This window comes from Diabrotica undecimpunctata, chromosome 5 (genome assembly GCF_040954645.1).
Source record: "Diabrotica undecimpunctata isolate CICGRU chromosome 5, icDiaUnde3, whole genome shotgun sequence".
NCBI lineage: Eukaryota > Metazoa > Arthropoda > Insecta > Coleoptera > Chrysomelidae > Diabrotica > Diabrotica undecimpunctata.
In genome coordinates this window covers 143,638,511-143,750,451 of record NC_092807.1, presented here as the reverse complement: position 1 = coordinate 143,750,451, position 111,941 = coordinate 143,638,511, and the positions used below count along the sequence as shown (strand labels likewise).

Here is a 111,941-nt window from a genome sequence, read left to right as displayed (position 1 = left end):
AGCCTAGATAATATCCATATGCTTCGAGTACTAATGAGTAGAGCTAAAGAATATGAAATACCGCTAACATTAACCTTCATATATTTCGAGAATGCTTTCGATTCTCTTTATCCCAAGGCAGTAATAGAAGCTTTGACAAACTGTACGTAGAGACTTTAGCAAATATATACAGACAAGCAAAAGCTGAGGTAAAAATTAATGAAAACACTCCAGAATTTCCCACTACCAGAGGCGTTTGACGCACGTCTTTTAGAAAAAAAAAAACATAAGGAATTTAAACGTACCAATCAAAATGACAGAATTTGGTACTAAAAGAAAGGGGGGAAATAAAGGGCGCTACTTAGTCCTTTGTCGAGGGACGAGGAAAACTCGACACTTGACCTATGGTTGTCGCTCTATGCTCCTGTCCGATTTACCATCTTATTAGTTACAAGAAGAGAGTAAGGTTATGGTATTAAACAAATAATTGCGACAAATTAACAATTTTTATTTCTTAAACTTCAATCAGGTAAAAGTATTATAAAATGTAATAGACAAGACAAATAACAAAAATGTAAATTTATACAAATCAGGTATTAAATATTCCTAAAATCAGATGGAGTACCTTGATAGCTGGGTAAAGCTGAAAGGTGAATTTAAATAGCAAAATTTAGCATGACATTTCCTCAGTTATAGCATAATTATCATGATATTATCGGTAATATAACTTATTATCTAATAAAAAAATACCTATAAATTAGCTGAACAAAAATGAACTGAACATACAAACTTTAAGGTTGTACACAAAAAACAAAAATTATTACGGAATGCATAAAAATTGAGGGACATAACCCATACAGAAAAACCGTGGCACTGCACTACACTAAATACGTAGGTAATAAAAGTTACAAATGAAATTGGGTTTATTTCTTTAATTCACCAGATGGAAAACATTCTGCGATCGTATCTCCAAACATGCTGACAAGTTTTAAAATTGAATTGAACTTTCATACGGCTCCAGTGGGTACTGACTGTAATATTTTAAGTTTTAAAATTTATCACGTTATTTAATCTTTGTTTAACTGTTTACTATATTTTAGTCGTACTGCACTATAATATCGGTTTTCCCATTTTTCTTACGAGTTATGTACTCAATTGCGGCGGAAATCAAATAGCCCTCCTCGAGCTGTACTCCTAATATATCGTACCTCATGCATTCCATTCTTCTTGTGCTACAATCCTTATCTCTTAGTATCATAGAAACAGGATTTCTTTTCCAAATGCGACGATTTAGGTGTCCCACAAATACTCGATGGGATTTAAATTCGGGCTGTATGGTAATCAATACAATATTTTAAATTGAACCTCGTTAAGGTAATCATTCACTATTCTAGCGACATGACATGAGAAAGTGCATTAGCACGAATATGCCATATCCAATATGGCACGCAAATGGCAAAACATAATCTTCTAAAATGTTTGCAATGTACATATCAGCTGTCGTTCGCCCAATCACCTCCACAAGTTCGGTATGTCCTTTCCGAGCAATACCGCTCCATACCACTATACCGCCACCGTCAAAAATAACTCCCTCTATGAGGTTATAATTGGCATACCGTTCACCAACTCTTCTGAAGTTTAGTCCATGTGGCTTCCATAACTGAATTCTTGTCTGATCTGTGAACAAAACATTTTTCACAGCAGGATATATTCACTGTTCGATAGTCCAATTAACATATCCAATTAAAATATTCCATATTTTTGTCCATGAGTGTATTATCCCGAGAGATAAATAGCTAATTAAAAAAAAAAACATTTCAAGGAGAATTTTGGGAACTTGTAGAGTAAAAAGAAGAAAAATATCATTCAATGTATAAAACTTAAGAGAGTGGATTAGTTACAACTTTTAATGCAAAGTAAAAATTTGTTATGAAAAATTGGGGACACCCCGTATATTGCTCATACATCTCGAGTGACTGCCTAAATAATAATAGGAGATAGTGAATGAAAATAATTGTCATTTTGTAAATATTTGATCTTGCGCTCAACGAACAAAACAAGACTATCGATTTATAACGAGGTGAATTACTGTTAGCAGGGTCGTCGCAGATGTTTATTCAAAAAGTGAAAACCTCATGAATGAAAGTAATTTACCTTCTGATTATTATAAAAACGACTGATTCAGAAGATTATATAATACATTTATATAATATAATACATATATATATATATATATATATATATATATATATATATATATATATATATATATATATATATATATATATATATATATATATATATATATATACTATTACAGGAATTAATATTAAACTTAACCGTCTTCCGGGTTGAAGCGCGTCGATTATCATTGTGCCGACTTTTCGACATCATCTTAGATGTCTTCTTCAGGGCTTCCGAGGTCTAAGTCTCCCGAGCCCCCAGACACTACTACACCGATCACTAACCAATGCATGTCTCGTACTGGGAATAGAGGAGGGTTCATTTATACGTCGATGGTGGCGTGTGGTTTGGGTGGAGGTTGACGTGAGAATTAGCGTGGGGATAGGCGCGAGGATTGGCGCGAGACTGTGAGAGTTGACGCGAACAATTGACTCCATTAGAGTCACGAGTCAAGATTTGCCACGGTCCTCTGGCTTCTCTCAATAATGCTACTGATTGAGCTAATTGAGCTGCTCTGACGGATGTGGTATCCATTTGTAATACAGTGGCGAACTTAAATGACTGATGTATTAGTGGGTTGCTATGGAAATTGATGCGTACGATGTTAACTGAAACAAGTTGGTGCGTGTCGATTTCAATGTGTCAAATTTTGACCCCCTCTCTACGTATTGCATTCATTATTTTTAATACGTCATCCGATTCACCAAAAAACAAAACTTTTTTAAAACTCAATAATAAGGTTAATGATTGTACACTAAATATTTTTAAACTTACACTTTTTAGATTGAAAAAGGAGACGTACTTTCGCAAAATAATTTTGAGTCGATTATTTTGTACTTAAGTGCAGTTCTTATCAGGAAACCCAAACGGAGGCTCTGTTTGCTTACTTACTTACTTACTTACTTACTTTGACGCTGTTAAAAGTAAAAGGGATACTTGGAAGGTGCCAAAGATCTTTAACGTTCCCAAATCAACCAACGTGGTAAAGAGTCAAAAGAACTTGCTATTAGAAATAACCTTTTCCATCCTTTTTCATAAAGACATGGTAATGCCGGTAAAAATGGCTCCGAAATTTCCCCAGACGGCATCCCAATCTATAGGAGAAAACAGCAGGGGATTTTAAAAAATAGAATAAAAGGTTTTACCCCAGGAAATATCAACTGTTTTTTTTATATCCTCGAACCAGCTATCGAGCAGATAAATTTTAACCCCTCTAAGAGTGTATAATGTTCACGAAACAGGTATCACCACCGTACAATCCAAGATTGCTGTAGAAAGAGTAACTGTAGTTACATGCATGAATGCTATCATGGTATCACCACCGTACAATCCAAGATTGATGCAGAAAGGGTAACTGTAGTTACGTGCATGAATGCTACCGGAGGATTCATTCCTCCGTTGTTTGTATTCTCGCGGAAAAATATTAAGCAGAGCTCCAGCTGGATCAACTGCTGATGGTCACCCTTCAGCCACATCTTTACGCGATGGATGCAACATTTTAAAAACTTTCAGAAGACGATCCCGTGTTGCTCATACTTGAAGGCAATTATAGCCATACACGGAATCTGGCCGTTATAGACGTAGCTAGAAAAAAATTATATTTCTTTTGTATGCATCCCTCCCTATAGGTCACATAAAATCCAACCGTTAGATTTGTGTTTTATGTTTCCATTAAAGACACACTAATTCAAGAGAAATCCAAAATTGGTTAAAGAATAATCCTTGTGGAAATCTAGCAACCTTTAATATATGCTCATTATTCTGCCCTGCTTATCGGAAATCTGCGATTGCTGAGATATCAGCCAATGGATTTCGTAATGCAGGAATTTTTCCATTCAATCAGAATATATTTTCAGAAGCAGTTTTATTTTTTTTAGAAAACCAAAGAGAAAGAACTCCGCCTCGACAAACATACTTGTTATAAGACTTTACTATTCGAACTAAATCACACCTTCAGCTTAATTCAATTGTCTATTGAAAAAAGCCCCCGAAACATCAAATGGGTAGCAGTGTGAGAACTAATTAGTTATCGAACATGGTAAAAGTTCAAGACTTTTCACCTTTACCATCCTGTAGTTCATTGATACCTACTTCAAACAGGGGACGTAAAACCAGTTCTGCGGCGCTAGCTACAAGTACGCCATACAAAGATGATTTTGAATCTAGCATTACAGAAAAACAAAATAAAACAATCACTTAAAAATAAATAACAGTTACCAAAATTAAAAGTTTTAAGGAAAACTAAAAAGAAAACTATGCCGATGGTCAAAAATAAAAAGGTAAACAAAGTAAAAGAAGAAAGTGAATCCTCGGATTCCTCAAATGTTCCTTATGATGATGATTCAGATATGGATACCGATCAACAAAGTGACGCAGAGTGTATGTTCTGCACTGAACTTTATTCAAAGGAACAAAATGAAGAAAAGTGGGTAAAGTGTTTGAGTTGCTTCATATAGTCACATGAAGGGTGTGCTGGCAGTGATAAAAAGAACATTTCCGTGTGTGATTTTTGAACTGAAAAATAGGTTCCTAATTTTGGATAAGGTATCCAATTTTAGGAACCTTTTTTTTTAATTTGAAAAAGTATCATTTTCTACTATTGCTTTATACTTACATTGTTTAATGATGAAATAAATATTTTAGTATACATAAGTTGTTTTTATTGAGGTTACAGCAAATTCTAAGTACAAAAAAGTTACTTTAAAATGTTTTTTTACCCAAAACTATTATATTAAAACAGAATATCCAATATTAGGCGACTTTCCTGTTACATTATAATATTTATATTGGTGTAGACCCGTATGTATGAGACGCCATTGAATTCGAGATTTGCGCAATATCGATACCCTTTGTCTCAATTCTTGCATATACCTGCGTTTACTGCACAAATGAAAGTATGTATTTTATCAACAAATGTCGGCATTTATTTAAAAAAATATGTCTTTGTAAGTAGCAAATATAAAAAGTTTTCTTTAGATTGGCAAAATATGGATAGGCAAGACATGGTAATTTTTTTAAAAGCTCATTAAACATGAACGTTGCTCAGAAAATTAAATACTTGGAATGCTTGCGATGGTCTTACACGGTCCCAATATTATGTTATTTGGCATTTTTCGTCATGATTTGGATGTTGGCAGTACCTTTAAAACACAATATAAAAATTGTCAAGGATTTAAAAGTGAATGTAGAAGATTCTTTTGAAATCCGAATTAAGAACAGTAATTTCAATACTGATAAACGAGGCGAAGAGGAATTAATTGATAAAAATGAATATTTGGTTGATTTTAATAAGGATGGTACTCGAACTCTAATGGAAGTTTTTGAAAAGTAAGTTTTTTTTTAATTCTTATAAAATAACAGAGTTTGTAGCCGGCGCAAATCATTTCTATATTCTTTTAATATGATCTTCGTGTGCTGGTTCCATTAAAAACAATAACTTCTTCTTCCTTCTTGTATGTAGACTTTAAAGCTTGTTTCTTCTTCAATATCAGCCTCCTAAATTGTTTAAATTATCGCACCATCTTTTTCTTGGTCTGCCAATACTTCTTCGCCCATTTGTGACTTATCTCGTGCTATTCGTACTATTCTATCCTCTGCCATTCTACTAATGTGTTCGTTTCACTCCTGTTTCCGTTTTGTCACCCATCCATTTATGTCTTCTATATTGCATGCTTTTCTTATGCTTTCCCTTCTCTCCCTATCCAACAGATTTTTCCCTGATATTCGTCAGAGTATTTTCAACTCTGTTGTTTCTAGTAGTAGTCTCGTTTTAGATGTGTCAGGTCTGGTCTCCGCTGTTATAGGTCTTATTGCTGCTTTATCGATTCTTGTTTTTGTGTCTTGTCTTAGGTGTTTGTTCTTCCAGATTGTGTCATTAAGAGATCCCACCGCTTTACTTGCTTTTAAGCTTGTTGTCGTACTTCTTGTGCCTGCTTGTAAACCTTGCTTCCTGCTTTATTATTTTCTCATCAATTTCGATTTTACATCGTATTGGGTATTTAGATGTTGTCTTACATTTCCTTTTTTCTGCTGATATTATCATATTGTCAAAGACAAAAAGAAAACTGGATGTCTTTCGAAAGAAAAGTCCTAAGAAAGATATTTGAACTCTACCAACTGTTCAAAGAGACACCAATCTCAGAATTCGTTAAACTTCAGAGACTTCGCTGGGCTGGTCATGTAGTAAGAATGGAGACAGAAAGATTGCCAAAAAGAGCCCTAGATAGTAAAATGCAGGGCGCAAGACCAAAAGGAAGGCCACGGAAAAGATGGGAGGATGAAGTGGCAGCGGACGCGCAAAATTTGCTAGCCGTGAGAACCTGGAGAAGATCGGCGCGGGACCGACAAGGTTGGAGGCATAGTTTGGAGGAGGCCAAGGCCCGATTTGGGCTGTAGCGCCATTGGAGAGAGAGATTATCATATTGTATTTCTTGGCTGTTGTATTATTTGGAGCTTGTCTTCTGTCTCGGCGATTAATGCGACGTCGTCTGCATAACATATTGGATGTTTTCGATGGTTTGTATAATATTGATTGGTGTGTTTCTTTTATACAGTAGGTGTAAGATGTTTTCGACTTAGATGCGATCGAAAGCCTTTGTCAGGTCTATAAAACATAGATATGCTGGTTTATTTTACTCGATGGCCTTTTCTGTGATTTGTCTTGGTACAAATACGGCGTCTACGCAGGATCTTCCGGATCTGACTCTTTGTTGTTCAGCCGATAAAGTTGTTACTTTATTGATTTTGTTGGTTAGGACTTTTGTGGTAAGCTAAAAATAATAACAATTGGGGATAATATTATTGATATACATTATTTATTTGATGCTGTACATTTACAAACGAAAACGTCAACTGTTGTTTTTTTATCTTGTTCCTCAGCAAATAGTTCGCGATAAACATGATATGTCATTTTTTTCGGATCAAACGTAATTCTTAAATGCTTAACAGGTTCGTCCCATGTAGATATAGTATATTTAATGCCTTGACATCATTTACACTGTATTATGCTCTGCCATTTAGCAGCAAAATCACTAAAGCGCAATCTTTAAAAATTTCTACGGCACTAATAAAAGCATTTACGTCGGTGTCGTTTTTACTACCAAATCGCGAAGGGCATTTCAAAAGATCACTTTGCAACGACGGCGAAAAAGGAGCAGTTTGTACCGAGAGTCTCGATAAAAGTTCTTGGAATTGTTTATTAGTTAACACTACATTTTGACTCGTCATCTCTTCGAAATTTCTTTGGAATCCGATTCGAAATTACTTACCAAAATCAAATGTTCGTCAAGGTCTCTATTTTGAGTCGAACGCAAATTATACAAATGGTTTTGCATGCATAAAATTAGAAAGTACTTGCCAAATCGCTGGTATGTCAAAATTTGAGTAAAATACCTCCAGGACCCAGGACCTTACATTATGCAGACAGTTTATTAAATATAACCTTGGAACAAAATGACACTAAATCACTTCCGTGTTTTCAACAAAACAGAAGGTATAAACACGTATAGTACAGTAATTATTATCGAAGCTATTAGGAGTATGTAGTCCAGTAGTTAGACTGAAGCTACTTTTTTGTTTAATAGAGTATACCACAAACAATCCGGATTTAATTCCCGAAACACTTTATTTCGCTGTATATATATTTTGATTTGATCACAAATTTTAAACTAGGCTGGCATTTTATTTCAGGGCTGATAAAGACAAAAACAACAAGCTAGATTCGAAGGAGTTGGCGATGTGGATTAGACAAAAAATTGTGGAACATATTTCTACTGCTATCAGTTCAAATTTGGAACTTTTTAATCTTATTGATGTTAGTCCCCAAAATGGTGTGATTACTTGGAGAGAATATCATACATACTTTTTAAAAAAGAGGGGATTTAGTGACAAATTTATTGGAGATCATGATGAAAAAAGGCATAGGGGACTTGAGAGATCTCTTAAAGGTACGTATTTATCAGGTAAGTAGTTTTCTGCTTGAATCGTGCCGCAGATTCATTCGTTTCGTACGCAATATGATTATTCAGTGTCAGACTGCCTAAGAATACGCACTTTTTACTAATATGCTTAGGAAAATACCTTCCTCAGAGTAAACATCAGTAAGTTTAATAGTAGGGATTACCCAAAAATATAGTCAAAATAAATTTTTCACCTGATCCAGCCTTCACGGGACTTAGACGTGGAATAATGCAGTATATACAGGTGGGATCAACCTCGTCTCCATCGTCGAAATATTATTTTTTATTATTTTTAATATTATCGTTTTCTTCTCCCGAGGTTTAAATTTTTTGTCTTCGTCATCTTTCTGCAGGTGGTGTCATTTTCGAGAGCATTTTTAAAACATGTAGAAGTCAGTACTTCTCATGACTTTGAATTGATCTCTCCCTCTATTTTTCTCTTAACACTTTTCTGTTGCGAAGAAGGACTTTTGTTAATATACTGCTTGTGGTTTTAGGTTCTTTCGAATTTCGCTCCATTATGCGTTCATATTCTTGATATAAATTCATTATTAATTTGCTCTGATTGTGCAAAATGATGATACGTTACTTTACTTTATCGTGTCCGGACATGTCATTCATAAAATTTCGGCCCAGTATTGGGCTACGTCGGTTCCGTCTTTGTTGGCGAGCCACAATTCTTCGAGGGTCCTTCGATGAGGGCAGTTTCTGCATGTAAGAAGATATTCCATATTCTGTATTTCTCCACAGTCACAGTTCACATCATCTTGGTCGATTTTTCCCCATTTTGTCATGTTTGATTTTACTGGAGCGACCCCCGTTCTTATCCTATTCATAGCGTGCGCCATACTTACTTCCCGTTAGCTTTCTGAGTATGCTGTTCCCAGTTGTTACTTTTCCTCTCGTTTTTATGCAATGTTGTCTGTAGGTGAGGGACCGGTCCAGAGTTACTCCAAGATATATAGGTTGGTTTGTGTGTTCTAATGTATTTCCATTCCACGCAATTTGGAGTTTTCGCTTGGCTTCCTTTGCGCGAAGGTGGAAAGCGCCGATTTGGGTTTTAGAGGGATTGGGTCTCAGGGAATTCTGTAGGTAGTACGCTGTCATTGTTTTTAAGGCAGTTTCTAGTTTCTCCTCAACTTCTTCAAAACTAATTCCTTGAGCACATATTGCAAGATCGTCAGCATAGAGGAAGTGCTTGGTTTCGGTCGGCGTAGGTTGGTCGTTTGTGTATATATTGAAGAGCATTGGTGCTAAAACACTTCCCTGTGGGAGGCCATTTTTTTGAACTCTCCACCTACTTACTTTACCCTCCAGCATAACGAAAAAACGTCTGTTTTGCAGTAAGGAATATACGACCTTACCCAGATGGTGGTCATTGAGAGTGTCGTATAATTTGCGGAGCAATGTTTTGTGCCTTACTGTGTCATAGGCTGCTGTCAAATCTACGAAAGCAGCCCCTGTTATAAGTTTTTCTTTAAAGCCCTCTTTAATGTGTTCTGTTAGAGCGAAGACTTGACCGGTGCAAGATTTGCCGGGTCTGAATCCTCCTTGTTGTGGGATGAGGTGCTTGTCGACATTTTTTTCTATTCTGGCGAGTATGAGTCTCTCGCATAGTTTGAAAAAGTGACACAACAGCGAGATAGGTATGTAGCTACTGGGGTTTTCTGGGTCCTTTCCTGGTTTTAACAAGGCTATTACTTTAGATTTCCTCCATGATTTTGGAATTTCGCAGGTTTTGCAGCACGTGTTATAAAATTGCAAGATCCAGTTTTTTGCTCCTTGGCCTAGATGCTTTATTTGTTCACTGCATATATCATCCACACCTGCAGCTTTTAACCTGTTTATACCGTCGTGAAGTTCTTTTAGTCTAAAATGAGTTCCTAGGTGGTTTGTTTTCGAATCAAATCTTATTCTAGTGTTTGGATCCTTATATTGGTTCGTAGTTCTTCCATTCATAAGGAGTTGAGCAGCGACTTGGTTTGCTGTAACCTTGCAAGGTGGTTTATGTTCTTCTGGATCACCGCTAAGTTTTTTACAAGGATCTATGCTATTTTGCTACTATGTGTCATATCCATTTTTTCCAAGGTCTCAGTACTTTTCCTGTCTGGCTTGACTTAGCTGTTGGAGTAGTACTGCTCCGCAGTCAACCGTTTCTTGGTTAAAAGGGTCAGTGGAATAGAGGGTTTCGTATGTTGTCATTAGTTATTTGGACTCGCTGGACATCCCGGGAACATATTGTTATCTACATCCTCCGGGGATATCTTTTCTAGACACATTTTTGAGTACCTCTACAAATTTTTCATACTTCTCTACTTTTAGTTCAAGACGTAGCAGCTCAGAATCTAGCATGTCTGCATACTTTTGCCAGTTTGCCTTTTTGAAGTTAAATCTCCTTCTGAATGGAATAGCTTGTGGTCCGACAATTGGAAAGATATTTATACCAATTGGTCTATGCTTAGTTTTTGTTATGGGGCCATATACTACTTTGGTAGATCTTCGAGGTTGTTACTTGAAAAAGAGATATCCGTATTATATCCTCTTTTCCAAACTTTGCTCTGAAAAGATGGTGGAAGTTTAGGATCATGTATTGACGTGAGGCCACATGTTTCGGTCCATGCTTCTACTGCGTCTCCATTTGCGTCCGGATCTGCATAGCCCCAAAGTAAATTGTGACTGTTAAAGTCTCCCAGTACAAGCTGATTGTGTTCTGATTGGAAGTTAGTTGGGGGTGAAAATATAAAAGGCTGGTTTGGGGGCTTGTATATCGAGGTTATTGTGCATTTTCCGATCTCAGTGGTTATTATCTCTATATCGTGTACATTTGTTGTTCCTACAGATGAGACTATGGTTTGAGTTCTCACAAATACCTCGCTCCCATGCTTATTGTGTGGTATGATACGTTAATAGCTTATACTTTCATGAATATGTAACTTTGAAAATTTAGAATTTTAAAATGACTTTTTTCTGAACTTTTTTTGAAAGAAATTGTAACTTAAAAAACACTCACTATCCTTCAGTCGGGTCTTCCATTTTATGTTAAGATATTGCTAGATATTTTAGACGAATTGGCATACTATTCAAATATCTACTAATTTTTTTAAACATCTGGTGTTTTCCCAAGTACCGCAACATGGCGCTATTGTCGAATATAAAATGGCGCTATTGCCTTTAAACACATTTTAGATACTAATATTGTCCTTTCAACAACCGATATTGTGTATTAATTTTAAATGTTATTCAAATACATAATATATGTTTTAATTTTAGAAAGAATAATGAGAGATAAAGCCGCATGGACTGAAGCAGCCAAATCGAATCCAAACACATTAACTATAGATGAATTTTTGTCCTTTACCCATCCCGAATCAAGTGTTACCAACCAATTGATGCTAGTGGATGAACTATTTGATAAATTTGATAGAGACGGCGATGAGCTGCTGACAGAAGATGAGTTTGCCGTTCTACAAACTGAAGGTAAAACTAATTATCTATATACATAGTATTCTTTAACTTATAACACTGCCTAACTTAATCAAAACTAGTTACTAAACAATCTATAGCTCTTTAAAATTTGTGTTAGAAATAAGGCTACGGTTAAATACGATCTAGTTTTTGTTCATTTATATGGTTTTATAAGCAATTAAGAAACAATATTTACCTCTTGATAGATAAAAATTATTAATGACACTTTATCGACTGGACCTTTAGCCAAAAAGGATGTGCGCATATATAGTCGGTTCGCTATTCCCAATCCGAACTGTCTAGTGAATTTAGTAATTATTTTTTTGCGAAGTTAGTTACTTTTTGACAGACTAGAAGTGGCTGGAAATTGCTATACAACCAAACACACGTACTCATAGCCAATATTAATAATAAACAAACTGAAAATAACTGAAATATATTTTTTAAATATATACTACCCAAAATTTTATGGGTTTACACTTCCAATATTTATAATAATTCTTCGTTTTTCAATGAAAGAAGTCTGTAATAAAAGTTTATTTAAACTGTTAATACTGCGAGCTAGGAACTTTTGTGTTGTAGGTTTCCAGCTATTAATCTGTCAAAATATGCCCGAGTTGAGCGAATGGACCTTAATAGTTTATTACAACATTTGAGTTGGTATAGTTGGAGTTCGCCTAATTGGACAACCTTTTTTTCGATAACACAGAGAATGGTCGCATTTATTTAGACTTTTTTAGAAAAGCATTTACCATTGAGGTATCCAATGATACCAGATATCAGCATGTTGTTTTTTATATGACGAAGTCCTGATACATCACAATACATTAAGTCATAATCATCTCAATATCAATTTTTCTGGTAACTGGGTGCTTTCTATAACCGACTCGCCCACCACACTGCTTCATGTGGATTTATTTAAAAAACATTTTTGTATGACGACCTTGGTTAATTTACTCTTTATTAGATGAGGGAGAGGACATGTTTTAAGGAAAGAACCTTGTTTTAAGCTTTTTGAAACCACTTCAATGAATGCGTTCCTTAATTGGATTGTATTGGGAGAAATAATTTGTAATAGCTGAGATCGTAAGGCGAGAGATTCCGGAAACGGTAGCAGAAGTTTTTGATTTGGGTTAGCGCCGGGAGGTTGTATCGGACGGCTTCTTCTAAGTTTACGATTTACCATAAAATAAACGCCCCCTTTAAGATTCTTTGGACTTTCTTCAATAAACGCTTTTAGAGTAGCTGTAACGATAACTTCATCATCGCTTGCTAACAGCTAGCCGTACTCCCACCGACAACCACCACAATGCGCACTGGAAATACAATACCTGCTGAGCGTATACAATACCATGCAGAGCGACAAGATCTTTACAGACGTATATTTACAGACGGATGCTAAAAATTCCATGGGTACAAAAAATTACCAACGCTGAGGCCCTTAGGCGCATGAGTAAATAAAAAGAATTACTAAGCGTAATCAAAGAGAGGAAATTACAATACTTAGGTCATGTGTTGAGGGGTAAAAGATATAAATTACTCCAAATCATATTGGAAGGTAAAGCACAGGGCAAAAGATCAGTTCACAGGCGCCAGAACTCGTCGTTGAAAGATCTGAGATGGTTTGACAGCTCATCCGCAGAAATGTTTCGTGCAACAGTTTCCAAAGCTACAATTGCCATTTGGATCGCCAACCGTCTAAAGGAGACGGCGCAGTAAGAAGAAGAATAACTCAAAATGATTTGATAAATAGAATACGCATTGCATTTGAGTGTATTGATGTAGAAATGTTGAGAAATGTAAATAGATCTTTATAACATCGACTGCAGTGCTGTATTAATATTTTAGGAGGACATATTGCACATTTATTGTAACATTAATCAATTTCATAATTTAATAAGTTTGTCTTAAAAAATTTCTTACAATTTTTGAAAATTTTTATTTGATGTCTAGAGATATCTAGGAGTTGTTGTACTTAGGATTCGAAATAATAATAATTTTTCATATTCTTGTTTCTCATTTTAATATTACATTGACAACTCAATATAAAATTTTATATATTGTAGGTAATGGTGATGAGCCATTGATAGTAAGGCAAGACGAAAACGAACGAAGAGAAGAATTTCGAAAACGAATCGATCTTAATGGAGATGGTAGAGCGGATAGGAGGGAATTATTACACTATGTTGCTCCTCAAAGTCCCAGACACAGTGAACATGAAGCAGAGGCTCTTCTGGCTCTTGCTGATAACGACCACGATCAAATGCTATCTTTAGACGAAATGCTTGCACACCCGGATTTGTTTTTAAAATCGAAGATGGTCGACACTGCCAGAAGTTTTCATGATGAATTTTAAATACGGGAATTGCATCTTTCAAGTTTTTATTTTTTTAAAATAGTCTACTGGATACATGTTACGTCAATTATTTAATAAATTGTTTATTTTTTTCTGTTTTTTTTTTAATAATATATTTAAAGTATATCTCACGGATTTTTAAAATCTTTGGCCGCCATTATATATACTTGGGTATACCTGGGTTATAAGTCATTATGATGAAAAAAGTGGATGAACAAAACGCTAAAAACCGCCGTCTTCAAAATATTCTGTAAAACCATACCAGAGAGCATATATATATATATATATATATATATATATATATATATATATATATATATATATATATATATATATATATATCATCATGTCATCATCATGTGCAGCTTTATCAACCGTTTCCAATTACAGTGCAGCCTGCCTTATTTCATTTCATTTCATTTTATTATCTCTCAATCGCCAATACCTATTTCAAGAAGAAGCTCAATATGAAATGTACATGGGTAGCTCCCAATGCAACTACCAAGAACGAAATAGATTTCATCCTAACTAATAAGCTGAAAACCATAAAGGATGTAAGTGTGCTCAACAAATTCCGAACAGGTAGTGATCACAGACTAATTAGATCTCGGGTCGTTCTAAACACTAAACTAGAAAGAATGAAATTACTCCAACTGCAGGGGTAAATATCACTAACCTAAGCAACAACTCGGAGCGCTATCAAAATTTAATTCAAGAAAAATTACAAGACCCAACGAATAGCACACACTTAATGGAAACAATCTTAAATTGCGCCAAAGAAGTTGGAGGATCACAAGCACACAACAGCAATAGAAAACTTTCAGATGAAACAACAGCTCTCCTGAAACAACGAAGAGAAATGAAAATCAACTTCTATATTAATAGAATTGAATATACCGAACTGTGCAAAGCAATACGGAAAAAGATCACAGAAGATATAAAAACCTACAATGAACGACTTGTACAAAATACAATCGAGAACCGTAAAAGCTATAGGAAAACCAAGAGTAAGTTGGTAATCGGTAGAAAGCAAATAATAGCATTGGGAAACAACAACGAAAGGATCACAAATAGGTATGAAATAAGAGAATATGTAACCGAATTCTACGAGGGTCTATATAAAGCTCCGGAAGTACAAGAAATAGGCGAAGAAGAAATTGCGGTTCAAGAAGATGTACCAGATGTTCTCGTGGATGAGGTAGAGGCAGCTCTTAAGAGCATGAAGAACGGCAAGGCAGCCGGTAATGACGGTGTTACAGCCGAACTTCTAAAGATTGCTGGTAAAACAACTTGGAAAATCCTAGCAAAAATATACACAGACTGTCTAAAATCGAGACATATTCCGAAAAAGTGGAATTCAGCCAACATAATGCTCATTCGCAAGAAAGGTAGCAAGGAAGACATTAGAAATTATAGACCGATCAGCTTGCTGCCTGTGATATACAAGGTATTCACCAAAATCATTAACAACAGAATACAGAACACACTTGACGCTGCACAACCCCGAGAGCAAGCAGGCTTTAGAAGTGGCTTCAGCACAATGGATCATATTCAAACATTAAGAGAAGTAATGAGCAGAACAAAAGAATATGATCTACCACTGGCGCTAGCATTCATAGACTTCGAGAAGGCATTTGACTTCGTATACCCAAGAGCAGTCATAGAAGCTCTTGTCGACCAAGGAGTAGATAAACCATATGTCGAAACGCTAGCAAATATATACAAAGAGGCCACAGCTAGAGTAAGCATATATGAAAATACCCCAGAATTTCCCACTCAGAAAGGAGTCCGACAAGGAGACACCATATCCCCTAAGCTTTTCACTGCAACCTTAGAAAATATCTTCCGGAAATTAGGCTGGAACAACCAAGGTCTATGTATAGATGGAGAATACCTAAACCATCTTAGATTCGCTGATGACATCATTCTAATTGCTAGAAGTCCTGAAGAATTACAACTACAAATTAATGACCTTAATACAGCCAGCAATGAGGTAGGCCTAAAAATGAACCTAGCAAAGACTAAAATAATGTGCAATGATCTGATCGCCAACGTGGAAATAAAAATTAATGAAACCTCGCTAGAAGCAGTAGACGAATACATATACCTGGGACAGCTCATACATAAATCGGAATCACTACTTCCGGAAAACAACAGACGAATAAAACAAGCGTGGTCAGCATTCGGACAAAATTCCATAGTCTTCAAGTCCAAAATGCCACGATATCTCAAGAAGAGAGTATTTGATCAATGCATATTACCCGTCTTGACATATGGATGTAAAACTTGGATATTAAAGAGAGAAATAACGTCGAAACTCCAAGTAACTCAAAGAGCAATGGAAAGATGTATGCAAGGGATAACAAAGAGGGATCGTAAAAGAATTAAATGGATACGGAGGCAAACCCAGGTGACTGATATAATCCAAAGAATAAAATCCCTGAAATGGCAATGGGCAGAACATATAGCAAGAAGAACAGACAACAGATGGACCACTAGAACAGCTATGTGGTACCCCAGGAACGCTAAGAGACCAAAGAGGCGCCCGAATCTCAGATGGGATTATGATATAGGAACAACGTGGTCTCGAATAGCACAAGATAGAAAAATTTGGGCGCAAATGAGCGCAAATTATAAGAACAACGAATAACTAAGACATCGTCGAATAATAATAAGAACATAGAATGACATTGAAATAAGAAATATATATATATATATATATATATATATATATTTATATATATATATATATATATATATATATATATTATATATATATATATATATATATATATATATATATATATATATATATATATATATATATATATATATATATATATATATATATATATATATATATATATACCCGCTAGCGGATCTTGTTGAGACTGTCCGATCGCTCTCGGTTTTACACCCGAGTTTTTAAAACACCCAGTTTAATATTTTCCGACCATAAAATATTTCTCCGGCACAAATTTTTAAGTTGTCCAGTGACAGCATAACATAATAAGAAAAAAAACTAGTTTCTCAATTAACAAAATATTTAATAAGCAAAACTATAAACAATAAATATGTATTAACAATTACAAAAAAAAATCCTTAATTAGAAATGCTAAAACTATCGTAATCATGTTTCATTATACATATACATTTACATGTAATATAGACATAACACAAAATTATTTACAGGAAACCGTTTTTATAACGTCTTAAACGGTTTAAGACAAGGTTATTGCTTGTTATCAACCTTGTTTAAGATTTGTCTAAACAGATCCCTAGAGAAATCGCTAAAAAACGCCGTAATATGAAATAATGATGGGAAAATAAACTTCTTATGCCGTTCTTCGCAGATGACCAAATATTAGTCGCGTGAGATGATAAATTATATGAAAAGAAAATCACAACAGGAATATGATGCGGCCGAACAATGAAAGGAGTAAGTACTATATAGAAAAAATCTAATACTTTCAGTAAAAATACTGACACGTTTTGAATACACAGTTAATTGTTTGTAAGTAATGTGTATCTTTTACGATGGTGCCGATATTTTCCGTATTTTATTTTTAATTTGCTCATTAAAGTTATTTTGCTTGATTTCGTGATATTCTTCCTGATCTATTTTGATTGTCATTTCCTTAACAATATTGTTTTTTGGAAAGTTTTTCTTAACTGGAACATTAAGGAATTTTTTGGTGCCATCTGATAAAGAGTACAATAGTTTTCTTATGGGTGGCGATATATACACATCATCTAGGTCTTCTAAACGAGTTGGTTTCGTGAGTAGGGATATGATTAAACCTATTAGTATCGTTGTTATAAGTCCTATGCCAGAGTACCAAATGTAAGATATTCTATACAGCAGAAATACTGGTTCTCTGAAATTGAAATTAAATTATTATAAAATGCATTACTAAAAAACTTTTCAAAAATGATATTTTGTTGTTATTTCATTGTAACAGTGCCTACGATAAACTTAAGTGCTACGACAAATTCCCTGCAATTTATAATTTCTTTGATTACAATCCACAACAAAAAATAAAATTCAACATTAATGGAAATCAAAACTATACAGAGTGTTTCATTGAGAAACGGAAATACTTAAATTGTGAGTAGAGTTCACCGAGGCGGTAAACCGAATTGGTGAATTTAGGTTTAGATTTAATTTAGGCCATGTACAGAGAATGCCAGATGACAGGATTCCGAAACAGATTTTGACGTGGACACCACAAGGAAGAAGAAAAATAGAAAGGCGGAGAAGAAGCTGGAGAGAGGGAACTGAAAAAGAACTAGAGGAAAGAGAAATCCTTCCAGGCCTATGGTTAAATAGAGAAGAACCCCGGTTAGGAGTCGGAAGGCGTCGGAGAACGCTGTGAACCGATAGTAGTAGTGGTAGGTTTAGATTTAAAAAGGTTACAAGAAAGAATAGTAACCAAAAATGTGATATGAGAAAACTAGAAGATAAGGAAACAAAGGAGACAGTTGCACGGATTCTTTCAGAAAAGCTAAGTAACATGGAGCAAACATATGATTCAGAAGAATCACTCCAGAATATATGTGAAACTTTTAACAAGATCAGAGAAGAACATATAATAGAAAAAAAAAGAGAAGAGAAAAAGTTGGATAAATGACAATATACTGCAACCCATGGAAGAAAGAAGCAAAAATCAAAGAATAACAAAATAATGTCCAAAAATATTCAGAGACAAATAAGAACCGAAATACGAAAGGCCAAAGAAAATTGGTGTAGACGTTTTACAAAACATGGCTTTAATTATTATTTTATCTTTTTTCTTCTCTCTCTCTTTTCTGAATCTGAATCTGAATCTCTTTTCATTTAGATTTTGGTTTTGTTTTTGTTTTGTCAAATATCGTAAAGCCGCATATCCTTGTAAGATCATCAGTTTGTTTGTGGAAATTGATTAATACCGATTATAAAATTCGACTAAAACAAGAAAATCAATCAAGGAGATTACAAACCATTTTAGATATTTAAAAAAATTATTAAATTTGCAAAAGGAAATATGGCGCTTCATAAGAGGTCAAAGAACGGAGGTAAAGGAACTAATAGAACCAAATCACATAGAAAGGGATACGTGGATTAACTACTTAAAAAAGCTATATGCAGAGGAAGGACGTTATAAGTCAAAATAGGAAGATGTAAGTCACCAATCGGCAGAAGAAATATCAGACGACCGCTTAAAAGATGGAGTAACAACCTTCCATAGAGGTATTAATCCGCCAATGAACAAGTAGAATTGCTTATAAAGAGGAAGAAGATGAACAAAAAGAAGATATGTGATCAAGAAATATAAAAAACAGGCTTTAAAGAGGGTATTAATGTATTTTGTTACTATACTATTGTCTTACCTCTCAATAAAATACATTGGTTCAATCTTATATGTTGTATTTAGACACGAACAATTTGTAATACTGGTTGGTTTCATTTCTTCCCCAAGTTGACCATTAGCGATAGCAACTTGCTGCCCAACACACATAAAAGTGATCAAAGCTGCTGCAATTGTGCTTCCAACTAGAGCACCCTGAAAAATTATGAGATGTTTAATTATGTTTCTTTTTTAAAAAGCTGATACGTAATGAAAACATCGAACCCTCGCAAAAAGTCCTAATTAGAGTTGACTCTGAAATAAAAATTTTATCGGCTAGTAAGTTAGCCATTCTGTAGTAGGGTTCTTCTTCACGTGCCATCTCCGCGACGGAGGTTGGCAATCATCATGGCTATTCTGATCTTAGATGCTGCTGCTCTGAATAGTTCAATTGATGTGCATCCGTACCATTCCCTCAAGTTACGCAACCATGAGATTCTTCTTCTTCCTACACTTCACTTGTCCTGGATTTTTCCTTGTATAATCAATTGAAGTAGGTTGTATCTCTCATTACGCATAACATGCCCCAGGTATTGCAGCTTTCGTGTCTTGATGGTTTCCAATACTTCCATTCTTTTGTTGATTCTTCTCATGACTTCGTTGTTTGTTACATGCTCGGTCCATGATATCTTCAGGATTCTTCTATACACCCACATTTAGTAGTAGGGTTGTCCACCTTAATTATTAAACACACAAATAATCTTAAAATTTTATATAAATAATTCATATTGTTCTGAAGCTATTTTCTTGTTTCATCTTAATGCAATTACTTGATTTCCACTATGGAAATATTTCTCAAAATACAAAAAATGAATACAATTCCAGAAAAAGAAGCAAACTAGACTAGCAATTCTAGAAAGGGATTACAAGAAAATTAGTGGAATTAAAACAAATGTGCGTGACAAACTCATATACCTACGTAGGTAAAGATAGGAAACAAAACATCAACGCCATTTAGGCGTTGGACTCAGACAAGAAGACCCCTTGACACTGTTCAATTTTAGCTTGGAATATGAAATAAGTAAAATATCGTCGGAGGTCTTCTTCTTCATTTTATGTAGACACGACTCTGTCTGTTTTTCAATGTGCCTCCAGTAAGTTGTCGTTTCATCATATTCGTGGTCTTACGTCTCTCATCTACGTCGTATATCTGTCCTTCTAGCTCGGTCCCATAGTGTCTTGCCATAAATTTTTTTAAGTGTTTTCATCTCTGCTGTTTCTAACAGCCTTTTTGTCCTCTCTATGTGAGGTCGTGTTTCTGTCGCGTATGTCATTATTGGTCTTATGACTGTTTTGAAAATTCTGCCTTTCATTTCTTTCCCGATATTTTTATTTATCCATATTGGTTAATTCAGGCAGCCTGCGGCTCTGTTTACTCTATTCACTTGATATCCCACTTCAGTTTCAAGCGTTCCGTAGCTAGATAATGTGATGCCTAAATATTTAAACTCCATGACTTGTTCTATTATCTCATATTCCAGCTCCAATTTACATCTTAGTAAATTTGCTGTTGTAACCTTGCATTTGTCTTTTTTGGGGAAATTAACATGTTAAATTTGTTGGTGGTTATATTAAATTGGTGCAGAATACGTTGTAAATCATCTTCACTTTGAGAGAGTATTATTGCGTCGCCTGCATAGCAGATTATTTTAAGTTGTTTTTTTCCCATTTGGTATCTTTTTTTAGTTCTTACTTTTTTTATTATTTTATCCATAATTAGGTTGAATTATAGAGGAGTTAAGGAATCTCCCTGTCTTATCCTATTGTTGGCTTCAATAGGGTCGTCTAGTTCTTCTTCTACTTTTACTTTTATTGTTATTTTGGTAGATATTTTCGATAGTTTTGATTATTCCTAGAGGTATCTCTCTTGTGTACAATAAGTGGATAACGTCCTTTAATTTGAATTAAGTCCACAGATATGCTGGTTTGTTGTATTCTAATGATTGCTCTTGCACTTGCTTCATTATAAATATAGCGTCGATGCATGATCTTCCCGACCTAAAACTTTGTTCTTCTGCTAGTGTTATAATTTTATTTAGTTTATTTGTTATCACTTTGGTTGCTAATTTTAGTGTTGTGTTTAATAAATTAATGCCTCTGTAATTGAGAGGTATTACCATGCTTGATCTCCATTCTTGAGGAATTCTGTTTTTTTTTTCTATTATTTTTTGGATTAGTTTTGGTCAGATCTGGTCCTCAGTACTTTAGGAGATCGTTCGATATTCTGTTCTCTCCTGGTGATTTTCTATTTTTTAATTTCCTTAACGCTTCCTTTACCTCTCTTTTCTCAATATTTATTTCTCCTTTTGTCGTCACCTCTGGTGTTGGTGGTTCATTGTCGTCACCTTTAGCAAATAGGGATCGAAAGTAGTCTACCCATGTTTCCCTCTGAATGTATTTCTATTTTATTATTTCGTTCATCCCTTTTCTTTGTCCTCTGATCCTTCTCCATGTTTCTTTTTGTATTTCGTAGAAGTCGTGTTCCATCTGTTTTGAGAAGCTCTACCATTTTTATTTGTCTAAGGTATTCGTTTCATTTCTGATTCATTTATAGTGGTTATATGCCTGTTGTGTTTTTTGTCTTCAGTATTGTAAAAAGGCTTTCTTTTTTTCTTCACATTTTGTCTTTAATTCGTCTCTAAATCGTGGAGTTTTATTTTTTGATATATTATTGTTCGTTACTTTCCTCTCTCCAAGTGATTCTGTTACTGCATTAATTATGTTATTTTTGAGTTTTTCCTAGCTTTCCTCGATGTTATCGTTTTCTAATATTGCATTCCCAGCGATATGGGGTCATATTCTTCTTCTCTGATATTCTTTTTCTCTATACGTATTCCGTGAATTCCGTGTTTAGTTCTTCGACATCTGCGAAAAACCAGATGGTAGAAAATAGGAGACAGTAGTAAATGTGGCTAAGACTAACCTCGAGTTGTGAGGTCAGATAAAAATAAAAAAAGAGCCCGTATGTAATACAGTCAAAGGTTATGATCTTTTTAAATTTAATAAGTCACACCAATTTTTACATAAGTAATACCAACACCTATTTTTGTAATTCTACTTACTCTCAACATTGGTTTTGTACTAATCAATTAGTGTTTGGTAAGATTAATATAATCTGTAATTTTATGAAACAATGTTTAAATAAACGACTATACAAAACAAAAAATGATAAATAATAACACAAACCTTTGAATTTGCCCATGGAAACATCATTCCTAAGGTAAACAATCCAAGCGTTACCCCTCCCACCATTCCATTAAAACTTATAGCAATTTGCATAACACTACCACAATTAGCTACCAGAAATACCTAAAAATATAAATTATTTTTGAATATATTAAATATTTTGAATAGTTTGTTAATTGAAATTTTATTTATTAAGTAGAAAAAAATTCTCCTAAATGATTTGTTTTAATATTCCTCTTCTTCCTCTTGTACCACTCCTATCGGAGATTGGAAATCATCAATTCTATCCTGATCTTGTTTACAGTTGACCTAAAGAGTTCATTAGTGGTACAGCCAAACCACTCTCTCAAATTACGCAACCATGACATTCTTCTACGGCCTGGATTCCGTTTTCCTTCTATTTTTCCTTGCATTATATTTTGAAGTAATGCGTATTTATGTCCTTTCATCAGGTGACCCAAATATTCGAGTTTTCTTCGTTTGATCGTTGACAAAATTTCTGGGTCTTCTCCTATCCTTCGCATTACTTCAAAGTTTGTAACTCTTTCAACCCAACTTATCTTCAGCATTCGACGGTAGCACCACATCTCGAAACTTTCAATATTTTTTATATTGTTCTGCTTGAGAGTCCGGGCCTCTACACCGTATAATAGCGTGTTAAATACGTAGCCCCTTAGCATTCTTAATCGGAGAGGGACGCTTATATCTCTGTTGCAGAAGAATTTCCTCACCTTTATGAAAGTGGCCCTGGCAATTTCAATACGTCTTTTTATTTCATTGTTTTGGTCTCCAGTTTCGTTTATTGAAGTACCCAAGTATTTGTAACTTGATACTTTTTCAATTTGAATGCCGTTTATACTAATATGTGCTGGTTGTGTCATGTTCTTATTGAAGACCATATACTTGGTTTTTTTGATATTGATACTTATGCTATAATTGTTGCAGGCAATATTTATATTTGTAACTAATCGTTGTAATTCTTCTACTGTTTTTGCGACTAGTAGAGTGTCGTCTGCGTATCGAATATTATTTACAACCTCTCCATTGATTACGATTCCATCGTTTGCTTGCAAAAGGGTTCCCTGGCAGATGTTTTCACTATAAACATTAAATAGCAGCGGTGACAAAATGCATCCTTGTCGTACTCCTCTACGTATTTCTATTGCTTGTGATGTTTGTGTTTTAATATTACACATGACTTATTTACGAGTACTATGGGATCTCCTCTGGAGTACAATGGGAAATATGGAAGTACCTAACCAACTAGCTAACCTTATAAAAAGTCTGTATGATAAAAACTCAGTCAAAGTTACAGTACATGAGAGGTATTCAAATGCTTTCAAAACAAAAAAGGAACTAGACAGGTATGCATTCTATCACCATTATTATAGAACATATATTCTGACTAAATAATGGAGAAAGTACTAGACGAATGGGATAAAGAAATCACTATAGGAGGTAGAAATACAGTAACTTGAAATACGCAGATGGTACACTTAAATATGATATACGAGAATGAACTCGAAATAATTACCATCACCGACCGACTAAGCCGGATAAGCGAAGATTTCGGACTTAAGATCAACACCGCAAAAAAAAACAAAAATAATGATCGTAGACAGGGTACATACACCAAGTGGCGAATTTCAAAGTCGTAGAAAGACTTGTATACTTAAGGGTAACCTAGAGTAAACTAGCGATGGACCGAACGGCAACAGCTATCATAATTAAAATATGGAAAGACCTTACAATAACAAGGAATACTAAGCTCAGTCTGGTCAATGCCCTAATTTTTTCATTGCGACAAACGCAACTGGAACATGGACTCAAAAGAATCGATAGAAGTGTCGAAGATCGAAGCTGTAGGTCTACAGAAGAATTCTATGAGTGTCCTGAACAGAACACAAAACCAACCTGTCAAATCTGGAACAGCTTGTTCTGAAGCTATTTTCTTGTGGCATTTTAAATTAATTAATATTTAAATGGGAATAAGCCACAATTAAAGGTTAAAATACATTTATTGACGTTTCAATTTCCACTTCGGAAATCGTTCTCAAAATACAAACATTAGTAAATTAAACAAATTTTGTTTTTGTTACTTAGTGAAAAATTCTTCTAATAATTTAATTTTATCTGACTCATCTATATTGACAATTCAGACATACATTATACATTTTAAAGTAGACGACTTTAAAATGATATTGCCAATATTGTTGAGTTGCGTTCCTGGGACGACTTTACTTATAAGATAGTTCATTCGATTACATGAAATCAACTTTAACTTGAGAATATCCGTCAGAAAAAATCATAACATGTAATTCGTCTTTAAAAAGACAAATACATGCCATGATGACAGTAAAATTCTCCCTTTAGTGATTCCATAGTAAATTATGAGGGAAAAACCAGGAAAAAACCTCATAATACTATCCCGACATGGTAAGTATTTGATCTTGCATTTAGTTTACCTTCAATAAATACCAAATTCCGATTTTATATGTTTGTTATTTATACTTTGTTATATATACCTTGTGAATGCGATCAGTTTTATTTGGGTGAAACATCAAGGCCATTAAATGTTAGAATAAGTGAACATCAATCCTATATTAAAAATAGAGAATTTGATAGATCTCAAATATGTAAACATGCATGGGATAATGAACATAGGGTTCAATGGAATGATTCAAATATAGTCCTAAAAGAAACTGATGGTAAAAAGAGAAAAATCAAAGAAGCGGCTCTAATTATGCTAAATGAGACCAATTGCGTCGCGAATTCCTCGGCAGAATGTAGTAGGATCTGGTTACCCATATTGAAAGAGGAAGTTATTAAAAGGAAAATACCAGTATTGGTAAGTCAGTAACATATAGAGAATACATCATTTATATTTTTTAAATAACAAACATATAAAATCGGAATTTGGTATTTATTGAAGGTAAACTAAATGCAAGATCAAATACTTACCATGTCGGGATAGTATTATGAGGTTTTTTCCTGGTTTTTCCCTCATAATTTACTATGGAATCACTAACGGGAGAATTTTACTGTCATCATGGCATGTATTTGTCTTTTTAAAGACGAATTACATGTTATGATTTTTTCTGACGGATATTCTCACGTTAAAGTTGATTTCATGTAATCGAATGAACTATCTTATAAGTAAAGTCGTCCCAGGAACGCAACTCAACAATATTGGCAATATCATTTTAAAGTCGTCTACTTTAAAATGTATAATGTATGTCTGAATTGTCAATATAGATGAGTCAGATAAAATTAAATTATTAGAAGAATTTTTCACTAAGTAACAAAAACAAAATTTGTTTAATTTACTAATGTTTGTATTTTGAGAACGATTTCCGAAGTGGAAATTGAAACGTCAATAAATGTATTTTAACCTTTAATTGTGGCTTATTCCCATTTAAATATTAATTAATCTGGAACAGCTTCATATAAAAGACAGGGTATTAAAAAAAGTAAACCGACTATATCTAAATTACTTCGGCTATATAGTCAGAAGAACGGGGACTATGGATTTATTGATAGTAGAAGGAACGGTAGAAGGCTGAAGACCAAGAGGAAGATCTCCAACACGATGGGCACACCAAATGATGAGTCTGGTGAGAAAATCGCTACATGAAGCTGTTTTTCTACAACATGATTGGACAGCAAGCTAACAATATTTAGAGTGTCGCCACGCTCTGACAAGTGCTCAAGAAATGAGGAGGAGTTTTTAATCGGTTACTTAGAAAAGTAGCGAAGACTTTAACATACACTGAAGTAAAAAACTTCTAGTGTAAGATGGTATATTTTTAAAAATTTTATACTTATATATATATATATATATATATATATATATATATATATATATATTATACTAGAAATTTTTTACTTTACTGTAAGTTTTTTACTTGTGGTATACAGCCAACCACTGAGATTTTCCCTTTTATTACTTTAACATACCTCTACAAAGTAACGTAAGTAGCCCTCGTATGAATAAACGATAAATCCTTAGACTATCCATAATAAAATTTGTGGCTTTTATCAAAAACACAGAACTTCTTGGTGGGGTTTTAATAAAAGGATGAGGTTTGGAATAAAAGTCTCACGGCCAACTGCTAAATAAAAGATATGTAAGGGAAGAGACATTTCGTCAATACTTACCAAACCAAAACTTAGTGCTCCATAACCTATCGATAACGATTTTGCTATTAACGCTCCTCTATTTTCGGGAATTTTAATTTTTAATGCAGATTCTATAAAATCTTCCATTGTTACAGCTGCTAGACTATTTAAGGCTGAAGCCACGGTGCTGTAAAAATATTAGATAAATTGAACTATATTAATATGGTTAAGAAAGCAAATTAATATTATAGCAAATTATAAGTGAATGCAATGTATTTATAATATATTATTATGTATCTGTGTTATCAAGATCCAGCCCCGAACGTTCACTGCTAAACATAGATCTCCTTTCCTTGTTTTTATTACTATCTGTCCTGTCCCACTCTTATATAATTTTTATTTACTTTCTTTAACTCATCAGTCCATCGTGCTGATAATCGTCAACGTTTATCCTCACATGGGCTTCATTTCTTCTTCTTCTTCTTCTTCTTCTTATTATTATTATATAGACATGACTCTGTCTGTTTTTCAATGTGCCTCCAGTAAGTTGTCATTCCATCGTTTTCGTGGTCTTCCTACAGATCGTCTTCCTAGTGGGGAACCGTCTCTTGCCATCTTTACTACTCTATTTGTTGTCATTTTATATGATCTATGGCTTATATGATCGTTTCATTCTACTCTATTCTATTTCTTACCCAGTTCTTGATGTTCTCCACCTTGCATCTACGTCTTATATCTGTACTTCTAGCTCTGTCCCATAGTGTCTTACCATTAATTTTTTTAAGTGTTTTCATTTCTGCTGTTTCTAACATCCTTTTTGTCCTCTCTGTGTCAGGTCTTGTTTCCGCCGCGTATGTCATTATTGGTCTGATGACTATTTTGTAAATTCTGCCTATCGTTTCTTTCCCGATATTTTTATTTCTCCATATTGTTTCATTTAGGCAGCCTGCGGCTCTGTTTGCTTTATTTACTTGATCTTCCACTTTCATTTTCGAGCTTTCCGTAGCTAGATAATGTGATACCTAGATATTTAAACTCCATCACTTGTTCTATTATCTGACCTTCTCTACTCTAGCTGACCAGCTCTAATTTACATCTTTAAATTAAATCGGTACAGCATACGTTGTAAATCATCTTAACTTTGAGATAATAGTATTGCGTCGTCTACATAGCAGATTATTTTAAGTTGTTTTTGTCTTATTTGGTATCCTTTTTTAGTTCTTACTTTTTTATTATTTCATCCATAATCAGGTTGAACAATAGAGGACTCAGGGAATCTCCCTGTGTTATCCCATTGCCAGCTTCAATAGGGTCGGCTAGTTATTCTTCTACTGTTACTTTTATTGTGTTATTTTGGTAGATATTTTCGATCGTTTTGATTATTCCTAGAGGTATCTCTCTTGCGCACAGTAAGTGGATAACGTCTTTTAATTTGACCCAGTCAAATACCTTCGTAATATAGGGTTATATCTGAAATAGACCCAAACTTCGTTATTCTTTCAAATTATCAAAAAGTAGTGGTTTGTAACCATTTACCTGCATTTATGCTAATTATTGATGAATTTACGTGTACCCGTCATTCTCGCTATATGTTGTGTTTATTCGTTCAAAATGTCAGCACGAGATATAGAAGAATTTCAGTGGATGATTGTCAACCTCTGGTAAGGAGAGGATACATGGAGAAGAACAAGATTCATTCAATGATGCCAGTCACAGTTCATTACTTATATCTATGTTCTTTTTAATTTTGTCACGTAGAGTTATGGAGCGTTACATTTTTCTGTCACTCTCAGTTTAGGTTGAGTGTTCCTGCGCCTTAAGTTAGTACTAATAAAATGCACTGATAATGCAGTAGTCTTTTAAGACTTATCCGGAGATTGCTTTTAAATTTTTCTCGAAGTTTTCCATATGCTGACTATTCAAGACTTATTCGTCTTTTTAATACATTGGTTTGTATATTTTAATTTGTATGTTCTATTCCTCTTCCGTAGATATTTATGTGTTAATTAGTTACTAAATATGTTATCATTATAATCTTAGATAGATTTATATTTAAACCAACTTTTTCAGTTGGACTTTATATGTATAAATAAAAGATACAGAAATTCAATATTAGCAGTCAAAACATATCCAAGTGCAGATGTACCAACAGGTCGAAATATTTTGGTAGAAAAAATATGACTGAGATTGAAAAGGTTTACAAGGTTGAATAAGGAAACAGTTACACTTCTGATATTTGAAGATACAACGATTACCATAGCAGGGCCATCTGTAACACAAATTTACGGCAATACGAACGACAAAAAATAAAAAAGCACTTAGCCCTGATGAAGTGAAATGGAATTAAAGCACCGTGTGGTTCCTTTAACAGAATTTATAACACTGGGATATTACCAACTGATTGGCTTGAAGTCGACATTTGTCACAATACCAAAGAAACGTTGTGCAAAGACGCAGTCATTATCGGACAATAAGTCTAATGACTAACATTTTGGAGATCTTCCTCCAAGTAATACATTGCACAATATACACGATAATTAGCAATACTCAATTCGGATTTAGGAGTGGATTGAGTACGAGAGAAGCCGTGTTTTGCATGCAAGTACTGATACAGAGATGCAAAGATATAAATCAAAATGTATACATACGTGCAATCGATTTTGAAAAGGCTTTTGACAAGGTCCATAAAGAACATAAAAAAATGCTAGAAATATTGAAAACAGAAGGATTGCACGATGAAGATTTACGAATAATTACAAATCTATACTGTTATCAAGTGGCAAGAATAAAAAGTGAACAAGAGCTGTCGGATGAAATAAATATAAAAAGGGAAGTGAGACAAGGCTATATACTCTCGCCTTTACTCTTTACCTTGTATTCAAAGACAATATTTAAGGAAATCTAAATAAAGATAACAGAAGGTAATATTGTGAGTGGTGTAACTAAGAACAATATTAGATATGTCGATGATACCTTCTTCTTCTTCTTCATGTGCCATTTCCTCTAAGAAGGTTGGCAACCATCATGGCAATTCGCACTTTCGATAACGCTGCTCTAAAGAGGTTAGCAAATGATACCTTAGTGCTGGCTAATTGCGGAAAAGATCTTCAAAATCTAAGTCGGAGATGCCGTACCGTACAGAGTAGAGAAACTCATGCATCTCGGCGGAAGTATCAATGAGAGCTAGGATCTAGCCGTAGAAATTAAAAGCCGAATAGAACGAGCCCGAGCTACATTTCTAAAAATGAGGAACGCACGTTGCAGCCACGATCTTAGTAGTGACCTTCGCGTTCCAATGACATATTGCTATAATTTTCTAGCACAGGCTCTAAGTGAGGCTGTGCTTAAACGCTTGGAAGCCTTTGAGATGTGGATATACATACGACTACTAAGAATAAGCTGACTACTACTAAGACAACGATAGAACTGAGGAGGTCCTTAGACGACTGAACCAAACAACATAACGTAAATATAATGCGTCTGATCATTAAGAGAAAGATCCAAAGTAAACGGTAGATTTCCTGGGTCTTCTTTGTAGAAGACCATCATGGCTGAGAAATCTAAGACAATGGTAAGGAAAATCGGCTACATCATTATTTAGAGCTGCTGTTAATAAAGCCACGATAGCGAAGATGGTATGAAACTATAAGAAGAAGAAGAAGAAGAAGAAAATCTTAAAGCTTTAATGACTATCATCATCATCATGATCATGATAGTGATCCTAATTTCTTTCAGTTTTGTCAGTCTGGAGCTTCCTGCAGCCAATTCCCAGCGATTCTTTTGACGTCGTCTGTCCATCGTGTAGGTGGTCTACCTCTGCTTCTTCTGTCGGCTCGTGGTCTTCACACTGTAATTTTTTGGGTCCGCCGCCCGCCATTCATTCTGTCCCTCCAATTACACTTCCGCCATGCTATATGCTCTATGACATCTGTGACACCTGTCCTTTTTCTTATTTCTGGGTTAAGGAAAGTATTTCGGCGCCCTAAGTCATGACTGGAAGCACACGTTTGTCGAACGTGTTCTTTTTCAAATAATTTTGCAGGTTGCTCTTAAAGATATCTTATAGAGATCCATATGCGGCTCATGCTAAAGTGATTCTTCTTTGCAGTTAAGCAGTTAGGTTGTCCCTAGCAATTTGAATTTCATGACCTAAGAATTTATATTTGCGAACTAATGCACAGTGAACCAGTTGCAGTCAACTTTTGGATTTTCGCTTGGTACCAGATTTTTCATGTATTGTGTATTTCCAAAATTATTTTTCAAACCAATTTCGTGACAGATGACTATATCATCGGTAAAACATAAGTTCTTTAAATATTCAATAATCTCTATTATTGTACCTTCTGTTTTCCAGTGACAACTTTTAAAAACAAGATCTTCTGTTCCAAGACGTAATTCAAAAGTTTAGGTGATATTGGATCCCCTTGTCTATCTACTCGATATATTTTTATTTGATTACTGTTTTTATGTGGTTTAACCGTAATTGTTGCTTATATAATAGTTTTGTTTTACTTTAATCTAACCTGGGTACAAAATAGATAATTGGCTTTATATAATCAGTTCTTGGTTTCCTTTTAAAAAGTTTAGTACTTACCCCAGACTTGCAGCAAATATGCCCGCTACAAAAAATCCCGTCAGCCCTCTCATGTGTCCCATAACGGTAATAATGTAGTACGGTAGAATTTCGTCAGTAGCAGATATTTCCCCGTTTGTTAAAGGATCACATTCTCTGTAATTAGCTACCATAATCATTCCAGTGTAAAAATTGATTGAATATATTAATATAAGACCTATGGAAGAAGTCCATATGGCTCTAAAATTTTTAGATTTTTAAATACACTTGTTGAGATTATAAATATAAATAATATTCAGTAAAAACACATGATTTATTTAAATTAAATATACATACTTTCGAACTTGCCCAATGCTCTCAACTGATAAATACTTTTGAATGGAAGCTTGGTTCGAACAAAACATCGTCATCCAGTAAAATGTACCACCTATCACCACAGACCAAAAACTATGACGAACTGTCATATTTGGATTAAAACTAAAATATAATTAAAAGATATTTTAACCAAAATTCGCAAAGTAATTACTTATTAGTAAACTGTGTGATTTCATGTATGATTTTTTAGTCTGACACTAAAAGATACGCTAACCTTCATCTTTCATCCGTATCAAAATTGCCGCAGAAAACATCGGACTTCTGATTAACATCCAGAAAACTAAATATATGCCGGCCATATCAAGAATCCAATAAAATAACTTAGAGGTGCAACACGAAACGATAGAAATGGTAGAAGAATTCTGCTACTTAGGATCACTGGTAGACTACAAAAATAACACATCCAAATAAAAAAAAGAATATGCGTGGCTAACCGCTGTTATTTTGACCTGGGCCCTCAACTAAGAGCGAGAAGTATGTCAATAGCAACAAAGTGCAAACTTTATAAAACAATAATACGCCCAGTGCTCACATACGGATCGGAAACATGGGCAATGACGACCCGAGATAAAGAGTTACTGCGAGTCTTTGAAAGAAAAGTATTGAGGACCATATATGGCGGAGTAAACGAACAAGGTCTGTGGAGAAGGCGATATAACTTTGAACTCTATAGACTTTTTGGTGATGCAGATATTGTGAAGACCATCAAAATAAACCGCCTAAGGTGGGTGGGCCACGTTATGCGGATGGATGAGAGTGATCCCACTAAAATAACTATGCTAAACAGGCCGGTCGAAAGAAGAAGAAGGGGGCGACCTAAACTCAGATATCTGGACGATGTACAGGAAGATCTGAGGGAGATTGGAGTGAGGGGCTGGAGAAGACAGACACTCGATAGGGAAGGATGGAAGAATGTTTTGAAGCAGGCCAAGGCTCACGAAGGGCTGTAGCGCCAACTGATGATGAACCTTCATCTTTAATTATTGTGCTTCTAGAAAACTTCTCTAAATATCTTAAAATATTAATTGTTTCTATGTAGGTCTAATGTGTATTGAAATAATAATAAGAAGAAGATAGATATATTGACAAGTTGAAAACTATTGTTTTGTGTATAAAAGACTTTGTTATTAGAGAGAAAATAACTTACTCAAAAATTTCCAATCTTCCAGTTGTATAACTTTGTGACCAAATAATTCCTGCTCCTCCTACAAAATTATGCCCTATAACAGCTATTAATAATAAAGATCCAATAAGTACAGCCGCTTGGAATGTATCTGCTATAATGACTGCCTTCATTCCACCCTAAAATGTTTAAATGTAATTAATTACTCAAAATTAAATTTGTTCGTGATTTCGAGTACATCGATATGAAAGTAGCTATTCTATTTAAAATCGCTTTTTTTTATTGAAGCGAAGCTTTTATACTGGCGTTGTATTACTTTTTCTCTATAGTAAAATGCTGAGGCGAATGTCACAGAAGTAGCGCCACGACACGACTTCTCGAAATAACGATTCGTGGTTCGCAGTCACGTTCGTATTAGGTTTAAATTGCATATTCCAAGTGAAAAGACTTTAAAGAGAAACCATGTCAAGTCGTGGTACTCGTCAGTAATAGATACTATAAAAACTAATATTAGTGACAATTATTTCTACGTGTTTATGTAGACACATGTAGAAACATGTAAATTTTCATAGCTCTTTTTCTCATATGAACTAAATTACCAAAATGTGTACACGCGTACATGTAACCATTCTGTAATAAAACAACCTTTAAACTAGTTTTGGATGAATCAATAAACATATTCCAGTCTTCTTTTCTGTATTCAATACTAAACTCATTCATCAGAGCGGGGATGTCTGAGCAATACAAAAGAGTAAAGAGTAAAGAAAACGATAAAGAGTACACTCATCGACATATTCTCGGTAATACTCGGAAATACTGAAATGCTAGGATGGGCGGCCTTAGTTATTTCGAGCTGGTAATTTACTTTATTAATTTTTATTATACATGCCAAATGGAAATGAAGAGAGAATTCCAATTAACAGAACAAGTGGGAATCAAAATAGAAGAAATAACAAGAAAAATCCAGCAAGCTATGGAAGACAACATCCCTAAAAGAATGACGAACAATAGAGAACTAATCACACCGAAAGAACTGAAGGAAATCATCAATGACAAAAACAGAGTTAGGAGATTCACAGAAAACAAGAGGTACAACAACATCAGGAAAGCAGAAGAAAACCATGGAAATCTGTAGCAAATGCTGAAGGCCAAGCGAAGAGGAAAACAAAAGATGCCGCAAATAATAGACGACGAGGGAACTGACTTCGAAACCCAAGAAAAGGTGGATGCAGTTGCAGGAAGAATGGCAGCAACACACAAGCAAAACAAAAACATGTTGGATGCAAGAACCATAGAGAGGACAACACAGAATACGAGAGGATAAAAAGAAGAAACGTATTTTTAGTAGAGGAAGAAAACTACATCAATCCAACAGAAGTTGCTAAAATCATTAGAAGATTAAAAGGAAGCAGAGCTCCAGGAGCAGAAGGCATCCACAACATAACTCTCAAGGAACTGCCAAAGAAGATAGTAGTGCAACTCTACTGTATCTTCAAATACTGACTAAAAAAAGCTCACTTTCCGAACAACTGGAAGCATGTCAAGATCGTCACTTTACTAAAACCAAGAAAGGACGGAAGAAGACCAAAAAACTACAAACTAATATCACTACTGGAAACAATAGGAAAAATACGGAAAAAGATCATCTACAAAAGGCTGATAAAACATGCAGAAAGAAGAAAAATCATTCAGAAGGATCAGTTTGGATTCAGAAGGGAAAGAAACTGCGAACTACAACTGGCAAGAGTAATCAGCGATACGAAGATCAGTTTCAACAGGAAACAGAAGACAGGAATGGCCATCCTAGACATTGAGAAGGTATATGATATGGTCTGGAAGAAAGCCCTAATCCACAAGATGGACAGAGCTAGATTACATCATTACTTAGTTAACATATGTGACACATATCTAACTAATGGAACCTTTCAAGTTTCAGCCGACCAAAAGATGTCCATTCAAGAAATCCAAGAAGGGACACCTCAGGGCAATATACTCTCACCCATTTCATACAACATACATTATTATACATCACAGAATTCACGGAAAAATGGAAAATCAAGATCAACACTCAAAAGATGCAATTCATCATGTTTACACAGGAGAAAAATCCACCAATAGTAGAAATCACAAGGGGAGGAAGGGGAGGAGAAGATTCAGTCAAGTAGCTAGGAGTCCATCTCGATAGGAAACTCAACTTCACGAGGAAACCCAAACAAATCAAGGTAAAAGCAAAACTTACAAAGAAACTAATACTTCCTTGTATTTTTAGGTCTAGTTTCATTAACGAAGGCCAAGAAGATCCAGGTATACCAGGCCTACGTTAGATCGGTAATATTTTACGCTGTCCCAGTATTGAGCTCCATCTCGGAAACCAACTGGAAAAAGCTAGAAGCTACAGAAACGTCATGCTACAGCGTCATTAATGGCTCAACGTGGGAAGAAAGAATAACAAATGGAACCATCAAAGAAAGGCTCCAGTATACACCACTAAGGGAGCTGGCTGAGAATAGAACAAGATACTTCTTTCACCAAGCCACAAAAAGACGCCTAAAGACCAGGGATATCCTCGCCAAGAATCGGATCCAGAGGATGTACAGATCCAAACACAGACTAATCGACCTAGCTGATCAGGGTCTAGCTGGGTGGTTGCCTAAGACAGCCAATCAGGAAAGTAGGTACGATACCGACAACAAGTACTTACAGAAAAAGAAGCCAAGAAGTCGATGACAGAAATATTCAAGGTCCGAGAGGAAGCAGTTTAACTAGTAGGCGATGCAGAAACGGTACGTCAAGTCATGCTATCTTAAATTGAAATATCTTAAGTGTAAAATGTAAATTATATTAAGGCAATAAACGTTTGTATTTTAATTTTTTTATATACGATATTTTGCTTATAAGCTTAATATTGGTGCTTTGGTGCATCTACAAACTATCACAATACTTACTTGTGAAGCGTAAAATATACAGACAACATAAACTGCTGTTACTGCTATATATACATTGAGGCCTGTAACTAAAAGAAAAAAATAATTAAAAATAAAGTATTGCGCATATTTCTTCTAACATAAATATATAGTAAATACTCGCCCATAGCTATACTCGTATTACTATCAACCTATAGAACAAAGCAGGTAGAAAAATTCATATAAGTATCTTGGCTGCCTAATCAACAATACACTTGATCCAGATCAAGAGATATGCCAGAAATGACCAGAAACGCTTTCCTAAGAATGCGACCGGTTTTTGTAAATGGTTTTAAAGTTACATTGTGGCATCTCTTGGCGAAATTTTATATTCACTGGAAAGCTATGAGTTGTGGATATTTCGTCGTATGCTGATGATTCCTTAAACATGCCACGTCAAAAACGAAGAAGTTCTGAGACAGATGAACATGGATCGAGCATCGAGCGTAGTGAAAAAGCAAAAAATAGCTTATCTAGGGTACGTATTTAGGCACGATAGATATAACTTCTTACAACTGATAATGGAAGGTAAGATTGAAGGGACGCGAGGTCCTGGTAGATAAAAAATAACGTGGCTAAGAAACATCAAAGCATGTACTGGCTTAGAGTTCCAATCACTAATAAGAAAAGCCCAAGACACAAAATTTGCAGCAGTCATCGCCAACTATCGCTAGAAAATAGCACTTGGAAGAACGACAGGCTGGTTTTAGAAAAGGCTATGGAACAAACGAGCATCTATTAGTAATAAAAAATCTTATAGAAAAATGAACTGAATATAATAAACCACCAGCTTTAACATTTATGATATAATACACTCGCGATCATAAAATCCGAGTCACCTTGAAAATCACCGATTTCATTTTTAACGAGCTTTATCGTAAATAATAATAACACAAATACAAACTAATGCATGTTTCTGAGAATTGCTGCGGTTTCCTTTGTAACAAAGAATTTCAATAGTGCCGATTTCGCGGTAATGTGCACACTTCCCAAAATGAACGTTACCTGTAACTCCGCTTGTTTTAAATGTCTCGTTTGTACTTCGACTTTCTGTTCAAATGCAACGGACAAACGTTTATTATTGCCACCATTAGTGTTTATTAGTGCCATTATTAGTGTTTATTTTTTGACAAAAATGCCTTTGACTGTTGTTGAAACGGCACAAATTGTTGCACTTGTGGAAGACGGTCACACTCAACGGCAAGTCGCAAGAACTGTTGGCGTAAGCCTTTCTACGGTTCAACGAGTGCTTCAACGCTTTCAGAAGGCAAGTTTTCTAATCAGGCGACCTGGCTCTGAACGAAGAAGAATGCCCAAGGCACTAGATGACCGTTTCCTTGTGTTTCAGGCTTTACGAAACCGGACCTCAACTGCGGTTATGCATCAAAATCATCTAGAGGAAGTACGAAATCGCAATATTAGTGTTGCAACAGTCAGAAGAAGACTTCGTTCTTCTTGGCTATCTTCTCGGGTAATGGCTAGAGGACCGCCACTTTGCCGGGTGCCTCGAGTTGCACGACTAGCTTTTCCTCGACAATACGCGCATTGGGGAATTAACGATTGTAGCAAAGTGTTATTCTCAGATGAATCCCGTTTCTGCCTAACTGGATCCGACGGACGTGTAAGAGTTTGGAGGAGAACCGGTGAACGATTTTCACAAGCTTGCATTGCTCCAAGAATGTCATTTGGTGGAGGCTCGGTCATGGCTTGGGGAGGTATATCTTCCGACTTCCACACAGAGTTACCCTTTATCGAAAATGGGTACCTAACTGCACGAAGGTACATTACGGAGATTCCGGAAGAACAGGTTATGCCCAACATGGCAGGGCTTGGAGAAAACGCCGTTTTTATGCAGGACAACGTGCGACCACACGTTGCCAGGATCAGTATGTAATACTTGGACGAAGTTGGAATTACCAGCCAGCTAGGTCTCCGGACCTGAATCCCATCGAACATCTCTGGGACGATTTGAAAAAACGTATTCAAACCCATACACCTCCTCCTAACAACGGACAGGAGCTTAAGGATCTGTTAGTGAGAGAGTGGAATAACATACCACAACATGTAATCCGGAGAAAAATTGAGAGTATGCCCCGTCGTCTGCAAGAGGTTATTAGAGCAAGGGGAGGCAATACACGATATTGGTCATTGAAATTTCACTGATTTTTTACCACGTTCTGTATTTTTCATTTCATTTCGTATGTCTGTTTTATCAACAATTTGATTTGTTTTCTGTTTTTTTCAATAAAAACATTAAAAAACCATTAAAATAAGTACATATATCTACAATCCAGATGATGTCAAATCTTGTAGTCAGTAAACATATATGCGTAGGAACCAGACCCATAGACCAGATAATGGAATATAAATAACTAGGTCACGAGATTCGCATAGAAAAAGATAATCAAATCTTTGAGCTTCTTCGTCATATAAAATTAACTTTGAGCAGCCTTCGACAAGTTGATCCATATTTTCAAATTATAGACTTCCCAATATGTCTTCAAAGAAAAACCTTTAATCCATGTGTGTTGCCCAAGTTGACTTACGGAGCGGAAACACGGATCATGACAAGAAGAAAAGTGCAAAAGATTCTTGTGGCTCAAATTGCGATGGGGCGTGCTATGTGTTATTTATTCAGCAAAGGAAGTTCTAAACAAAGCTCAGCAAATCTAAATTAAATTAAATCGATTCCAGGGCGAAGAATGAAAAGAAAAAAGCTTACCTGAAATATGTGTCAGCTAAAACACAAGAAGCATACGATAATTACAAGACAATAAGAAACGAGACACATGAACATAAATAAAAATGATTACCGGGAAAGTTTTTCGAAAGAAATAGAACATGATTTTTATGGTCTGCAAAAGGAAATATGGCGCTTTATAAGTGGTCAAATATCGGAAGAAGAGGAACTAATAGAACCAAAACACATAAAAAAGATACATGGATTGACTATCTAAAATACTAGTAAAATAGTAATGTAAAACCAGAAACACCAGAAATTACCACAAATGAAGAAGTTAATATAAATATACAGGAAGTTCGAAAAGCTGAAGAATAGAAAAACTGCAGGTAGAAGAAATACCAAGCGAATTACTGAAATATTGTCTAGCAGCAATGTCAGAACAATTACCAACATTAATTAACAAAATTATAAAACACAATAAATCTCAAAAAGGGAGATAAAAATAGCCAGAAAACTACAGAGGTGTAAACTTGTTAAATACTACTCTAAAATTTACAAGTAAAATTTTACAAAAACTAATAAATCAGAGGAGAAATTTAGCAACAAGGTTTTAGTACTGGAGATCGGGTACAGATGCAATATTTGTCATAAAGCAAATTACTGAGAAATCACTAGAGTATAATAAACCAGCATTAATTGACTTGAAAAAAGCATTTGACAATATAATGGAGAAGTTTCCCTAATATCATAAAAACTATTGAAAACATCTACCAAAACAACAAAATGGAAGTCAGAATATGCGGACAACTTACACATAGACATATGCAGCAGGGTAAGACACAGGGACTCGTTTACTTCTTAAATGCTCTATGTTCTTTCATTGAATTATGGATAAAATCATTAAAGGTATCAATAAAGGAAGAGGTTACAGAATGGGAAACAAAGAAATCAAAATACTCTGTTATGCAGACGACGCAATATTGATAGCCCAAAATGAAGATAGTCTGCAAAGACTGGTCCACAGATTTAACATAAGAGCAAAAGAACTTTATTACAATATCAACTCATAAAATTAAACAACAGTAATCAGTAAAGAACCAATCAGAATTGCTTATAAAGAGGAAGAAAAAGAAGAAGGCCAAGAAAAGTTAAAGGAAAAATCCCCAGATGAAGATTACTCACATATTACCTTGAATCACAAACGACAAGCTCCTTTATGTATAGCTGAAAATAGAGATAAATGGCGTCAAAAAATACTTCACATATAAATATATACCTACAATATATGTCACGATGTTCATACACGAGCGAATGACTACGAAGAAGATTGGTAAAATCATATTATTCGCATTAGTGTAATCTATGTAATTGTATTGTCACTAGAAATATATCTATTACGTCTTTTTCCCAAATCAATATTATTGAACAGTCGAAATATAAGGTAAATTGAAAAAATAAATGTGGATAAACTAAATACCGATATATAAAATACGATAAGACCGGTAGTAAGTTATGCTGTAGATACAAACCGTCATAGCAAAAGATAATATGAAAAAAAAATTGCAAAAGAAATATGCTATAACCAAAAAGCTCTCACAAAAACAGGAAAATACTGTGGATTATGTACAAATTACAAAAATCATTTAAAACTAAAAACCTTAAAAAACTCAGTAATAAAAGTATAAAAGAGAAGGTATAGGCAGATGTTGAAAAGAGAAAAGTACCTTGTTTTTAGAAAACTGTATGTTAAGTATAAACAGGTCGTGCTGCATTAAATGGTGCAATAAGTGGAGAGTCACACTCAATGCTGCAAAAACGCAAGCTATTGTGTTTCACAGCCCAAAATCATTTTAAGAGTCATCGCCCGCGATGACGACCTTCTTCTTCAAGTGCCATCTCCGCGGCGGAGGTCGGCAATCATCATAGCTATTCGGACTTTTAAGACGGCTGCTCTGAAAAGTTCATTTGATGTACATCCGTACCAATCTCTCAGGTTGCGCAGCCATGACATTCTACGTCTCCCTATGCTTCTCTTTCCTTGGATCTTTCCCTGCATAATCAGTTGGAGCAAGGTGTATTTCTCTCCACGTGTAATATGTCCGAGATATTCTAATTTTCTTGTTTTTATTGAATTTAAAATTTCCATTTCTTTGTTCATCCTTCCCAGAACCTCTTTGTTTGTGACGTGTTCTGTCCATGATATTTTCAGAATTCTTCTGTACACACACAGCTCAAATGATTCCAGTTTTTTCATTGATGTTGCATTAAAGGTCCAAGATTCCATTCCATAAAATAAAGTCGAAAAAACATAGCACCTCGCCAACCTAACTCTTAGTTCCAGTTTTAAATTTCTGGTCGATGACGACCAATTGCCCCTAAATCTGATGAGACAAAGGCTCGATATCCACCCGACAGCTTCCTATTTGGGTGTCCTTTTTTCTAGAACACTCAACTGGGAACCAGATCTAAAAGCAACTTTAGATAAGGTCAGAAATCGAGCCCGCCTACTCAAACCACTTATAGGAAGAATTGAACGACACACACAAAAACTCTCGTTCACACTTATAAAACCTTCATTCGGCCTATAGAGTGTAAGTCTAACTTATATTGCCTTCTGAAAGACTATCAGAGGAATAAACTATTCGCTGCTGAACGCAGGATTCTGCGTAGTGTAAATAGAAAACCCTGGAGATTCTCATCTCGTGAAATCTATATCTCAAATTTTGCCACAATTATCGAGATAATTAAAACTCTCAATAGAAACTTTACACTCAGTTCCTCAGTAAAAAGTTCCTGCTCGTATCTAGGTCACGTACGAACCCGGAAGCTATTACACAAAAAACTTCACATTCCGTCCATTCTAATGCAGGCTTGCATTGACGAACTCCCGAGCGAATACGTTGACATCCTTAAAGCTACTCCGCTAGCTTACCGAACCTATCTATAATCCAATCCTTTTCCTTATCCTGGACAAGGGGAGATTGGTTTTTTGCGGTTTCTCAATCTCACTACTCAATAATACCTGTCCGTCCCCAAGAAGGCTAAAGTGGCTTTTAGAAGGATGTCCAAGGTGTTATGTAACAAAGACCTAAAATTGGCATTGAGGATCCGCCTACTTCGCTGCTACTTGTTCTCGGTCTTACTTTATAGTGTAGAGTCCTGGACTGTGAATAAAATCGATGTAAATCGCCTTGACACTTTTGAAATGTAGAGCTATATAAGAATTTTAAAAGTTTCCTGGGTGGAGAAAATTGGAAACTCCACAATACTAGAACGTCTCAGCAAGACTACTGAGATCATAAAAAGCATCAAGCAGAGAAAGCTGTAGTATTTCGGATATGTATTGAGAGGTTTCAAATATAGGTTGCTACAAAATATCATGCAAGGAAAAATAGCAGGCGAACGCAGTCCAGGACGAAGAAGAACCTCATGGTTGAAGAACTTGCGAGATTGGTATGATGTTGATACAAGCATGCTATTTAGGGTGGCAGTGAATAAAATTAAGATAGCTATGATAGTAACCAACGTTCTGAAAGGACATGGTACATGAAGAAGAAGAAGTGCCCGAGAAAATAGCCGCAACTATTTTCTCACCTCAACTGGCAAATATTGAGACTGTTTATCGAACTCAGACGAGGCCTGGCCGTTAACTCAAGCGATCAATAACACGAATTTTAGGTTTGCAGGAATAATGGTCACTAGAGAACACAGTTTTCCTCTTTGTCAAATCAGCACACACACACATTCATATACAAAAAACACTCACACACAACCGAATCTTGTTCTCGCCACAAATTTCAGGGTAGGCTGAGGACGTTTAAACGAGTGACGGAACTAAGGTAACATCGAAATGGTAGCGTCTATCACTGTCATACCATCATACACATCACACTTGGCTGTGGCAAAACCGTCTCTCGAAAGCTGACAAGGCCTGGCCGTTAAAGCAAACATCCAACAAAATTTTAGTGCAATATACTAGTTCTGAAGTTGTATGTAGACGTAAAAACGGCTTTCAGGAACAATAATAACTAGAGACTCGGTCTTTGTCACATTTCTCGGTCACTCGGTCTGCAAAAGGTGTTTGCCGTCAAAAAAAAGTGCTTCGCAGTCGTGTAAGATATTGTTGCCTGTTTCAGGTTTACTGGTACAGAGGCTGCATTCAGTCTCCCATTGTATGCAGGTGTCCCTTAACTGGTACATACTCAATAAGAAAGCCTATAGTGATTCTATGCTGTCCGCCCAAAATACATTTTGTAATGTTTGACCAAGTACACTTCCCCCTGAGAGTTAACTTGTGTTCGGATCTAGGCGTTTTTATGGTCGCGGACTGTGCTTTTTGGGACTCTTATGGCCGGCTCTGGATCGAAGTATTTTGTAATTAATCCTCTTCTGGCAGAAAGTTCCCTAAGTATCGCAAATTAAATACCAATCATAAATAGTTGGAAGAAAATATAACTGAAGAGTAGGAATCATTTCAGGCAAATAGTGGAAACACAAAAATATTATAAATTGTTCGAAAAGAAACTCACCAATTGATATAAACGATTTACAAATAAAACTAGATACAGCTTTTAGATTTTTAAAACTGTCGTGAACCTGCTTTCTTTTGTCGTAAGTAAGTAAATATTGACATTAGTCTTACCTTTAGTTAACGCTAAAGCTGGAGCGTAAACCGCGACACTAGTATACAACACCATCTGCAGAATGTACAACCCACTTGCCAAATATCTAATGTTTTTTGTGAATCTCAATGCTAGGTATTCATATGAACTAGTAAGTCTTAATTCTAAAAATACTGGTAGGTAAAACTTAGACGTCAGCGGAACCAAAATAAGGAAGCAAATACAGATCATCCAGAACTGCGCACCATGGGTATACATCTCCGCTGGATTTCCTAGTAACTCAATTGCAGTAATAAAACTGAAACATACAAATATTATATATGTAATCGTTTTTTAACAATATTGTCTGTAAAATAATTTTTTTAATAAATTAAAGTAAAGTAATTAAAATTGGTGAACTAGATTGTAAGACTGATAAACGTTGAACACCCTGGTTAAAAACTTGTAAAAATTGATTTGGTTGTTAAAATAGAAACATTTGCCCCCATCGATAATATATTCATGAATTTTAAGAACCAAGGACCTAACCTAATTCTTAAGTCAGTCCCAGTTAATTCCAAAATTAAGTACCAAGTCTTTAATGAAATAATTATTTAAATAAATTAATGAAATTCTTATTATTCTACTACAACTAGTGACTTACCTTGCTGCTAATGACATTGCCATTGGAAAAGTTCCCATTGAACTTCCTCCCAATAAAAAATCCTTGCTATTTTTGTTTTTATTAAAACATCCATAAAACACACCAACACCGCATGAAATAACTAATACGATTCCTAATACTAAATAGTCTTCCCAAGAAAATGAATTTTTCTTAGTTTGTTCTTGACAAATCTCTGAAAAAAGTTTAATATATATATATATATATATATATATATATATATATATATATATATATATATATATAAATATATATATATAAATATATATATATATATATATATATATATATATATATATATATATATATTGATTTATAGTATCAGCAATCGGTCTGTAGGAAATAAAACTCTATTTGTTCTGTCTCAATATTTCGTCACGATTTTGCTGATACTATAAATCAATATTTAAAACAGTACGGTCGAAAAATAATTTGAAAAATAAAAAACGATGGGATTTTATCAGAATATTCGTAACACCTATGGAATCCACACTGTAAAGTTAATGAAGAAATGGTCAACATCAAACCAGCAGCTAATTAATTATTCTAATAAATTTACAGTTTTCTCCTGAAGAAGTCACAAAATCGTGACGAAATATTGAGACAGAACAAATAGAGTTTTATTTCCTACAGACCGATTGCTGCTACTATAAATCAATATATATATATATATATATATATATATATATATATATATATATATATATATATATATATATATATATATATATATATATATATATATATATTGATACTCATGACATATTTATAGAGTACAAAGCAGCCTACGACTCTGTGAATGGAAGAGAAATGTTCAAAACAATGAAAGAGCTAGGAATACCAAATCAGTTGGTAAATTTAACAAAACTAACTCTTGAAAAAGTTGAATGTAGAGTATGAATTCAGGGGGAACTGTCTGAACCTTTTAAAGCAGATAACGGGCTGCGTCAGGGAGACCCTCTCTCCTGTATACTGTTCAATCTGGCTCCGGAAAAAGTAAAACGTATATCACAAATCACAACTATTGGTTCAATATATAATAAATCAGTCTAAATCCTGGCCTATGCTGATGATATCAATACTGTTGGGAGAAAAGAAAACGCTGTACGAGAGGCGTAGATAGCATTAAAAAAATCAGCTACAAAAATGGGTTTAATAATAAACACCAATAAAGGGTAATATATGAAAATAAGCACGCAAAATACTACGACCACTTGTTATAGAAAACGACGTCATCGAAGCAGTGAACGAATTTGTATACCTGGGAGCGCTCCTTAACACTGAAAATAATACTACCGCAGAGATAAACCGCAGAATTTGCACGGCCAACAGATGCTATTTTGGGCTCAATCTCCTCCTTAAATCTACAATTATATCGAGAAATACAAAAATAAAACTAAAAAACAATAATACGCCCAGTCCTAATATATGGTTCAGAGACCTGGACTCTAACAAAAAGTAATGAAAACATGTTAGGATGTTTCGAAAGAAAAGTACTAAGGCGAATTTATGGAGCAGTGAATGACAATGGAGTATGGAGAAGACGATACAACTTCGAACTTTAGAGAATATACCAGGAACCAGATATCGTAAAACATATTAAGATAGGACGTCTGAGGTGGATAGGGTATGTAATGCGGATGGAACAAAATGACCCAGCTAGAAAAATCGCTCCTTGATAGACCCACTGGTCAGAGAAGAATTCTCAGCATATTCTACCAATTATCGTGCAGCCTCCCTTTATTCATTCTTCATATCCACGATTGTCTAAAATTCGCTTTTCTGTGGCATGTTGTACCAGCTTGTTTCCTTATGTCATAGTCCCATCTTAAATTTGGACGTCGTCATGGTCTCTTGACGCCTCTTGGATACCACAGTGTAATTCTAGTGGACCACCTATTGTCAATTCTTCTCGCTAAATATCCAGCCCACTGCCATTTTAAGGATTTATCTCTATGGATTACATCAGTAACCTTGGTTTTCTGTCTGATCCATTGACCTTTGAGTGACTTTAAGTTTCGATATTATCTCTTTCTTTAGTGTTCAAGTTTCGCAGCCGTATGTCATAATTGGTAGTATACACTGGTCGAATGCTTTTTTCTTCAGGTGGATTGGCATCTTCGATTTGAATATAACTACATTTCTACTAAAAGATGTCCAAGCTAGTTTCATTCTTCTGTTGATTTCTGGAAGTAAGGAGCCATATTTATGTATTAATTCTCCCAAGTATACCTACTTGTCTACAGTATCAAGTGCAGTGTTGTTTATTAATACATCTTGGACATCCACTAGCTCGTTGTACATTGTTTTTGTTTTTGTCAAGTTCATTTTTAGGCCAACTTCATTGCTAGCTGCATTTATTTAAAACCGGTTCCTTCAGTTTTGTAACTTTCTTCCACAAAACTTGGTCAATCTGAATCCTTCATCAGTTTTTCTGTATTTGATGGAGTTTTAGCTGCACTAATCTGCTGACTAACGACGGACTTCACAAAATTAATGGACTGTTTATTTTCCTAATTTCGATCCAAATGCGAATTAGACTAGTATCATATTATGTTAATTGGGACAAAGATGAAGATGATACATGTATGGTCTTTATTATTGGAAAAATATCATAATCACTAGTCTTCATTCATACACTCATAAACAAAAATATCGAATATTTTGGAATTTTCAAATTTTTGTTTTTTTAAAATAAATTCTGGTCAAGCAAGTCGTTTATTGTAAAATAGAGTCTATTTTAACAATGTTTAATGAACAATTTTAAGTTTTTATACGGAGAAAATTGTGAAAAAAAATAAATGTTTAATATTAGGTAAATAAGGTTATTTTACTCTAAACTTAAATGATAATTTAAATTGCTTCAAAAACTGATTTAAACTGAAAAAAGTGCATGATCAGTAACGAGTATTCCCCCCTTGTAGCTCTTATTACTGCTTGCATCTTTCTCAGCATGCTTGCAAGTACATTTTGGACATATCCTTGGGAAATTGCATTCCATTCCTGTGCAGCAAGCCGAAGCTGCTCTATCGTATTTGGAACGGGATTTCTTTGTCGTATGCTGCGTTTTAGATGATCCCACATGTGCTCTATTGGATTTAAACCCGGGCTAGACGGTGGCCAATCCAATCTTCGAATTTGGACCTCATCAAGATAGTTACTCACTATGACAACGGCATGTGGTCGAGCATTATCGTGCATTAACGTGAATCTTTCATATCCAATGTAACCAAAATATGACAAAACATGATCTTGCAGGATGTTTTAAAAGTAAGAATCACCAGTCATCCATCCAATCACTTCCACAAGTGCAGTACGTACCTCCCAACTAATGCCTTCCCAAAGAATTATGCCATCAACTCCAAAACTAACGGTCTGGCCGAGACTGCAGCTGGCGAATCGTTCTCCAACTCTTCTGTAGACGTAGTTTTGACCATCTGGCTTCCATAATAGGATTCTAGTGAAACGAACGTTTTTCCAGTTGTCGATATTTCACTAAATATGTGTTCTTGCAAATTCCAAACGACGAGCTTTGTGATTTTGGAGAAGACGTGAAACTTTGGCGGGGCATCTGGGCTTTAAATTTGCTTCTTTTGATATTCGTCTAACTGTTTGTGAACTCACATTAACTTGTCTAACATTTAATAGCTCATTTCTGAGGTGCATCGATGTCAATGAACGATTTCGTGTAGTATTAAGAACCAAAAAACGGTCATCAATTGAGGTTGTGCACCTTGGGCGTCCTTGACCAGGCCTTTGTACAAAATTTTCTGTTTCGCGGTAACTTTTTAGAGTATTTGAAACTATAGATTCAGTTCTGCTGAGACGTCGTGCGATACCTTTTTGTGCATATCCTTCCTCGTACAAAATTATAATATGTGCTACTTGAACTTCATCGCAGTGCCGAATTGGTGTGATACTTGTTTTAAACTTAGTTAAATCAAAACAATATTTAGGTAAACTTAATAAATTAAACTAAAAATAACCGAATTAGTATGATTTTTTTTTGAAGAAGAATTTTTATGATAAAATGTATGAATGAAACTAACCACTGAATGAACGTCAAAATAAACATCAAAATATTTCAAACCAGTTTAGTACATCAGCCTACTATATGAGTATTATCAGTAATCTAAAATTATTTTGAAATAATAGTGACTAGAAAAAAAAATTGGAAAATTCCAAAATATTCGATATTTTTGTCCATGAGTGTATATTAACTTACTAGTGATCTATTACTTACTACTTTTCTATCTTACACAATTTTAGCAATTTAAGATTGTAAAAAAGCTTACCTTTATTAAAAAGAGTTTGAGGTAGCGGTTCCTGTGACGAGGACGTAAAATTAAATATTGTTAAAATTATAAATAAAATATTCAGCCTTAAAAAAGACGAAAACCACTTTCCTAAGGTTTTCATCTTGAAGTAAATGAAATAAATCTGGTAAGTATATTAAAATATCTGAAATAAAAAAGAATAAATTAAAATTTTTATTATAATTAAATTTTTAAAATATTAATTAGACAAAATATAAAAAAAAGAAATTAGACACAAATATTGATTTATTATAAAACGAAATAACAATTTTTTTATTATTACATTAAGCAGTGAGAATATATTGTTTTGCAGATTATTTGATTACTACATAGCTTTAAGGTTCCACATTGTGGTGACGAAGTTCTATCCAGCTACAGGTCCTATTTGTTACCTTAAAGGTCGGCTGGCCAGTGCCTTTTTTAACTTTTTTGTCTATGTTTTGTTAAAGAAACAAATTAAATCAAATTTTATTTAAAAAAGTTCTAGAAAAAAAAAACGTCGCAGAGCCGTAACGGCAAACTATTAACTTAATGATAGAGTTTGTTACGGTTCTGTAACGATAAAATTTTTAAATAAAATATAATATTAATAAAAAGAAAATAAAGCACGCCGCTGTTCAAATGTTAATAAAGGAATTATTTCTGTGGTCATATCAAGGGGTCTTTTTTCTAAAGTGTAAGAATAGTTATCTATTGCATATGATACGAATTAAAGCGAGATGGACATGTCTCGCCCAAATATCAGAACTAGTTTTGCAGCCTATACAAAAATATGGATGGGTTCGTCCAAGGTTACTTAATAGCAAGAAATGAAAAACAAAAAGACATTCGAGATAAGACTGGGGAAGTGAGATGTTGTCATGTTGATGAAATGGATTATGCCGCAATTCCGGCAGTTAAAAATTACTTCTAATAATCGTTAATGTTAGTTCTAGTGTAACGAACTTAGTATGTACATTCTGTGTAAAAAGTTAAAGTGCTGAAGGTGAAATGGTAGATGGTTTTACAACAACTTTTGGAAAAGCAAGGTAAATTTTACCCAATATAAAATGCAGCATAGGGCATAGCTGAAATCTAGGCCAACGAATAATTCGACACCTAATAAGAGTCCGAAGAACATCAATAAGTAGACTATTGTGCTTTCTTTTTCTTTAAAAACCTAGGTTTCGGTAACGCGCTAAGGCCTTTAAGAAAATAAAAAATATACAATATGACTGAACAAATTTCTCACCAATCCGCAGTTTTTTAGTAGTTTTATTCAATCATTTTTGCAATAAATCGTTTATACAGATTGGATTTTACTAAGTTCTAATATTGCATTTAAAAATAGTATTCAGTGAATAAGTTAGTATTAACATTAAAATTCAACTATAATTAACCTAACTAAAACCTTCAGGGTTTAAGGATAGGATAGAATTGTCCAGTCCTATCGTATAAATAGGTTGGTACCAATCCTTAGGGTATATAAATGTTTATTTCTTTATGTAGGTATTTAATGATTGAAATACGTTATGTCGTTTTACCTAATCTACACAAGAATTTGTTATATTATTTTATATTAAACCGACTTTCATAACTTATTGGATTTTATTTCTAGACATAGTTTGTTGTTGGATTTACAGGTTGTCCTATTAGAATATAAAAATTTATATTCAATAATACAGGGTTTCTCAGGGTACCTAGTGATTCGTTAACATTATCAGTTGGTCGTAATTACTGAAACTCTGGGTGGTCCACTAAATCGAAGGGTCTTCAAGCGAAGAAGTAAAAATCGCAAGGAACTGTGGGACAGTGAAGTCTTTTTCTGGGTTTAGAATTTTACTAATCACCGGGGTTGGCTTGGTATCACTGTTCTCCCACATTTTTATGGTTCTTCGACCGCGGATCCTCAATTTTAGGGCACAAAGAGCCACGGATCTGTTGTTCCTTTAATCTGGGCACATTAATGTTAATATAAAAATTAATAAAACGAAAAGCAAAGAAAGTAAAAAATATACGACCGAAGAAACCAACAGCAGACAGTCTAGAAAAATGGTAAAAGAGCTAATATGGCAACAGAAATCATTTTCCAAATAGAAAAACAGTAAAAAAATATTAGTACTAAAAAGAGTACAACAAATTTATTTATGTTTCTATTAGTTAATAAAAACTATAGAATTCTCTTGTCTAAAAGAAACATTAGGTTATGTAAGGTACTTAATAATTTCTAAAGCAGATTTGATCTGCATCAAACCCTTTGTTTGCTTACAACAGACCAAGGGATGTCAAGTCCTTAAAAAACCAAAATTAAAAGTTTTTCAGTATTTAAATAATACATATTATACATGAGTTTATAAAACGTTCTATATACCTAAAACGTTGAAATCAATTTTCAAAAATAAATAAAGTTTAAAAGGATAAATTCAAAATAAAGTTCTTTTGTAGGAAAGATAAAGTTTTTGCAATAATTCTTTAGAAATAAACTTTAGAAAGAAAGAATATTCAAAATTTAAAAAATAATTTGAAACAAATATAAAACATTTTATTTAAAAAATAAAAACCATTTGGTAATACCCTATTTAAATTAATATATTAAAATAAAATGTCTAACCACAAAGCCACCCGTGCAGCTTATAAAGGAAAAATTAGTCAAATCCTAAATCAAGTAAAAAATTCTATCGTAGAGGTTGATCTAGATATTTACGAAGAGATTTTAGGAAAATTGAGGACGTATTATGAAAAATATAATGAAGCATATTTCATGTTGCTAGAAGATGAAAGGTTCACAGATGATAAAGACAATGAAATGGTGGACCAAATTTATTATGAAGCTATAAAATTAATAAAAGGGACAATGCGGAGGTTGAACAGCCAACCAAGTGAAGCTGAACCGACGCTGCAGCCAATGGCGATGGAAGCGAAAGTGAATGTCACTCTTCCTAAAATAAACATACCTGTGTTTTCACATGGAAATGAAGAATATGGTCCATTTAAAGAATTATTCAAGTCACTCATCATGGAGAACGAATCAATACCGGAAGTACAAAAGCTGCTATATTTAAAAACGTCTGTAAAAGGCGAGGCTTTTAAACTACTAGAAAACATACCCGTAAGTGGTGAAAACCTAAGGCTAGCATGGGAGGTGTTAGATTCACGATATGCAAATAAAGCGCAATTAATAAAAAATATAATTAAAACCCTTTTAAATAATAAACCTATACAGCATTCAAACAATTTAACGAATGACCTACGGGAAATGTATACCAACACTTATAATAGTTGGAACAAACTAAAAAATTTAAATTTAACACCCCAACAAATATTGGATATTCTTATGATCAATATGGTTGAGCAACGATTGGATTATGGTACAAAAAGGGCACTCGAATTTGGGTCGCATGCCGAAGAAATACAGACTTTTGAAGAGTTTTTAGACAGTGTAAAAGTACACTGTGAACATTTAGAAAATTTGAACCATTTCAAAAAGACAGGACCGTCTTTAGAAATAAAGAGGAGAGCTAGTTTCCATATTTCCAACGATAGCAAAGCCGAGGAATGTACTTATTGTAAATTAAATAACCATAAAATTACCAATTGCTATAAATTTAATAATCTTCTTAACGATCAAAAATATCAATATGTTAAAGAGCATAAGCTTTGTATTAAATGTCTAAAAGGACATACAGATAGTTGTAGAAGCGATATAAAATGTAAATATTGCGCAAAAGACCATCATAGTCAAATGCATTTCAGAACTAAAACGGAGAGTTCTTCAAATATAAACGTGAAAAAAGATTCAAAAAACAATTTTACTAATAATAAAAATAAAAATAGTGCCAATAATGGCTATAAAAATAAAACAAACAGTAAAACGGATGTCAATGACAATGAGGCAAGTACGTCCGCAAATACAACTGTTAGTTCTAATAATGCTTCTGGTAATCAATCAACAGTTGTGTTGCTTGGTACTATCCAAGCGTACGTATATAATGTAAAGGGTCAGAAAAGGTCGCCAGAATCCTGCTCGATCAAGGCAGCCAGACTTCTTTCTGCACAGAGCAATTTGCTGAACAATTGAATTTGAAACCTATAGATGCTAAGCTGCATATAAGGGGCATCGCGGAAAAGGCTTCGGTGTCAAATAAAATGTTAAAATTACGTTTGACAACTTTGAATAATAAAAATAAATTTAATATTAAATGTCATATTTTGCCAAAAATCACTGGCGATTTGCCACAGTTACGTATAAATAAACATAAGTTGCGATTGCCGGAAAACTGTAGCCTGGCAGATATAGAATTTAATATACCGGGGAGGGTCGATATCTTGCTCGGAGCCGATTATGCTTATGATATATTGCTAGAAGGCATTGTAAGACTTGGTAAAAATTTACCGATATTACAAAATTCCAAATTCGGACATATCTTGTGTGGTTCGGTTCCTCGATATGCACTGACGGATGCGAATTCTTTTGTAGCTTGTGTAAATAATGTTCACTCTACATTTTCACTCCATTCGAATACGGAATCTTCATTAGAAAAATATGTAAAGAAGTTCTGGGAATTGGAGAGCATCCCTGAAGTGATGATGGACCGGACGCAGGATGAAGTACTGGAGGAGCACTTTCAGAAAAATACAATAATACTACAGGATGGTGCCTATCAAGTTACTCTACCAGAAAATGATCAAATAAAAGATTTAGGAAGTTCAAGATCCCAGGCAGAAAAGAGGTTTCGTGCATTGGAAAATAAATTTAGAACTGCTCCAGAAGCGTTCCTGGAATATAAACAAGTTATACAGGAGTATATAGACAGCGGACATGTTGAAAAGGTAGAAAATTCGCAGGAGTATAAAAATGTACATAATGTACAAAAATACTATATGCCACATTTTGCGGTAATAAAAACAGAAAGCTCCTCTACGAAAGTGCGCGTCGTTTTTGACTGTTCAGCAAAAACGAATACTGGTTTGTCCCTGAATGATGTCCTATACAAAGGAATGCAAGTACAACCCAATTTGTATGAAATACTATTAAGGTTCCGTACATTTAGTTATATTTTAATGGCGGATGTAGAAAAAATGTTTAGACAAGTCCGTGTCGATCCTAATCAACTGCATTTATTAAATTTTTTGTGGAGAGAAAATTCCACAGATAATTTTGAACACTATCAAATGAATAGGCTTCCTTTCGGTCTGACCTGTTCACCCTGGTTGTCCACTAGGGTTTTAAATCAAATCGCGGAGATTAACAAAGATAAACATAAAGGAGCCTCGATTAGCCTGCTTAACCAGACTTGGGTTGACGATATACTTACAGGATGTCAACATAAAGAGGATTTAAAAAATATATATACCGGTCTTAAGGAAATATTAAATAAAGCCGGTTTTAACCTTCATAAATGGGGATCGAATGATCAAGAGTTCATAAATGAAATTTGTACAACTCCGATAAAAGAATATCACTTACATACGGAGGAAAATATAGAACAGGTGAATAAAGTTTTAGGTACCAAATGGTGCGCTCCACGCGACGAATTTATGTACACATTTTCTCTGGAAAATTCAGAGAAAAACCTCACAAAGAGATGCATTTTAGCTACTGTAGCTAAATGGTACGATATATTTGGGTTATTAGCTCCGGTGATAGTACAGGGGAAATTAATAATACAAAAATTATGGAGCCTTAAATTAGGTTGGGATGAAAATTTGAAAGATCCTGAAATATTGCATGAATGGGAGCAATTATTAAAAGAATTGCCTCTTATAGAAAATTTAAAAATTCCTAGGTGTCTTTTTGAAATAAATAAAGTAATAAAATCCATAGAAATACATTCATTTAGTGACGCAAGCGCCACTTGTTTCTGTTGTTGTATTTATGTGCGGGCAGTGTATCAAGATGATACTGTAACTAGCCGGTTGCTAACCGCTAAAACTAGGGTTGCTCCGTTGAAGGTCACCACGATACCACGATTAGAGTTATCTGCTCTGTTACTGAGTGCAGAACTCTCCCAAAAGGTATATGAAACCTTGTCCTCCGTTTTGGAAGTAAAACAGATACACTTATGGTGCGATTCAGAGATAGCAATATATTGGGTAAAGTCCCCAGAAACAAATTGGAATGATTTTGTGGCAAACAGGGTAAAAAAATTCCAAAACATATCAAAAAATATCATATTGCATCACATACCCACTAAATTGAACGTCGCGGATATTCCTACGCGTAAAATTAAAATTGCTCAATTAATTGATAATAAATTATGGTGGAACGGACCTGAATTCTTGTTAAATAAAAATATTGATTATACACAATTTAAATTGAATGTTGATTATAACACTGACACAGAGCTTAAGAAGCAAAAGGTAGCCTTAGTGGTAAGACATGTCGAAACAAAAGATATATTTTCCGAATTATTTAATAAAACGTCAACGTTTACTAAACTCTTGTATACTATAGCCTTTGTAAATAGGTTTGTGAATAATTTAAAAAATTCACGCAATAAATTGCAAACCCAGACGGGTAAAATTACTGTCGAGGAATTAGACCGAGCAGAGATTTTAATTGTAAAAAATATTCAAAAACAAAATTTAAATTTAGAATTTCAGGAGTTAACAAAAAATAATTTTGTAAAAAATAAATCTATACAGAAATTGTGTCCTTTTGTGGACCCACACTTAAAACTTATAAGAGTGGGAGGCCGTTTAGGTAATACTCATTTAAATTACGATCAAAAACACCCTATTTTGTTACCCAGTAATTATAAAATTGTTTATCTATTGTTAAAAAGAGAACACATTCGTTTGCACCACGCAGGTGCTCAAACAGTGTTAGGAAATTTCCGTACTAGGTACTGGCCTATGAACGGTTTAAAAATGATAAAAAAGATTGTTAGATCTTGTCACGTATGCTTTAGGTATAAGCAGAGAAATGCCGAGCAGTTGATGGCAGAATTACCTGCCAATAGGGTAACGCCCAACCGAGCCTTTACAAATGTAATGGTAGACTATGGGGGTTATTTTCAGATTAAAACTTCTACATTGCGAAAGGCCTCATTAGTTAAATGTTACATGGCAGTTTTTGTATGCACGGTTACAAAAGCCGTTCATTTGGAATTAGTTTCCGATTTGTCTACAGAGGCATATATAATGGCACTAAAACGTTTTGTAAGTAGAAGGGGGTTGCCGAAATCTATTTTGTCAGATAACGGTACGTGTTTTTGGGGATGTCGAAACAAATATAAAGAATTAAAAACTTTTTTCCAGAAGTCGGAGGTAAAGGCGGAAATAAAGAATTATTGTTTAAATAATTTCATAGAATTTAAATTTTTAACACCTCAAGCACCCCATCAGGGTGGCTTACATGAAGCTGGCGTAAAAAGGGCCAAATATCACATTTATAGGATGTTAGGTGATACTAAATTAACTTTCGAACAATTCTATACGGTGCTAACCCAAATAGAGGCCGTAATGAACTCTCGCCCTCTGACACCCATCTCCAACGATGCAAATGACTTAAGTAGTCTCACCCCGGGACATTTTCTAATAGGAGAAAGTCTAGTGAATTTACCTGAAAGGGATATTTTAAATGTTAATGAAAACAGACTGTCTGTATACGAAAAGTTAACTCGAATTCAACAAACCTTTTGGAAACGCTGGAGTTTAGACTATTTATCTGAACTCCAGGCCCGTAATAAGTGGTATTTAGAGCGGGACAATTTGAAATTAAATGACCTAGTCTTACTAAAAGACGATAATTTGCCACCAATGAAATGGAAATTGGCAAGAGTAATAAAAATACATCCGGGTTCGGACGGTAAGGTGCGAAATGTGGAAGTAAGGACATCTACTGGTATATATACCAGACCCATTACTAAATTATGTATTTTACCTTTAGAAAAGGAGATGCTGGCTTTCGAGAAGGAAAGTCTGGTAAATATGACTAAAATAGTAGACTTAAAGGGAAAATGTAACATCAACTTCGAAAAGGTTACGGCCTGAGGTTCCGAGGGAACAAAAATTTCTTCCGAAATTGGGTCTTGGGAATTTCCCAAGCCGGGGGAAAAATGTTACGGTTCTGTAACGATAAAATTTTTAAATAAAATATAATATTAATAAAAAGAAAATAAAGCACGCCGCTGTTCAAATGTTAATAAAGGAATTATTTCTGTGGTCATATCAAGGGGTCTTTTTTCTAAAGTGTAAGAATAGTTATCTATTGCATATGATACGAATTAAAGCGAGATGGACATGTCTCGCCCAAATATCAGAACTAGTTTTGCAGCCTATACAAAAATATGGATGGGTTCGTCCAAGGTTACTTAATAGCAAGAAATGAAAAACAAAAAGACATTCGAGATAAGACTGGGGAAGTGAGATGTTGTCATGTTGATGAAATGGATTATGCCGCAATTCCGGCAGTTAAAAATTACTTCTAATAATCGTTAATGTTAGTTCTAGTGTAACGAACTTAGTATGTACATTCTGTGTAAAAAGTTAAAGTGCTGAAGGTGAAATGGTAGATGGTTTTACAACAACTTTTGGAAAAGCAAGGTAAATTTTACCCAATATAAAATGCAGCATAGGGCATAGCTGAAATCTAGGCCAACGAATAATTCGACACCTAATAAGAGTCCGAAGAACATCAATAAGTAGACTATTGTGCTTTCTTTTTCTTTAAAAACCTAGGTTTCGGTAACGCGCTAAGGCCTTTAAGAAAATAAAAAATATACAATATGACTGAACAAATTTCTCACCAATCCGCAGTTTTTTAGTAGTTTTATTCAATCATTTTTGCAATAAATCGTTTATACAGATTGGATTTTACTAAGTTCTAATATTGCATTTAAAAATAGTATTCAGTGAATAAGTTAGTATTAACATTAAAATTCAACTATAATTAACCTAACTAAAACCTTTAGGGTTTAAGGATAGGATAGAATTGTCCAGTCCTATCGTATAAATAGGTTGGTACCAATCCTTAGGGTATATAAATGTTTATTTCTTTATGTAGGTATTTAATGATTGAAATACGTTATGTCGTTTTACCTAATCTACACAAGAATTTGTTATATTATTTTATATTAAACCGACTTTCATAACTTATTGGATTTTATTTCTAGACATAGTTTGTTGTTGGATTTACAGGTTGTCCTATTAGAATATAAAAATTTATATTCAATAATACAGGGTTTCTCAGGGTACCTAGTGATTCGTTAACATTATCAGTTGGTCGTAATTACTGAAACTCTGGGTGGTCCACTAAATCGAAGGGTCTTCAAGCGAAGAAGTAAAAATCGCAAGGAACTGTGGGACAGTGAAGTCTTTTTCTGGGTTTAGAATTTTACTAATCACCGGGGTTGGCTTGGTATCACTGTTCTCCCACAGAGTTATTTAGTGATTTTACTAAATATTTCCTATTTAAAATTTACAAGGTCAAAATAATATAGATATAAAAAGTTTTCAGGAACTAGAGAGTCTAAATATATATTTTTATGGTACGTACGAGTATAAAATAGAAACAGTAATAAAATTCATCAATGAATCAATACGTAAAGCTTGTAAAATGCATTCTCTAGTCTATCTATATACAGTATAGCCCAAAATAAACAGTATTGAACTTGTAATTATTTTATTGTTTTAAAAAATACATATTATTGACACTGTATATATTCTAAATGAGCTCCTCCTTTTTCAAGACGAACTTCATACCGATATTCCAGATTTCTCGTAATGTTATGGAATAAAGGTTGTCTCAAGTTCGCGAAGAAGGCTCTAAAGGCATCCTTCCTTTAACTCATTGATGGTTTGTGGTACCCGTTTAAAAACGATAGTTTTGGCCATGTCCCAAATGTATGCGTCTGGATATGTTAAGTCTGGAGAATGTGCAGGATAGGGGAAGTCAGTAAATCGTGAAATTAATTTGTTTGGAAAATATCCCTCAAAAAATTGGCAGACTGATACAGCAGTATGGCAAGTTGCCCCATCCTGCTGGAAAAATTGGTCTCGAAATGTCAAATTACGTGCACGACAAAATTGACGTAGATCAGGGATAAAGCGTGTTAAAACTTGTATGTATCTGTGTTGATTAAGTGTGACTTGCCTACCATTTTCATCGATAAAGTATGGACCAATGATTCCGTGTCCCGAAACTGCACATGAGATACTCACTTTTGCGCTATGTAAAGGATCTTCTTAAACTTCATCTGGTGTGGCCAAGCCCAGAAATCGATTTGTGCGAGGACTTACATGACCTGACAAATGAAAATGTGCTTCGTCTGAAAACAATACATTTTTTAAAAATTTAGGATTTACATACTGTAATGCAAGAATTTTGGCACAATATTCCACTTTACTGTTATAATCCCTGTGATGTAATTGTTGATGTACCTGAATCACATACGAAAATGCACCCAGCTCCTTCAGGATTCTTTGCAAAGAAGTTCGTTTTAAGCCACGATGCAACGCTGTTCTTGTCTGGCTGGCTTTCGGATTTTCCAAGATTTGCTCAAAAACACGTTCATGGTTATCGTTGTTGTTAACTGTCCTGGGACGCCCTGAGTTTCCTTTTCGTTGGCACAATACATCACTCGTATTTCTAAACTTTTCAACAACCTTCAAAATTACAGCATTACTTGAAGAACGTTTATTAAACCGTTCTGTGAATTGATCACACATGTATTGCAGACTTGCACTATTATGTCGGCCGATTCCGTATGAGCGAAAATAATGCTCCACAAGAAACACTTTCTCCTCTGTACTTAACACCATTTTTAACAATTAGGCCTTAATAATTAATTGTTTAAGGATTACTTGACAGGTCTATACTAGTCAATTTGAATATGACAGCGCGCACAAAGAGCCATTTATTATTATTATTATTATTATTATATTACAAATAAGGGCAGAGGAGCGAGCTCCTATTATGCCCAAAAATCAAAAATAAAAAACATCCTTATAAAACTAATACCAATTATAAAGTTAAGTAAACATAAACAATTAAGTATATCATACAAAAGTTGAATGGTGAGACAATAAATAAATAAATAAATAATGCTGTCCAAGAAAAAAAATCCTATAAATAAAATAAACCACTATCAAGTTTATTGTTAAAGATGTTAACACTAGTTGCCGATATGGTGTCTTGATCCAAATTGTTCCAGATATTAAAGATTCTATTTGGCAAGAAGTTCACCCTGGACCTTGCAGTAGTTTGTTCCCTTTTTAATTTGTATCGATGGCCTCTTAATCTTTCGTCTTGATTCAAAGTGAATATGGTGCTTAGGTTCCCAAAATTATGTTTTAAAATACGGAAGGACATAATTAGATCACCTCGAAGACGTCGCTACTCGAATGTCGTAAGATGAGCCATGGATAATCTATCTTCATAGTTAGGTCTTACACGACCGTATGCCAGTCTTGTAGCTTTACGCTGAACATTTTCAAGTAGGATCTTATCGCGAATGAGATCTGGATTCCACACTGGTCCGGCAAACTCAAGAATAGGTCTAACGTATATTGAGTAAAGTTTACTAACAGAAGTTAGAGATATACGTGTAAAACATTTACGGATCAAAAACAGTTTCGAGTTTGCACGTTTACACACCGACACTATGTGATCAGACCAATTTAAGTCACTATTAATTATTACTCCGAGATCATTGTCGGAGGTTAGCGAGTTTAAGGGATGTCCATTAATAAAGTACGGTAGTGATGGGTTATTTTTGCCGATATATAAAACAACGCATTTTTCAATGTTAAGCGGAAGTAACCATTCTGAGGACTATTTGAATATTGTGTCAAGATCTTGTTAAAGAACATGTTGGTTAATAGTTGGATTCACATATAATTTCGTGTCATCAGCGTAAATGGAAACCTTACTGGATACGATGAGCGGAAGATCACTAGTGTAGACACAAAATAGTAGCGGTCCAAGTACTGATCCTTGTGGGACTCCACTCCTGACTGGCTTATCTAGTGAATGGTCTTCCCCAACACGAATCCTGAAGTATCTGTCGGATAGAAAATCTTCAATCCAAATGTTCAACTTTCCGCGGATACCATAGTGATCCAATTTAGCTAGTAATCGACGTTTTGGAACACGGTCAAAAGCTTTGGAGAAGTCTAAGTAGACTACATCGACAGGATTCCGATTGTTTAAAGATAATGACCAATCGTTTACACAATGAAGTAAGTTTGTGATCGTTGAACGACCTTTGATAAAGCCATGCTGTTGGTGAGGGATGATATTTTCTTGAAGAAGAAACTCAGACATAGCTTCCGAAATAATCGATTCCATGACCTTGCCGACAATAGGAACCAGGCTGATTGGACGATAGTTATTGCAATCAGGTTTATTTCCTTTCTGGAATATAGGAGTAACCGAAGCCAATTTCCAGGACGAGGGGAGAGAACCTTGATTAAAAGAAGCATTCATTATAAGAGATATAGGGATGGCTACAGATTCTGCACATTGTTTGAGGAAAAAAGAGGTGAGTCCGTCTAATCCGGGTAATGAATTATTTCGTAGTTTCCATAAATGATGTTTAATTTCATCCGGTGTGAAAGATATATTGTCAAGAGTTTTAGACAAACGTGGGCACATTATTTGAGGAATGGTACCGTTAGGTTCATTTGTAAAAACTTGAGAAAAGAATATCGATAAACATTCCGAAGATTCGTTATTCGAAGAACATAAAGACCCGTCAGCTTTTTGAAGTAACGGTATGGAGACTTTAGAAGATAAAGATGTACGAATGTACCGATAAACTTTTTTACTATTACCACTAGCAATGATAGATTCTTCAAATTCTGTTCTTAACTTTAGCAAAGATTGTTTGACTCGGTTAGAAAAATTACGGTGGGCGAGAAAATCATCAAGGGATCCAGTAAGTTTATATCTTCGCCAAAGCTTTTGCTTGTGTCGAATTAAATGGGTAGCTGAGAGGTTAATCCAAGGTTTTAGTCGGTTTCTGTATAGCTGCCGTTCGGTTGTATAATCAGAAATTGTTGTAATAGCAGTATGAAGAAAAGAGTCCCACATTGACGATGGATCAGAGTGATTAAGAAAAATAGATTGCCAGTTTAACTGGGATAAAACTGAATTTACATTAAAGAAATCAGTAGTGGCATACGTTACGAAATTATTTTTGCAAGGCGGTGTTAAACTAAATTGAATGTGAGCAGTAATAAGTGAGTGGTCAGAAAGACCCACAGGAGAGGACACTTCAAGTGTAGAAATTAGTTGATTATCATTTGTGAAGAATAAGTCTAAAATTGAAGGATTATTGTTCGCTCTAAACCTTGTAGGTTCAGTTATCAGTTGTAATAAATTTGAGTTCATGACAAAGTTTTTAAACAAATTTTGGGAACTGATAGTATCAGTTTTGGAAATAATGGGCCTGCTTATGTCTGGAAAATTGAAATCTCCAACAACAATAAGATTTTCAAGGGATGATAATTTCTCAAGTTTGTTAATAAACATATTGTCCTGAGTAAGTACTGTATCTGGAGGTCGGTATATGCAAACTATATTAAATATGAAAGAGTTATTAGTAATAAGTAAGTGGATAATTTCTATACCGGGTACATCTATTGTTTTATTACTGATTATGTTTCAGTTTCAGTACTGTTTGTTTTGGGCAATACTGTAGAATCAAAGTTTGTATAATTCTTTTCTTTATTATTTTTTTTAGATTGAAATAAGTCCTTATACAAGGACATGGAACGTGTACCATCGGTAGCTAAGAAAAAGTCATTGGAAAGAAAAACGAGCAGATAAATTATGAATATAAAAAACCATATTGGTGGTAAGATTTGATCGTTCACTAAAAATTCACTTATTGCATTTTAAAAAAAATATATACAGGGTGTAATATTTAATACGAATCCCTAAATTAATTTTTCCAAAGCCAGTCCTGGAATTTTTTAGTTTAGCTAATACCAGTCGAATGCTTGATAGTAGTGTACTGTATCATGCAAAAATTAAAAAAATCAAATGAGCCGTATAAACACTACAGTAAAATGAAATAAATGGTCAATTACACAAATCACCCCGTTAATTAATAAAGAAGAGGAGTTGACATTTTTTAGTGGCCACATGATATGCTCTCTGAGGGACTCTACATATGGTAGAAGTATGTAAAGTTCCTCATGACTCACCCTGTATATTACATATAAAACAAAAATCAGTAAACAAACAACAAAATCAATAAACTAACAACTTTATCAGATGAACAACAAGGATTCTGATCCGGAAGATCCTGCGTATTTGTACTAAGACAAATGACAGAAAGGGCTATTGAGTACAATACACCAGCATTTCTATGTTTTATAGACCTGACAAAGGCTTTCGATCGCATCCAAGTCGAAGACGTCTTACACCTACGGTATAAAAGAAACATACCAATTAATATTATACAAACCATCGAAAACATCTACTTTCATAATCGAATACAGGCAAAGATAAATGGAAAACTAACACAGAGTATACCAGTACAAAGCGGAGTCAGACAGTGTCAGACCTGTTAAGCCCACTTCTCTTTAATATAATAATGGACGAAATAATACAAGCAGTACGTAAAGCCAAGAAATACACTATGATAATATCAGCAGAAAAATCCAAATGTATGACAACATCTAAATACCCACTACGATGTAAAATCAAATTGATGGGAAAATAATAAAGCAGGAAGCAAGGTTTAGATATCTGGGAATAGATATAACTAGTTACGGAGATTTTGAAGAAGAAGTACAACAACAAAGCTTAAAAGCAAGTAAAGCGACGGGATCTCTTAATGACACAATCTGGAAGAATAAACACCTAAGACAAGACACAAAAACAAGAATCTATAAAGCAGCAATTAGACCTATATTAACACACATGGCGGAGACAAGACCTGACACATATAAAACGAGACGACTACTAGAAACAACAGAGATGAAAATACTCTGACGAATATCAGGCAAAAGTCTGTTGAATAGGGAGAGAAGTGAAAACATAAGAAGAGCATGCAATATAGAAGACATAAATGGATGGGTGAGAAAACGGAAATAGGAGTGGAACGAACACATTAGTAGAATGGCAGATGATAGGACAGTCCAAATAGCACGATATAAGTCACCAAATGGACGAAGAAGTATTGGCAGACCAAGAAAAAGATGGTACTACACTTTAAACAATTTAGGAGGCTAACATTGAAGAAGAAACAGGCTTTAAAGCCTACATACAAGAAGGAAGAAGAAGAAGAAGAATATGTAATATCTTATTTTTACATAGAACTAAGTAATATTAAATTATTTATTAAAGACAATATATTAACGAAAGTATATTTTAGCTTTTTTTATAGTTAATAATGATAGTAGTACAAAAAATATCGATTTTTGGGGGATTTTTTTCAAAAATTGTTTAAACAAATTACACTGTTTATTAGTTAATTAATTTATAAACAAATTACATATTTGTAATGTACGCAAAACGCAAATAGTACATACAAATTAAAAAAAGAAAGATCAAAATCCATTGAGTAGATCCGGAGATATAAAAATTGTAGTTTGAAGATGCGTTTTCATTTTTACGTGTAGATTTGTGGGTTCCCCCTCCACACACCAGTGCTAGTCTTAAATTGAACCATATTTTTGACAATTCACACAGGATCCTGTTAATGTTTGTACAACTTTTTGTACAAAAACAACGAACCCTTTTCTTTCAAATGCCGACAATTCCGTTTCTTAATTGTTTTAAACAAATTAGCTGTGATTAAAAAAAAAATTAACTTTGCCCCAAATTATCGTAGAATAACTTTTTTTTAATTCGTGTAAAAATGTCCGCTTTGCGAATATGAAAAAAGATTTTATCTACAAGCAATAGAGTTTGCAATCTTAATAAAACAATGATATAAAAATATTGCACGGATAATAAGAAAATTATGCTTTAGCACGTACGTGAAAAATAGCGTATACAAAAGAGAAGAAGCTAGTAATCTGCCTAACAAGAAAAACAAGAAGTGTTACAAATTAAAATTTGAAAAGCCTTCAACAAATAGACAAGAATCTTACACAAAAAAGCAAATGTTCATTTTATATACCTATGTAGAAAATGTAACAATAAACTTCCTTATTTATTGATAATAAAAACTTACCTATTAATAATAAATAACTCTAAAAACACTTTTGAATACTAAAATATTAGCAAGAAATATCTATACTACTCGTAGTGATTTTATAAAGGTAAGTTAGTTCTAAACTGTATTTGTATTAGCTGTCTATTAGACCTGTTTCTATATTTCATTGAACGAATTGCACTGATTGATATAGAAAACAGTTCCCGGTACACTGATATTACTATTAGCGGCAATTCAAAGTTACTAACAGTCTTGGTGCAACATGCAACAATTATAAGTGTTGGTTTGTTAAAAAATCTTGCGAATGAAAAGAGATGGTAATTAGAGATGTGTGTCTTATGGAACTCTTAACCAATTAGGATGCGCTTTAATTCGCTGGATTAATAGATTCAGCGCCAAATTTGGAGCTATTGTTGATAAATACATGCCTCTGTTTTCATCACGTAGAAGCAATATTGTAGTATCGATAGTTTATTCAGAAGTCTGCGCTTTATACTAAGCATAATTGTTAAATGAAATTTACATATTTAATTTTTTCTTACTTTCAATATGATAACTAAAAACTTTTAATGTTAATTGCGCTTCTAATAGGATCCCAATAAATTAATATAAGCTTGGTATAATCCATATAAATAATATAAATTATTAAAATCAAAGTTTAAAAAACAATTTTATGGATTTTCATTTACTGTATTGTATTGAAAGTTCTAACAAACATATATATATAAGAAAAGAAAAGCTCATTTTAGGAGATCTTAATGCACGGACGGGAAAGGCCCCTTAAATATATATTGCTATCGCTTTGTCCTCCATTGACTTTAAGATAAGCCTATTAAGAGCATCCAAAGCTGAGTCTTTAACGTCTTTACAGAGTTTTTAATAGAAAAGACGATAGGCTTATAGGTCTATATGAATTAGGTCTGGTACTTTACGTCAGCGGTCCGCAACCCTGTTGTCTCGTCCGCAACGAGATGTTTGCATGGTTGGAGAAATTTTTTGAAGAAAAAAATATAAAGCTCGAAAAAGAAATTAAAACCAAAATCATCATGCATCTTACAAGTCTTAAGCAAGACTTGGTAATATGATTCCCAGATACGTCACACGGCGACCAATGGATAATTAATCCATTCACTTGTGATCTTAACACTGTGAAGATGAACTAAAAAGAAAATGAACAGCTCATCTATTTATTGTCCGATGAAAGCCTTCGATCTATTTTCAAAACCACGGATATATCCAAGTTCTGGATAATGATGGAAAAGGAATATCCACTGTTATACAAAACATCTCTGCTGAAATTGCTGCCATTCGCATCCATATACCTGTGGATGCGACTTCAATCAGACTTAACGTAGAACCTGATTTGATGATGTCTCTTTCTGATAATATATCACCAAGAATTAATATGCTGATTGCAAGTGTGCAAGCACAAGGTTCACATTAGTTTATATATATATATTTAATGTCGGTTTACAACGTTCTTCGACGTGTTCCTCCGATTTCCAATCTCCATCTCATTCTATCGTTCCATAGATCGTCCTCCAGTTCTCTTTCCCTGATTTCTTTATCAACTCCTTCTCTCCAACTTCTTCTAGGCCTTTCTGGTCTCCGCCTTACTCTTGGTTGCCATTCAAGAATTTGTCTTGGTATTCTGTTCTCCGACATTTTCCTTACGTGTCCGTACCATTTGAGTTGTGTCGTTTTGATGTCATCAACAATATTATGTGTAATCCCCATGATTTCTCGGACTCTCTCGTTTGTTATTCTGTCGCGTCTGGAGATTCCCGCCGAGCGGCGCCAGAAGTCCATTTCTGTTGCTCTAAGCATTTTCTCTGTTCTGTCTGTTAGAAGTCACACTTCGCATCCATATGTTGCGATACTTTCTATTATGGTTTTGTATTTTTCTTTTATTTTCCTTAGAGATGTTATTAGTTAGTAAACTTACGTATATGTACCTATTTTTTTTTTAATAAAATGTTAAAATATTTGCTTGTCTCATTTAATGCCATCATAAATATTATGTTAAATGCATGGTTTGCTCTAATATTACTTTCCAAAATAAATAAACTCTTCAACATAATTTACGAAATAAAAACAGCTAAGTACAACACGGAGGATAATTGAAGTTTAAAAATAATATAAACTCTTTAACATAATTTACGAAATAAAAACAGCTAAGTACAACATGTAGGATAATTGAAGCTTACCTTAATTTCGTCCTGAACCAACTTTTGCACTTGTTAAATTAGTGATTTTTTTCTGGGGTCGCTCATAACTCTTTTTTTAATTTTGGGGTAGCAATATCAAACAGGTTGCGGATCGCTGTTTTACGTAATTAAGGCAAGTGTAGGACTTTTTATAAATTTTAAATACTGCAGCTTTTACGACCCTTCACGATGTTGACCAAATCCTCGGTTGTGTTCATCCTCCATAGTACTTCTTCATTGGTGACTTTGTCTGTTCATGGTATCTTCAGGATCCTTCTGTATGACCATAGCTCAAAAGCTTGAAGTTTTAATAGAGTTTACGCGTTCAATGTCCACGTTTATACTACGTACAGAAGCACTGAGTACGCGTAACATTTAAGGAGCCTTATTTTTGTTTCTAGGGTGAGGTCATGGCTCTTGAATACAGAGCTCATAGTCAATAATGAACTTTTTGCCTTTCTGATGCGACATTTAATCTCTTGGGTATTGTCCCACGACTCATTGATTATAGTTCCCAAGTAGTTGTACTGAGAAACACGTTCAATTCTCATTTGGTTCACATACAGATATGTTATGTTTTTCTTGCTGATGATCATTAGCTTGGTTTTGTTGGTTTTTATATCCACTCCATATGATCTATTTGTTTCTGTTATTTTGTTCATTAAGCTTTGCAGCCCTTCTATGGTATTGGAAACCATATACACTATTGTATAATCTGCATACCGCAGGTTAGTGAGCTTGACTCCATTTATTGAGATGCCTTCATTAATATCTTTTAGAGCCTCTTCAAAAATGTGCTCCGAGTACAGATTGAATATCAGTGGTGAAATTATGCACCCCTGTCTCACTCCCCTTAAGATTTCGGCCTGATCTGTATATTCTCCATCTATTCGGAGCCCCGTTGATTGATTCCAATACAGGTTAGCTATTGTTTTTAGGTCTTTTCCATCAATCCCTGTCCTCTTTAGCAGTTCCATCATTTGTTTATGAGTGACTTTATCGAAAGCCTTCTTCTTGTAGTTAATCAGGCATGTAAAAACATCACAGCTGACATCTCTACATTTCTGAAACAATACCTGTACGCTAAAAAAGCTTCCCTCGTACCAACGGCGTTCACAAATCCAAATTGATTGGGCGCAATTTGTTTCTCGCATTTCCGGTAAATTCTTTTGCGGATTACTTTTAAAAACAGCTTCAGCAGATGGCTTATTAGGCGTATGGTCCTATAGTCTTTACAAACTTTTGCTCCTGGTTTTTTGGGCAACGGTACGAACTCCGATTTAAGCCACATTACTGGTATTTTTCCTGCCTTGTATATTTCATTAAATATTTCAGTTATTATTTTTATTTGTTCTGCATATAATAGCTTCAGCAGTTCTGCAGGAATTTCATCAAATCCCAGTGCCTTTCTATCCTTTATTTGTCTGACAGCTGCCGTTATTTGTTCTGGTAGGATATCGGGACCTGAATTTTCTTCAATGGTGGGTTCTTGTATTGTTCTAAGGTCGTGGAAAAGTTTTTCCAAGTATCTTCCCATAGATTCTTTTTATCTTCTTTAATAATAGCAAGATTGCCTTCATCATATGTTATTTTTTCGCTGTTACATTTTCGGAACTTTCCAGCTATTTCCTTCACCTTTTGATGGACATTGAAATTATCATTTCGACCCTGATACTCCTCTATTTTTGACATTGTTCTGTTTTTTGGTTCTCCTTGGCTTTTAGGAGTAGGACTTTTACGTTTTGCCAACTTTCCAGTACGACGCCCCCTGCTAAACTGGCTTTGAAGAGCTTGAATATGTGGTATCAATACCTCTTATCATGATGGAGAAACAGCCTAATGATACCAATGTCTAAGAAAGGAGATAAAGAAGAGCCCAATAATTATAGAGGTATAAATCTACCAAACACCGCACTTAGGCTTACCACAAAAGTACTAACCAACAAAATCAATAAACTAACAACTTTATCAGATAAACAACAAGGATTCAGATCTGGAAGATCCTGTGTAGATGCCGTATTTGTACTAAGACAAATCACAGAAAAGGATATCGGGTAAAATAAACCAGCATATCTATGTTTTACAGACCTGACAAAGGCTTTCGATCGCATCAAAGTCGAAGACGTCTTACACCTACTGTATAAAAGAAACATACCAATCAATATTATACAAACCGTCGAAAACATCTACTTTCATAATCGAATACAGGCAAAGATAAATGGAAAACTTACATAGTGTATTCCAGTACAAAGCAGAGTTAGACAGCGCGACCCATTAAGCCCACTTCTCTTTAATATAATAATGGACGAAATAATACAAGCAGTACGTAAAGATCATGGTTACAATGGGGAAAAACCAAATACCAAAAATAGATAATGTGATGCCTAGATATTTAAACTCCATCACTTGTTGTATTATCTGACCTTTCAGCTATAATTTACATCTTAGTAAATTTGCTGTTGTAACCATGCAGTTTGTCTTTTTTGGGAAAATTAACATGTTAAATCTTCTGGCGGTTATATTAAATTGGCGCAGCATACGTTGTAAATCCTCTTCACTTTGAGACAGTAGTATTGCGTCGTTTGCATAGCAGATTATTTTAAATTGTTTTTCTCCCATTTGTATCCTTTTTTTTAGTTCTTACTTTTATTATTTCATCCATAATCAGGTTGGACAATAGAGGACTGCCTGTCTTATTGCCAGCTTCAATAGGTTCGGTTAGTTTTTCTTCTACTTTTACTTTTATTGTGTTGTTTTGGTAAATATTTTCGATCGTTTTTATTATTCCTAGAGGTATCTCTTTTACGTATATTAAGTGAATAGCGTCTTTTAATTTAATCCGTTTAAATGCCTTCTTAAGGTCCACGAAACATAGATATTCCGGTTTGTTGTATTCTAATGATTTCTCTTGCACTTGCCTCATTATAAATATAGCGTCGGTGCATGATCTTCCCGACCTAAAACCTTGTTGTTCTTCTGCTAGTGTTATAATTTCATTCAGTTTATTTGTTCACTTTGGTTGTTAATTTTAGTGTTGTGTTTAATAAACTAATTCCTCTGTAATTTTCCGGGTCGGATCGAAATTGATGGGAAAATAATAAAGCAGGAAGCAAGGTTTAGATATCTGGGTATAACTATAACTAGTTACGAAGATGTTGAAGAAGTACGACAACAAAATTTAAAAGCAATAAAGTGGCGGGATCTCTTAATGGCATAATCTAGAAGAACAAACACCTAAGACACGACACAAAAACAAGAATCTATAAAGCAGCAATTAGACCTATAATAACATACACGGCGCGGCGGAGACTAGACCTGACAAATCTAAAACGAGACGACTACTAGAAACAACAGAGATGAAAATACTTCGACGAATATCAGGGACAAGTCTGTTGGATAGGGAGAGAAGCGAAAACATAAGAAGATCATGCAATATAGAAGACATAAATGGATGGATGACAAAACGGAAACAGGAGTGGAACATTAGTAGAATGCCAGAAGATAGGATAGTACGAATAGCACGAGATGAAGTTACCAAATGGATGAAGAAGTATTATCAGACCAAGAAAAAGATGCTGCGATAATTTAAACAATTTAGGAGGCTAATATTGAAGAAGAAACAGACTTTAAAGCCTACATACAAGAAGGAAGAAGAAGTCAATGTTTATTTTTAAATCTAACAAATAAAGACGGACGAAAATTATAACTAATTTTATCCCAGTAAATAATTTTAACAGAAAGAGGACGTCTCGTATATAAACCTAATACTTATAATATCTGGTTGAAACTAATTATATCGGTATCAACTAGATCTAACCAAAAACCTGAGTAATCGTCTCAAGTAACTCACACAATAAAAATTTTTCTTTGTTGATTGAGATCAATTGAAATGTGTCAGCGATTAAGTTATGAAATTAAAAATGTGTTTACTGACAAAAGCTGCTGCAGATAACTAATTAGTTATTCACGAATTGTTTACATTTTTTAGTCTTTATTACTGAATTTGGAGAATAGGATGATAAAGCGGTTAATGCTTGGTTAAGTAATAAAACCAAATTAATCATATTAAAATGGTTTTTGCACATAAAAAATCGATTTCATATAAAAATGAGCCATATACATAGGAAAAGTTTTATATATAAAAAAAAACTTATTTTTCATTTGATTTAAAAAAAATCATCACATTGAAATAGTGTTTTCAAATAAAAAAGAGATATTACATAAAAATTGCAGGAAGCAATAACACCAACCCAGTGGTATAACGCAGAAATTATCATACTTCATAAAAAAGGGGATGCTATCGACCTCAGGAATTACAGGCCCATAAGTCTACTTTCACATAAACAAACTATTTACAAAAATAATTACGAAACGACTAGAAAATAAATTGGAATTTTATCAGCCCATAGAACAGGACATGGAACAAACGATCACCTACTGGTAATAAAAAATCTTATAGAAAAATGCACTGAATATAATAAACCACTAGCTTTAATATTTGTCGACTATGAAAAGGCATTCGACACCGTAAATCAACAAAAAATGTTGGAAGCCTTGACAGAATGCCGAATTGACTATCGGTATATAAATATAATTAAACACATATACTAAAACGCAACAGCCAGTGTTAGAGTGGGTGATCGTCAAACCCAGAAATTCCCGATACAACATGGAGTACGCCAGGGGGACACCATATCGCCGAAACTGTTCACTACGCTTTTGGAATATATATGTAAAAGGGCAAAACTGACCGACAAGGGCATAAACATAAACGGAGAAAAGCTTAGCCATCTAAGGTTTGCAGATAATATTGTACTAATAGCTGATAGGATAGATGAGGCCAAAGAACTTTTAAATCAGCTCTACCTTTCCTCGCTAGAAGGAGGATTGAAAATAAATATATCTAAAACCCAGATGTTGACAAATCTTGTAGTCAGCGAAGATATATGCGTAGGAACAAGATCCATAAACCAGGTAATGGCCTATAAATACCTAGGTCATGAGATTAGCATAGGAAAAGATAACCAAACCGTTCAGCTTCTCCGTCGTATAAGACTGACTTGGGCAGCCTTCGGCAAGCTGAACCATATTTTCAAATCGTCTGATATACCAATATGCCTTAAAAGAAAAACGTTTAATCAGTGTGTTTTACCAGTGTTAACTTACGGTGCGGAAACGTTGACCATGACAAGGAGAACAGTTCAAAAGATCCGTGTGTGTCAAAGGGCGATGGAGCGTGCTACGTTGGGCGTTTCACTACGAGACAAGATCCCAAATCGTCAGCTACGACAAAGAACAGGAGTGGCTGATGCAGTGGAGAGAGTAGCAACACTGAAATGGAATTGGGCAGGTCACGTGGCTCGAATGACAGATAATAGATGGACAAAGCGGATACTGGAATGGAGACCAAGAGATGATGCCTACCGAAGCAGAGGTCGTCCACCAACACGTTGGACTGACGATCTAAAACGTTGTCATAGGAATTGGATGCAAGAGGCACAAGATCGAAATAGATGAAAAATTATGAGGTAGATCTATGTCCATCAGTGGATAAGCGAAGATTGAATGATGATCACATAAAAATGAGCCATATACGCAGGAAAAGTTTAATATACTAAAAAAACTTTTTTAGTATTTTGAATCAGACCGACAACATTGGCAGATTGATATCTATTTTAAATTGTTATCAGTTCCACTGTATTCATTCCAGTCTTTTTTCCGATACAATGAGGGGCAAAATTATGGAATAAGTTCATGTATTCAAGAAAAAGACGACTTTGTAAACACATTCTGAAACAGATCGATTTTTATTTTTACATTATAATTTTGTGACATACATATTATACTAGTGACATTGTCCATATAGGCGTGATGACAAAGTCGATGATTTTTTCAAATTAATGATACTTGGGGTATAATAAAAAAATATTAAATTTTTGAATTCGATCATTTTATCGACTGAGGATGTATATTTTTTCGCTCTATTCTTGATTAGAAAAAACTTTACAATAATACATCAACAGCTAATCGTTGGCGATACAAAGTTTAAAGTTTATTATAAATTTGTGATAGTCCGGGCGCTCGAAACAAATTCTCGATGTTGGATGGACTGGATCTACAGGTAAAGTTAATTTAATTATTTGAATTGATCCGTGCCTGGCAATCAATTACCAATAATTTTTACTCTACACTAAGTGCATTCCAAGCTTATTATGATCCAAATTAACAAATACCAACACCAAAAAATAAAGGAACAGCACAGCAAATGCAACCAGTATATGCTCCACCACCACAATCCATGATATACCTTCTTAATAAAAATAGTTCAAATAATCAAGGTGACTCTAGTAATTCTCAACAGCAATCAAAATCATCGAATGAGGTATGAAATACGGTAACAAAAAACGATTAAGAAGTCCTAGAGTAATCCAACCAAAGAAACACTCCTACATTTCTGATTATTGGCTCAAAAGACCTCATGAGACAAAAAATAAGTTTGATACACTTATGAAAGAACGGTTGCATGATAAAGAAAATGATAATGAAACACATTAGCTAATTTCTTTTCTAGAGTAAAATAGAAACAAGGTGGAGTTGCAATTTATGTAAAAGAAAATCTTATGTATTCTTCACTTAATCTAAATGGACATAATGTAGAGCAAAGTCCAGAGTTTTATGCAATTTATGTATGTTTAATAAAAACCAATATTTTAACTGTATACAGATCGGGTAAGGGTGACTTTGACTTTTGAGAATGTCATAACGTCCTTGCTTAGTAAAGCAGGCAAACTGATCATACTTGGTGATTTTAATATAAATTTTAAAATTGAATCTGACCCATCTTTTGATATTCAAAATCTCTTAACATCTTTTGGTCTAAAAGTAACTATAAACTGAAAATATCTACAGAGTGGGCGTATTTGAACCTTGTTTTTCTGACGATCGAGCTCAATTTTTATTTATTGACTCTAAGCGTGAAGTTGTTGACAGTAATCAAACATTTCAACGGTTTATGACTTCTTCTGGTTTACAGAAGTTCTAACGTGTGCTAGCTTGTACAAAGATGGACTTTTTCTATGATATTAATAATGATTCTGATATTTTGACAGTCTTTCTTACCGAAACTTATAACAACTTAATATTAAAGCATTGTCCGGTAAAAAATGTACGACAAACTGCTGAAAAAACACCCGTGCAATGGTTTAATAATGAATTAAGGTCTTACAGATCTAATCTTTCTCTTATTAAACACATTGCAGATGCTACTAAGGATCCCGATTTGGTCAAAGTATATAAACAACAAAAATTTGAATATAATCGGCAATTACAAATTGCTAAAAAGTCAGTTTACTGTAATTTTATTACTAATTCCAATAATAAACCTAGAGACTGCTGGAAAATAGTAAATATCGAAAGAAACAACACAAGATCTAGTTCGGTACAACATGATCTACCTCAAGATGGAATAAATCATTTTTTACTACAATTGCAGAGAATATAATTCCATCTCTTCCCACTATTTTTCGTCCCGTTGTGGAAGAAGAGGTCTCTCAAATAATAAAGTCTCTAAGTAATTCTAATTGTAGGGCCGTTCACGAAATTAATAGCAAAGTTTTAAAAGAAACTTACCAAATTATTTTTACACCTTTCACTCATCTTATTAATTTAATTCTATCAACTGGATTATTTCCAGAAGTACTAAATACTGAAAAGTACTAGGTACTACCTACAAAAAAGGTGATTCCCCAAAAATTGACAATTACAGACCCATAAGCATTGTATCTATTTTTGGGAAATAAAAAGTTTATTTAAAAATTCCTTTATAAAATGTATATATTAAAACACCTTATCGGGCTACATCACAGAACGTTTTCGGAATTATTATTCCATCATCAGTGCTATCTGGATAGCAACAAATTGCTATCAACAAGTCCTCGTAGACACTTTGTCTCAGGACTAACAACCTCCAGAGCAGTCTTACTTTGCTATTTTATCTATTTCTGTTGTAACTTAAACATTCTAGTATTTAAAATCAAATAATGTAACTCAAATTTAATTTAACAACATTTAAAGGGTTTTTACGCTTGTGTTTGGTGGTTTAAAACATGTACATCCAGATAGCACTGATGATGAAATAATAATTCCGAAAACGTTCTGTGATGTAGCCCGATAGGGTATTTTAATTTATTTATTTATTTATCGTATGGCAATTACAACACATTTAGAGCAAATATACAAACACTAGTAATATAGGTATTTGACAAACTTTAAATAGTTACAAACAAACATCAAATGTATTGATATAATCAATTGACTCTGAAGTTGCAAACAGGAAGTCTTCAGAGCTACCATTGTAGAATCTTGAGGGACACTCTTCAATAATGTGGTCGATGGTTTGGTTCTCCCCACAGTCACATTGAGGAGACGGGTTCTTTCCCCATTTATGTAGCATGTATGCACATCTGCCGTGTCTGGTTCGGATAATATTTAGAATGGACCCTGTTTTGCGTGGAAGATCAAAACCTGGTGGCTTGTGGGTAATGCAGGGCATGTTATTTTGCCATTCGTTCCATTCTTGGGACCATGCATTCGTGATGTTGAACTCTTCATGTATCATTCTTGCCGTTTTCATTGGTGGTTTTCATTGGTGGTTTTCTAGAACGGAGAGGGGTATTTCGTGCATCCTCGGTATCTTGGTGGATCAGATTTATATTGTTCATGATATTTTTGTATTCACGTGTAAGTGCGTCGACTCGTCGTAAATGTGGAGGTGGGATGTGACTTAATACTGGAAGCCATTGGGTGGGAGTTAATTTAATTGTACCAGCTATCATCCTCATAGTGCTGTGCAGCTGATTGTCGACCTATTTAACGTGTGGACTGTGTAGCCAGACTGGAGCACAATATTCAGCGGACGAGAAAACGAGGGCTAAGGCAGTAGAGCGGAGAGTGGAAACCGATGCTCCCCGGGTGGTACCGCAGAGCTTCTGTATAATGTTATTTCTTGTACTCAACTTTTGGGCAGTTTTTGTTAAATGCTCTTTAAATGATAGCGTTCTGTCTAGTGTTACGCCCAGGTACTTCGGTGTTTTGTTGTGGGTAAGTGTGGTATTTTCAAACCGTATGCTGAGTTCCTTTTCAGCATGTTTATTGTTCAGGTGAAAGCAACTATCTTCTGTTTTGGATGCATTTGGTTGAGCTGGGGTGTAGAGCTAGTTCGCGTCCGTAGTAGAATACTACACGTGCACCCTGGGTAACGCTAAATGAACTAGCACATACTGGCAGTCAGACAATCCTTAGGATCTCCTGACCAAACAACACTTCCAACGAAAGATGATAAACAAAATAAACGGCCCTTGTGAGGACCGCACAACCAGACCAATCGGTATTTTAATATATACTTTTTATACAGAAATTTTTAAATAAATTTTTTGTGAGACATGGTATACAGCCAGCTGCAGGTATTTAGTTTCCTTGTGGATTTTGATTAAAAAGGTTATCAAACAACAATTTTATTCCTAGCAACTCACAATATGGATTCAGAAGTGCTCGTTCTACTACGAACGCGGTATTTAATGTTGTGAGCGAGGTGATTGATGGGCTCGAGATGATACGCGGCAATTGCATAGCAATTTCTCTTTGCGACTTGTCGAAGGCTTTTGACTGCGTTTCACACGCAAATTAAATTACTATGGAATCAGAGGTATCCCTCTTAAGCTTATAACTTATCTATGAGGCAGACACCAGGCGGTAGTGTCTAAAGGTCATCTCTTTGATTCTCCGTATTTCTCATTATTCATTTTCTATCCGTAAAACATGGAGTCCACAAGGTTCGGTCTTAGGACCTCTTTTGTTTATTATTTATGTCAACGATTTGCCTAAATTCATATCTCCGTACAAATCCGTACAATTCGCAGATGATACGACATACGTTATATCAGGAAAAATAATGATGATTTAAAAATGTCTCATTAGAAAGTTTCTACTAAATTTAGCACATGATTGGCTGCAAACAAACTAAAACTTAACTCTGATAAAACACAAAATTTGATTATATCTGCAAATAATTTACACAAGGATCCAGATAACAAAGAGACTGTCAAACTATTGGGAATAACCATAGATAATCGACTGAACTGATCGGCTCATATCTCACAACTAAAGTAAAATCTATCAAGTTCATTATTTGTTATTCGCCAACTAGCAAGGGTTGTCAACTTTTAAACATTAAAAATGACATATTTTTCTTTATTCCACTCTCAGCTAAACTATGGCGTAATCATATGGGGCAATTCAACAAATGCATCTCAAATTTTTAGAATGCAAAAGAAAGCTATCAGAATTTTAGCAGGGGTTAGTTATCTAGAACACTGCCGACCTTTCTTTATCAAATTTAAAATTATGCCGCTATATCTGTTGATATTTCAAGTTCTAACTGAAATTCACAGAAAACGTGCTGATTTAATAAAGCAGTCTGATATCCACGTTCACAATACGCGAAACTGTCACTACCTACGAACAAATCGCTGTTGATTACATATTTTAGACAAAATTGCCTTAATTATAACGATTACAATATGTTACCAAAAAGTATTCAACAGCAAAGCTGTTATAGTTTCGAAAAAGTTATAAAAAAATATCTTTCAAAACATTGTTTTTACTGCTCAGAAGAATATATGACTCATTGCAGAACATCCACTGAACTGCTTACCGTAACTTTGTCATAAATCTTTTTCTCTTTAATATGTGTTTTTCTCTTTAATATGTCTCTTTAATATGTGTCTCTATGTGCAAGGCTGTGTGCTCTCGCCGACTCTTTTCAATATATACTCTGAGAAAATTTTTACTGGAGCCCTCACAAACCTAGAGATGGGAATCCGAGTGAACGGTGAATACATCAATAATATCCGGTGCGACGATGACACTGTATTACTAGCAAACAGCCTAAATGATCTGCAAGCCTTACTAGACCGAGTGAGAACTGTGAGCGTAACATACGGACTAGATCTTAATATTAAGAAAACTAAATTCATGCCTGTCAGCCGTGCAAATTTAGATACCGGGGCACTAATGGCAGGTAGCGAAGAGATCCAGAGAGCCGACAGATTCACTTACCTCGGAACTACCCTCACCTCACAATAGGACTACGTTCAAGAGATTAGATCCAGAATTGAAATGGCACAGTCTACATTTATCAAGTCAGTATCAGATCCTTGCTGTGCTGCAGTGATCTCAGTTTGGGAACCAAGATGCGGATAGTGAGATGTTACATTCTTCCAGTGTTACTATATGGAGTTGAAGCCTGGACACTGACGCAAGCTACTGAAAAGCGGATTGAAGCATTCGAGATGTGGATTTACAGGAGGATACTAAAAATATCGTATGTGGACCATCTCACCAACGTTGAGGTCCTACTATTAATTTAGTGAAACAACATAAGCTTAAGTATCTCGGCCACGTGATGCGAAACGAAGAAAAATATCGAATTCTTCAACTCGTCATGCAGGGTAAGTATTTGGCAGGAGAGGACCGGGACGCCGTCGTATCTCGTGGTTGAAAAACCTTCGCCAATGGTTTGGGATGATCTCCGTGGAGCTGTTTCGCAGAGCAGTCAACAAAACCATGATAGAATTGATGATTGCCAACATCCGGACCGGATAAGGCACTGAAGAACAAGAAGAAGATGTGTTTTGCTTGTGATATATTTAAGTTACGTTTTATATTCCTTTTTATATACTTATTTTTTTTTTGACTTACTATAAACAATATTTGTATTTGTTTTGTAGTTAAATAAATAAACACTAAACTCTAAACTCCACCACAACAGTGTATCATGATAAAGTCATAGAAAAACGTACTTAAGGTTCTCGCACATATAGTTCCTAATTAATATACTATAAAACGGTAGGACCAGGGACGAGAAGAAAACAGAATATCATACCTATAACCTAAAAATGAAGATCACGAGTTTCAGAGTCGTGATGCGAGTGATGCATCCCTCTTCATCACCTGAAATACTAACAAAAGCTTTAAAAGAAAAAGACAATGATGTAACGAATTTACATATTATCAAACACAAAACTTCCAAAATTAATCTACCGATATGATTCAGAGACCTAAACTCCAAAAGCAGCAATAAAGAAATATAATATATTATATTGAAATTAGAAAATAATAACAAAAGAGTAATTCTCAATGCGCTCGATGATAAGGGTGTGACTATATTAAAAACTATTGTAGAGCACAAAATTTGTGAAATTTGTCAGCACACATCTAACGAAAGATTGTGAAATAAAGTGCGAGATAACAATGTAAAATGTACAAATTGCAATGGTGATAATCCAGCCAATTACCGTGAATGTATAGTTTATAAACAACTTTATAACAGAGTAAAAATATAATATCAACTATTTTGCCACAATAACCTATTTCCTATCTCCACAATTCTAAAAAGGTCTCGAATTCATTCTTAATAAGACCAGTTGATAAATCTGAACTGATCCGAACAATCAGTAGTATCAAAAGCAAATCTTCGTGTAGTACTAATGGATTATCCATAAAAATTGTCTTAAATCTCCCAAAAAATGTGTTGGAAGTCATGGTCTCACTGATTAATGATTCCTTTGAAAAAGGTATATTTCCAGAGTTCCTAAAGAAAGCTATTGTTATTCCTCCTTATAAGAGTGGTGAAAAATCGAATGTCTGCAACTATAGACCTATTGCCTTACTACCGGTCCTATCCAAAACTATTGAGAGACTTATACAAACCCGACTTTTGTCCTTTTTCGTTAAAAACAACATTTTATCGCAAAGTCAGTTCGGCTTTTTATCTAATAAATGTACCAGTGATACTATGTTTTATGTACTACATAAGGTCTCAAGCACTAAACAATAATCTTTACACTGCCACTGTTTTTGTGACTATGCCAAAGCTTTTGATTGTGTAAATCACGACATTTTGATAAAAAACTAGATTTCTACGGAATTCGAGGTATTTCTTTGAATTGGTTCCATTTTACTTGAGAAATAGGAAACAACTAGCTGGAGCAAATGATACTACTCTTGCTACAAAAGCATTATGGAGTACCACAAGGCTCAGTATTGCTCTTCATATTCTTCTTCTTCTTCTTTTTATATAGACATGGGTCTATCTACTGATCGTGGTGGTCTTCCTACTAGGTGGTCTTCCTACTGATCGTCTTCCTATTGGGGAACCGTCTCTTGCCGTCTTTACTACTCTATCTGTACTTCTAGCTCTGTCCGATAGTGTCTTACCATAAATTTTTCCAAGTGTTTTGATCTCTGATGTTTCGAACATCCTTTTTGTCCTCTCTGTGTCAGGTCTTGTTTCTGTCGCGTATGTCATTATTGGTTTAATGACTATTTTGTACATTCTGCCTTTCGTTTCTTTCCCAATATTTTTATTTCTCCATATTGTTTCATTCAATTTTCATATTAATCGACAAAATAAACGCTTAAACATCGAAGAAAGATATTATCGAGAAATTGGAAACCTTTGAACTGTAAGCACAAAAGATTACTAGATATAAATTAGTTGTAAAACAAATGAGAACAAGTGATAAATGTAAACATTAAGAAGAACGGGAAGAAAGGAGTTTTAAACACCATTAAAATGGGAAAATGAAATATCTTAGACGTGTCTAGAACGAGACGTAGAAAAGTACTTAATTTTCCAGTTGGACAATTTGATAATCTGGCCTTAATGTAGATATGTTAACCTACTTACATCATCATCATCATCATCATCATCATCATCATCATCACGGTGCTACAGCCCTTATAGGGCCTCGACCTTCTCAAGCTTTCTGCGCCATTCTACTCTGTCCCTTGCCTAGATTTTCCAGTTGGCAACACCGATCTTCTCAACATCCTGTGTTACTCCGTCTATCCACCTCAGCTTGGTCTCCCTTGTGTTCCTATTCCCACCGGCTGTTCGCTCTTAAAACCTTTTTTATAATGTTCGATTCTGGGGCCTGGGCTTAATGTTCCGTCCACTGCAGACTAATTCGCTTGTTTATAGTGGTAATGTCTTTTTCACTAAACTTATGCTCGTAGATATTCTGTAGTGAAAAGTTGTATCTACGTCTCCACATTCCGTTTTTAGAGACGGTTCCGAATATTTTGCGTAATAGCTTTCTTCCAAAAATCGATAGAGGGGGAAAACGAGGACCGGGGAGACGACGCACGTCATGGTTAAAGAAATTTAAAACAGTGAAGTGAGAAAACAACAATAAAACTCTTCAGAACTGCTGCAGGCAGAATAAAATGGGCTGTGATGATCGCCAAAGTCCTTATATGATGAGGCACACGAAGAAGAAGATTACTTTTTCTATGGCAGTATTAAAACGCTGACACACCACGTCTCCCTCCCTTAACCTCCCTCCGTTCGCCTCGCGGAGATAAGAATACGGCCGAAGTCAGAAGGCCCTGCCTGTCGTAAGAGGCGACTAATGGGTAGGAATTGAGAGGTGGAGAGCCGTCGCTTGAGGTGTCGGGTTTGTAGAAACGCACACGAACGCTTAGGCGTCACGGTCACCGGTCTATACTCCTAGTATCCGAGACGAGAGTCATGTGGGACCACTCTACTCTCATTCCAAGAGAACCAGGCGAGGTTGAACGAGCTGGGACCGTACACACCTCTCTTGGCCTTGCGTCAAGCGTGGTGTTGATGTCCCGGCACGTACCCGCCAGGAGATTCAAGAGTGGTAGAGGAGAGATCCTCGGCGGCGACCTGTCTACGTGCGAGGTGGAAATTCCTCTGCCTGCGTCACCTATCCGCCTGTGGGAGGGGATAACGAGTAGGGGAGGTTTTCGCAACACAGGTACTACGGGGAAGGTGGAGCCCCATGAAACGTGCCTGGCGTACGTGGCGTGGCACCTTCATTTTGGTGTCCTACTCATAGGGGCAGTGGATTCGTTAACGGTCGTATAGCCGAAAGGCCAAGTAGACCAGAGTCCTGCCAGTTTTTCAAAAATTGGAGGGCACAAAGCTTTGCAATGCCTTAACCTCCGTAATTTTCAAATGGTGTTGACGATTCGTTCTGAATTTATATTAATTTATATTTAAATGGGAATAAGCCACAATTAAAGGTTAAAATACGTTTATTGACGTTTCAATTTCCACTTCGGAAATCGTTCTCAAAATACAAACATTAGTAAATTAAACAAATTTTGTTTTTTTTTTTTTTTATATGAATTTATATTGCTGGCAGAATTTTGGGCATCGTCACATTTATCATGTATGAGTTTTTTAGAATTCATAACTCATTCATAGCATTATAAAGACTTGGTCTTACGACATTGTCATATGCCGCTTTAAAATCGACAAATAGATGATTTTAGGAACGCTTTGGTATAAGGCTTAAATCCCTCATGCAAGATGTTTGACAATATCTTGTATAATGTATTTAGGAGAGTTATTCCAAGCTAATTATTACATTGTAGTTGAGTCCGCTTTTTTTGTAACGGACATATTAAGCCTAAGCTCTATTCCTTAGGCATTTAATCCTCAGTCCAAAATTTACTCACTATTTTTTACATCATATTGGTGACCATTAAATAACTCTGCTGGGATCCCATCGATACCACCTGTTAAGAGCAGCACCATAAAAAATCTAAATTGCAGCGAATGCTTGCTAACCTTCTTTATTATCATCATCCAGCCTTCATTTATCAAGTCCACTGCTGGACATGTCATTCATTGTTTCTATAAGGCTGTTAATTTCGATTGTGTCGAACGCTTTATGAGAATCTATGAAAGTGAGGACAAGAGGTTTGTTGTATTCTATAGATTTTTCAATGAGTGTCTTTACTGTATGGAGGTGATCATTGGTACCACAATTTGAACGGAATCCTGCCTACTCTCTCGGTTGGTAAAAATCAATTTTTTTTCTCCAAAGTTGATGTCACTAACCTACCGAAGAGCGTGTATGCGTGCTTCAACAGGCTAATAGATCTAGGTTCTAGGTCCGTTCTATCTCCTTTTTTATGCAAAAGGATGATTATAGCATTGTTGAAATCTTTGGGCACCTCCTTTTGCTGCAAACATAGATTAAACAGTTTCCTTAATTTATTTAATAACATATCTCCTTCATTTACGATAGCTTCTATTAGAATTCCATCCTCTCCTGGGGTTTTGTTATTTTTCATTTTCTTAATGCTTGTAGAATCTCATCTACCTTTATCTCTGGCATTAGTTCCGAACCTTGATTCATGATTCTCTTTGAAATGGCTGTTTGTATTCCTGTTTGATCTTCTCCAACCTTCTTAGAGTAGGAAAAAAACGCAAGCATAGTTTAAATTTCTAAGACAAATACTAGACAAAAAGGAAATACAATACAAGCAAATCAAAAATTTTCATAAAAAATTTTCAAATATTTCAAATCAAAAATTAATAATTAATTTATCAACATTTATCCATTTGACAATTAACATAATTTGTTATATTAAATGTTTTGCTAAAAAAATTCATATCACGAAAACAATCCTTGTATATTATCTTAATAACAAGTGTTGCAATAATTTCAGACCAAGCTCACCAAATCTAGTTTAAATTGGAAATATTAGGTAAACCATTAAAAAGTATTTTGATCTAGGTGGTACCAGAAGATTTAGTTGCAAATGGATTTAACAAGTGAACACAACGCAGAGTTCCGTTTTGTGATATTCTGAATAACAGTGTCTAAAAGCCGTGAGGTGTAATGTGAATAAGAAATGTGGAAACAATGAAATTGATATTTTTATAGTATAAATATTATTTATATATATATATATATATATATATATATATATATATATATATATATATATATATATATATTTCAAACAATGTAGTAATTAGAGTATTCAGGAATTTGTCATAGTATGTTGCAACTATATATTTTCCAATCATCATAACCATAGCTATTATAGGTAATCATCACAGGAATTATTTTTTCTTCTTCTTCCTTTTTGTATGTATGCTTTAAAGTCTTTTTCTTCTTCGATATTAGCCTCCTAAATTGTTTAAATTATCGCCCCATCTTTTTCTTGGTCTGCCAATACTTCTTCGTCCATTTGGTGACTTATCTCGTCCTATTCGTACTATCCTATCCTCTGCCATTCTACTAATGTGTTCGTTCCATCTCCTGTTTCCGTTTTGTCACCCATCCATTTATGTCTTCTATATTGTATGCTTTTCTTATGTTTTCGCTTCTCTCAATATCCAACAGACTTTTCCCTGATATTCGTGGGAGTATTTTCATCTTTGTTTCTAGTAGTCGTCTCGTTTTAGATGTGTCTGGTCTTGTCTCCGCCGTGTATGTTAATATAGGTCTAATTGCTGCTTTATAGATTCTTGTTTTTGTGTCTTGTCTTAGGTGTTTGTTCTTCCAGATTGTGACATTAGGAGATGATGCCGCTTTACTTGCTTTTAAGCTTTGTCGTCGTACTTCTTCTTCAAAATCTCCGTAACTAGTTATATCTATTCCCAGATATCTAAACCTTGCTTCCTGCTTTATTATTTTCCCATTAATTTCGATTTTTCATCGTAGTGGGTATTTAGATGTTGTCATACATTTGGTTTTTTCTGCTGTTTTATTGAAGATGTGTGTTAATCTTTGGGGCTCGTCTTCTGTCTCGGCGATTAATGCGGCGTCGTCTGCATAACATAATATTTGGATTTCTTTGTTTCCCATTCTGTAACCATGTAACCAAGTATATGGGAAATAGGTCAATACTCACACTATTAAGTAGTTTTTATTAATAAAGTTGGTAAATTTTGTGTTGGTAAGTTTTGAAACTGTCATTCTGCCCTGCTTTGTTTCACTTTCCCTGGGATCAAGTTGGGAGTATAGTTTTGTATAAGACTTAGCTTTTGCTATTGCTACTTTTGCTTTGTTTTTTGGTGACTGTATAGTTTTTTGAAGATCAGATCTGTATTTGACCTATTTCCTTGATACTGTTTATATATGATACTGTTTATATAAAAGTAATGAAAACATGTTAGGATGTTTCGAAAGAAAAGTACTTGGGAGACCCATCGATCAGAGAAGAAGAGGAAGATCCAGAACAAGGTTCCTTGATAACATCGATGAAGTCTTAAAAAATATAGGAATACGTGCTTGGCGAAAGATATACACGAATATTGATGATGATGTCTTTTTCATTTCTACGTTTATTTTTAACTTTTGCTAGAAATCATAGCCTGGCTTGAAATTTATTTTATAATGAACACCAATATACCAATATATGATATCATATAAGAATAAGTATTTGGATTTCAAATAAACTTCTAACCACGGTGTTTATATTGGCCCAGTTTCCATAATTTAGAATCCGAAAGGCCCATTATTGCGATAAACATGAATTTTACTGTTTTTAAGTTAAAACTCTACACACACTGTATTAGTTCAGTCATCAGGTATTTGACCTTTAAAAATCATACGAACAAGCTGAATTTTGTTGAAAATGTCAATTTTGGGATCCCAAAAAAAATGCAACAATTTTTTTTGCATTTTTTGAGATAATTTTGAACAAAAATGTTTTTAAAAAATTAGAACTTTTTCAATAGAATGAACGGTTCGCTTAGAAACAATGCTTGATAGTCCAGTCGTCAGAGAGTTGACCTCTAAAAATCATACGAACAAGCTGAATTTTGCGGAGAATATTAATTTTGAAACCCCAAAAAGATGCAATAAAGTTTACTACTTTTAGATTTTCTAAGAATCTGTACACCGTAGAAAAAAATGTTACAAATAAAAAATGTAGCTGAGATAATTATAAGTAAAAATATTTATAAGCATTTTTCGTGTACAATGAACCGTTCTCTTAGAAACAACGCTTGAAGTAACCGTCGATTTTGCATGTCAGTTTACGTTATAAATATTTTGAGTTGTGGAAACAAAATGAGGCAATGAGGCAAATATGAGGCATTTGAAATATGCATAAAAAACGCAGAATTTAATGATTTACATTACAAACGATCACAAGTCACGACAAATGTTTTTAAGAAGACGGTTTTGGGTGTAGTTTATTGCAGAAGTTTTGTTCTTTTGAAAAACGTACTAGTGTAATTGAAAAAAAAAGTTTTAAATGTTTTAGATTGTTTGTTGTTGTGTGAACGTTTAAATCCAACGTTTTTTAAGCATATTTCAAATGCCTCACATTTGTTGCCAAAACTCTAAACTAAAATTTCATGCTATAGGTTTTAAACTTTAGGCACTAGTTATCGAAACTTCATAGTGACCAGTCAATGAAAGAGATAGATTGTATTGATCTCGTGTGAATCATAAAAAAATTGCAAAAATCGCGCCACGTTTATTTATTTAACACCTGTATAAAATCTGAGTTTATTTACGGCAAAATACGAAACTGCATACGAAAGCTGAACTCCTTATCTTTAAAACGCATCTTGATTTTTGTCGATAGGTCACTTGAATCAAAAGATATCGAATTTTTACCGTCAAGCTGATACAAATTTTATTAAAGATTGATTTCGCGCGCGTAACTGACATGCAAAATCGACGGTCGCTTCAAACGCTGTTTCTAAGAGAACGGTTGATTCTATACAATAAATGCTTATAAACAATTTTGTTTAAAATTATCCCAGCTACATTTTTTATTTGAAACATCTTTTTCCACTGTGTACAGGTTCTTAGTAAACCTATTTTTTTTGCGTTTTCACCCCCTGTGAGGGGGGTTTTAGAGAGAAGCCCGGTGGTAAAAGTGATAAACTTTTTGCATTTCTTTATATTCTCTGGTCCCAAAATTAATATTCTCCGCAAAAACTTGTTCGTATGACTTTTAGAGGTTCAGTGGCATTTTTGTCTCTGACGATTGGAGTATGAAGTTACCAGTGATTTTCAATGTCGGGTACGCACGCGAAATCAATTTAAAAAAATCGTAACAACTCGACGGTAAATATTCGATATCTTTTGATCAGAGTGTCCTATCGACAAAAATCAAAATGCGTTTTAAGGTGAAAAGTTTAGCTTTATTATTCATTTTTTTATTTTGCAGCCAATGGAGTCAGTTTCTATAAATCTGCTAAATAAATAAATATGGCGCAATGTTTGCCATTTTTTACGATTCTTTAAAACCTATAACATGAAATTTTGATTTTAAGTTTTGACAACAAATATGAGGCATCTCAACTATGCCTAAAAACTCTGAATTTAATCATTCACATCACAAACGGTCGCAAGGCACGGAAAATGCTTTCACGAAGATGATATTAGGTCGAATTTGTAGCTGAAGTCGTGCCATTTCGACAAACGTACTTGTGTAATCAAAAAGAAGCAGTTTTAAATGTTTTAGATCCTTTGTAATGTGAAAAATCGACAAATAGATAATACATATCTATGTTAAACTCTAGCACCTTTTCGAGAATTTGTCGTAGTGTGAAGATCTGGTTAAGAGTTAAACGTCTACGCCTGATATTCTTTTAAATCTACCTGATATTCTTTTAGTAACACTTCGGTATAAGGCTTTAACCTCTCTTCCAAAATGTTTGACAATGTCTTCTTCTTCTTCCTCTTTTTATATAGACGAAATGTACGTTTGTTTATCTACGAAAACTGCTCCCTTCACCTTTAAAACAAACCCATCTGGATTTTTATCGATAGGACACTCTGATCAAAAGATAATGAATTTTTACCGTCGAGTTGATACAAATTTTACTTAAAAAATTGATGTCGCGCGCATAACTGACATTCAGAATCGCCGGACGCTTCAGGCATTGAAAGAACTGTTCATTCTACAGAAAAAATGCTAATAATTAGTCAAAATTATCTCTTTTATTTAAACCATTTTTGCCAACGGTGCCGGCGTACAGATTCTTAGTAAATTGATTTTTTCCGTTTTCCCCCTGCGAAGGATGAAGGTTTTAAGGGAAAGTCCAGGGGGTAAAAGTGCTAAACCTTTTTGGGACCCCAAAATTAACATTCGCAGAATAATTTAGCTTGATCGTATGATTTTTATATGTGCAGCGGCATTTTCGTCTATGACGACTGGAATATTGGCTTTATTATACTTTTATTACTTTTATGCTGACCTCTATTTCTTGAGATTACCTTAAACTAGTTTATAGAGGATACAAAAAAGCATGACTGCCTTTTTCATTATAACGATTTATTTATTTTTATAACGAACTATTAACACTATATATCTCAATGGGGACTGTTTATTTCGAATTACATAGGTATTGCTCTAATTGTGATAGGTATACTAAATTGACTAAGAAATTTTTTTTCTAAATCATATTGTTTAAAAGTTTTTATTCGGTGCTTGTATTAATGTATTAAGTTCATAAATTCGATAATATTACATTTATAAGTTAAAATGTTTTGTGATAAATATATATCAGTATTATTTGCAAAAAATAAAAACTGCCTCAAACAGGTTTAAACAATATTTCGTCATAATATATTGCTACTTAATTATACAAAAAATTCCAAAGTTTACTTTGTAGCAAATCACGTTTCACTGTTATGGATAAAACTTTTTAATCTTTTAAGTCGCAAAAGTTCTTTTATTTCAATTGGATTTTATTTTAAAATGCTGTTTTGGTTCGTATTGGTATCAATTCCATTGCACCAGTTTGGTCTATTCACTTGATCTTTCACTTCGGTTTCGAGCTTGCCGTAGCTAGATAATGTGATGCCTAAATATTTAAACTCTATCACTTGTTCTATTATCTGATCTTCCAGGTCCAATTTACATCTTAGTAAATTTGCTTTTATAACCGTGCATTTTATCTTCTATGGAAAATCATCTTCACTTTGAGAGAGTAGTATTGCGTCGTCTGCGTAGCAGATTATTTTAAGTTGTTTTTCTTCCATTTAGTATTCTCTTTTAGTTCTTACTTTTTTTATTATTTCATCCATAATCAGGTTGAACAATAGACGACTCAAGGAATCTCCCTGTCTTATCTCATTGCCAGTTTTAATAGGTTCAGTTAGTTCTTCTTCTAGTTTTACTTTTATTGTGTTGTTTTGGTAGATATTTTCGATCGTTTTGATTATTCCTAAAGGTATATCTCTTGCGTACAATAAGTGGATAATGTCCTTCAATTTGACAAGGACAAATGTCTTCTTAAGGTGCACGAAAGATAGATATGCCGGTTTGTTGTATTCTAATGATTTCTCTTGCACTTGCCTCATCATAAATCTAGCATCGGTGCATGATCTTCCCGACCTAATACCTTGTTGTTCTTCTGCTAGTGTTATAACTTCATTCAGTTTATTTGTTATCACTTTGGTTGTTAATTTTAGTGTTGTGTTTAATAAATTAATTTCTCTGTAATTTTCCAGGTCCGATTTGTCTCTCTTTTTGAAGAGAAGTATTAGGATTAGCTGGTTAAAGTCGACCTTCGTAACTAGAGCAAAAGAGTTCGGTTTCGGGAAGGAAGTGGAAACATTAAATTAGCTAAGTAGTAGGAATACTCTTCAAAATCGTATTGTAATGATAATTACATTTTTAACTACAAAAATTTGACGTTTCGATTTCCGTTTTGATGATTTGACGTTTTGATGTTTGAGAACGATTTTAGAGATTTGAGGCGAATCTATAATTTTTTATTCTAATTAATAATGTCAATTCATTTTCATTACTTGCCAAAATATATTAATTGACAAAAATATTATTATACGGTATAATCAATAGAATAGATCATTTAATATTTTATATGTATCTAAAAATGATCAATGTATGTACTGAATAGTATTTACTAAAAATAAAATATTCTAGGTATAGCACGAGATTGTTTATAAAGAAATAAAGGGTTTAGAAAATTTATACAATAATATGTATTGTCGTTAAATGATTTAGAGTGTATATCACTCTAACATAGGTACTCCACAACGACACCGTTTCGTTGTTCCCAGTCGAACAGATACAGTATGGTGGAAATGAAAGGAATAAATTCGTTATTTCGTAAAGCGGAGGCTTTAAGGAAAAATCCTGAAACCCGTCGATTTTTATTTTTAAATAAGCTATTCGTAAGAATACATTTTTATTTTTGACGTCATCTATGTGAGCGTGATGACGTCATTGCTAAAATTTTTAAATAGAAAGGGGGGTATTGTAATACATCATTTGAAAGGTCTTTTAAATACCTATTCAGCCATATCAATATGTCTGAGTATTTGATGTTTGTAATTGTTTAAAAAAATTATTAAATATTTATTATTACAATAAATATTTATTAAGTATTGATATGATGTATTATTGACACCCAAAAATAAATTTTATAAAGGCCATCACTGGTAATGAAATGTCTTTTTTATCTACTTTTTACCTTTTTAAAAAAACTAGTTACCTTATCAATATGAACATTGATAGTTGGACATTCAAACTTAATTATCTTTCTGTCCAGTGATTAATAGTATTATTGTAGTAAACGTATTCAAAAAGTCTTTGTATCTTTGAACATGAAGCTAACTGAAACGCAAAGAATTGAAATTCTCATAATGATTGGTTATGGAGATAAAACACGTACGCAGAAAGAAGTATGTGCGTTATTTAATAATAAATACCCCCGTCGAGAACCAATTTTACAATCCACTGTAAGCAAAATTGAGAAAAAATTTAAAGAAACGGGTCATGTTAAAGACCTTCCTAAAGGTAGTAGAAAACCAATATCTGAAAACCAATATCTGAAAACCAACAAGTAGACGTTCTGTTAGCTTTTCAAGATAATCCTCATAACAGTTCACGGCAAGTAGCATTAGATAATGACGAAAGAAGGAAAAGTGGCATCCCTACAAAGTAAGTTTAGTACAAGAACTTATGGAAGATGATTTTGATAGACGAATTGAATTTTGTGACATTATAATGGAACGAAATAACAGAGATCCGATGTTTTTAAAAAATATTATTTTCTCTGATGAAGCTACATTTCTACTAAACGGTCATGTCAATCGTCAAACTTATCGGTACTGGGCTACGGAAAATCCACACTGGATGCAAGAGTACCGTACTCAATACCCAGAGAAAATTAATGTTTGGGTGGGAATAATAGATAATAGGTGTATTGGACCATACTTTTTCGAAGAAAACTTGCTTCCAGAATTGAACCGGTTGTTTCCAAACAGAAATGATTTATGGCTACAGCAAGATGGTGCGCCTCCACACTATGCTGTCTTGGTACGCAACTACTTAAACAACGTCTTTCCAAATAGGTGGATAGGTCGAAGAGGAACAATAGAATGGCCGCCTAGGTCACCTGATTTGACTCCTCTTGATTTCTTTTTATGCGGATATTTAAAAAGTAAAGTGTATCAAAATAGAATACAAAATATTAATGAACTGAAAGAAAGAATACGTAATGAGGTTGTTCAAATAACTCCGGAAGTTTTAGAGAATGTTAGAGAAGAGTTCGCGGCACGCCTTTCTCATTGTATTTTAGCTGAAGGTAAAAAATTTGAGCACTTAATTTAGGTTTCGTTGTATTTATTGAATAATACTTAATAAATATTTATTGTAATAATAAAAATTTAATTATTTTTTTAAACAATTACAAACTTTAATTACTTAGACATATTGATATAGCTGAATAGGTATTTAAAAGACCTTTCAAATTATGTATTACAATACCCCCCTTTCTATTCAAAAATTTTAGCAATGACGTCATCACGCTCACATAGATGACGTCAAAAATAAAAATGTATGCTTACGAATAGCTTATTTAAAAATAAAAATCGACGGGTTTCAGGATTTTTCCTTAAAGCCTCCGCTTTACGAAATAACGAATTTATTCCTTTCATTTCCACCATACTGTATACTAAAAATAGATTCAAAAAATTATTTGCTAATTCAAGTACTTTTTTCTATATTATTGTATTTCTTTTTTTCAATAAGTATCTTTTTTAGTATTATTTTATCTTAGTATCCTAATTATCACAGTAAGTAACGCTGTGCGTATGCGAACTTGTACCAGTGTGACTCAGCTCCAATGGCAAATGCAGAAAATAAATAAAATAAAAGAAAATAAATGAATTTTTAATTTCATGAATTTCAAATATCTATTTATTCATTATTCATTTAAATCAGGGGCGGACTAAGGCCTAGGCAACCCAGGCACGTGCCTAGAGCCCGTAATTTTTGGGGCCCGAAAATTAGGTTTTTAATTTTTATAATAAATTATGCCGAATCGTTGTTTGATAAAGTCTACACGTGTGGACGAACGTTCTCGTGCTTATGTATCTACAGCCGCAAGTGTCGATGTCGATGTGTATAAATACGATAGTCTCGCGCCTATTCAGTTTAAAAAGTCAAACGTAAATCAGTACCCTGAACGTTACGTATTGTATCTTACGTGAGTTTTGTTTAAAGATGGTACAATTAAGACTTACGTGCTAGACTGGATTGCAAATAGATTGTTTTGTATTCATAGTTAATACTTTGTGAAATATCTAAATAGGGTACACCAATCATCAGCCACTTCGGCTACGTCGGAATCTGGAACGCCGCAAATACGTTCACGATCCAAAAATGAAAAAAGGCAAAAAATCCAAAAAGAGATGGTTCTTACCTTCGAGTTATGAAGAAATATATAGCTGCAAATTACAAAGTAGATGTTAAAAAGGTTGCACCGTTCATAAAAAAAAATATTTAAAGGCTGCAGTTGCTACTGGATCGTTGGTGTAAACAAAGGATCTTCAAGTTAACGTCTATCTCCTCGTGTTCTGTATCTACAAAGCCTAGTTCAGGAGAAAAATGTAAGCTGGAGGAACAACTAAACCGAAACAAACTGTCACCGCCGCCAAACCTTCTGCTACCAGCGAAATGGCGAAATCTGTAAAGAAAGTGACTAAGCCTAAAGAAGCAGCATCAAATTAGAGAAAAAGCCATCCAAGGCGAAGAAAATTGAAAAGAAGTAATCTTCATCCCCAGTTCCGACTTCCACAGAGGCCAAAGTAAAAACACCAACCAAAGTGAAGAAATCAAATAAAGGCAGTCCTACGAAAAACACAAAGGTACCTGGTAATCCAAAAACCGCCAAATCTACCGCAAGTTCACCAAAAGGCTAGAAAAGCTGCTGCTCCTAAATAAAAGTAATTGGACTAATTAATATCTTCAAATTATTAAAACAAATGTAAGTTTTTATAAAAGTAATTATTTAATAAAAATAATATATAATATAAAATACCACAAATTGTTATTGTCATATTGAATAAAATCAATTTAATTGGAGATCATTTTCTTCTTTTTTTTAGAACGTGGTCTGCAAAAAACGCAGGAAAACCAAGCAATTTCGATTGTAAAGATGAAATAAAAGAAGAAAATTTAAATTTAAGATCATCTCAAAGTATTAATGAAACTAAGAGTTTTGTAAACTACATTGCATTATGGCCAGATACTTAACAGACACCATGCGAGAGTATTATATAAAAACTACACTAAAATCAATAAATTAATCTTTGGAATCATCTTTTATTCGATGTAACAAAGGGTCAAAACAAATTAGTTACATTAGATTGGTTGGATTATACTGAAATCAACAACTTACTGTACTATAAGGTCTGTAAATTATTTTCCAAGAAAACAACGCTAATGACAAAATGGACGAATGATTGGAAAAATGTAGATAAAAAATTGTCAGAACATGGAAACTGCACTGACCACATTATCTACTGTGATTAATATTAAATTTAAAACAATTTTCATGATAGTGATGTTAGTGAATCTTCAATAGAGTAATAAAAATGTTATAAACAAAATTTAAACCTAAAGTATAATTTCACTATTTGAGAGAGTGAGTCATCGTTTAAAGACCCAGAAATGCGGAAAGCCGTTTGGAAATCCAGTGACGTACACTTACTTTTATTTTAACGTTAATTATATTTTATTTTTCAAATATTAATGTTCGAAATAGGCCACAATATATTTATTTACAAGTTTTTACTGACGTTTCGATCTCTATATCCAAAGACCGCTTTCAAAGATATAAATGATAGTAATATTTTTTTTATTTGTTTATTATTATATATTTTTATAATCTTATATTGTTTATTTTCTTTTTTTTTCTATCTTTAAAAACGGAATAGAGATCGAAACGTCAATGTATTAAACATGTAAATAGATATATTGTGGCTTATGTCCAACCTTCTCCCTAAAAATACAGAATGCCACAAACAAGCAGCTACAGAAAAATAAATATATCTGTCATTTGTATGTTTGAAAACGGTCTCTTTATAGAGATCGAAACGTCCGTAAATTAAACATTTGAATAAATATATTGTGGCTTATTCCCAACATTATTTTACAGAACGACAAGCGAAAAGCCATAGAAAATAAATAGTACTATCATTTGTATAATTGAAAACGGTCTCTGGATATAGAGATCGAAACGTCAATAAATAAACATATGAATAAATATTTTGTGGCTCATTCCCTACATTCCCCTAAAAATACAGAATGCCACAAACAAAAAGCTATAAAAAAGAAGTAATTTTGCAGAAAGTTTACTGATACCAACCGGCTGTCGCGGAAGTTACGCTAAAACGTCTTTTTGACGTTTAGCCAAGAGCCATATTGTCTTATTAAATAAAATGAACAAAACACTTGAACAGTATAAAACAAAACAAAATAAAATCCTATAAAACAAAATAAAATTCTATAAAAACAAAATAAAAATAATGTTTGATGTGTTTAAACACAAACACTATACACACTTACTATGTTCTTCTCGTTTTCTTTTGTTTTTGGTTTTTTTTATGCTGATGTTCTTATTAAACTATTAGAAAATATTATTCGCTGTCTAAACCTGAAGATGCAGTGCTGCTATCGCTGTCATTATCTTCACCACCTGGTGTAATTATAATTGGCTCTAGTAAAACTTTGATATGAGTGTCAAGTTCCCACATACGATGTTCTTCTTTAATTATGTGGCCTATACATTTAGCCCATTTCTCTGGAGTTACATGGAGGATTGCTTGAATCAAAAGTTTCTTAATTTTGTTTAATTTGAACGTTTTGTTATTGCGTGCTACTTCTCCTTTCACTTGCTCCCAGATAAGTTCAATGGGATTAAGTTCGCAATGATAAGGTGGTAGACGCAGAACTTTGACACCATAATCTTTTGCAGTTTCATCTACAGCATATTTAAGATATTCAATTTTCCTTAACCGTGCAATGTCAAGTAGTTGAATTTTGAGCATTGATTCTTCGTATGCAATCCCCTTTTCTGTAAGTCATTCTTGAATTCTCCCTTTCCGCCATGCCGTCGTCGGTAATTGTTCTAGTCTGCGGCTATGATATAGCGCATTGTCCATAAAAACCACAGACCCAGATTCCAATTTTGGTAAGATTCTCTTAAACCAGCGCTCAAATACTTCAGAAGTCATTTCTTCATGATAATCACCTGTTTGAGCCTTTAATGCTGTAGACCAGCCTTCTATAAATGCTTCGCGTTTACTTTTTACATTTAAATCTTGCCAAACTTTTCCAACTGTATGACCTTCGTTAATCCAGGTTTCATCCAAATAATATATTTTGCATCCAGTGCTGCGAATTTTTCGTATTTCTTCTAAATATTTTCTTCTCCACAGAATAATTTCATTTTTTTCTAATAGCATACTTTTTCTGTTGCGTTTTACGTATCGAAAGTTCATTTCTTGCATGGTCCTGATTAAGACCCTACGAGATATCTTGGGTAAAGAGTCATCATTTTCGAGCTCTTGAGAAATTTTTTTCAGTGTTGGAATTTCACTCCGAAAATAAAATGAATGAATTTTTCGACGTATAATATTCCTTGTCTCGTCATCCAAAACAATGCTTTTCCTACCTCTAGTTTTACCTTTTTCTTGCTTTTTATTTTCCGATGTATTTTTAAGTACACGATAAATACAGCTAACGGATACTTTTGTTAAACTGCTACAAATGTCGACCGCTTGGCTAACGTTTAATGCCATTTTTCTGCCGACAATTCCTTCATAAACGTTTCGTATCATTACCTTCTCTTCGGACGTTAACATTTTCCGTCTCTTTTGCGGCTTTTCATTCTTGGAATCCACATCAGAATTTTGCTGTCTTCTCTTGGAACAAATCGGTTTTTCGTCCATTGTATTTCAATAATCTGGATATATACTATATATACAATAATTTCAAAGAATATAACTAAATATTTACTATAAAACGACAAACTATAACACTCTTATTATCTATAACACGTTTTATCAATACTACAATACAGTATTGATAAAACAGTATTGACAACAATAAGTTTACAAACTTATCACATAAAATATACTCACAAAAACACATGCACTATTTACCCATAGAAACACCAATGTTTTCTTCGTTCATTTCTTGGGCAAAAAATAATAAAAACTAGTTTTACTGCATGTCTGGATCCGAATTGTAAAACCGAGTTCCCTCGCTAATTCCAACATTGCCAAACGATTGAAAAAATAATGTTTTAAAATATCGATTTTTATTTTATAAATTTAAATACGTAACGAAACGGAACATATAAATAAAATTTATTTTATTACAATTTTGTGCTTAATTTTTACTATTGAAAAAATCATGTTTTTTGGTATTTTTATGACGGTAATAATCGCTGCGTGGAAGAATACAGGTTTTGTATGACCATAATTACTAATTGTGAACAAGATTTGGCTACACTGTACAACAACTTCTGGTCATGTCTACTATAGAGAAGCACAAATAAATATACTACTTTATATATTCTGTAATTTCTTATGAGGAAACGCAAATTGCAATCGAGAAAACAGGCAGTTTTCGAGGGCCGCTGTGTACATTTAAATTTGAGGATATTCCGCGTTTAAACTATGATATCACTCTTCTGAATTGAGGGTTTCTACTATAGCAGAACTAAAAAATGAAGTATTACAATTTAAGACTTTTATAAATAAAGAAAGAATGAAATATTATTTCGCCTATATCCATGTAGTCTTTTGTTAAGAAACATAATATTATTGCCACATTTCCAAATTTAAACGCAATTCTGAAAATTTATTTAACCATTCCAATTTTTTTCTTGAAATCCGATAATTAAATAGAACTATATACTGTATGCTTTGAAACCAAACTGCCAAACGCAAAATATATGTCATGACTAAAAAAATGGACCCGGAATTACAATGTTGCCTAAGGCCCGATTTAGCCTTAGTCCGCCACTGATTTAAATTATTCATTAAAAAAAATTAGGTTGTAAAAACATTTTACAAAAACTATTAAATCTATTTTAATGAATTTGTGTGATGATTTAAGAGCGTAGTCGCAAAATTTCGGGTCAATGCTTTTTAAATGCATTCATTTTTTTTGAATCCTAAAAAAACTAATAAGTATTTTGAAACATTTAAACGCAGAATGAAAGAATACATTATTACTGAGGGCCAAAAGTCCCTGAAAACTTCATTAATGTTTATTTTAATAAGTTACAGGGGTGAAAAAAAAAAAGAGAAAATTTAGTGTGATTTTTAATTTCAAATATCTCATTCAAAAAAACTTTTTGTTTATTCTAAGGGACTTTCGGAACTCGGTAATAATGTAATCTTTCATTCTGCGTTTAAATTTTTCAAAAATATTTGTTAGTTTTCTCAGGATTCGAAAAAAATGATTGCATTTAAAAAGCATTGGCCCGAAATTTTGCGCATACTAAAAAGTTTACTTTCTCGGAATATGAAGATCCTATGTTTGATTTTAGTATGGGAAATAAGCTCGCAAACAAACCTTTTTTTAACTGTTTTTTCTGTTTTTTAGTAGTTTTTCAATAATTATAATAATTTTTAAAAGCTTTGAAACTAGCATTATCTTATGTAAAATTTACTTGTAAAACTTTTATGTCTGATATAAAATTCTTCTAACATCAACACTGCTTGAGACATATGCGGAAAAAGAAGGAAAATATCGATTTTTTAAAATTATTTTATATTTTGTTTAATAAAGAGTTAAGCCCACATTTTACAACTCACGCATAGTGAAATTATCAATTATAGTAATATTTTAAAGCGATTTATGCAAAAAACTGCGTTTATATACTTTACGCCTAACTTTAAGAGAACAATTTCGGGTTCTAATATTAGCTTTCAGGATTTTCTCAAACACCGTGCATCCTAGAGGACACATTCTCGTCAGATTTTCAAAGAACGGGGAGCTTGGTTTTCTGTACGTACTCGTACTAAAATTAAGCCCAGTTCTGAAAAGACCATTCCACTAAACATGAATTGGACAATAGACTGTATCACAACTCTGAGGAACACACTCACCTGCAACGAGTCAATTCCTCTCAGCCGATCAAACAACTATCCAACAAGTCCGTCTGAATTTAGATTTATAGGTAGAAGTCTAAAATAATTATACACCAGACTGCAACTCAATTTTTAAATAAGTTACAAACAAGGGAAAAATGGCAAGTAAAGTATAGAAACTATACTCAAGAGTATTAAAAATTTAAGTACTACTGGCACTGTAGATGCTGTAGGAAGGCTGCTTCATGTTTCTTATTGTCTTCATAATATAATAATCTATTAAATGGACTCAACTTATTAAATTCGAAAAAAAAACAATTACAGAAAACTGATATAGTTATTTTCCTTCAAATATAAAAAAATTATTAGTAAAATATGTTTCAGTCCATATTTAGACAATTTAATTATAATAAGTGACAATAATTTGCGAATTTCATTACACAAAAATATTAAAAAATATAAAAACATACCCTTAATTACTTCATACTACAGCAATCAACAATTCGTTGTTACTTGCTTCAAATCGAATTGCAAAATGATATTTAATTAATTTAAAATGCTGATAAAATAAAGATTTTTGCAAAAGAAAACATTTATCTTTATATTTGGTTAGGTCAATTATTTTTGGAGGCAATTTTACTTGATATAAATGTTTCTTTAATCAATAATCGAAATAAAAAGTTGCTTTATACAAAAAGTGTGCTTTAAATTCAGTCAAAAAAGAAAGCCGAAGGAATTTTTATAAAAATTACTTATTCTATGGCGAAGCACTTTCATTAGCTTACTACTTACTAATACAACTATTCTGGAACATTTTTTTACCTTTTTTTACTAATTTTTTAACCTTGAAAAAAAATTATTTGTTCCATAATTTGGGTTAAATCCCACATCTAAGTGATAATATGCGACCTCTTATAGTGTTCTGCATTAAAATGTTTTAGATGTTTATGTTTTCTGTATATATATATATATATATATATATATATATATATATACACTTATAAGGAAATATAAATGAAAAAGAAATGTTATTGTAAGACGAAAAATCTTAATTCGAGACTTGATCTTAAAGATACAACGAATTTTACCTTCAAAATATGTTTTTCAAAATATAAATAACTTTTAAATTGAGATGCTCTTGATATTAATGAATTAATCGTTATTATCATGGGAAATGAGAACTTATGATTTTAATTATGTTTCAGTTCATACCAGATTCAGTAAAAATATAATAGGTTTCAAGGAATTCATTTGAAGACGCAAAGCTGCAACTGATTAATACTACAGTGTGTCCTGAACAATAAGCGTGAAATCTAAAAAAAAATTTGAATAAATAAATTTATTATAATGATTGTTTTTTATTTAAGTTAAATTTTTTTCATACGGAGTTGACTGTTTTTTTTATTCCATTCATTTGAGCAATAAGGTAATAAAAATTTTGGAGTGATGAGCAGTGATATTTGAAGAAAGAAATGCAAATTAAAATGAAATTATAATAAGACTTATTAAGTTTTAACTTAGAGTGAACTCTACTTTTCTCATAACACTTATTTCGAGACATTTCTTTAATACATTCTTTTTCAAACGATAAAATCGATAAAAAGTTTGCTAATCTGTTCTCACGTCTGGAATTTCTGACAAAGTTTTTTAAAATAGAATAATTTAGCTTTATAGACGCACTTGTAGTTAGTGTTGTCTTCTTTTATTCCATAATTATGAAACTGCATCCAATTCAGTGTCCATAAGAAATTTCAGCTACCGAAGAAGCTGAAGATATTTTCACTTGAAGGTCTTTTTTGTGTGGGGGATCATTCCATTCTTGGTTTGGTTTCACAGTTTCTGCTGTAACTTTGCTCTTTCCACTACTTTTCTTTATTTTTCTCTCTCTTTGATTGTCCTATCTATATTTCTAATTTTCATACTCTTTAAGTCTTCTTCCACTTGTTTCCATCTCAGTTTAGGTATGCCTCTGGTTCTTTTACCTAGTGGTATCCATTCCGTTATAACTTTAACGGATTGCTCTTCTCTCTTCTCATTATGTGTCCATACCACCTAACTCTTTGTGCTCTAACAACGTTTTCTTGACCCATCCATTCTTGTATTTCGTGATTCATCCATTGTCTTGCATTCTCTTCATTTTACCTCTTTAGTCTCAGTATTTTTCTGATAATTTTCCTCTCAAAATCTTTAAACTGCTCTTCTTCTCTTGTTGTTAATGTAAATGTTTCTGCAGCATATAATTCTATTGGACTTATGGTCATTTTGTAGATTTTCATTTTTGTGTTTCGGCTTATCTTCTTATCTCTTTTTTTCTGCAGCATATAATTATATTGGACTTATGGTCATTTTGTAGATTTTCATTTTTGTGTTTCGGCTTATCTTCTTATCTCTTTTTTTATTTCTATAAAACGCTGTTTTTCTCGCTTGAATTCTTCTTTTTATATTTCCACTTTCATTTCTTCTGTTGACTATATATATAACAAGCGAGTCTTCTACAGCTGGCGCCGCTTCTCGCATCCTAATTTCCAGCGTTTTCTGTCGAAGCAATCTTCAGTTGTTAAATCTCTGGCGGTCATTGCATCGTCGACTTCTGTTGACTAGTACTCCCAAATATTTGAATGTTTCAACCATCTTGTAGGAGAAGGTACTTGAAGAAAAAGAACTATCAGTTTTATACTTCAGTTATGCAAAGTGTTATGAAGCAGAAATAACGTCAAAAAAATTATGTCAAAAAACTTTAGTTTTTTACTTTACTCTACAAGTCTTAACTCGTAAAAAAGTCTTCTTCTTGTTCTTCTTCCTCTGCTTGTTCACTGGCGGATTAATACCTCTATGGAGGGTTGTCACTCCTTTTTTTGCGCGTATTTCTTCTGCCGATTGGTGACTTTTTTCTTGCTATTTTGACGACACGGGTCTCCTCCATTCAGCTTATGTGGATATTCCATTCTTTTTTTCTATTCGTGTCCATTCATTTACACTTTCTTCTAATGTCTTCACTTTTCTTTCGATCTCTCAGCGTATTTCCTATAATTCTCCACAGTACTCTTATCTCTGCCGTTTCCAGTAGCCTTTGTGTTATGGCCTTGGTATCGGGACTTGTTTTTGAGGATATGTCATTATTGGTCCTACACTGGCTTTATGAATTCTTGACTTCATCTCAGTGGTAATGTGTCTATTTCGCCATATAATGTTATTAAGGTATCCTGCCAGTCTGTTTGCTTTTGTACTTGATCTCTCACTTCTTTGCCTAGGTCTACATAGCTGGACAGTGTAATTCCAAGGTATTTTATTTCTATTACTTGTTCAATACTGATGCTATCAGTTTCTATTTTACATCTGGTTGGTTTTTTGATAGTTACTATTGTTTTAGTTTTCTGAGATGAGATTGGCATAATTAAATTCTTTTGCTCTTTTGTTAAATCTGTGATCCAGTCTTTACATACTATCTTTATCTTGGGCTATCAATATTGCGTCGTCTGCGTAACAGAGTATTTTTAATTCATTGTTTCCCATTCTGTAAAAAAGTCGATTTTAATACGCTTTCACTTAGGTTCTATCTCTTTGAGATGGTAAGTTTTTTACTAAATTTCAAATCCTTTCCTTTGTCTATTTATTGAATTTAAAATGTTTGTCTTAACACAAAACCCAATATCATTCGATTTAGTTTGCAATATATCAAATAGATTGTCTGGGTAAAAAATTATTTTAGAAAATACATGGAGCAAAAAGATAAAATCAAAATCTCGATTAAATAATTCCAAACAATCCAGACTCAGTTCCTTAGGGTCCCAACCTTCTTTGATGCTTCAAAATTCTTTCATTTGACTTTAGTAGGAATTATCAGTATTGAGGAATTGTTTTTACTGGCTGTAAAACAATAAACAGCTAGTAAATTATTTTTATTACCTGTAGTTGTTGAGTAATTGTCCTTTAATATTTGTACCTTAGTTTTAGTTAACAACTTAATCACCTCTGTGTAAAATTTCGTGTTAAGTGTACTTATTTTGAGCTAGTAATAAATTATTTCTTCTACACTGTACTACAATTGACCGCATATTATTTTTTCATGGTCAAACGAGAACAACGGAAAAAGGCACTGGATTTACACATTGGTCCTTCGAGTCAAAGAATCTACTTGCAATAAATTAAAACTTACGCTATTTCGAAGTGACATCCGAAGACCAAGAAAGTTGTCTAGAATTAAAAAATGTATAGCTGGCATGCTCACTAAGAACAATCATTAATATGAACATTAAACCAAACTGTATATTAAATGAGCTATATGATAGAATTCATACCATCACCTACAAGATAAAAAATATAACATATGGGAAACCAATTGTTTGAAACTGAGCATACTGAATCTCTGGCTAGTCATTCCTCTATATATAAGATAAAATTAGACATCGAGAGTGGCGAGAGTTCTCGATCTGAGCATTTAATAGATCAAATTATTTAGCCCATATTTAGAAAGTCTCTTATGTATCAGCGATCTGTTTCTTTAGTCCATGCCTCCACTCCATATAGCAGCACAGAGGATACGTTACACCTCAAAAGTCTAACTCTTAATCCGATCAACAAATCTCTGTTACAAAAAACATTTTTAATTTTTTGTAAACGCGTATCTTGCTTATTCAATGGACTACCTTAATCTGACGACACAATGGGCAGGGTATTTTAAAAACCTTTCCAAACATTTCTAATTTGTGCGTATTTATCCCATAAGAAGTGGGAAATATTGTTTTTTTAAATTGTTTGAAGAATAAATAAGAACTTTTGGCTATGGACATTCATTCTGTGCGTTTGGTAGCATTATTTGTTGTGCGTGAATTTGTGAGGTAAGAATATCAAATTATTAACCTCTGGATCTTTCTCTGATGTTAATCCATGATGTGGTCATGATGATTTCCAATCTCCGCTAGGAGTGGCACGAGAAGAAGAAGAAGAAGGATCTTTCTCTGCTATAGATCTTAGTATAAGTGACCCTAAATCTGCATCTTTTTTAACCTGGCACACAGCTGACGATCTCTTTGATAACAATCATTATCCTATAATAATTTCCAACAATTGTAATGACACTGTCTCTGCCAAAAGCTATTGGCGCCTAAATGAAGCTAACTGGCCAGAGCATTCAAAAGCTTTTGACACTCTCTTGCTCGCTCATAATCATCTAATAATCTATGATGTAGACTACTCGTTAACGTCAATAACAGACAATATTCTTTCAGCTGCTATGACTCACATTGGCAAAACATCATTCTCTCCAAATCATAAAACAGTTCCTTGGAGGAACTCTTCTTGTGAAGAATCGATTCGTCTATCCAAAAAAGCTTTAAATAAGTACCAAAAAAATAGAAGCTTTGAAAATCTAATAAATTACAAAAAATTCAAAGCCAAAGCCAAACACGTAGTTAAAAAAAGTAAAAAATCATCCCAAAACAATCATAGATTACGTATCATCTATCAACGAAAACTCAAATCCTAGCCAACTTTGGAAAAAAATACTACAAATTCAAGGTCACAAAACTAATAATAAAATTACTCGTTTAATTTCAAATGGTATAGAGATCACTGCTCATGAACTTATTCCTAACGCTTTTGTCAAACATTTCGAAGAAAAGCTCAGGAATAAAACCAATAATATTACTTTATTTCATTATGACTTATATTCACACAGAAATCATCTGATATCATCTGAATATAGTAGATCCCTTAATTCTCCTTTCACTATCCATAAGCTAATATCTGCCTTAGGTAATAGTAGAAACACTGCAGCTGGGCCTGATGATATTACTTATGCATTCCTAAAGCATTTGTCTAATTATAATCTTAATAAACTACCCAATTTATACAATATAATCTGGAGTTCCCATAAATTTCTATCTCAGTGGAGCAAATATATTGTTATACCAATACTCAAGCCAAATCAGCCAACTATCTTTCCACAATCTTACATTCCCATCTCTCTCACATGCACTATGTATAAGCTAATGGAAAAATTGATCAAAAAACGTTTTTAATGGTATTTTGAAAAACACAAGATTATTCCAAAGGAACAGGAGATAATCTGGTAATACTCCAAACCCATATCTCCAACGCAATAAATTGCAAGCAAGATTTGATAGCAACTATCTTTGATATAGAAGGCGCATTTGATACAATCTCTAGAAATGCAATCATTGACAAACTTTTTGAATGTAACCTTACTGGCAACATATACGCATTTATCAAAAACTTCCTAACATCTAGATTGTTCAGAGTTTCTGTCAATAACTTCCTTTCTTCTCCACACATCCAACATGATGGAGTTCCTCAAGGTCCAGTTTTAAGCACATCCTTATTCAATCTTTCGAATAGCAAGTTAAGTGAAAATATAGCTCCACCAATCTAATGCATATTATATGTCGATGACCTAATAATGTACTGTCATGGTAAATTGAACGCAACTACTAGTAAAATTCTACAATTAGGAGTAAATGACCTATAAAACAAAGTAGCTTCTCTAGGACTTACCCTCTCCCATTCTAAATCCAAAGTTATTAAATTTGGCAGAAGAATGAGTTCTTTTGATCCTGAAATCACTATCAACAACTTCAAATTACCAGTTGTTGATAATTGCAAAATATTAGGGCTGATATTTGATTCAAGATTAACCTGGAAACAACACATACAGGAACTTAAAGGACAGAATGACGGTATTAGATTTTTGTTTTGATACAGTGCAGCAACAACCGTTGATACGTATTTCGACCTCCTTAAGTCTCTTCAGAACGGTATAGTCACTGCTGGCTATGAGCTCAGAGCAGTGACTATACCGTTCTGAAGAGACTTAAGGAGGTCGAAATGCGTATCAACGGTTGTTGCTGCACTGTATCAAAACAAAAATCTAATATCGTCATTCTGTTTTGTTATTTACTTCGTTGGAAGTACGAGAAACTGAATTCACTACGAATTTTGACTGGGATGAACGGCTTGTGGAATGCAATTTTAGATTCCCTTGCCGAGTAATTCATCCAGCTGTTTGTTTCGCAAATTTTAGGAAACACAGTGGTTAAGATTTGAATTCGGTTTCGCTAAGTAGAAATCGTTTGATTTCTCTTTTTGAACTTAAAGGAGTTTGCCTAAAAAGGTTAAATATTATCAAAACACTATCACATTATCATTGGGCGCGGAAGAAACTACGTTACTGAAAGTTTACAGATCACTAATCGGTTCCAAGCTCGACTATCGATATTCCGTCTATATGTCTGGTACTAAATCAATCTTAAATTCACTAAATACAGTACACAACACGGCTATTCGTCTATGTCTTGGAGCATTCCATTATAGTCCGGCAGAAAGTCTTTACTGTGAAGCTAATGAACCTCCTCTATGGCTTAGGCGAGAAAACCTTCTTCTCTTCTATGCTGCTGAAATTTCTTCCAATCCGGCCAATCCAGTATATCATTTAATTGCATCATTACACCATCCTCATTACAACCCTCCATGTAACTTAATTATACATCCTATTCCTAGTCTTCTACAACCGTTACTAAAAGATATAAATTTGTCTGAAACCAGAACTCTACCATTCTCCAAATATCCCTATTGGACCAAAATACTCCCACATCATGATATTTCCCTCACCAAATGTAACAAGGAAGATACCAGTATTAGTACATTAAGAATTCTCTTTCTAGAACTTATAAACAAAAATTAATATAACATAGTTCTTTACACTGAAGTGTCAAAGACTGAAAGTGGTGTTGGATATTCTGTAACCACTGTACAACAGCCTATCGAACTCTCTAAACTCTCTTTTTCTTTGGTGTATTATCCACACTGGTGAACTACTAGCTATCTCACATGCTTTCAAATATGCCCAACAATATCCAAATGCACACATAGCCATATGCTCTGATTCACTTTCCTCTATACACTCCATTAATGCTATATCCACCAACCATCCTATCGTCCAAGATATTCATGACACATATCGGCTTCTTATAAACCAAAATACAACTATCACTCTGATATGGGTACCATCCCATGTTGGTATTAGTGGTAACGAAAAAGCGGATTGCCTTGCCAAAAAAGCCACATCATCTACGGACACCATTATCAATAAACAAATTTGCAACGATGTCAAAGTTAGACTGAAGAAGCTTAATCTATCCACCTGGCAGATTCACTGGAATAATGTTACTTCAGCGGTGCATGAAATTAAACCCTGAGTGATGATTCTTACCTATCCCAGTTTATCTCGAAAAAATATGGCTATCATAAGGAGATTGCGTATAGGACATACCCGTCTAACTCATGGCTGCCTGATGACATCATGTCCACAACCAAAATGTCAGCACTGCAATACGACTCTCCGAATCAGGCATATACTTATCGAATGCCCTTTTTATGTCAAAATACGTCAACAGCTCGATATCAGTACTAACTTCAAAGAGGTCCTAAACAGCACAGACAAAATCAACAAGGATATCAAATTCCTCGAAAAAAGTCAACTGCTCAACAAAATATAAATGTTATATTAGAAGTTTTTATTATTTTCTCTTTATGTTAAACGTTAACTACATTATTTTGTAATTTATATGATATTATCATGTAAATCGTAACTAGTGCTGATGACCATAGATGTCACATGCACGTTAATTTAATTAAAAAAATATTACTAAGATATTTACTATGAATGTTCATATTTTAAGGTTATGTTATTGTATGATTAAAACTTACTGTATTTCAAGGTATTTTGTTGTTTTTTTTATCAGGATTATTTCAAAATTACAGAGTTTTGTTTGAGTTTATTTTAATGCCCATTTTTTCTACTACTTTGTGAATACGATCAAGCAGAATTTGGAGACCTTAAAAATATTTTCTGACCGGATTACTCTATCGTCCGCGTTTCTACTACTTAGGTACATTAAGTAGTTCTCCGTTGATTTTTATTCCATATGGCTGTCTCTTAAGTGCCTTTTTAAATAACTAGTCGGAGTAAACATTGAACAATGTTGACTCCTCCTTGTATGAAGATTTTATCGGTGTAACTATCTCCATTTTTTACGATAGCAGATTTTTAATGGCACGAATATCTTTGTCATAAATATATTCCTATATTTCTTAGCATCTGCATTAATTTTACTTGTTGTACTTTATCGAATGCCTTTTCGAAGTCCACGAAGCATGGTCGTTATTGCCATTAACTATTAATCCTAAATATTTGTCATTTTACCAGTTTATTTATTATTAGGTTAAATACAACTAAAATAAAAACCACGAATATATTTTGATAGTTTATTCACATTTTATGGAAAACATTTTTTTAAAAATGAAATGCCGCATAGCTTTTTAACAATATTAAAAGAAATGATAATACAAAAATCATTCTGCTAAACATTTATAAATCTAATAACAACATTGTTCTACGTAATCAATCTAATATTTTGTATACATATAAATTATTTATACAACCCTCAACAATAATGTATTAAGATCAACTTCAAATCAGACTTAATATGCACTACTCCACCAAATGATTGCAAAAATTTTAGATAAAAATGTTTAATGGTCTAAATTTGACTGGCATGTCTCTTTTATAAGTAGATGTGATACATTTTCTATGATCATTCGAAACTAAATATGAAAACAAGGGTTTTAAAAATTACAAGTATCAAGATCATAAAATATGAAGAGTGGATATATATAACGGGCCAAAAGACAAAAATCAATATTTCTGTTTTTTCCATTATAATGATCTATGCAACAAAGCCGTTAACCTGTATTATGGGCCAAGTGGCAGTTGCATTGGAACTTTGTACTAAATAAATCCAAAAGATAGCGTCCACTCCAAATACAGCGTTCCGTTTCCAATATAGTGGGCCAAGTGCATAACCACATCAGCTGTCAGAGTCAAATGTGAGCTGTAGTAAGTCGGTAACGCTGCAACCATTACTTTTCTGATTAGTTTATTGCGATTGTGTTGTGTTGAGGTGTGTTAGTTAAACTCTTTCTTAGAGTTTTGCTCTAATTATTACGATATGAATGATAATGAGGAATAACGAAGACTAAAGAAAGGGGAAGGGTCATGGCAAACAGTACGTAAAAAGATGCGATTAGCAGGAATGGCCTACAAAACTAAAGAAAACAAAATAGTGGATGCTAAACAGTAACCATCTGAACAAGTAAGTGTTTTATTTATAGTATAAGTACTTTTAATTCAGCTTGGTGTTATATTGTAACGTAACCCGTGTTGTTCATAGTAATAAAAGGTTAGAATTATAGGTTATGTCGGCTTTAAAATCATGCTTAATGAAGGTTGTAGTACAATATTGCGAATAGATGTTTGAAGGTTTGGAGATATAAATGGATTGCCAAGTGTCCTTTAATAGATAAGCATATAAAATCATGAATTTATATTTTTAATTTTAGATTTTATGCAAATGTAAACATAACTGCAGTTGGAACATGAACAGAAACTGAAGTTATTTGTTGACTTTTACAAAATAGAAGATTCTGATGTACAAAATACTTACCTAATGGGGTTGAAAAATCTCTTACCCAAAAACCCTCGGCGTAACGGTGTAATAGCCGAATCCAGCCATAAACAAACATCTATTTCATTTAGTGTTCCAAATAGATCAGGGAATATTGTAAAAGTGTGCAAGAGGACCTTTCAAGAAATGTTTGCAGTAACTAAAAGGTAGATTGAAACTCTTGTTAAATATTTAAAATCGGAAGAAACTTCTTACACGGAAAAAAGGGGCAATAAGGGAAGAAACACAAAGTACTCCACTGCAGACAAACAACGGATTGTTGACCATGTTAATTCGTTCCCCAGAGAAGGAAGTCAGTACACGAGGGCTAAGAGTGAAAAGGAGTACTTAAGTACTGATTTAAATAAAAGTAGGCTACACCTTGCTTTCAATAAAAAACATCCCGAAAAGAAAGTAGAATTCCCGAAAATATCATTTCGCCAACCACGCAGTGATAAGTGTGACACCTACGATATGTTACAAGCTGAAATCAAGAGCAATACAGCAGAACAAAATAATAATAAGCGACGCTTAGAATTCCACCATTGTAAGGCAGAAAAAGCTAGGCAGGTTATGGAAAATGATCACAAGAACTCTCAAATGCCCAGAAGCGACGTCTGCACTCTTAGTATGGACCTTCAACAAGTGTTTTCTTTGCCAGCTCTTACTCACAGCAAGATGGATTACTTAAGACAGCTCAGTGTTTACAATTTTGGTATACATGTAGGCGACAACAATGGAGTTTTTACTTTTATGTTTCATGAAGGGCAAACAGGTAGGGGCGGTAACGAAATTGCCTCGGCTATTTTAAAAGCTATAAAATGTAAAGTTAGCCAAAACGGAAACTTATGTTTTGGAGTGATAACTGCGCTGTCCAAAATAAGAACAAGATGCTTTTGTACTTATGGTTTTCTATAATTGCTGAAGGTCTCATTGATGAAGTTGAGCAAAAGTTCCTTGTTTCAGGTCACTCTTTTTTGAGTTGTGACAGAGACTTCGAACAGATAGAAAAAAGAAAACAGAAGTTACATTGCAAGGCTAGAACATCCTTATTTGGCATCCATAATGGAAAATGAAGATTTTTTTGATTTTAAATCAGCAGCTGAAAACACGATTACTACCAACAATGTGCAAATTTCTATAGTGAAATGTATTAAAATTGAAAAATCTAAACCCGGAAAGGCTATGACCAAAACAACTCTGAATGATATAGAGGAATGGAAGGAAATTAAAGTGTTGAAGAAAAACATTACAATGAAAAATTTGACATCGTATTTGACTCCAATCGAATGTAAAAGCAGATTTACTGCGGACAAGAAAAAGGATTTGGGGGGTGTTTTAAACTACTTAAAAGATGAAAATAAAGAATTTTATAAGAACTTGGTAGAATAAAACATTTTAATGTTTTAACATACTTTTGTGAATAATTATTAATATTAATTAATGCAATTATTAAGTAATTTTATGATAGTTTAATGTAATACCCATATAATGTACATAGTATGGATATTTTCATTAATGAAATTTTTACATGTACACATGACCCATTTTCTAAGAATATTCTTCTCTATTTGGCCTATTATATAGGGAAACATTGTTTGACATAATACCTTGTTTTACTTTTTGAAACTTAGAGACTTTTTGTCATAGTTAAGTGTAACAAAATATGAAACAAAATTGTTGACTTACTTAAACCATATTAAATTATGTAATAAACATGTTTTTTTACTTTTTTTGGTATTTTTACTATAATTCCTAAAAAACTCATTTTTCTCGATTGTGCATGTTTGTCACTTGGCCTGTACATCTCCACTCTTCATATCAAGATGTTCAAATAACATCAAGATTTTGCGGGAGTCAAACGGGAAGAATAAAACTCCCCATGGAAAATAAGGTTCCCTGTCAGAGAAAATAAGTATTCAGAACTCTTGCCAACGCCAATTTTTATTCTCTGAATATATTGTATGTGCAGAAATCGAAGATGAGTCAGCTAGAATAGAGATAATTGGAGTTCTTGTCAATAACATCAGATATGCTGATGATACAGTTATAATAACTAACAATTTGAGAGAACTCCAGAAACTCCTTGATAAAGTATCTATGGTTAATATGACGCACAGAATACATATCACTATCAAGAAAACCAAAATGATGCTCTTTTCAAAGAAAGTCAACAACAATTACGGAAAATTAGTTTTTAATGGACAGGTCATTGAGCGGGTTTCTCGGTACAAATATCTTGGAACTATTATCAACGAGACTAACCAACATTCAGAAAAAATTAGTTCACGCATTGAACAAGCATGAACTGCGTTGAAAAAAAAAGTTTTGACAGCACCGTATCTTCCTATGACTCTAAGAATCAGAATGATTAGGTATTATGTATTTTCCATGTCCCTATACGGTGTTTAAAGTTGAAGACTAAATAAATAACTCCTTAAAAAGATAGATGCCTTTTAAATGTGGATCTATAGACGCATCTCAAATAGAATCCCGAATCAGGCAGTGCTGGAAAGAAACAGTATTGAACCTGAAATTATATTTATTATAAAGAAGAGAAAGGTTTCTATGTCATGTCTCTAGAGACGCAAGATATAAGTTCCCACAGCTAATAATTTAAAGAAAGATAGTTAGACGAAGAAAGATGTAGAAGAATTTCTTTGCTGCGAAACATACGTGAATGGTTCGGAATGGCATCGGTTGAATTATTCGGTGCAGCAGTTTCAAAAGGGTATGTTGGTCAGCAACCTCCACAGGACACGCTGAATGCAAGAAGAAATAGATTACCTACTAAAAAATATTATAGTAGAGACATTTTGCATATTTATTTGTATTAACCTAGTGGAGCAATGTACATTAACGCTAACAATATAAACAATTTGAAATTGTTTAACAATTAGTTCTTTACAGTAAATTAACAAAAATATTTGTTTGTGTTTGACACAAAATTTAAATACAACTATAAAATTTTAAATTATTTTATTGTCTATATTTATTTTCATTGTTTATTAAGTCCAGTGTTAACTACTTGGATAATATTTCATATGTATTAGGTTTCAATATTGATAATATGGATCAGAAATCTCATCCAACTAAGTCACAATAGGGCATTATCACATAATTAATTCGAAGCTAAAAATCGCGTTTGTTTGAATTCGGTCCTGCTCTACACATAGTACATAATTTAGTGTTGTTTTATGTTCTTTCTTCCAATATAGAAAGTATTAATGAACGAAAAGAATCAGTAGGGGAGAGTTGGCTAAAACAGGATAGTCTGGTAAAACGGGATATCGACGATAATTTAAAAATAAGCGGCACCATCTAATGACCGGGGATGTTAATCACTACAGATACCGTCTATTTGGATCTATCAGGAGGTTACTCTGATTAATTGTTGATCTGTGGCTTGTGGCAAATGCTAGTTTGAAAAGTAAGGTTATGCTAATTAGTTTCATCTGTAGTTAGCATCGAGTTGTAGTTAGTTAAGGATTATTAAGTTTAAATCAACAAAATAAACACCGGTGAGTATTTTTTATGTTTCTCTATGTAATATGAGTATGTTTTACGATATTTGTGATTATGATAACTGTTTTCTTTTTGTTGAAAAATTTCAAAACATTATTCAGTGTTTAGTTGGGTAAAATGGTATATTGAGTGGCTGGGTAAAACTGGATACTATCCTGTTTTGTCCAACCAAAACGTAGATACTTTTTAACAAGAATATTAAATTTAATTTTTTTTAGGGTTATTAAAAGATGGGAAAATATAAAAGAAAAAGTGATCGGCAGTCTTAGAATGACGAAAGTATGCGCCAAGCAGTGGAAGAGGTTCTCGGCGGAAGAAAATTAAAAATGGAACTCTCGAACAAGAAAATTCGGCAAAGAAAGGACTAGGGTGTCACAGACCGGTTTTCACAGCAAGAAGACGAGTTGGTGGAACACATTTTGTTAATGG

General features: G+C 33.9%; 2 protein-coding genes across 5 annotated transcripts; one reads left to right on the top strand and one right to left on the bottom strand.

Annotated features, from left to right (window-relative positions):
• Positions 1–5,016: 5,016 nt before the first annotated feature.
• On the top strand, positions 5,017–14,032 carry myd (stromal cell derived factor mayday). Of its 2 annotated transcripts, none has more exons than XM_072531182.1 (4): positions 5,017–5,490; positions 7,852–8,108; positions 11,391–11,597; positions 13,652–14,032. In XM_072531182.1, exons 1-4 carry the CDS (start codon positions 5,195–5,197, stop codon positions 13,939–13,941), a joined length of 1,050 nt encoding a protein of 349 aa, XP_072387283.1. In that variant the 5' UTR covers positions 5,017–5,194; the 3' UTR covers positions 13,942–14,032. The 2 variants fall into 2 exon arrangements, with proteins under 2 accessions (XP_072387283.1, XP_072387282.1); XM_072531181.1 differs by having other exon boundaries at positions 7,852–8,123.
• A 2,944-nt stretch (positions 14,033–16,976) lies between these two features.
• On the bottom strand, positions 16,977–97,996 carry LOC140441917 (sodium-coupled monocarboxylate transporter 2-like). Of its 3 annotated transcripts, none has more exons than XM_072532916.1 (12): positions 97,938–97,996; positions 47,929–48,094; positions 43,616–43,808; positions 42,993–43,270; positions 35,650–35,717; positions 32,729–32,883; positions 31,543–31,683; positions 31,228–31,446; positions 26,673–26,820; positions 22,515–22,637; positions 19,312–19,484; positions 16,977–17,819 (listed from the first exon to the last, which is right to left on the bottom strand). In XM_072532916.1, exons 2-12 carry the CDS (start codon positions 48,050–48,052, stop codon positions 17,474–17,476), a joined length of 1,968 nt encoding a protein of 655 aa, XP_072389017.1. In that variant the 5' UTR covers positions 48,053–48,094; positions 97,938–97,996; the 3' UTR covers positions 16,977–17,473. The 3 variants fall into 3 exon arrangements, with proteins under 3 accessions (XP_072389017.1, XP_072389016.1, XP_072389019.1); XM_072532915.1 differs by lacking the exon at positions 97,938–97,996 and adding an exon at positions 64,062–64,292; XM_072532918.1 differs by lacking the exon at positions 97,938–97,996 and adding an exon at positions 64,062–64,292 and having other exon boundaries at positions 31,228–31,362.
• Positions 97,997–111,941: the final 13,945 nt, after the last annotated feature.

Excerpts from the sequence above, each read along its gene's own strand:
- myd (XM_072531181.1), top strand. The coding sequence starts at position 5,195 with ATGAACGTTGCTCAGAAAATTAAATACTTGGAATGCTTGCGATGGTCT. Across the intron at positions 8,124-11,390 it reads TAAAGGTACGTATTTATCAG|AAAGAATAATGAGAGATAAA; the intron begins GTAAGTAGTTTT and ends TTTTAATTTTAG. Across the intron at positions 11,598-13,651 it reads TGCCGTTCTACAAACTGAAG|GTAATGGTGATGAGCCATTG; the intron begins GTAAAACTAATT and ends TATATATTGTAG.
- LOC140441917 (XM_072532916.1), bottom strand. The coding sequence starts at position 48,052 with ATGAAAACCTTAGGAAAGTGGTTTTCGTCTTTTTTAAGGCTGAATATT. Across the intron at positions 32,884-35,649 it reads GTATATTTTACGCTTCACAA|GGTGGAATGAAGGCAGTCAT; the intron begins GTAAGTATTGTG and ends TAAACATTTTAG. Across the intron at positions 31,447-31,542 it reads AGCATTGGGCAAGTTCGAAA|AGCCATATGGACTTCTTCCA; the intron begins GTATGTATATTT and ends TAAAAATTTTAG.